General features: G+C 39.3%; 1 protein-coding gene and 1 long non-coding RNA gene across 2 annotated transcripts; one reads left to right on the top strand and one right to left on the bottom strand.

Moving 5' to 3' along the window:
* Positions 1–1,321: 1,321 nt before the first annotated feature.
* On the bottom strand, positions 1,322–59,629 carry DCP1B (decapping mRNA 1B). The gene is made up of 9 exons (XM_049627018.1): positions 59,480–59,629; positions 53,726–53,766; positions 48,614–48,741; positions 19,306–19,372; positions 17,014–17,149; positions 8,989–9,117; positions 6,618–7,490; positions 3,926–4,174; positions 1,322–1,538 (listed from the first exon to the last, which is right to left on the bottom strand). The coding sequence occupies exons 1-9, from the start codon at positions 59,627–59,629 to the stop codon at positions 1,458–1,460; spliced, it is 1,854 nt and encodes a 617-aa protein (XP_049482975.1). The 3' UTR covers positions 1,322–1,457.
* Positions 59,630–62,503: 2,874 nt separating this feature from the next.
* LOC125920060 (uncharacterized) lies at positions 62,504–68,584 on the top strand. Its single transcript, XR_007456937.1, has 3 exons — positions 62,504–63,165; positions 63,282–63,480; positions 64,109–68,584. It is a non-coding gene; the product is annotated as an uncharacterized LOC125920060 (long non-coding RNA).
* The last annotated feature ends 38,695 nt before the right edge of the window (positions 68,585–107,279 follow it).

Raw genomic sequence — 107,279 nt, 5'->3', positions numbered from 1 at the left:
CCATTCTCCTTATGAGAGTATGGAGGTATTACATACACAATTATTAATTTCAAGTATTTTGTTAGAACATCACATGGGTTTACATCTGTGTTAGATATTGTAGGAGATGTCAAAAAAAAAAAAAAAGAAAAAAGAAAAAAGAAAGAAAGAAATCCTTCCTTCCTAAACGTAGGAGGGTAACAGTAGACTCCTCAGTCCAGTGAATGGCACATCACAAGGGTAATAAGAGTCAATTCCTTTCCTGCCCACCTTTTCTCTGTAGAAGAAAAGGCACACTCCTGCAGGAGCAGGGGAAGTGGTATTCCCAGGAACACTACTGATGGTGTGCCTGCATGAAGGTCCACAGCTTAAAGCCCAAGTCTTAGCATTGGAAGCTATCAGGAAACCTATTTTTCCCATGCCTCCTATATGACCTATAAAATGAGAATAAAACCTGTCTTCCGGACAGCATTCTAGAGATTTTTTATGATCTAAGAATAAAAAGAGCTATAGAAATGCAAAGCTTTATTTATTACCAGTATTCAGCAGAGACTAATTCCCATATCGACACTTCTGGGCCTTAACAAGGGCTCTTCGGACTCCCTCCAAGATTAAGCTCCTCATCTCTGTGAACATAAAATCAATCTGCTCTGTAGCTTGAAGAGTCTTTGTCATTATGCCCCTAAAGAACCTAGCACCTCTCTTCAGAGGCCAAGAGAAAGCTTTAAAATCTTTTGTAGACTTCTTCTCAGCATGTTTTGCTAAAAATGACAAAATGTTCATTTGGAAGCATAGGCAGGCATATTCGGCTGGTTAGGTCCAAAAGAAATAACAGGAGCTGGGATAAACGAAGTGTTACTGGAAATCTGGGCCATTTGTGGACTCCTAGAACAACTCGCCTCTAGAAGCTAGCTATAAATATCCTTAGAAATAATTTCCCTTCAAAAGCCTTGGGAAAACATGCCAACTGGATTTTTACAAATGAAACGTTTACTTTGGTAAAAGAAAACCTCCAAAGGCTAGGGTAGGTCCGCGTAGGTTAGTATGTGGGGTGACACTGCCACCTGGTGGCTGGCATGCGCTACAGCACAAGGAGCTCAGCAACAGGGAAACCACACTCCCCGCGTTCAAAGAATAACCAGAGCTATTAATAAAAAAGAAACCAAGTTTCCAGAACAGTCCTTCCTACTGAGAGGCTACTTCTTGTAGAATTGGCCCCATGCCTGCAAGGAAAAAATAATTTAAGCTTGGAATTTACTGTGTGATATGAGCAAAAGACTTCTATCTGCTTGATTCTTAGTACAAGGTGTAACCAAAGGATGTGATTAAAAAAGAGCTTGACTGAAAAAAATTCTGAAATGTTTTAATTCATATCGTACATACTTTTAAAAAAGGCGGAAACATTTAGGGTAACACCACTGATGTGAAAGAATCTTGAGCCACAGGACCTTGAAAATCAGTCTGAAAATGTTTTGCTTTCACATTGTCTTTTTCATGGCTGCTTGTGTCATGCTGAAGAGATAAGCTTCGTAGATTATATTCAAGAAGTTGTCATCGTTCTGGAAAACAAAATCAAAAGACCCAAGGGAATGTGATTTGGCTGGCAGGAACCAAAGGCTTCCTCTGTCTTGGAGCTAAACTGGCATTCTGACACTCAGACGCTCCACTCTGCCTGTCTGCTCCAACGGCTGGTGGTTTTTCACTGCACACGAGAGTGTTAAGTGGGACTGGAGGCCTGACCAAGTCAGCTGCTGGTGTCCAACAGTCATATGAGAAGTAGCAAGTGCTCATTACCTACAGCACGGATGGGCAGCCCAGCCACATGGCAGTATGGGATGAGGGTCACTCAAAAAAAGCCCGGGTCTGTTTCAGGAAAAGATACAGGTTCTAACAGAAGGCTGGAGTGGGAGGCAATGATCCAGGTCAGTGGTCTCTTTGGTCAGGAGATAGCTGGGGCTTCTTAAAGGTTCTCCAAGTCTCCCACAATATATACACTTTATTTCAACATTAGTTAAGATTTACTTGCAACATGCTTCATTTATATCATCGAAACTAGCATAATTCTCCCATTAATTATGGAAAGTTTTTGGTCTGGGTGAGTGGGCAGCAGTTAGACTGGCAGTCTCTGGGCTCTACTGCGTGGCTAGGACTGAGGGAGAATCATGGGTCTAATCAGTGGTGCTCTTTGTTTTTAATTCTAGAGACTTCTCCCTCCCACTCAAATCCTTTAAAGCTTTAGCAATTCACCCACATTTCACATTCCCCCTTCATTCCCTCTTGGCACCCCACGCACATAGAGTTATTCTCATGCAATGAAAGAGTGATTTCTCCCTGTTTTTCCTACAAAGTAGCCACAAAGTCCCTGTGCGTGAGACTGTGTCCTACCAACAGGCGAAGACTAAAAACAGTCTGCATGAGTGACTTCCAAGAGTCCATCAGGAAGATGATGTCTACATGGGGAAAAGTAAAGTGTATGCAGAGAGTGGACGGATCATAATTTTCTACCTAGCAACGTACCGGGCCTGCTCTAGACTTTTGCTGGAGTCTTGGCTCCTGTACAAAGATCTTTGGAACAATGTTTTTTTAAATGGAATGAACCAGAAAAAAATGTGAAACTTTTCAATTTAAGTTTTTTTTTTTTTTATTGCACATAAAAAAGAAGTTTATAGATGTCCTAAGTCCTCATGAACTTATGAGTGGCTTGAAAAGGTGGGAAATATTTTTACCCTGATATTTGTTTATGGATTATATGGATCAGCAACTCATTTGTTGCTGATCTTTAGTGGGCTGCTATTCTGCTTTCACACTTGGACACTGATTGCTAGCCCTCTCTCCTTCCCTTCCCTCCAAAATACGTGACCTTTAAAAAATGTTTTTAATAACAGAGACCACAGGCTTTTTAACTAGGACGGAACATCTGTGGAGTGCTAGCCAGCTCTCTGAAAGTCTGCCAAAGCTTAAGTAAAGTACCACAAAAATTTTCTTAAAGACTATATCAAAGACACCTAACTATGTTAACTGAGGTGTTTGAAGTCTGTCTGGATAAAAGTGTTCCACTTTTCAAGGCCTAGCATATATTTTTGGGGTATGCTTCACCTGGTAGACTGCTGAACGGCCTCCGGAGGCCCATCCCTTGCAGTCCCATTACTACCATGGCCCCAGCCCAGTGCAGCAGGAAGGAGCACTCTGTAGCCAGACTGCGGTTGAATCCTAGCTCTGCTATTTCCTAGCTGTGGCCTCAGGCCAGTCACTTAGCCTCAGTTTCCTTGTCTTTAAATAGAAAAGATAATAGGGTTGTTGTAGATGGATTAAATGAATTAATATATGTGAAGCATTTAAGACAGCGCCCGGCACAGAGCTCTCTACATGTGGCCACTGTTATGTTGTTACCTCATGAGCCAAGTGAGACAAATGGCTGACAAAGAAGTCCCCTCCTTCTATCCTGTCCTATCAGTAGGTTTCAAAATTATTTGTAAAATATGCCCTTAGTAGTCACAGCCATTACTCGCTTCCCTACCTTTTTCCTCCTTCTTCAACAGTCCTTGTGAACCTTCCCCTAAATGCTGCCACTTACTCAAGATGGCTCTCACCTCCATTTCCCCATGGTGAGCTTTCTGGGCACCAGCCAGCACCTACAATCCTCCCAGTGGCTGCTTAATTATACAGTATACGTTTCTTTCTTTTCTGGCAGGTGACAGCTTGGAGGACTTAGTCAATACTACAAAATCCTTGATGGTCTGAGACACCCAAAGTCCACAGCCAGTATTTTGAATCTCACCCAGCTAACTGAGCATGGATGCCATTGAGGTTTAGGTTGAATTGTTACATGGTCCTTTTATTCTTGGGGAGTACTAAGTAGGCATTAGCTAACTGAGTCTTTATCTCAAAGTGGCAACCAACAGGTCAGCAGGGAAAGGGAAGAATAGAGATGACGTGACTCTCCTACCTGAATGAGATACAGCAGTGCTTCCTGAAGCTGGAGCTTGGTAAGTGGGCTGCTGGTGACTGCAGGGGGTTCTGGGGTCTGCAGAGGCAGGAGGAGGCTGGTGGAAGTGGCAGCTGGTTCTTGGCTTCCCAGAGGCAGGAGCCCACTGTCCCTCTCCTTTGGTGGGGCACAGGTGGGTTGTGTGAACACCATAGGGGACATGAGCAGAGAAGGAGCCACTGTAGCAAGGACGCGCGGAGGTGAGATGGCCTGCTCACAGCAAATACACACAGAGGGCAGGAGTAAGTAGCAACTCATTGAAAAGAAAGGTAGACAGATAAAGAGGCCCCTCGCTGGCAAGAATGGATATAAATGAGTTTCAGTATTAATTGCTCACAACTCCACTAGGTGGAGGAGCCTGTAGGAGACTGACTCCTGCTCAGTTGTCTCCATATTTTCCTTTGTCATCACTAAGCTGCTCTGGCAGTCTGCCGCTGTGACTATTGTTCCCACTGCATATAAAGCTCATCCTCTGAGTAATATTTTCTGCAGTTTACCACCATCACTTTGCAGCATGCATTTAGGACTGCTGGTCTCTTCCTCAGGGCCAACTGGCCACTACTCTGACCTAAAGGTCCAGCAACCCACGTGAGTTGTTACACTTGCTGGGGGCACACACACATTTCCGCTCCTGATTTCTCTACGTGGAGGAACCTTCCCAGCCTCTCTCCACCTGCTCATGATTTCTCACTAGGAGGGAGACATGCTTATTAGGTTCACCCCTCCTAGTCCCTCCCTGATAGGATCTGCCAGCTCACGGAGAGCATCCAGCTCAAGTATGGGGGCAGGAAGGGCCAGTGGTGCTCAGCACTGCCAGTGACTTATCTGTCCAAGACAGTATGTCTACCTCACTTGGCTAAACACCTAAAACCAAGTTTTCCAACAGCTTTTCCAGTTATGCAAGTGACATTTTATCCCTGTCTGACGGACTCCTACAGCTAGCTCTCATTTGTTTCTAAGGCAGGTGAGAAAAAATGCCCCAAAAGAACTCACGAGAAGAGGGCATAAAGGCTGATAGTCTAGAAGCTGCTGTGATTTTTATAATCACTCCCTCAGTATCTTTTTGGGCAGAAAGAAGCCTGGAGGAAGGCAGGTTGTTTGTTTTCTTTAACTGTCCCTATCTGCCATCGCGAGGAGAGGAGCTAGAACAGATGCCACCCACAGTGCGGGTCCCGGCACCCTTAAGGAGAATGCAGTGCAGGCTGACGGATGCACACTGTCGTGATCAGCTCTCCACGCACGTGGGCACTGAAGAGAAATGAGAATTGTGCCCACTGAAGTTGATGTCAAACTATTAACCCCAACTTTTCTAGCGTCCCATCTAAACCACCAAGAGAAGCAGGTATCAAAGAAAGGGACACTATTGCACTGAAATGAGGAGGGGGGTGGGTAACAATCGTTTCTTTGAGATTGTCATAAATAATCAACAACACTTTGACTCATGTATACAAAGACTTATGCTATGTGACTGTGATCTTTGTTTTCAAAAAGGTGAAGGACTTTTGAGGAACCGTTGTAAGCTACGGTCCTGTAAGCAGGACAAAAAGACCAATGCTGACATCTGTTAATGAACAGAGAGAATGTCCTAACTTTTTTATTTTTTTTAATTTTCTTTTTTAAAGTTTATTTATTTTTGAGAGAAGGAGACAGAGCATGAGTGGGGGAGAGGCAGAGAGAGAGAGGGAGACACAGAATCTGAAGCAGGCTGTAGGCTCTGAGCTATCAGCACAGAGCCCGATGTGGGGCTTGAACTCACAAACTGTGAGATCATGACCTGAGCCGAAAGTCGGATGCCTAACTGACTGAGCCACCCAGGAACGCCAAGAAATGTCGTAACTTTTAAACCCAATGCCTTTTCACTGAATTTGTACCAATCCAAATGGGGAAAAAAAAAAAATCAGAGGTCTCCAGATGTTACTCATAGGTGATGAAACAGCTGTGGTTTTCTCACCACTCCAAGTTACTGATAAACTTAGAACTGCCTTCCTCAAAGGACAGAGTATTTCTCAAAGTATTTCCTCCTGTCTGGCACTTTGTGTGTGTGTGTGTGTGTGTGTGTGTGGAGTTAGATGGCATACTCACTCCTCTCTCAATCTTCATTAAGCTATACCAGCGACAGAAATAAAACCAGCCTGCACCTCTGAGGTGGTGAGTCTGCATGCCTTGTCACTTGTCACACACCTGCAGGTATGTACCCACAGGAAGCACGGTGCCCAGCACGTAGTAAGTGCTCAAAGGTATTTAGTGAATACATGGATAAACAGTAATGATTTTAAAATAATCAGAAAAGGTCGAATGTTTGGCATCTCACAGTATTTCAGAGCAGACAGTAAGTATCCATGGTCCAAGATTAGGGGGTTCTCGGCACATCCGTGTTGTTTCCCGTGTTCACGTGCTTGTGTCAGGCCTTATGACACTGTGAAGATTTAACTGTACAAATAAAGTATCTCTAAAAGGTGGGAAGCCCCCAGATGGCTAAGCAAAGAAAGGATGCTCTCTCCAGGCAGAAAGTTATGGTGATAATCAGATGCACAGATATGGCGCTCGGCGCCCTGCTCTGCACAGAAATGTCCCTAGAGCACAGAGGCTGATGTCAAGCTTCACTGCAGTGCAGCAATACCGCCCCCACGCCCCCACCCCTGTAGACACGCACCTGAAAAAGAGGAGTCTGCTTCTCTGTGCTGGGTGTCTTGTCTATCCAGGACTCCAAGGTCTTCCCTGTCCTAGAGCTCTGGGTTACCACGGGGAACTTTGCTGCCAAAGCCGGCCGGTTAGATGCGTGCAACTGCTGCTCCTGCTGTACAATCTGAAGCTTTTTCAGTAACTCTTGAGGGGAGATCACTCCAGAGCTGCTCATCTGATTGCCAGAGAGGGGGAGTGTCGGTCTCGGGTGTGTTGACTGCTCTTTTCCGTGAGCCTGATGTCCTGGTGTCTGAGGTGGAAGGGAGCCATTGAAATACCCCACCTGTGCCTGCACCAGTCCCCTTACTGGAGCGCCAGGGGTGGCAGCGGGGAGAGTGCTGCTGAGGTTTGGGGCAGCTGAGCCAGCAGGTGCTGGTATACTAGGCTCATACTTGTTCGCTGACCTTGGGGTGCTCTGAAGCTTCTCCAACAGGTTCTGAGTTCTGGAAGCACTCTGTACATGACAGGAAGTCCCAATGCTATGGGGAGACCCTGGCTGGACAGGTCCCAGAAAAACCTCCCCAGCAGAACAGGTATTGCCATTTTTACAGGGCCGGTTTTCAGGCAGCTCTGACAATGGATGGAGGTCTGTACTCCTGACCATGAGTTTCTGAATGGCTGGACAGAGCTGTTTCTCGAGGGGGGGTGAGTGTCTTCTGGGTTCCTCATAGGAGAGAGAGCGTACAACCCCCTGCCTGACCGGAAGTTTCTCCTGCTGCTGCTGCTGCTGCTGCTGCTGGTGGCGGATGGTCTGTGGGGACCCCACAGTTTCTTGACATGTAGATTTGTCCTGCTTCCCAAAGAGAGCTGTCAAGGACAAGTGTTGTGGTTCAGGGTCTAAGGTCTGGAAAAAATAAAAATGTCTGAAAATGGTTCTATAGACAATTTGGTTATATAGGGGGGCTATGAAACATAACTAACCTCACTGATGATTTATTCTATTTACACAGGATCAATTAGAAGGGATGAAAAAACTATAATTATAGTAAATTTTACAAATTTAAGACCTCCTTTTAAGGTCAAAAATTTTCAGTATTCTTCTCACCCCTGAGATAATGGTCATATTCTAGCATCTGTTGATAAAATAGGTCCTTGATGGGCTTGGGGTTCACAGACAGGGGACCAGTATGGTACAAACATATACTAAAAGGGAAATAATCTCTTCAACAGGAAGTCCGCCTAACCCTGCAGAGTACAAGAAGATGCTGAGAATGCACAGGAATGTGAGGATTTTTGTAGAATTATAAATTTAGGACTGGAAAGAAATCTAAGTCATCTAATCTAACTTGACCCTTTCAACTATATACCAGTAGCTTTAAAACAATCATCATGTGCATACATACTATGTGCCCTGGCCCGATCAGTCACAAAGCTACCTCCTTCCTGCTCTGTATCACCTCCTGCTCCTTCTGCTGCTTCCTGTGTTGTTGGACTAAGAAAACATGAGCTTCATTCTAAAGTCAACCTATTCCAGTTTCTCTATTAAAAAAAATTTCCATGGAAGGCAAACAAAAATAAAAGAAAGCTAAAACATAATTAGAAAAGACTTATTTTTAAAAAAAATCAACATGAGCCTTTCATTTAGACAGTCTTTATGTCTTTTGGCTCTATATTCATTTTCAAAATTGATTTAAATGAATTCCTTAAAAACAAACAAACAAAAAAATACCAAACCTTTAATGAGGAATAACCATAGGAAACAGAAATAGCCACGTCACATTTGTAATCAATAATGGGACTTCCAGATTAGCAATTTTGTTAATGCTGCACTATTCTGAAAAATATACGTACAAAATATGCCATCATATTTATATATTTAGATGCAAATGCCATGACAAATCATCAGGTCTACAGGGGAATTGTATGCCCCTCCTCAGAACAGGAATCCATTTCTGTACACTCAGTGCCCAGCGCCACACCCAGTATGGTGGAAGTGCTCAGAAATGTTTAACTGACTTGTTGCCTTGGTGCCCTTCCCTCAGTAGCCTTGGGAAGCCAACCACCTACCTCAGAAGAACACAGGCCTGCCAGGTAGTATTCCTGTCAGCTCTGACAATGTTACGAGTTTGCTGTTTTTTAAAAAATATATTATCTAAGGAGTTCAAGTCCACAAGAGATGAGCACAGATTATGGTAAATGCCAAAATTAAAAATTTCAACCTGCTTCTAGGAAGAATACATTAATAGTAATTTTTTAAAAATCTTGAATTTGAAATCTCTCTTTCTTGGGTTTACCTTGAAGCACCCTTGAATAGTACCAGGCTCTCCCTTGACTATACTCTGGGTCAAAGTTCTTTAAGAATTCTAGAGAGACATGGCAAATGAAAAGCACAGGACTTGTACCTGGCTGGGCCGAGGTATGCGCTGTTGCTGGTTTTCACTAGGCTTCACTGGAATTGGTTTGATGAGATTGGGGTTGTCATAGATAGCAGATGAACTGGTTATCTGTTTTGGCTCAGAACAGGTTTTACACTGAAATGGAAAAAAGAACCTTATTTTTGGTGAAAAAGAAGCTTTAATCTTTTTAAAAGTACATAACTTGTTGCTCTTTATTTTATCTAATTGGTAGCTATTTTTTGATAAATTTTTGTGCAAAAAGGAAAATTACTTTATCTCCTCTGATATGAACTATATTTGAGTATAAGTCAAATTCAAATTTAATTTTTCTTTGTTGTACAATTTCAATGCCCTAAAAATATTACCAACAGTGTCAGTCTGCAAGACCCAGAGACTCTGAGATACCTAGATGCTTGAAAGGCTATGGATATGCTTAAGAAGCAATAGTTTAAAGATACAGAGTCTAGGAGCACCTGGGTATCTCAGTTGGTTGAGCATCCGGCTCTTGATTTCAGCTCAGGTCATGATCTCACCATTGTGAGACTGAGCCCCAAGTCACGTTTTGCACTGAGTATGGAGCCTGCTTAAGATTCCCCCCCCCCCCCCCCCGCCCCTCCCCCGCTCATGCAAGTATGTGGACACACTCACTTGCTCTCTGTCAAAAGAAATGGAAAGAGTATCACTTACTTAACCATATGCTTATTGTTGTTTGTTTACATTATTTCACACTTTTCAACATGGTATAATAAAGATTTTTACTTGTGGAAAAAAAAGAAATGGAGAGTCTAATGCTTTTCAATGAAAACAGTGATAGAAACAATGATTTATTATTTTTAAATTTTTTAATGTTTATTTATTTTTGAGTGAGAGAGAGAGAGAGAGAAAGAGACAGAGTGTGAGCCAGAGAGGGGCAGAGACAGAGGGAGACACAGAATCCCAAGCAGGCTACAGGCTCTGCACTGGGAGCACAGAGCCCTATGCGGGGCTTGAACCCACAAACTGTGAGATCATGACCTGAGCTGAAGTCAGACGCTTAACTGACTGAGTCATCCAGGTGCCCCAGAAACAATTCTTTAAATGCCATGTCTGGATAACTGTATGGTTTATTCACCCACTAGCAGTTGACTTAAAACTGGGGAGTTGCATTATCAAAGTAACTAAACTTTTCGGTCTACAAACCAAAAAGTAAAGCTGATTCAAACCATTGATTTAAAAACTGCTAACATCATCTTTATTTAATAAATGACGTTTTACATAAACAGAATAATTCAAATCTGAGTGTTCTGAGCCACTCACTACAAATTAGAATTTCACAGAGAAAGAGACAAGAGACAAGACTCATCATTTCAAATACTGAATCATTATCATATATTAATCTAACCAACCATGCAATTGCTAACACAGTAGGATTTATAACACCAAGAATACAGCAATGATGTCAGTATCTACCTTGTTGAAACACCAAATAAAACTGAATATAAAACCATACCTTCTATTCTATATTCTCCATAGCATTGCTAGTTTCAACTGTCAAGGCCTCAGGCCAGAAAATATCTCACACTGTCCCTGACATGGAATGAGCTATAAAGACACTCTTATTCCTCAAGAATCTAAGGTGTTTTACAGTTATTGGGTTGTATTTTCTAATTCAAGGATGTAAGAGTATGGGGTCAATTACCACCATGTTCACTTGTGTTTGTAAAATTAATTGTACATAGGACTTATTTTCTTCCAAGAGTCCTATCAATAATTTGGGTATTTGGCACTAGATTGATTGGGAGGTGAAATCCCTTTGAGTCAAAAAATGTTATTTCTAATTCTTAGGTGAATGCTGGTGGCTGCATGGACCAACTGGCCTGGCTTTCCAAGGCAATAACCAACACAAGACAAGAATACAGCCTGAGATAGAGTCACTTACAAAATGTTAGCATGGAAGCCTAGAACTTCTGCTTGCTATGTAAAAGAAAGAGGACACTCAGATTACTTTCAATGAATGACTGTGTCTGTACTTTTTCATCCTCTCTGTTCAGGGACCTTGAATTCAAACAAAGAAAAACAGATTTTCCCCCCACCTTTGCTATACACATATCTGCATGGGCCGAGAAGCTGCTGTTTCTTGCTATGCATAAGCCCCAGATAGCCTTTCTAAGTAAAACTGCTATAAGCTGTCTTCTGTGTCACTATCTATCCATCACTGAAGCCTTGCTTTCATGTAAAAATTGTTCTTTATCAAATTGCTCAGAATTAAACATCATCTGCCTCAATAGTTCGTAGCTCATTTTCCAGCTGTTTAATTTTCTATGCTTCTCTCGACCCAAATAACTCTATGATACTTGGAAAAAAACACAGAGCTGGAAAAAGTGCATAATGGATTCTCCATAGAGATCCTGAGGCACTTCTTTAAAGCCTTAAAAACTATGTCACATGATCTCACTTTCTCACACAGAAACACACAAACATATGTACCCATGCCAAGAGAAAAGCCTGGAAGAAAATATACTGAAAGCGTTAAAAGTAGACATCTTGGGGTTATAGGATTATGGGTATTTTTTATTTCCCTTTTCTACTTTTTTGACTTTCCTCATTGAACATCAAACGACACTTAGTAATTTCTTTAATTTTATAAATAAATCACAGTATATTAAAAGAGACTTATTAATTCTTGCCTTAAACCACAAAACACAACATAGTCCATTTCTGCACACTCAGAACTTAACTATGCAGCCAAGGATCCTTTCTGGCCCTGGTTCTTTTTCTTACTGAGCGTTGGTGGTTTTACTGTATTGCTCATTTGCATATCAGCTAGAAGTCTAATAGGAGGTAAAAAGAGATGAAGCTCAAATTAACATCATGCTACTTTACAGCAGATTCACAGAAAGTTGTTGCTTAGGGGAAAAAACATAAAATATTGGCCAAAATAAGGTTTTTAAATTATTTTATTAACTTCATGTAAGTAATTGCATCTGATGTCAGTAGGCTTCACTTTACCAATATCATGTACCTCTAGCTCAAAAGTTTTCCTCCTCTTAATTTTTGGGATTTTCAAGAATTGAGTAATTTTAAAGTTGGGCAGCATCCCAGAAATCACTGAGTTGAATCCCTACCCAGAGAAGTGAGATTCTTTTCTAGTATCCTGGTATGTCATCATGTGGTTTCTTCCTGAATACTCCTGGTGATGGGAGAGGCACTTCCTCACACGAGAAGTCCGAGGGAAATCTTGTTTTCTTTCTCTTTTGCCTCTTTCTGTGTTCCCCCTTTCCTGTACCTCACAGCCATTTTACTCATGATCTCCACATGTTCTGAAATGTCTGTGTGTGGGAGAGGAGGTAACACAAACACAGGCAAATATAAAGCAGGTTTACACAATGCAACGGAAGTTCACAGAGGAGCATATACATCAGGTTGTGTAGATCAGAAATAACAGGATGGACAAAGACCATTTGAAATGGGCCATGAAGGGCTAATCATACGTTGGCAGGTAAAGAAGGAGAGGGGACAGCATGGGAAGAAGGCATGAAGACACTTGCAGGAAGTGACACTGTTACTCTGTTTGGTAGGAGTTTCAAATATTTGTGGGGGGTGGTGGAGTAGAAGGTAGTGAGATCAGAAGAATAAACTGGGGCTATGTTATGTAATCCTTGGAGAGTCCAAAGGTTCATATACTAGGCAACGAGAAACCAGGAAGAATTTAGACCAGAGAAGTAATGTGATGATTCAGGTGCTCCTGGGTTACATCACTGGCTGTTAATGACAGAAGGAATAATTTCTTCTGCTTATCACACAGTTGGAGCAATTAACATTATGCATATAACATGTATTTGGGTTTAGAGAAAAGCAAGTCTATACGCTGATTAAACATCTGCACCTCACGTCAACACTATAACAACCAATATGGGGGCATAATGATGAATAGAACACTGTTTTGACCTCAACAAGTTTATTATTTTTATTTTTTATTTTTTTAATGTTTTTTTCAATTTATTCTTGAGAGAGAGAGAGAGAGAGAGCGAGCAAGCATGAGTGGGGGAGGGGTAGAGCAAGAGAGGGACACAGAATCCGAAGCAGGCTCCAGGCTCTGAGCCGTCAACACAGAGACCAACGTGGGGCTCGAACTCACAATCCGTGAGATCATGACCTGAGCCGAAGTCGGATGCTCAACCGACTGAGCCACCCAGGCACCCGTGACCTCAACAAGTTTATAGTGGTAGAAGTTGACTTAAAGGTAACAAACGAGGAAGAACAAAATAAGTTCTAAATAGTAACAGACTGCTGAGTTCAGTAGAAAGAATAATTAATTTGAATGAAGAGATCTGGGAAAATTCCATGTAAAAGTGGAATTTTAACTGGGCTTTGAAGGATATGTAGATTCTGAAGGGCAAACAAAGTGAGGGGAAACACTGCAAGTTGTAGGTACGGTATAAAGTGATAGCCTACATGACATCTCCAAAACCACGTGTGAGTGTTTCTGTGTGTGTGTTCTGTGTCCTTTGATGAGACAGTCAGGTGCAGCTATAAGAGGAGACACTGGAGAGGCTCAGGAAACAAAATTATACTCAAAGGTCCTAGAAACAGGAGGCACAGGACGCCCCGCAGGGCCACATGGGGCAGCCTCAGGGTGGGCAGGGAGCAGAAAGTGGGAGCAAAGGGAAAGCCAAGACTAGAGCCTCTGCTGGGGTTTCTGCACTTTAGGACTGGCTAGTTTGGATAACTGCAGTATGTTCTACACTACAGGGTGGTCCCTAGTAGCCTAACCTGGTTCTGAAATGATTAAGGCAGAGGAATATTACCTCCTGGGGTGCTGGGGCCAGATCCAGGAGGGATGGCTCTAGACTGGTTAGTGTGCATGTCAAAGGCATCCTCTGACTGGGCCCTTTGCTAGTTCTAAGAATGGGCTAGCCCAAGGAGGAGGATTCTGTCCCCAACCAGAAGACTTTTAAGATGTCAAAACATCATAAAAGAAAAATAACACAATATATGTGTTTGCGTATGTGAATGTGTGTATGTGTGTGTATGCATATGTGTGTGTGTATTGAGAGGAGGGAGGGAGAAGAAAGAAAATAATTTTTGTTCAATATTTGCATTCATTATTTATTGGCCATCGTTAAGCTGCCCTCACAGAACCTAAGTTCCCAGAGGGCAAAAATGTCACCTTTTAAGATTAATCTTTGGTGTGCCTAACATAGTGCAATTAGTAAAGTATAATGAGTTGACAGTTGCCAAGTCATTAGGATATCTTTCAATGGCTGTTAAAGAATTAAGCAAAACACAAAACTAATACAGAAATAGTTGTTACTGACTGAATCTGGCATTTTAAAGCATCCTCTGTCCAGGCCCTCCAATCGAAGGATAATGAAACTGTGGTTAATTCAGATTCATATTCATTTGTATTCATTCCCTCAACAATCATTTATTTAGCACCTATGTGCTGGGAGCTCTGAAGGTTCTGAAGATAAATGAAGGATGTTCTTAGTACTCAAGTAGCTCACAGTCCAACAATCAAGAGAAGGTCAACCATCAAGTCAAAGGCATGCTAAAGAAATTCAGTCCGTTGTCCTTTACTATGTACCCTCCCCTCAGGATTTTTCTGAGCTTCCTTGTTGTGTCATTGAAGTTGTTTTCTACCTGCCCTTTCCCCCTCTTCCCTTTCATTTTCTGTAAACTATAAAGTTTAAGAAAGCTCAAGACTTAGATTCAGGATCTAATGACATGTAAGAACATTTCGAAGTGGTGCTACATGTTTCTGTTTCACATTATATCACATTAGGAGGCATGTGATGTCTGGTTATCTGACTTTTAAAGGCACTGATCAGTGGATTCAGATGGTGGCAGATTGATCCTTCCATGGTCAAGTTTCCATCAAACTTTCTCATAATATTAACATTACTAATGACAATTGCTTGAATCACTTATTTTACTATGGTGATTTTAAGTTCTATCACTTCATCTACATTTAATAGCTGGAATTCTTGGTTGAGAACTTTCCCTCCTAAACCAGGATTATGAGGTTACTCTGAAAATTGGTCCCTGCTGGGCAGGCAGGGTAAATGCTTAATTCCTTCCCATAAACTACCAATTATCAGAGGAACGACTTGGTGTCCTAATACCTCCAAGAATAGCCAACAATTATTTTTTGTTTTGTTTTATATTTTTAGTCTGCTTGCTCTCTCATCACCACGAACTCACAGATTATATATATGCAATGTGTTTCAATCCATTGTAGTCATTCTTATTGATGTTAGAATTTGATGTTTTGGTTAGCGGTCCCTTCACGTTGACTTCTGTGCCCCTTTCACATAACCCTATTGTTTGATTTTCCTATCCCAGACATGGGATATAGGAATTGGGAATTTCTTCAAAGAGCGCTGATACCTTTTAGGAGGGAACAGTATTTAGAAACAAAAATCTTGGGGCCAAGGGTGCTTATTGCTACTGGGTTGTCACTTATCTCTAGGTCTCTTCAGGGTAGAAGTTAGTAACTACATATTTAAGAAACCAAATATGAACTAATTCTCACACTTCTACTTAAAATTTAACATTATATGACTTTAACTTAATATTTTTCTCTCATACGAAAGGTTTTGTTCTGAGCACATAAACATACTCATTTATTATATCCATGACAGCTAAAAAAATTACAATGCCAATATTATTATTAACAATAAAACCACTGAATGAAGTTTACAATTTCTTTGCAGTTCTTTTTGTCCTTCAAATATAATGCTCTAAGGGTCCTTATGTCCTTTAGATATAATGTACTAAGGGTCCAAATATGGGGCTCTGAAGTCACTCTAATTTCTTTTCTAAGTAATTATATCACAATATGATATTCAGTTATGTACATTATTTCAGCTGGTTTCCAAATCCTAGGTTTTAATTATCATTTTTCCCTAATTTTCTTTTTTCCTATGTTTCTAGAGAGTGTCAATCTTTTACTTCTCAATTTTTATAAGAGCAGTGTATAAAATAGGGAAATTAACCCTCTTCCTGTTGCTTAAATATAAATGTTTCTCAGTTTTATATATCTTTCCACTTTTTAAAACCAGGCAAAACATTTATTTTTTGATTTTTATATAGCTGAATGAATTGCTTTTGGGTTTTAAGATATAGTTAGGAAGATTTTCCCTTTCCAGATTACAAAGAAATCCATACAAATTTTTCTCTGGTACTTGAATGGTTTTTTTTACATTTAAATTTCTAATAATTTGGAATTTATCCTGGTATAAGGGACAAATCCAATTTTGTATTTTTCCAAATGGCTACCATTTGTTCCCATTTCATTTATTTAAATATCCACTCAAATAGTTGATTTGAGATTTTCATCTTTATCTTCATCCTAAATGACATCCTAATGGGGGGTCATTTTGGACTTTCTCACCTGTCCCATTGGTCTCTCTGGCTGTTTATGCATCGATACCATCAAGACCATAGTGTTTTATGTGCTTAGGTGTTAATGCCTTAATATTCAGAGTTTGCTGCCCCTTCTCTCCCAATAGTGCCCTTCTTTGTCAGAGTTTCTGCTGCTTTTCTTCCTGTATATTTCTTGATGAACTTTACAATCAACATGTCTGGCTCCAGAAAAGAAGAAAATAAACCAGTCTTTATTTGTTTAGGAATCATCTTAAATTTACAGACTAAACAGAAGTGAAAGCTTTAAGTTTCATCTTCTTATCCAAGATCAGGACATATATTTCCATTTGGTCAAGTCTATTTTTATGCCTTCATACAGGTTTTGCCCTTTCCTTGTTACCTTTATTCCAAAGAATGTTATATTAATAGTTGCTACTGTAAATGGGGTCTTCTAGTAAACCTTCTGATTGGGTACTATTTGTATATATGAAGCCTGCTGATTTCTTAGGCTACCTTTTAATCCACTTAAAACAAACAAGTCTTCTTTATCCTGCTGAAAGCAAATAAAGACTTAACTTGTCATACAATTTTGTTTGGTGGAAGGAATAGCGCTAAGCCTTTCCCAACAAGCATATTACCACTGTAGGATTTAAGTATGTTTCACAAGGGAAGACAAAAACTCACCTTGGTGTATTCATCTTTGGCCTTGGTGAGCATTCGCAAGATATCTACTTCCTTGCCCTCTCCTGAATTGAGGATCATCGGGGAGTTTCCTGCTCCAGCTCCCTGATGGGCTTTCAACTGTTCATACTGAGTTAGGCTAGAAAAACAGAGGGGAGAATCCACAGAAGAAAAACGAACTCAACATAAATGGCTTTTAAAACCATCCAATTCTCACCCAGTTGTTTTTGTCTTGCTATAGTCATAGAAGTAAGACTGCTTAGGAATTGAAAGAAGAAAAATAAGAGTGGAGGTCCTGAGTACAGTGAGTACATAAATGAATCCAGAGTAGGGGTGGGCAAACTATGTCCTGCAGGCCAAATCTGGCCCACCACCTACTTTTGTAAAGTTACAAACAGACACACTGCTACTGTATCACTTAGCTGCCTCGCACAGTAACTGCCGAGTTGAGCAAATGTGACAGATAACTATGGCTTTACAAAGCCTAAAATACTTGTTTTTTTGTTTTGTTTTGTTTTTCAGAAAAAGTTTGCTGACTCCTCATTTAGAGCATTTGACAGGACTCATTAATTGCTGAGGAAACCCAATTTAGAGTTCTCAAACACTGAGCAAACGGCATGGCATATCGAGATTTCCACCCCCCCTCCTTGTTTCAATATGCCTTGAAGTCAAAGCAAAATTGATTCCAGCAACTCAAATCCTGTAGTCCTCTGGCAGTTTATGAACTATGAAGATTCCACTCTAGAAGAGGGGCATTACAACAAACAAACAAACAAACAAATGGAGCAATGTAGAGTGTCTTCTGTTTTCCTGAAAACAATACAGAAGGGAGACCAGATTGCTCCTATGTGGTGCTAGGTGACACTGAGAAAAATACTTTTCCTTTTGTGTGCTTTGACTTTCAGCTCAAATTTTTACAACTGCCATGTCATTTATGGTAAAAGAGATCTGAGAATTTACTGGGAGATTTAATTCTAACTGAGGAAGGGCTCGGAATCCACACATATCAGCTGCTTATTGCTAGTCAACAATCAATTTCCTGCCCCAGCTGTTAAGTAATTACTGCAGAATGCTAACAATTTTAACATGGCCTCTTGGCTGAGCCACAGGGTATTTTTTAATCTATATAAAATCCTGCTATTATTATCCATTGCACAGTTTACAATAACATGAATGTGTTAGGAACTAGTTGTTATGGTGGTAAATACCAGTTTGAGCACACTTAATCACCATCTGCAACTTGAGCTGGTTACCTACAATTAGCTATCACAAGCTAGATTTTCAGAAATCTATTTATAAAAAAGTGTTCCCCACATTTCGTTTTGGGGGGTCACTTTTAAGTCATTTCCTTGCCTCAGGATTTAAAATTGGAAAATGGTTCTTTTACAGATGGAGATGCTTTGTCAAATCCATGCGGGCAGCAGCCATACTGTGTGTTTGGCGAAGTCCAGTCACTGGCTGCGATATGGCATGTGTAGGAAATTTAGTTCATTCTGAGGCTTTAAACCATCCCCATAAAGCAGGGAAAGAACTGCCTCCCAGTGAGCAGCGTCGGGGCTCAAGAACCAATCACAGAATAGACAGCATGCTTACCTGGGCCTTCCTTTCAAGGCAGTCAGGGGAGCCAAGAGTGGGAAAGTCAGACAGTGATTTAAATTTCCCAAAATGCAGATGGGACAAATCACAACGTATCAAGAGATTAAACGAAAAAGAGACTAGCTACAAAAAAAAAAAAAAAAAGACTGTCTACTGATCACTAAACTAATATTAACCCAGATATTTCCAACAAGATTGAAAATAAAGTCTACGTACTCAACAGCATTTGAGATGTGAGGAAATTCTGACCTCCCATAACCATGGGTATGCAGTTAAAGGAAAGAGTTTAGGGCAGGAAGGAAATGGAAGATCTTAGAGAATGTGTAGTGGCCTTTAAAATGGCTCAGAGTGTTCTTTTTACTGACAGCTATACTAATAGCTTTTCAAAGAAAAAAACTGCTAATTTGCAAATGAGTAAAATATTGAAGAAAACTGCCATCTGGAACAATTCATATCATCGATATTTCACACATGCAAAAAAAAAAATGAGGTGAACTGTTCTACCTACTGAGGGATCTTATCTAGTGAAAATGTAAAAATATGTCTGTTTTTCATCTAAGTAGTAGTAAATGTTTTCCTAACCACTGTGGAAAGGATTGCTGTGAGAGAGATATTCTGTTAAGAGTATAGTGCAGTCATACTGGGAAACACAAACAAAATCATCATGTCCTGAAAAATACTTAGCCTTTCAGTACCTACTTTTTCATAAGCTCTGCAATTCTTTGGCATTCTTCCTTATCATAAAACCAAATTCCATAAATGGACACTGCAAAAAACACATCAAACAAATTATGAGCACCTTCAAAACTACAAAAGGGAAAGAAATTCCCTTTCCATCTTGAAGAAAATACACACTTACAAATAAATGAAACCAATCACTGGAGTTTAAGCTTGAAAACCTAGTACTCGAATTTTCTAAGGCCACAGAGAAATCTGTAGTGGTCTTATGCGTACACAGACACATATATATACCCCCAGTAAAGTATGTTGCCCTTAACAATATAGTACCTGAACATAATGGGCATCTGGCAAATGCTTCTTAAATGAATGAATACAGGCTGAAGACTAAACTCCTGGCTTTGAAGCATCATTGTTTCTAGACTCCATCTGCACATTTATATATGTATTTCATCTTTAAGTATTCAGAAACCTGATGCACAAATTAGGCCTAGAAACCTCTCTCCTTCTCTCAGGAATATGTTAACTGAAAAACTGGCTTTGTAAGCTGTAAGTTAAGAAAGAGTACAGAAAAAAATAAAATTCAGTAACAAATCTCTGCCTTCAGAATGTACAGAAAACTTACAACTGTTGAAAGATGAGATGTGACTATGTCTTACTCATTTAGGAATGAAAGAAAAATGTAGTAAGTTGTAGCTGCTATGGATTCATCTAACAATTTTCAAATAAACTGTATACTTTAGTATGTGCCCATTTACATCATTTTTATAGCAAAGGCTGAACAGTTCCAAAGTACATTTATAAAGATCTAGTTAAGGATTTGGTGGTATTAATCATATAAATGATGCATTAACTACAGATACATTTAAATAATCTTCATTGAAAATAGCAGCAATGTTACGATAGAGCAATGAAAAATAACAAAATATTAAAAAAAAAATTTTTTTTAACGTTTATTTATTTTTGAGACAGAGAGAGACAGAGCATGAACAGGGGAGGGGCCGAGAGAGAGGGAGACACAGAATCTGAAGCGGGCTCCAGGCTCTGAGCTGTCAGCACAGAGCCCGATGCGGGGCTCAAACTCATGGACCGCGAGATCGTGACCTGAGCCGAAGTCGGCCGCTTAACCGACTGAGCCACCCAGGCGCCCCAACAAAATATTTTTTTAAAGGAAAAACTTTAAAAATTTAAACGTTCAAAACATTTAATTATATACATATTATTTGGTCATTAAAACAGCTGATATTTTAACAACTTCTTTTCCCCACCTGTCTGACCAGTGCCTCAGTGTGGGATTTCTGCTTCTTGTCAGTAATGATTCAGATACAAAGCTTCAGGAAATGTCTCTTTAGTGCTATTTTAAACAGATATATTTTTTAAAAGGAACCCTATAAATCTGAATTACTGACTCGCCATAAGGTGGCAATGAGGTTTTAAACTTTTTATATGATTAGTGTGCCAGGAATCTTTATCTTACCTACATGTGAAGAGGAAAAAAAAAAATGGAAAAACCCTCCAGCATTTTCCTGAACAGGACCATTTTATCCTCCTAGAAATACATACACATATTTCTCTTTAGTACATTGATAATCTTTTGAAAAAAGAACATCTGAATTCTGAAGCTTATGTGCTGAGAGAGCCTCAATACTGAAAAGAAATTCTTTCATCTCAAGATCATTAAATGTGTATCTTAAAGCTTTTCACTCAAGGTTCTTTGCAAATCCATCCACACTAATGTCCTATTCTGATTGCCTACACAGATTCCTATACACTCACCCATTGAGCCTTGTGTCCTTGTAAGCAAAAGTGCGTTAGGTCACTGACATTCAACGACAATAAATCTGAATACATTTGTGTGTTGTGGCAGTTTTAATTGTAGTTATAAAACTAGGAGCCTGGTCTATTTTTTGGTTACAGTGAAACCTTTCTTTTCTTGGAGACTGGGTTTCCCAAAACTATCAAAAGAGAAAGGTGGTAGCAGGGGAGAAAAACACAGCACAACTAAGAAACTCCAGGCCCACTGGCAGAGGAAAACGAGCCATTTGTGTCTCATCTGTAGAATGTATTAGTAGAAATGTTTTGAGTGTCATTTTTTTTGTTTGATGTTACACATTTGTGGCATTTGACATAAGGATTAGGTTTTCATAAGAGTTAGATGCCAAGGAAACTGTTGATACAAACAGAAAAGCAGTCTGACAATGTCATTACCATGAGGTAACTGAAATGTAGATTTAGGAAGGAAAAATGCTATGAAAACATCTTTCAGATGCCAAAGCAGAATGAAGGGAAGATCAGGTCTGTAATGACTATTTAAGACATGGTGGAGGTTTCTTTAGGACTTGACCATTTATCTCTAAAACAATGGGACTTCAAAATTAAAATGGGATCATTTTGAAATAGCACTTTTCATCCCAGTTAATACTTAGTTTGAACATAAAATTTAACTAGTCGGTGGAGAAAAAACCAGACCGACTAACAGTCCCGGCTACTGAAGGGTAACACTGAGATAAAATGTAGAACTGGACCTAAGTTTTTTTCTCCTTAAAATAGTTTCGCAACTTGAGTTGCATTCCACCAGGAAAGGGCCAACAGTTACATGAGCGTGCACATTCCAACTGAAGTTTTCTGCCTCTTAGGCCCAAGGTCTCCCAACCCCTGGACAAAACTATCACTCTTCCACACAAGAGGCTATATCAAAGCAGCTCGTGCTGATATATAAAAACCAGAGATCAACATGCCTCAGGGAGGTGATGAGCTGACAGGCTGACAGAAACCATTAACTTCACATTTCAATCCCAGTTTTCTTGTACAGCCACTGGGGGAGAGGCCCATCCATATGTAGGCAGTGAGTACAGCAGGCAAGACAGAAAAAAATAGGTTGAAAAGAACCAAAAAAGAAGGTGTGGTTTCTCGAATTCTAACACTTAAAAAGGAATCACCGGGACCTAAATTTGCGAGGTGATACAGCGGTGTAAACTTGTAGAACAATGAAATGGGAATGACTTCTGGGCTTTAAGAAATTACAAGGAGAAAAGCTCATGAGGAGATTTGTTTTAAAAAACTGACCTATTAGTCCACATCTGGACATCCACCATGCTTCGAGCCTTTGTTCAGCCTGCTGCGCCTGCATACCAGCCGCTTCCCAGGCACCCTTCTGCCGAGTCAGAGGTGAAGTTTAAGGGCACTTTGGTGCATGAAGCTCAACTCAACTGTTTCTACATCCCTCCTGGAGGTAAGTAACCCAAAAGTGGAGTAAAGGCTAGAAATAACACGTTGAAGTTTACTCTAAAATATTCTAATGACATCTAGAATGTGTGATGTAACAACTCATCTTTTTGGCAATCCTCTTCGTATTTAATGCAGGACTTTCAATAGCACAGTTGTGAAATTTTGCTGAAAACTGTACTGTCCTGGTCTATCTTATGCTTTGGAAAATTTCAATTGAAAAAAAACAGTGTTTGAAGCAACAGGCAATGTAATATTGCCTTCACCTATCTATTTAAGCAACAATCTTCCACTTTCTTTTTAATTCTGCATGCAAGATTAAGGAAAGTAAAAATTCCCCCATTAGATTTCATGTCTGAATATGTAGGTACACACAGATGACAAAGAGAGCAAGCTGATTATATCTGATAATGGTATTTTCTTCTTTTTAAATTTCTTCAGCAGAAAAATTGAAAGCTGATAAAAATTTAAGAGGGTAGTTAAGAGGTCATTAGAGGCAATATCAAAGGTCCTTAAATGCACTCTTGGATTCGTATTAGCCTGGAGCATTAGTTCATTCTGGATGTTCTTTGGGGATTTACCTCATCTGGCTTATGTTCCTAACAAGTATTTCTATATAGGATGTTCTTTTAAGCCATATATCATTTGCCCCATGTTTTACCCTAAATATCTTTCAACTCCAAATCATGAATGGTAGTGTGCAGTCGTCTAATAAGGATTCATGCTAATATTTGTGCAACTTCAAAATATAAGGCATATTGCCATATAGTTAGGAAGTAGATAATTCATAATTACATAGGTAAAGTTTAAATAGGCATGAGAAGGATATCTGATTTGGTAATGCTCTCTTCTCTTTCTCTCCTTAATTTTTTTTTAATGTTAATTTTTGAGAGAGAGAGAGAGAGAGAGAGAGAGAGCACGCAAGCAGGGGAGGGGCAGAGAGAGAGAGGGAGATGCAAAAACTGAAGCAGGCTCCAGGCTCCGAGCTGTCAGCACAGAGCCCAATGCAGGGCTGGAACCCGCAAGTCGTGAAATCATGACTTAAGCTGAAGTTGGACACTTAACCAATTGAGCCACCAAGCGCCCCATTCTCTCTCCCTCTTTAATAATTTCATTCAAAAGCAAAAGGATATATGCTTCTTAGAATGCAGCAAAGAAGGCATTTAAATTCTCTTTTTTAACTAGGAAAGCTATGGAAATGTGGCAGTGTAAATTACATAAATCTCTTCTGCGCAGTTAAGGATAAACCAAAATTTAAAATTCCTTCAAACCCCATTCCTTTCACCAAGTCTTTTCCAAATGAGTGGAATAATAACCCCAATGTAAGGACCAACATCTAATTGATGTAAACACTTGTTTTTGAGACTTTGCTCAAATATCATGTTTCTTGAATCTTTCTGTAAGATTGGCCACGTTGACGATGACTTGTCACTGGTATTTGGTGGTAAGTCTGTACACCCAGCTCCTACCCCTTGAAAGATCACCGGTAGTTAAAAAATCAGAAGTTAGAATCATGAAGTTTTAGAGCTGGAAGGCAGCTAAGAAGTGTGCAGTTCAACAACCTATTTCACTAATGAGGAATGTGTGGTCTAACAAGGCAAAATGACTTAGTCAATGTCATTTTTACTGGTTCAATCTGTTTTCTCTAAAATATGCTCCTCCCCCCACCTTACAAATGAAGTAAATAAAGATTGAAACAATTTTTATGTTTGAGGTGTAGGCTTGGTTTTAAGAGATGGGAATTAGCCTTTTTTAAAAACAAGTTTGATATGGACTCTCAAAAAGGAAAAAAGGAAAGATGGGAGGGAGGGAGAAATGAGGGTAGAAGGAAGGAAGGGAGAGGGAGGAAACAAAGAGGAATCTGAGATTTCTAGTATTGGCAGTATTTTTATGGCAGTGAATGCTAGGACAGCAATCATACTGCCCATGTTCTGGCAGCCACATATGGGAAACGCAAGCTCTGTTTGGCTGTTCTACGCTGACTCTGTACCTCTACCCCATTTGGAAGGCTTTGCACTAAAAATGTTTTCCTTCATAATGTTCTTTAATGCCTTTAGAGCAGTGTTCTTTCATTCACCTTCTGCCTTAGCTCTACTGACCAAACACGGACACAATCTTGTAAAACAAAATCTTCACTGGCCACGGAGAGTCTACATAGCGGTGTTATCTTTGGCCCCCCGGTCTGGTTCTTTTCATATGACATAGCTTTACTGCACCTCACAAATCAGTGATTCCATGATATCAAAATACTGGAAGGTTCACAGTAGATGAGAAGCAGTTTCTATTTTATGGGTGACTAATACTCATGAACATTTTGTGAGAAACAGTAGAAAACCTAAATAAATATTGTGAAGTAAAAACAATTCTTTTTTCTAAATAAATTATCTTCATTGTAAAGTTAATGTCAGAAACAACAACCACAAAAACAATCTCTCAACTAAAGCATTATAGTAATTTGGATTAAGTTAATATGTATCTCCAACCATACACTAGCATTTATTACTTCAAAAGAAAAGGATGGATTTATCTTTTAAAAGGTTTTTATTTAAAACAAATGCATGTTATGTCATTAGGCCTCCCTAATCTCCACAGAGGTCATTATCCAAATGAGAAACTTTAGGTCTGCTACTAGCCTCAAGTTCATGAAAGGCCAGATGGAATCTTTTTCATGACATACTAATTTCCTAATTTTATTTATTTCAGGGGAAAGTTCCTTTAATCTGAGATTTAACAAAGTAAATAAACATTAAAAAAATTAGGAAGCAGGAAAAGTTATCGGTAATAATAAATAGGAATTACTTATTCTGCTTTTTGGCCATTTAAATTTATATATATATATATATATATTTTTAATTTTATTTATTTTGAGAGAGAGAGAAAGAGAGAGAGAGAGAGAGAACTCATGTGTGCATGTATGAGCAGGGAAGGGACAGAGAGAGAGGGAGAGAATACCCTAAGCAGGCTCCACACGGACAGCCACAGAGCCCGATGTGGCGCTCGATTTCACCAACTGCAAGATCATGAACTGAGCTGAAATCAAGACTTGGACACTTAACCAACTGAGCCACCTAGGTGCCCCTACATCTTCTTTTTGTTCATAATCCTGTGGATTAATTTCAAAATCTCCTAGACCACAAATAACAAACATGGGTTCCCTAAAGTGTCTTTCCCCCTCTCTGAGCTAATAGTTGTCTTCAGAACTATGAGTTTTTCTCATTCCTTTAGGGATAAATAATCTCAACTTCTTTGTTGCTCCCATAGTTTTTTGTACACCCTTGAACCAAAAAAAGAAAAAAAAGAGCACATGTCATAATTAAGTATTTACACAACTGTTTGCTCCACTAGACTATGAATTCCTGGAAGGTAGGACATTGTTAATACACCCAGCATAAGACTAGCATGGGGTAGACAGTCAATAAATATTTGCTGAGTTGAACTGAAATCAGACTACAAGATCTTATACTATCAATATTCCTTGTATTGCTAATATTAATAGTTATCACTATTCTGGGCTAATTACACATCACAGATTAGATGTGCTAGATCCTCTGTATTCAATGATAACAACTTCTACCAGGGATTACATAGCATGGGAATTCTGCTAACATTGCTTAACATTTCTCCTTCTAACCGGAATTTAGTTTCACACATTTGGTAACCTTCAGCATTAGCCATCTTGATGGGATTTTGTCACTGGGGTTGAACTCCCTCAGATTGTATATTTCTATTGCCCCAGCACTTTGTAGGCACTAATGTACTCATTTCATGTGTATTTATTATTATGACAATTCTACCATATGCCAGTCTTCCTGACTGAATACCTGTCAGGCCCTGGCAACTAAGAGCTCAAAGAATGCAATTAATCTGCAAAATCACATGCATTTATCTTGAATCTCAACGTAGCAAAATAAGTCTTATCGCATACAATTATAGTTTATGAAAAATATATGTTTAACCTAAACATAAAAGAGTGTTTCTACATGTCAAAGCTTGTTCCAATGAAAAGCAGACTTCGTCATATTTGACTCAGATTATTTAACCAAGTGTTTGATAATTACAGGAATAGTTTTGCTGAAAATATCCTAACTATTAAATATATGATCAATGAAAAACTTCTAAGATTCCGTATAGCAGTGGCCTAGAAAGGAGCCAAATGCTACTTCTTTAAAAAATTTTTTTAAATTTTTAATGTTTATTTTTGAGAGAGAGAGAGAGAGAGAGATAGCATGAGCAGGGGAAGGGCAGAGAAAGAGAGAGGGAGACACAGAATGTGAAGCAGGCTCCAGGCTCTGAGCTGTCAATACAGACAGCTTGAACCCACAAACAGTGAGATCAGGACCTGAGCTGAAGTTGGCCGCTTAACCGACTGTGCCACCCAGGCGCCCCCAAATGCTACTTCTTGATTGAAGAAAAATAAGCCAGAGTTTCTGTACTTTTTCCAATTTGACCTCAATCTATAATTATGGATATAGGAGATACCACTTTTCCCAAAGCCCTTTATGTTATAAACATTGAATCATGTTTTGGTCCTACTTAAATTAAATTAGATCTCTAAGGCTGTATACAGGATAATTTTAACACAAATTCTTGGCTAAAATCGTTTTATTTCTCCAAAACCCCTAAGAACATGAAAAATTCTAACTTTTCCTTCTGTGGGTTAAGAAGTATATTAATCCAATACTTTCAAATTGATTATTTAAAAATATTTTCTAAGTGGTTTTTGGACAAAAGTCAATAATAGAAAAGAAAGACTCTAAAGAAGAACAGATATGAGCACTCAGTGCAGCCATAATGAGCACTGACTATGTGCAAAGCACTGTGTTAGGGTAGGGAAACTAAAAGATGCTTCACACATTAAGCATTTCCGAAAGTGTTTTGGAATCCAGTTTTTTTCTGCCAAGATTTAGACTTCTCTTGTGCCAAACTGGGCTCTGAAAAACAAAATATAAAATACAGTCTGTCTCCAAGCCACAAGTGTAGTGTATGAATCCAAATAGCATCACTATGCAGATGTTTCTTTGGTAAAGTTGAGAATCCTAAAAGTGTTTTTTGGTTCAGGATAAAATAAAAGTGACTTCACTTTAATTTCACTCACATAGTATCTGTGTATCAGCTTTGCTACATGGGTTCTTTATCTAACTGTGCCAGATTGTTAAGTCAAATAAGTTTAGAGATGCATATACACAGCTCCCCATTAAATTCATGTGACTGTCCTATATCCACTGAGTCCTCTGGTAATAATGGAAATCTGGAGGCTGCATAAACTGGGTGGTCAGGGTGAAGAGAAGTATTGTTTCCCCACCTTGTGTGTGTGTTTCAAGGAGCTAGCAAGTATCACAACTCAACACAGTAAAAAAAAACAAAAAAAAAACAAAAAAACCCATGAAACCTAGACATACTACATGGCTCAAAGGTGAAATTTTGCTTTATGTGAGGCTTTTCAGATCCTTCTTTAACTGATAGGATGTGAATTCTTTAGATTAATAGTCTCCTCTAGAGTTTAGATCTTTTCCTTTCACCACGGACTGAGCATTGACAGAAGAAAAGAGTGATTCTGGGTTAAGGTCAGAGTGACAGGTTTCATCACTCAGGTCACAGCAGATGTACAACCCTTAACCATATATTAAAACACACTAGCTTTCTGAGCAATGGTGCATAATAAATAGGTCAATTTTTCAGTTAGAATGGTAAAGGAGGCTGACAGACACAGAGTAAGATTCAGCGACCACACTGTAAGGTTTAAATTTTGGTGGCCTTCTTTCTTTCTCACTAAGAAGCCCAGACTTCGAGCTGGTAGAAAGAATTCTTGGTTACCTAGTGCAACCAACCACTCCTCTCATGTACAGTAAAAGAGCAAGACTATATCAGTTACCTAGTCTAATTGCATATGAAATGTCAAATTCCTGGTCTCCCATTCCATACTGCATATGATTTGAATGAGTTTACTTTAAGGATCTTGTATCACTGGACAGATCCTTAATAGAACATTCTCTTCTTATTCCTGCAAATACTAAGATTCTGGTAGAATGTCAAGTATTTTTAGCCATATAATTACTTTAAAGATCTTTCTTGACTCTAGAGGGCTTTAGGGGTTCAATAAAATCCCTGAAGTTGTATGCAAAATGATGTGTCTATATGCAAAGAAGACATTTTTGAAGGTAAGAAGTACAAAGCATAACCGCCCCCCCCCCAACAATGCCTGGCACATGGCAGGCAATTAAAAAATGTTGCGAGGGCAGGGAGGAAGAAAAATGTTGCGAGGGCAGGGAGGATCATCAGATCCTCAAAGGAATTTGTGACTCAAAGAAGGTTAAGAACTACTATTTGAGGATCAATACACCAGTAAATACCTTAGAATGGAAAAATAACTCTCAATTATCTGTGGGCAGATAATGTGACTTTCATTTTCTTCGTAATAAATTTACACAGAGTTCACTTTTAACCTTTCAAATTGGTTTTGTAATAATTGCCTGAACTGATTCCAAGGTTAAAAAAACAGTTGATAAAGTCTTGAGGTCTTCAAATTTGTTAAGATGTAAGACCTTTTCCTCCTCCATGTGGCCTGAAGTCTAGGAGAGAGCTTCAAAAACCAGACTTTGCATCCTTGGCCACAGCAAGGGTGAACCACACAGTTCAGCTTCTGTTACTGCTCTACATTAGCTTGAGAGGTAGGATTTTCAATCTTTACCATGAAATGGCCAACAGTGAGGAATTCAGTAAAGTTGGGCAACATTGTGGCCCTTTCTCAATCACCCCAAGCAGAGTATCTTCAAAGCTGGACAAAAACATCAGACATATATCCCTAATAACAAATCTAGAATTCATATAAATGATTTGGGAATTACATTAAGTACATTGTGTCTATTTCTTATCTAGATCTGTTCATTTTCTGTGCTTATTTAGTACCACAGAACACAAAATATTAAGATGTAGTCTCTGCCCTTGGTAATCTATTACTCAGGTCACTGCTTTCTCAATAGTCTAGAGAATCAATAATCAACCAATTAATGACAGAATAGTGGAAGAGAAAACATTTCACAAAATGCATTTGACCTATCTTTGTTTGAAAATTTGGCTTTCTTACTGCTATTACTTATTATGACTATGCCCAGGTATATTTCAACTGGAGCTTTGGAAAAAAGTTAAAGCTTATATTTCATAATATGTTTTCTAATAGCCATCAAGAAAAATTGTATTAATTGCTTACTATATATGAATTGTTTACTATATATTTTGTTCTAGAAAAAGGACTGCAAAATAGATGCTACGGCTTCTCTCTGCCAGAAAACTGACTTTATTATTTTTTTCATTTTATTGTTTTTAAATTTACAGCCAAATTAGTTAGCATATAGTGCAACAATGATTTCAGGAGTAGATTCCTTAATGCCCCTTGCCCATTTAGCCCATCCCCCCTCCCACAACCCCTCCAGGAACCCTCTGTTTGTTCTCCATATTTAAGAGTCTCTTATGTTTTTGTCTCCCTCCCTGTTTTTATATTATTTTTGTTTCCCTTCCCTTATGTTCATCTGTTTTGTCTCTTAAAGTCCTCACATGAGTGAAGTCATATGATATTTGTCTTTGACTCACTAATTTCACTTAGCATAATACCCTCCAGTTCCATCCACGTAGTTGCAAATGGCAAGATTTCATTCTTTTTCATGAAATTTCATCAAATTTGATCAAATTTCATTTGATTGCTGAGTAATACTCCATTGTATATATATATACCACATCTTCTTTATCCATTTATCCATCAATGGACATTTAGGCTCTTTCCATACTTTGGCTATTGTTGATAGTGCTGCTATAAACATTGGGGTGCATAGGTCTCTTCGAAACAGCACACCTGTATCCCTTGGATAAATACCTAGTAGTGCAATTGCTGGGTCACAGGGTAGTTCTATTTTTAATTTTTTGAGGAACCTCCATACTGTTTTCCAGAGTGGCTGCACCAGCTTGCATTCCCACCAACAATGCAAAAGAGATCTTCTTTCTCTGCATCCTCCCCAACATCTGTTGTTGCCTGACTTGTTAATATTAGCCATTCTGACAGGTGTAAGGTGGTATCTCATTGTGGTTTTAATTTCTATTTCCCTGACGATGAGTGATGTTGAGCATTTTTTCATGTGTCGGTTGGCCATCTGGATGTCTTCTTTGGGAAAGTGTCTATTCATGTGTTTTGCCCATTTCTTCACTGGATTATTTGTTTTTGGGGTGTTGAGTTTGATAAGTTCTTTATAGATTTTGGATACTAACCCTTTATCTGATATGTTGCTTGCAAGTATCTTCTCCCATTCCATCAGTTGCCTTTTAGTTTTGCTGATTGTTTCCTTCGCTGTGCTTTTTATTTTGATGAGGTCCCAGTAGTTCATTTTTGCTTTTGTTTCCCTTGCCTCCAGAGATGTGTTGAGTAAGAAGTTGCTGTGGCCAAGATCAAAGAGGTTTTTGCCTACTTTCTCCTCGACGATTTTGATGGCTTCCTGTCTTACATTTAGGTCTTTCATCCATTTTGAATTTATTTTTGTGTATAGTGTAAGAAAGTGGTCCAGGTCCATTCTTCTGCATGTCGCTGTCCAATTTTTCCAGCACCATTTGCTGAAGAGACTGTCTTTATTCCATTGGATATTCTTTCCTACTTTGTCAAAGATTAGTTGGCCATACGTTTGTGGGTCCATTTCTGGGTTCTCTATTCTGTTCCATTGATCTGAGTGTCTGCTCTTGTGCCAGTACCATACTGTCTTGATGATTACAGCTTTGTAGTATAGCTTGAAGTCCGGGATTGTGATGCCTCCTGCTTTGGGTTTCTTTTTCAAGATTGCTTTGGCTATTTGGGGTCTTTTCTGGTTCCTTAGAAATTTTAGGATTATTCATTCTAGCTCTGTGAAGAATGCTGCTGTTATTTTGCTAGGGATTGCATTGAATATGTAGATTGCTTTGGGTAGTATCGACATTTTAACAATATTTGTCTTCCTGTCCAGGAACATGGAATCTTTTTCCATTTTTTTGTGTCTTCTTCAATTTCTTTCTATAGTTTTCAGTGTATAGATTTTTCACCTCTTTGGTTAGATTTATTCCTAGGTATCTTATGGTTTTTGGTGCAATTGTAAATGGGATCGATTCCTGGATTTCTCTTTCTGTTGCTTCATTGTTGGTGAATAGAATGCAACCGATTTCTGTGCATTGATTTTATATCCTGCAACTTTGCTGAATTCATAAATCAGTTCTGGCAGTTTTTTTCTGGAATCTTTTGGGCTTTCCATATAGAGTATCATGTCATCTGCGAAGAGTGAAAGTCCGACCTCCTCCTCGCCGATCTGGATGCCTTTTATTTCTTTGTGTTGTCTGATTGCAGAGGCCAGAAAACTGACTTAAAAAACAACACTGAAAAGGGGAATGGAAAGCTAATTCCTTCCACTCAGGAAAAAAGATCAAGTTGTACAGGTTTTCATATATTCAGCAAAAAGAAACATTTCTTCTTTGGCCCTGTGGAGGAAGTAGATGGCCCAAGCCAGAGGAAAGGGGGCATAGCCTTCCTAACAATCTAGACACTACAAACACAAATTAAACTATTTCCATTACCTCAAATTACTTAAAACTTTCAGTTGAGGTCAAATTACATGAAGGCTTTGGTGTCATTTGTTTTAAAATCCTGAATATGTGTTTTAGAATAAAGATAGTGAGTTATACCAGGTTGAGGAAGCCAAGATAGAAATTGGAGAAGTGTTGTTTAGTACTCTCATCAATTTAGAAGAAGAGATCAAGATTAGAAGAAATGGTGGTTAATCATGCCAGGATAAAAAAGAAAGGTAACCAATTATATTTAAGTATTCATTTATGTAAAGAGTCTTCTTTTATAAAATTCAATTGTTTCCACTTTTTTTTCAATGTTTATTTATTTTTGAGAGAGAGAGAGAGAGAGAGAGAGAGAGCAAGCAAGCGGGGAAGGGGCAGAGAGAGAGACACAGAGAGAGAGAGACATAGAATCCGAAGCAGGCTCCAGGCTCCAAGCTGTCAGCACAGAGCTCGATGGGGGGGGGGGGGGGCTTGAACCCATGAACTGTGAGATCACGACTTGAGCCAAAGTTGGACACTTAACCGACTAAGCCAACCAGGTGCCTCTACGTTATGTATGACAAAAGGGACAGAACTCAAAGTGTTTTGTTTGATGATGAGTTTTGGCAATAATACACTCTCAGGTAAGCAGCCACCCAAAACAAGATATAAAACATTGTGATCACTTTTTCAGTCAAAAACTATAGCATTTCCACCACCAACCCCAGCAGATAAAATCATTTTCTCACTTCTATCACAATAGATTAATTTTGCCTGTTCTTAGACTTCACATGAATGGGATCATACAACATGTACTCTTTTGTAGATGGCTTCTTTTCCTCAGGATGCTTTTGAAATTCATCCATGTTATTGAACCAATCGGTAATTCATTCCTTTTTATTGCTAAGTAGTACTCCCTTATATGGATATACCAGATTTGCTTGTCCACTTACTTACTGATGAATGGACATTTGGGTTATTTCTAGATTTTTCTGGCTATTATAAATAAAATTGCTATGAACATTTGGATAAAAGTCTTTGTAGGGACAATATTTTTTCATTTCTTTTAAGTAAATACTAAAGAATGGAAATTGTTGGATCATGATAATTATGTTTATAGGTCTATAAGAAATTGCTAAACCATTTTCCACAGTGGTTGACCATATTACCCTCCCACCAGCAATGTATGACAGCTTCAGATGTTCCCACATTCTTTTTTAAAAAAATTTTTTTAATGTTTATTTTTGAGAGATAGAGCACAGGAAGGGGAGGGGCAGAGAGAGAGAGAGGGAGACACAGAATCTGAAGCAGGCTCCAGGCTCTGAGCTGTCAGAGCCTGTCCCCTGGGCTTGAACTCACAAACTGTGAGATCATGACCTGAGCCAAGTCGGACGCTTAATCGACTGAGCCACCCAGGCCCCCTGACTGTTCCACATTCTTATTAACACTTAGGTAATGTCAGTTATTAAATTTTGGCCATTCTACTAAGTTATGTGGTATTTTCATGCTAGTTTTCATTTGCATATCCATCCAATGTGCGATAAACATATGAAAAAGTGCTCAACACAATTAATTATGGCAAAATGCAGATTAAAACCACAATGAGATATCACTTCAGAACTCCCAGAATAGCTCAAGTTAAAAGGAACAATATCAAGTGTTGACAACGATATGAAGCAATTAGAACTCTTATACATTACTGGAAAGAGAATAAACAGGCGTGCAACTTTAGAAAACTGTTCAGCATTATCTATTAAAACTAACAAACCTCTGTACTACATATAAGTGGTTGCTAAAAACGCAAAACAATTAAGTGCATATACCTACTTGAAAACCATGGTCCAGAATGTTCATGGCAACTTTATTCACAATAGTTTAAAACTAGAAATAATTCAGATAACCCACCAACAGGAGAATAAATTAACAGATTGCAATATTCTGATGCTATAGAATACTATATAGCAATAAAAAGCAATAAGCTATTGCTACAACATAGTTACTTAGAAGTTTCTGGTAATTATTGTTGAGCATCTCTTTATTGGCTACTTATAGATCTTCTTTTGTAAAATGTCTGTTAAAAATATTGCCAATTTTTAAATTGGGTTCTTTTCTTCCTATTACTGAGTTCTTAGAATTATTTACATATTCTGGATATAAATATTATGTCAGATATATGAAGTGAGAATATTTTTTCCCTGTCTGTGGCTTGCCTTTTCATTCTCTGAAAGGTATCTTTAGGGGGCACCTAGGTGGCTCAGTTGGTTGAGTGTCTGACTCTTTCGGCTCAGGTCATGATCTCATGGTTTGTGGGACTGAACCTCACATCGGACTCTGCACTGTTAGCCTCTGCTTGGGATTCTCTCTCCCTCTCTCTGCCCCTCCCCCATTCTCTTTCTCTCTCTCAAAATAAATAAAGAAAAAAATTTTTAAAGGTATCTTTAGAAGAGCAGAAGGGTTTTTTTTTGTTTGTTTTTGTTTTTGTTGTTACAGTTTTTTTTTTTTTTTTTTTTTTAAAAGGGGAAGGCAGATAGGTGGCTCAGTCAGTTAAGCATTTGACTCTTGATTTCAGCTCAGGTCATGATCTCACAGTGGTGAGACTGTTTAGGATTCCCTCTCTCCTCCCTTGCTCCCCACCCTGCACCCAATGTCCCCTTGCCTGCTTGCTTGCATGCACAAGCTCTCTCTAAAAAACAAACAAAAAACCCTGAAGTTTTTGATTTGATAAAATTTTTCCTTTTGATGGGGAACAACTTATCATTTTTTTTCTTTTATGGTAAATGCTTACAAGATTTAATTTAAATCTAGTGTTTGGTAATACTACCTGTTTTTAACTGTTGTTGATAAAGTCTTACAGATTTGGTTGCTTACACAAACATGGAAAAAAGGATTTCTTATTTAATTCTCAGATAAAGTGTCTATAGCATAAGCATTACTGTTTAAGCCATGTGATTGTGATTTAACAGGGCCACTGGAAAATAGCAACATGACCTATTTTCATATATCCTAACTTTGGTGTAATGAATAAACTTCTTTTTTGAGGGGGGTGCATTTTAAAAAGGTGATTTTATTAAAGCACAGGGATAGGACCTGTGGACAGAAAGAGCTGCCGTGAATAAACTTCTTAAATATCAAATCAGAATGCCTCAATAAAACAAATTTGAAGGAAACATTCTTTTTCTTTAAATGTTTATTTATTTTTAAGAGAAAGAGAGAGACAGAGTAGGAGCAGGAGAGGGGCAGAGAGAGAAGGAAAAACTGAATCAGAAGTAGGCTCCAGGCTCTTAGCTATCAGCACAGAGCCCAGTACGGGGCTCAAACTCACAAACCGTGAGATCATGACCTGAGCTGAAGTTGAACATTCAACCGAATGGGCCACCCAGGCGCCCCTGAAGGAAACATTCTGTAAAATGTTTTTTAAAACTTAAAGTTTCATAAAGAACATTCACATAAGATTAAATTAACATTTTCCCACATTATATATCTCTTCCTAGAACTGTTAAATTTCTCAAGATGAGAATGCATGAATTTTCACAACTTGCAATAATTTCTAGAAACTTTTAGGTAAATGTTACTACTATCTATATAAAATCAACCTTGAGGAGCAGAGGAATTCCTATGTAAGCTGCTGAAATTATTTAGTATTTTGAGTTTCTATCCAGGAACCACACAGAGCTTTAAGTTATGTTTATTGGCTGTTGGATAATGCCCCAAAAGAAAAAAGATTGAAGAAATAGTTGTGAAATTGTTGGTTAAGCTTTATTGGTTGTCTTGAATAAAGAAATCTAATAAAAACTCATTGCAAATATTTAACTGTGCACACTTAATGCCAGGAATTAAGGAGAGTGGAAGGATATCTTGTCACGTAGGAGCTTGCTAATGGAGAAACTAAGACCAATATCTATAAGGTAAAATATAAGTACTAGTAAGTGCCTGCTCCATATTTCCAGCTCAGCATTTAGCATATTATTTTGAACACTTATATTTATATGTCCGTCTTGTGTGCTAGGATAGTAAACTATAAGAGGGAAGGGATGTGCCTTATTCATTAATGAACTCTTGAAATCCAGCATTGATCCATCACTATCAACAGACAAGTGCTCAATAAGCACCTAAACAAATCAAAGTATATGTTGCAGCAAGAAATCACAGCTAGACACAGGAATTATAAAAACAGTAGGGAGAGGTCAAGTTTCACTTGGGTTTTGAAATATGAGTAGAATTTATATGGTAGAGATTGGTCAGGGTAAGGGAGAGAATTCAAGGAGAAAAAATAAGAAACATGTTTAAAAACATGGAGATAAGAAATTAAAGAATATTCTGGGAAAAACATATGTTGTGTTTGGTTACAACAGAAAACAAGTGTAGAAGAATAATTGTAGACTTGGCCAGACAGGTAAACCGGGACCTGACTATAGTAAGGCTTAAACACCTTGTGAAAATGTTTTCTTGGTAGGCATTTAAGATTTTGAGCAGGAAAATGACTTGATCAGACTTATGCTTTAGGAAGATAAATCTAACAGTGGTTTTGCATGGAGGGGATAATAAGCCAGCTGCAAATTATAAGGCTAATGTTATATCATCCTTTTTATATGTTCCTGGGCCCAATTTGCTAGTATTTCTTTTTACTATGGTAAAACATAAATAACATTAAGCCTACCATTTTAACCATATTTAATTACATAGTTCAGTGCATTATGTACATTCATGATATTGTGCAACCATCAGCACTATCCACCTCCAGAACTTTTTCATCATCCCAAACCAAAACCCTGTACCTGTTAAACACTAACTCTCCATTCCCTCCTCTCCAGCCCCCTGGTAACCACTATTCTGCTTTCTGTCACTATGAATTTAACTCTACTAGGTACTTCATACAAGTGGAATCATACAGTATTTGTCCTTTTGTGTATGGCTTATTTCACTTAGAATAAAGTCTTAAAGGTTCAACCATGTTGTAGCACGTATCAGAATTTCATTCCTTTTGGGGAACCTGGGTACTCAGTCAGTTAAGCGTCCTACTTCAGCTCAGGTCATGATCTCATGGTTCATGGGTTCGAGCCCCGCATCAGGCTCTGTGCTGATAGCTCAGAGCCTAGAGCCTGCTTCGGATTCTGTGTCTCCCTCTCTCTCTGCCCCTCTCTGCTCATGCTCTGACTCTGTCTCTCAGAAATAAATAAACATTAAAAAACTTTTTTTTTTAAATTAAAATTCTGCAACTTACATTAAAAAAAAAAAAGAATAATTTCAGAGCCACCTGGGTGGCTCAGTGGGTTAAGCGTCCAACTTCGGCTTGGGTCATGATCTCACTATTTGTGAGTTCGAGCCCCGCTTCAGCTTCTGTGCTGACAGCTCAGAGCCTAGAGTCTGTTTCAGGTTCTGTGTCTCCTCTCTCTGCCCCTCCTCTGCTCACGCTCTCTTTCTCTATCAAGTAACTGATAGTGTTGCCCAGGTTTCTATATCCTTGCTGTTTTCTGTCCATTTGTTCTATCAATTATAGAAAGTGGAGTACTGAAGTCTTCCAAGTATATTTGCAAGGTTTGATTTCTCCTTTTATTTCTATTACTTTTGCTTCACATATTTGGAAGCTCTGTTATTAGGTGTATGTTAATGATTGTCATGTGTTTTGGATAAACTGACCTTTTTATCATTATATCATGTCCATCTTTATACCTGGTAATTTTCTTTGTTCTGATGTTTACTTTGTCTGATATTAAAATAGTCACTCTAGCTTTCTTTTAATTAGTATTTGCCTGGTATATCTTTCTCTATTCTTTTACCTTTAATTTATCTACATCATTACATTTAAAAAGGGTTTTTTAATAAGCAGCATAGTGTCGGGTCATGATTTTTTACCCAATTGGACAATCTCTTTTAATTAGTATGTTTAAATCATTTATATTTAGTATGCTTAATATAGTTAGATTTAGATCTACTGTTTTGTTTCATGTTTATCCTTCCTGTTTGGTTCTGATGTTACTTCCATTCTTGCCTACTTTTGTATTACTTGAAATGTTTTTAGTATTCTATTTTAATTTACCTATTGGCATCTATATCTGTTTGTATTTTTTTAGTGGTTGCTCTAGGGATCACAATACACACACTTAACTTTTCACAGTCTACTACATTTTTCATTTTACGATTTCAAGTAAACAGAAAGGCTTTGCAACTATATAGGTCCCCTTGCCCTCCCCCTTTATGTTATAGTTGTCACACATATCACATCTACATACATTAACCCCCCCCCCGACAACATTATAACTTTTGCTTTTAATAATCCTGCGCATTTTAAAGATCTAGAGAGAAGGAAAAGTACTTTTTATTTACCCATATGTTTACTACATATATTGCTCTTCCTAAGGCACATTACAGTTCCAACTTTCCCTGTGGTATCATTTCCCTTCAGTCTAAAGAATTTCTTTTAGCATTTATTTTAGAACAGGTTAGCTGACAAAAAATTCTTTTAATTTTTCTTTATCTGATGTCTTTAATTTTACCTTAATTCTTAGGGGACATTTTCACTGGGGAGAGAATTCGAAGTTGACATTTCTTTCATTTCAGCACTTTGAAATGTTGCCCCACTGTCTTCCAGGCTCTGTGGTTTCTTAAGAGAAATCTATAGTCATTCAAAACATTATTCCTCCATATGTACCATTTTCCTCTGGTTGCTTTCATGATTTTTTAAACTCTGCTTTTCAGCAGTTTGGTTATGATTAAGAGGCACAGTTTCCTTTGGGCTTATCCTGTTTGGGGTTCAGTGAGTTTCTTGACTCCATATATTTGTGTCTCACCAAGTTTGGAAAGTTTTCAGTTATTATTTCTTCAAAAACTTTTCTACAGCAGTCTTTTTCTTCTTTCATGGTACTCCAGTGACACAAGTTCAGACCCTTTAATATTGTCCTATAGGTTTCTGAGGCCCTGTTTTGTTTTCATCTGTTTCCTCTATATCTTCAGGTTGGTGATTTCTACTGATCTATCTTTGAAGCTGCTGACTCTTCATTCCTATTCTGCTATATCTCTATTCTGCTATTAAGACCATCCAGTGAATACTGTATTATTAAGTTCCAAATTTTCCATCTGGTTTGTTTTTATATCTATTTCTCTGCTGAGAATTTCTCTTTACATTCTTTTTAAGAGTATTTAGTTTGGGGGCACCTGGGTGGCTCAGTGGGTTAAGCGTCCAACTCTTGATTTTGGCTCAGGTCATGATTTCACAGTTCACAGGATGAAGCCTGGCCTCAGGCTCTGTGCTGTCAGTGTGAAACCTGGTTGGGATTTTCTCTATTATCTCTCTCCCCCTCATCCCCATGCTCTTGCTCTCTCAAAATAGATAAATAAATAAACATTAAAAAATCAGTTTTACCTCATGGATCATAGCAATAATAACTATCTTAAAGCCACTGTCTTATAATTCCAACATCTATATCATCTCAGGGTAGGCATCTGTAGATTGGCTTTTCCCTTGAGAATTGATCAGATTTTCCTGTTTCTTTTGCATGATTAGCAATTTTGGATTGTACCAAATGTCCAACATTTTGGTTACATTGTGAGACTCTAAAAACTCTTAAAACCCCCGAGAGAATGTTTATTTTGTTTGAGAAGGTGATCAACTCTTTTAGGGTTAGATAGGAAGTTCTGTCTTGCCTTTTGTGGGCCATGGTTCTTATGTCCATTCCATTTCAAAGCTGTGTACTACTCAGGTGTTAGTCTAAAACTTGGATGGTGATTTATATTGTAGGTGAGTTCTCAAAGCCTTTGCTGTTTCTTTGTCTTTGTTACATGTATGTGAACCTCAGAGGTGAGACCAGGACATGTGTCCATTTATAATCAGAATTAGGAGATTTTCTTATTCAGCTTTCTCCTCTACAGTCTCCCCAACTTTTGAGCTCTCAGGGACCCTTTCCCCCAATCCTCTGGCTATAAAGTCAGGATATCTGTCAAAGTTTTAGCTTATCACAGTCAGCTAGTCTATATAGGTTGGGATGTTCACAGGTAAAGCAAAAGAAAGATAAAAATATATAGTGGGAATTCTTCCCCATCTTTAGACCACAGGGGTCCTGGTTTCCAGTTCCCGTGGCAGAGACAGGCTGTTTTTTTGGAATCTTTAGGTGACTGTGCCACCACCATCACTGCCACAGTGGCAGTTCAGCTTTGCGCTGCAATTGGCTTCAGGGTAGGGCTAGGAGAGGAAAAAAAGGGGGACTGAGGGAGATTCTTTTCATGCTTTGTAGCTTACAGGAGTCCACTTCTCCAGTTCTGAAACTAAAAAAGGAGTTTCTCCTAGTTTTTGTTGTTCTTGTCCATAGTTCTGCAACTTGGCCCACTCTTGAGTCACCATCAGGAGATAAAGAATGAATAAAATCCAGAAATTCACCACCATACTGGTTGTTCTTTAAGCTTTGATTTCCCTCCCCAATATGTCTGTTGTTTACTTGCAGAATCTTCACTTGTTGCTTTTTGTATTTAGGACTTTTAGTTCTGTTTAGATGTGAGAGAGATGTCTCATAGTGAACTTACATTTTGGCTGCTGCTGGAAGCTTTGGTCATAAGGAGTTATAACATACCCCCAAGTAACAGATAATGCCTGAACCAGAATGGATGTGGGAAGGGAAGGGAAGAGAAAACAGGAGAACCACTACTGAACTAGGGCTTAGCAACTGTCTGAGAAAGCTTCAGTTTACTTTACTATTACCAAACATGCTACAATACAATTCATATGAATATTTAGCCTTACAAATAATCTATTAATACAAATGAGCACTAGAAGTCCTCTGACCTGTAGCTAAGGAAGTTATACATTTGGGGATATACATAAGTTTTATTCTTGAGTAAATTTTCCTATACAAATAATGCTATACATGCTAGTGCTATATTTCATATGTGCATCATTATAATGTTAGTGTGCTATTCTTCAGTATGTGTACACTGGGCTAAAAAGACTCTTGTGAGTTGACTCAGAAATCTAACCAACTAAAATATTATTTTTATGAATGCATCCTGATATCCAGTTTTTTAAAGTTTTAATTTTTTTATTTGGAGAGAGAGAGAGAATGCGCATGAGCAGGGGAGGAGCAGAGAGAGGGACAGAGAAAATCCCAGGCATGTTCCATGCTGTCAGTGAGAAGCCTGATGCAGGGCTCGAACCAATGAACTGTGAGATCATGACCTGAGATGAAATCAAGAGTCGGATACTTAACCAACTGAGCCACCCAGACACCCCCTGATATCCAATTTTTTAAAAATGTTAATCATTATCAAAATAATACATGTACATAATTTAAAGTCATATACTATAAGGTTTATAATAACAAATAGCAGAACTCTTCTTTAGCCATCACATTCTTTATTACTGTACCTCCAAAGCCACCTTAATTATATACATGACAATTATTACCGCTCTCCATTTATTTCTCATCTAACTTTTCTTGAGGCATTTAAACTTCTTTTTCTATATGTTGTATATACACTACTTCCTGATTTTTAAAAATTCATTGACGATTTAGTTTTCTTATAATACACACACTCTTACATATAAACACACTTTCCCCCATCCTTCCAATAAGTATAAAACCATTCTACAGTCTGTTTATAATTTAGTTATTATAACTTGCAAAGCCATATAGTGTACTATAATTACATTTCCTTTCTTTTACAATATTTTGTTTTCCCAGGAATTAAGAATTGCCTCCTTTTGTTGTACTTTTCCCTCCCTCTCTCGGTTTTCAATGTTTTTACAGCCTCCCAAACTTTCTTAACAAAAAACTATAAATGTCCCAATAGATTCAAAGTATTAGCTGTAAAGTTTTTCCTGGATACCCTTCCTGAAGCCCTTTATTCTTATACTTTAATTTAAACTAACTGATCTTTAGTTGCACAGGGTTCATTATGGGATTCCTTTTTACCACTGTTGTTAGAATTCCTTTACCTCCATCCAGTGTTTGGATTCCCTTTTTCTTGAATGGTTTATGTATCAGTCACAGCAGGCCAAATTATGCTTCAGTAACAAATGACCCCCAAATCTCAATGGTTTACAATGATAAAGATTTATTTCATATACACATTACATGTCCATCATGGGTCACTTTTACCTCTGTACCATATTATCCTCACTCTAGGATCCAGGCTGACAGAGCAGCCTCTGCATAGAACATTGCTGGTCATCAGAAGGAAAAGAGACATGGTGAATCATGAACCTGTTCTTAAAGTATCTGCTCAGAAGTGACACAAGCCACTTCTATCCACATTTTACTGGCCAAAGCAATTCATATAGCCATACGTGAGTTCAACAGGGTCACTACGTATCCTCCAGGATGGTGGGTCATAGGGGTAAGAACCAAATCATGTAGTCAAGTCTGACACCAACAGAGCAGAGATATATAAACTTTTGCAGGGAAGCAAAGTTAATAATTGTGAATAGTAAAAATATCATAGCATATCTTCCTCTTTCTTGTTTATTCCATCTTTTATGTGAAATGCATCCCCTGCCCTTGTGGATTTATGTCTTTTTGATTTCTTTGTTGTTATTTCAATAGTTATAGGAGAACCATAGGAATGTGTTCAACATGCCATGTCATCTACTAACCAATTAGTTTAAAAGGGCACTGCTAGGACATGGCATGTTTGAAAGAGGAGGACTGCCCATATATTATCTTTTTCATTTAGTGTACCATTTTCCATTATTTATATCAGTTTTTATCAGATCCTACAAATGTCAATAAAGGATTTGAACTGTGTTTCTTTCTGAATACAAAACTACCCAATATGGTAAATTCCCTTAAAACTGAGGAGGAGGTTCTAAAACAACTTTGATCTTAAATATCTTGATTTTGCTTTTATCATTTTCTCTAAGCTCCAGGCTTATGTCTGCAATGAAATCAAGCAGCTCAAAAGAATCTTGTTCTAATCCTGTAGCCACACACAATGATACATTCAACATGTTGGTCTAACTCTGAAATCTACCTGCCAGTGCTGTCTCTAATGTAGATATTACGATATATTTGGGAAAATACAGTCTTTTTTAGGTGTACGATGGAAAACACAGTAAATGGTTGCTAAAGGATTATAATATAAAAGAAATGGTCAAATTCAGCTTTTTGATACGTTATTTTTATTTGATTTTCTCCTTTCTAATAGCTGAGATACAAGAGATTCTCAACTTAAAAAAAATGTTGGGGGCGCCTGGGTGGCTCAGTCAGTTAAACATCAGACTCTTGGTTTTGGCTTAGGCCCTGATCTCCTGGTTCGTGGGATCAAGCCCCATGTCCAGCTCTGTGTTGACATTGCAGAGCCTGCTTGGGATTCTCTCTTCCTCTCTCTCTGCCCCTCCCCCACTCACTCTTGCTCACTCTCAAAATAGAAAAAACTATAACAAAAACACCTTGTCTTTTATTTATATATTTTCATATTTGTATAGTAATACTGGTTGTATTTTCCTAAAGTCTTTCTTTCTCTAGTAACAGAAAGCTATTCAGAAATGGTAATTAAAAGGCATTGAAGGTCACCTGATTTGTTGTATTGGCTTTAGGTCAGTGACTAGATTTTACCAGTCACTGCTCTGTCAGCTTTTTTTTTTTTTTTAATTTACATCCAAGTTAGTGAGCATATAGTGCAATAATGATTTCAGGAGTAGAACTCAGTGATTCATCCCCTAGATATAACACCCAGTACTCATCCCAACAAGTGTCTTCTTTAATGCCCCTTGCCCATTTAGCCCATCCCTCACCCAAAACCCCTCCAGCAGCCTTCAGTTTGCTCTTTGTATTTAAGTCTCTTATGTTTTGTCCTCCTCCCTGTTTTTATATTACTTTTGTTTCTCTTCCCTTATGTTCATCTGTTTTGTACCTTAATTCCACATATGAGTGAAGTCATATGATATATATATTTTTTACATTTATTTATTTTTGAGAGAGAGAGCACAAATGGGGGAGGGGCAGACAGAGAAGGAGACACTGAATCCAAAGCAGGCTCTAGTCTCCCAGCTGTCAGCACAGAGGTCAACACGGGGCTAGAACTCACAAACCATGAGATCATGACCTGAGCTAAAGTCAGATGCTTAACCCACTGAGCTACCCAAGCACCCCCATATGATATTTGTCTTTTTCTGACTAATTTCGCTTAGCATAATACACTCTAGTTTCATCCACATTGTTGCAAATGGCAAGATTTTATTCTTTTTGATTGCTGAGTAATATTCCATTACACACACACACACACACACACACCACATCTTCTTTATCCATTCATCAGTCGATGGACATTTGGGTTCTTTCCATACTTTGGCTATTGTCAATATCAATGCTATAAAATAAACATTGGGGTGCATGTACCGCTTTGAAACAGCACACCTAGATCCTCTGGATAACTGCTGGGTCAAAGGGTAGTTCTATTTTTAATTTTTTGAGGAACCTCCATACTGTTTTCCAGAGTGGTTGCACCAGTTAGCATTCCTACCAGCAATGCAAAAGTGTTCCTCCTCAGCATCTTTGCCGACATCTGTTGCTGCCTGAGTTGTTAATTTTAGCCATTCTGACAAGCGTGAGGTGGTACCTCATTGTGGGTTTGATTTGTATTTCTCTGATGATGAGTGATATTGAGCACTTTTTCATGTATTTGTTAGCCATCTGGATGCCTTCTTTGGAAAAGTGTCTATTCATGTCTTTTGCCCATTTCTTCACTGGATTATTTGGTTTTTGGGTGTTGTGTTTGAGAAGTTCTTTATAGAGTTTGGATACTAACATTTATCTGATATGTCGTTTGCAAATATCTTCTCCCATTCTCTTGGTTGCCTTTAGTTTTGCTGATTGTTACCTTCACTGTGAAGAAGATTTTTGTCTTGATGAGGTCCTAATAGTTCATTTTTGCTTTTGTTTCCCTTGCCTCTGGAGACCTGTTGAGTAAGAAGTTGCTGAGGCCAAGATCAAAGAGGGTTTTGCCTGCTTTCTCCTCTAAGATTTTGATGGCTCCCTGTCTTACATTTAGGTCTTTCATCCATTTTGAGTTTATTTTTGTGTATGGCATAAGAAAATGGTCCAGGTTCATTCTTCTGCATGATGCTGTCCAGTTTTCCCAACCCCATTTGCTGAAGAGACTGTCTTTATTCCCATTGGGTATTCTTTCCTGCTTTGTCAAAGATTAGTTGGCCATATGTTTGTGGGTCCATTTCTGGGTTTTCTATTCTGTTCCATTGATGTATGTATCTGTTTTTGTGCCAGTACTATACTGTCTTGATGATTATAGCTTTGTAATACATCTTGAAGTCAGGAATTGTGATGCCTCCAGCCTTGAAAAACCTTGCTTTTTAAACTTTGAAGTATAAAATAAAAAGATTAAGTATTTCTTAAAAGGTAAGCTTTGCTCAAATGCATCACTGATATGTTAGTGCTTTCACTGCTTGGTCCTGGGCTTTTGAAGTTAGGCTTTCTCAGTTCAAATGTTATTTCCATCTCAAAACTGTCATGGATCCTGATAAATTACTAAATCTCTTGAATCTCAGTCTCCTCAATTTTAAACAATAAAAGAATTTCCAAGAAAAAGTCATAAGAGTCATATAACCCATTTAAAGCCTTGACATGGTACTTGGCAGACAGCAAATGCTCAGTAAATGTTTGTGGAAGAAATGAATTTCAGTCCGTAATTAACAGCTGTCTTATTTACTTTTAAAGCTTATATAGGTCAAGCCTTATTATAACGAAGTTTAAAAGCTATAAATCCTTTACTATAATAAAACCATATATTTTGTGTTTGGTCAAAATTCAAAGTTGCTTATTTATTAAACATCTTTTTTTATTAACTGAAGAAACTTTAAGATTTTTACTTCATTTTGCTCTTCTAAATTCATCCAATTCAAGGCAGGGTTAATTGTCTCCCTATGTACCATTTTTTTTTTTTTTAATTTAATGAATCTAAAACACTCCAAGAGAAAACTCACCACAAACCTAAATCAACTTTACCTGCTGAAATGTCCAAACATGGCCTGTGACACACCTAGACCACAGTGAAATGCCAAGACCATACAGAGAAGATTCTTGATTACACAGGTCTTGGGGGATATAGAGTCTTAAAAACCATTCTTGAGTGAAGCTGGGTTCATTGTTCAAAGGACAATCTATATGACAGCAGAGAATATGTAAACCATAAGCAATCATTACATAGAGTATTTGAATTCAGAAACATTTGAGAGGTATCTGAGACTCTGAAAGCACCTGGGGTAAACTCTTCTGTGAACCTTTGATGTCAGAGACTGAAAAGGCTTTTACAAATGAACAAAAACCAAAGACTACGGCTGCAAAGGCAATTAGTACCAGATATTAAGGAGAAAATAAAAAGCAAATAAACCCAGAAAGGTAAATAGATCCATTCCCTACCATTCTTTGTTGTTTAACCTATTTCATTTCTTTCTTATGTAAATTTATTAGAAATATTTTGTTATGCATCCCAAAGGCTGCCTTCAATTTGCATTCGTGTTTAATAGTGCAGAGAACAGTACAGGTGATGTAGAAAAAGCAAAAAAAAAAAAAAAAAAAAAAAAAAGCAGAATTTATGGGTTTCTGTCAGGTCTGTCATCTCATTGAGCCTCACTTTTCTCATCTGGTGAAAATGTCTACACTACAAAATTGTGATTACAAAATATGGTAAAATAAATGAAAATGCCTAGAACAGTGCTGTTCAATGGAAATATAAGATAAACCACAAATGTGAGCCACATATGTAATATTAAATAAAAAATTAAAAGAAGCAGGTGAAATTAATTTTAATAGTATATTTTATTTAACTCAATAATTCAAAATATTATCATTTCAAAAGGTAAATCAATATAAAATTATTAATGAGATTTTTTTTACATTCTTTTTTGATAGTAAGTCTTTGCAAATCTGTGTGTATTTTATACTCACAGCACAGCTCAATTCAGACTGGCCACATGTCCAGTGCTCCATGGCTGCTTGCAGCTTGGGGAGACCCTACTAGAGAGCAGAGGCAGCTTGGGGCAACCCTACTATAAAGCCACGGCAAAGCTTAATAGGTTTATTATATCCGAACAGTATTTCTTATTAGATAAACCCTGTGGGACTTAGGAAAGCTGTTTTTTAAATCAACCACATTAAAGAGAATTTGTACTTTTATATTTTTGACATAGTATGTGATATATAATACATAATACTGTGATAAGAATTTAAAATAAAATACCATCTATACTGACTAGACCAAGTATTTATCCCAAGTAAGAGCAATCAAAAAGGATTATTATAAATCACTAAAGTCATTTATATTTATTTTTGTGGTTATTTTATTAGGATTTGAATTGTATATTAATTTGGCATAGAATCTAATAATCTAAAAAAATAAAACCTGACAGAACTATAAGCATACAAATAATTCAAATACCTATAAGCTACAATTGACTTAACTACACTCCCACCAAAGAAATAGGAGTAAAGAACAAAATTTTCCCTATATTACTATTTTTTTTACTTCACAGGACTTACCATTGGTAAGTCATGTTACAGTTTTAATGGCTTTTTTTCTCATAAGAATTTAACTGTATTCTCTAAATAATAGATGACCACCTTTCATGACAACTTAATTATATGTGAATATAAGTTAAAATACTATATTTCAAAACAATTCACTGAAGTTAAAACATTAAATATTATTTGCATTACATTCATTATTAAAATTACACTGAAGAGTATACAGTCAGCAACTTCTTGTACCTTGACCTCAAAAGCAAGGTGGCAAACGTATGGAAAACATTTCCTAACTGCAAAGTCTTTCTGCAAGTTACGCATAAAGCACAGATCATGTGCATGCACATACAATTTATATTTAAGGATGCTCTCATTTTCTGTGTATGGAGATGTTCCTGCAGTTTATATACTTTTCATCATTCTTCTCTGGGCTGCCCAATAGTTCAACACAAATGGTCAGATAAGATATAAGAGTAAAATGGAGAGAGAATATCGGATAGGTCATTGCTACCTCATTTCAAATCAGACAAGGCCTAGTTAGTTATCTAATACTACAAAGTGTTATGTAACGTTGAACATTATAAAGTGTTATGAAATTCGTAATGAGCAAAACTCTTTTGGCTTTGGTTTTGCATTTACTATATGTTCAAAAGATGGCAATTCTAGAATATAGGCCCTCTCCCTCAAACATCCTGTCAGGATGTTCAGTCAAAAGTGATACATAAGGAAAAAGTGCCACTAGCTGAATCACTAATTCTGTATCTGTACACTGCCTATGTGTCTGTCCCTCTATAGTCTCCTGACCAAGAATTCACCTCACCTAGCCCTGCTCAGGCTTAAAATCTCCAGTGGGTTCTACTACAAAGTGGTCTAACTGCAAAAGACAGGGTTCAAATACTTCCATCATCATATCACATTGTTTTCATTTAAACTTTCTCAAGGAAGAAGATATTCCCTCTCAACGGGACATGCATTTCCCAAGCTAACTGATGCTGATACTAAACACAAACACAAACACATCCACTATACAATTTAAAACACTTGGCCAAACTGCAGAAATAAAACTACCAAATGCATTAAGAAAGACTCACATCTGGCATTTCTGTAGAGAAGGAAAGGGTCCTGGAGCTGGAAATCCAGGTCTTTAGTAATGGGTTCTGTCCTGTTTTCCATGCTCAACCTATTCATAATGGTGAACCCATGCTTTGGAGAAGCAGACCTAAAAATCACAAGGGGTGGGGAGGATATCAAAAGACAAGTTATTCAACAGAAGTACACTTTTAGTAGAACTAGTATTTGAATGTCTCTCAACCTTTTTGCATATGTGTGTGTATATATATATATATATATATATATATACAGCTTTGTGCAAGCAGACTGTACACATACAAAGCAATGATTCTTTTTAAGGTTTCTTTTTTTTAATGTTTATTTATTTATTTTGAGAGGGAGAGAGAGTGAGAGAAACAGAGTGAGAGACAGAGAGAGAGAGAGCTAGCAGGGGAGAGGAGCAGAGAGAGAGAGAGAGAGAGAGACAGAGAGAGAGAGAGAGAGAATTCTAAGCAGGTTCCATGCTCAGCACAGAGCCTGATGTGGGGTTCGATCCCATGACCTGAGCCAAAATCAAGAGTCAGACACATAACCAACTGAGTCACCCAGGTGCTCCTAAAGCAATGATTCTTTACTATTGACTAATAGAATTAATGTACTAATTTATGCACCACTTCATATGTAACACATACAGCATGACTGCCATTGCTGTTCCTTTGGCAAAATCAAGTCTTACTCATTTAGCTATGTGTGTAGAGATACCTTGTTTCCCTATTTAGGTTGTAAATTCCTTTAAGGCAGGAATATTAACCACTTTAAAAAATTACAGACACACTTTTGAAGAATCTTGATAGTTAATAGAGAATGTACATCACAATCATAATGAAGAAATTTTTCATAGAAAATGTTAGTGTCGGTTTGAAATTTAGAGAAATGATGCCACTCACTCTGGTCAACAAACTTGTAAAGAGATTCAGTACAATTAAAACATTACAGAAGTAAGCAAACAGCTTCACAGATAAACTAGTATAAAAGTTTTTCTCCATAAAAATGTGGCATTTAGTGATTTTTATTTTTTGTTTCATTGAATAAACTGTCAGTGCCTACTCTCTGTCAGGCAGAAAGAGCCCAAATTTTACACCAAGTAGAACTCTACCAACTACATGTGCATTTGTCTACTCTTGGGTGACAGCCATATAGTAATCCAACTGTGCAACTTCTGGTGACAAATGAAACACCAAATGCTTCTATGCTGAAAATGAAGCAAGCAGAATTCATTTATTTACTTGAAACTAGGGCAGCAGGGTAACAAACCCACAGAAATGTTGTGAGCAATAGGAAGGAAAGGTGTTCATGTTTTAATTTTATTTCACCTTAGCCATTTAATGCTAATAAAGAAGTAAAATAAAGCTACAGTACCACCTACAGAATTTTCTTTTGAGACTTCCAATTTTAAAGTTGATGGAAGGCAATCATTGTGTAACTTATTTTACAAAGAGGTAAAGCAGAGGTGGGCATATAACCAATACTAGAAATAATCATTACAATCATTTCAACTTAAATTCTCAGAAAGTATGAAAACTGAGTTCCAGAGATCTCTGACAGAGGGTCCTTTGGAAGTGTCAAGCTCAAAAATCACCAGTGGGTGTCTCTATGAACTCTCTATCACAGAAAGCAAGCCATGGGAGGAAATAAAGAAATAATTTTTTAAGTGTTTTAGGTGTTTTTATACAGAATCAGAATTTGATTCTTCAAGTATTTCATTATCACAATAGGACCTCACCTCTGTAATAGTATGGTTATTATATCATCTCATAATTTATAAAATAGGCTCAGGGGATAAATGTGCCAGTTGCTTTAAAGCAATATCCGTAACAGAAGTCAAAATATTATCACCAGCAGCTCCATTACCTGTACTAAACACTCCCTTCTGACTTTTATGAGCTTTCTGTCATTCTCTACTGAGAAAAGACCTCAACATGCTAGAATCTGACATCTATCTGGTCGGCGGGGGGGAGTGGAGGGGGGTTGGTGTACCTCCCCCCTAGTGGGGGGGGGGGGAGAGGAGAGAGATGGGAGAAGCTCCTATTGTTGAGGAGTTAGATATGGGGAAGAGATTAAGGAACAGGGAAAGAGTTGTTTCTCAACTTAATGGTTTAAGTGACAGCTCCATTTGGAACTCAGAGTATATTAAGAAATACTTGAGAATGCAAAATCTACATTTTTGGGGGGTACAAAAAGGTATAATTTGTTAATCTTCTGCAGAAAAGAGAGAGAGAGAGAGAGAGAGAGAGACCCTACTAAAAATCCCTAAAATAAATCATTAATGTATATGAACACATCTTTTCTTTCACTTCTCAAAAGATTAATACATGTGAAAAATGAATGAGAATGTGTCATTTGTGTGCTTAGCATATATCAGAGTTCAACCGTTTGGTTTTCTTTCCACACTTCAGAATTCTCAAGAGTAATCTACACCCTACTGAAGACACTCACTTGGTGGTATGCTCTGGTACTGTGGAATGTAAACTGAAATAGCCAACGGCTCTTGGGCACTCCCGCTTTTCTGAAACCTTGAAGAAACTGGACCTCCTCCTTACCTCGTTCATCCATTCCTTTGTTTCCGCTCCCACTATGGCCTCCGCCTGCACCTGCACCTGCACACTCTTCCACCATTCCTGCATGGTGCCCGCATCTGGCCTCTGTACCATTCTCATTTTGCTTGTATTTGTACGGCTGGCTCTTCTCCATCTCTCTGGGGCCCTAAAACTTGACCATTAGCTTTTGTCACTTTCCTGTCCTTCAGAGAATACTCATTCTCTCATGGCTTCAATGACCAAATTAAGGCAGATAACTCCAAACTCTGTATCTCCATCCCTGACCGGGACTGGGCATCTCCACCTGAATGCCCTGCTATCATTCCAAAATCGTTATTTCAAAATAAAATTATTTTCAGCCCAGATTCTCGACCTCCTGTCTTTCCATTCTGCTCCTGGTTCTGTCAGTTTTTCAGTCTTCCCTTTCAAAACTTCCATTTTTTAAATTTATTTAAAAAATTTCATCACTCCTTCTATATGTGCAATGTTTCAAGAAATCTTCTCCAGCTCCACTCCTACCATTTTAGTCCCTCCCCTCCTCATCTCATATCTACTCCACTGCAATAATCTGTCCAATGTCCTAACTCCAACTTCTTCTGGAATCAGTGCATCTTCATAATGCTAATGTACTGACTTACCCCACACATTTTGCCAGAACTATTATTTCCCTGGTCATAAACCTTCAAGGACTCCCTACTGCTAAGAAAATAAATGTCAAAATCCATAGTCTGACATTCTAAGCCAGCAAAATCTCTTCACCCTCACTGTCTCCTAACTAACATAAACCAGTAAAAACTCTCTGCAGCCACAAGTCATTTTCCTTACTGTTCCTTCACCACACTGGGTTCTATGCCTCGGCTTCCAAAATTCTTCCTGTTGAGACAGCCCTTCCCTCTCTTCTATGCAAGTCAAGTACTACCTTATTCCTAAGGCCTACTTGAGACTCACCAATTCTAAAATGCCTTCCAGAATCACAGCAGCCCATTCATTGCTTATAACCTATCAACTGGCCGTGAGGATAGGCTATCTGTATTGGGGTTTATGTTTATTTGGGGGGGGTATCTTTAAATGTGAATGTGTAAAAAATATATACTTGCGTGTGTGTCTCTGTGTGTGTGTGTGTGTGTGTGTGTGCATTTTCTATCTCCCCAGTGAAACTGTTTGCTCTTGGGGCACCTGGGTGGCTTAGTTGGTTAAGCGCCTGACTTTGGCTCAGGTCATAATCTTATGGTTTGTGAGTTTGAGGCCAGTGTCAGGCTCTCTGCTGTTAGTGCTGAGCCTGCTTCAGGTCCTGTCTCCCCTCTCCCAGCTTGTGCTGTTTCTCTCTCTCAAAAATAGATACTTAGGGGCACCTGGGTGGCTCAGTCGGTTGAGCGTCTGACTTCAGCTCAGGTCATGATCTCACGGTCTGTGAGTTCGAGCCCCGCAGCATGCTCTGTGCTGACAGCTCGGAGCCTGGAGCCTGCTTCAGATTCTGTGTCTCCCTCTCTCTCTATCCCTCCCCTGCTCACGCTCTGTCTCTCTCTCTGTCAAAAATAAACATTAAAAAAAAATTAAAAAAAAAATATACTTAATATATAAATAAAAAAAAAAAAAAAAGAAACTTTGCTCTAAGAGGGTTTGTACTAGGCCTTTGTATTTTATCTTTGTCCTCCCACTGACAATGATGGGCCTTAGCTATGACATTTTATGTGAATAAGACATTTAGCTATTAAGACAATATACATACTACATGTATCTGTATGCATATATGATGTTAACAATTTCTGATACAAATGACAAAAAACTTGAGTTTATTAAATCTATCCTGAAACACATTCTATTGACTATATAATGGAAGACTCAAAGACATCTTTAATTTTGGTGCATATTTCTTTAAAGAGTCAAAGGCGGGTGTGTGGTGAGGTGACCAATAAAATCTTTTTCCAAATAATGATTAAATAATCTGATATTCTTAATAGTGTACTTCTCTCCTTGCCAATGCATTATATTCAAGGACCTTGTACCATTAATTTGAATTAAAGGATAAATACTTAATACTATTTTTAAAAGAATGCAAAGGGGCACCTGGCTGGCTTAGTCGATTAAGCATCCAACTCTTGATTTCAGCTCAGGTCATGATCTCATGGTTTAGTGAGTTCAAGCCCCACATTGGGGTCTGCACAGGCAGTGCTTAGAATTCTCTCTCCGTCTCTCTCTGCCCCTTCCCCACTCATGTTGTCTCTGTCTCTCTTTAAATAAAGAAACTTAAAAAAAAAATATATATCTATAGATATATATATCTATAGATATATATATATATATATAAAAGAACACCAAGATTTAAGTTTGTCTGCATTGGAGTTTAAGTTACATTCTGCAATTAGTATTCCTCACATGCTACCAAGTGACATTACTCAGTATTCTCTTCTTTATATCAACTAATAACTTCAAACTAAGATTCAGGTTTTTTTCTTCTTTTTGAAATAAAACTACATTTGAGGAAGAGGGACACAATGGAGTCAACATATTCTTTCAAAGACTGTCAGTTTCTTTGTAAAAGTAAAATTTTCTTACCTTGTGTAAACAAATAAAGTTCCTTCCACATCAGTCTTTTCCTAAAAAAAAAAACAACACAGCAAAATATATATATTTTCTTCATTAATAGTAACTTTCACAGAAGCTAGAGAACATTCCATTTCAAGTAGGGCCAATCTATGTAATATTCCTAGGACAAGGAGGAAAGCAGTACTGCCTCAGCCTGGCAGTAGCCCTGCTGATTCGACATCGGGAAGCATCCATTCTCCTTTTGTCGTTTACAAAATAAACCGTCATTATCTCTTTTCACCAAAGACAGGGACAGCAACACACCTCTGGCTAAAACAATACAAAAATTTGCTCCATGGATTTCATTTGAAAGAGGAGACTAAAAGTGTGCTGCCTTCTCTATCCTGTGAGTGGAGTATATGGCAAGCTGCGCAAATCACTCATGTCTGCCTTTCATTACGCTTCTATTTTCTGGGTTCATTATCTCTTGCCATATCCTGTCACCTAGGAGAGCAGATGATCTGCCAATAATAACTCTACTTTGACTACAACATAGAAGAGTGGAACAATGCTGTAGTTTTCAGAAAAATTAATCACCAACATGGTGTGGAATATTTAGAGTCTAGTTTGGATCTTTGAAATCAAGTTAGAAACATTGCTAGGCTAGGACTCAAGAAATGTCACAGAAACTGGTTAAGTGGTAAAGTTAAAGTGATCAACTCATTTCAGTTCATTTGGAAAGGCTCTCTTCCATCTCTCTGAAGACAGGGGCCCAGGCCATGATGAAAATGTTCATCAATATAATGCATAATAAGTTTTAACAGAAAACAAGTTATAATTCAGAATTTCAAAGGCACTTTTGTTATTTACATGTTTTAGTTTCAGCATTCCATTTAACCTAATATTTTATTATTAATCTCTATTATCAAAATCATTTGAAATTTAAGTACACTGTAGTTGTAGGAGAAATATACTCTTTAAGAACAAGGGCATATAATATCAAGTGGTAATTTTTTAAAGATATATTTTTAAATAATCTCCACACCCAACATGGGACTCAAACTTGCAACCCTGAGAATAAGAGTCACATGTTCTACCGACTGAGCCAGCCAGTGCCTTACATGCCTTTTTTAAAGGCACATAAGGGGCACCTGGGTGGCTCAGTTGGTTGGGCGTCCGACTTCAGCTCAGGTCATGATCCCGTGGTCTGTGAGTTTGAGCCCCGCGTCGGGTTCTGTGCTGACAGCTCAGAGCCTGGAGCGTGTTTCAGATTCTGTGTCTCCCTCTCTCTCTCACCCTCCCCTGTTCATGCTCTGTCTCAAAAATAAATAAACGTTAAAAAAAATTAATTTAAGAATAATTTGTAAATATTGGGGCACCTGGGTGGCTCAATCGGTTAAGCATCTGACTTTGCTTCAGGTCATGATCCCTGGTTAGTGAGTTCGAGCCCCGCATCGGGCTCTGTGTGGACAGCTCAGAGCCTGGAGCCTGTTTCAGATTCTGTGTGTGTGTGTCTCTCTCTCTCTGCCCCTTCCCCACTCACACTCTGTCTGTCTCTCAAAAATAAACATTAAAAAAAAAAAAAGAAGTAGAGATTAAATTTTTGGATTATTACATTTATAAGAAACTGAAATTGAGATATGTACTGGGGAAGAAACTAGACTAAGAGCCTATATATATGTATTGCTAGGGGCACTTGCTGCAAGGCCAAAACACTTTTCTGTCTTCCAGTATTTGACCTTGGACTGTTTCATCTTAGTGATCCAAACCAGTCTGTTTCTATGGATTGGTACACATAAAGCTAAAAGTTTTTGACTTGTTTCCTTTCTTCCTCCATGAAATAGTAATAGAAATTACCTTTTCTTAAAAAAAATAAAAATAAAAAATACTTTAATGCCCAATTTTAGTTTTGAAAATCCAGAATCAGAAATATAAAAGGCATGTTTCTTCTGAAATTATTCTCCAACTGGTAATAAGCAATTTTTTTTAGTCCACATATAAGTGAAATCATATGGTATTGGTTATTTCTTCCTCTGACTTATTTCACTTAGCATAGGATCCTCAAGGTAATGGACCCCCCTCTTGATAAAGTGTTAAAGAATTTGTGGCCATCTTCAATTGCAACAGGTCCTTAAAAAGTTAGAAATTCTCTGTGAATGGCTAGGGGCCATACTTCCACACCCCAATACCACCAGTCTGGTCTCCCTGTATAATGAATATCATCAGGCAACAGCTTTGGAGTTTTCCTTGGGATCCAGACCCAAGTAACTAGGTAAGTCTGCACCAAACAAAATCCACTGTGTCCACTGCCCACCATGAGCACTGTCATCAGCACTGAATTAAAGTGTATAAGGGATTTCTTAAATCCTGATTATGAATACTCAGAGTAGGGTTCTTTCCAGGTCATACTGGGCTAGCTAGTTTATTCTTTATTCTTAGCTAGTTTCTCCACTGAAAAGATAGAACCAGTCTATACCACTCAGATCTTGATGGAAAACACATATTTTTTTGAAAAACATATTTTAAGTGCTCTGTTACAACTGGATAAAAAGGACTTTGTTAATGTAAATTCTGATCTATCATAGCTGAACAGCTCTAATTCATGCGTGCATTTTCTTGGTGCCTCCAGGGTAACCAGATTTTTTTCCCCCTCCCTGGGCAAAGCCCAGGGTTGAGATTCTGGGGTATAGTTAGAACAAGATTTTATTAGGTCCTCCTTAGCTCCTCCAGGCAAGGAGGACTTCTATGTTAAATCATTAGTTTATAGTTCTGGGGAATTTTAGCTAAAATTTTAAAAGTACAATTTAATGGTTTAATATTACACTTCATTATAAAATCTAACATGTATTAAAAAAACTAAGCAGTTCAAAATTTAAAATAATAAAATGGAATATAAAACAGTGCTAGCTGGCAAATTATTGGGACTTGGCATAGTATTTGGCACTTTTGAAACAACCCAAAGCAATCTCTGCATTTCTGATTATCTATGTTAATATAATGAAAAAGTAGGTCTCCATTTATCCTCATAAATCGGTCTCTCTCAGTCATGCATGTAGCACCTAAGTCAACTGTGAAGCTTTTAACAAATAGCAAATGCCTGGACTTCACACCCAGAGATTTTGATCTGGCAGGTTACACCATTTAAAACTCCAAGTGATTTCGATACACAGAAAACTTAGAAAACCACTAGCTAGAAACAAGAGGACAAAAGTCACTCTGAAGCAATTTCTCAAACTCAGCACTTTCAACATCTGGGGCCAGATAAATCTTTGTCACAGGGGCTTGTCCTGTGTGCAGGGTATTTAGCAGCAGCTCTTGCCTCCATCCTTTGGATGCCAGCAACAAGTTCCCTGGAGACAAAGTCAAAACTAGTTACAAACCACTGCTGAGGACTGACATGAAAATAAATAAGGTTATACTCTTCAACTGACACATAGGGATTTGTGGGGGAGCAGTCTTTCCAGATAATGGGAAGTAGTTCCAGCTCTAAAATTCCCATCCCAGTCATGACATAATCTTTCTTAATCCTTCCTTCAAGTACCTCATTTTCTATCTACCCTTTATTACTAATACCTCCTGCTCTGAATGCCTGAAGTCATTCTTCATCTATTACAGTGTAGTAAGAATTCTCCTCCGTTACATCCCATCTGCTTTCTTGCATATACTTTCACCTCCAATCTCAAGACTGTTCGTTAAACTTTTATTAGGTTTATATTCAAAAGGGTCCCATCCTGAGGCCAAGTGATGGCATATGGAGAGAGTGGTGACAAACCATTTACCCTCAGCAACTGCTCTGCATCTGAACTAGGTCTCTTTTTTCCGGCTACCACAGCCTTGAAGATCAGTACTTTGAAAGAATGACCTTTTACTGAATGAAATATGCCCCGTCTGAAGGCAACAAGTCCAGGAAGCAGGAAAACATAACTCCTGTAAATAACGCACTGTGACACTTCTGCCTTTTGATGAGGCTTTAGAAGGACTTCACTGGCTATCTAATAAACCTCTGTAACTATTTTAACAGGTATCTATCATACAGATCCTGTCAAAAGCCTACATAGGGGACAATTGTTTTCCATGATTAATGTTCTCCTCTACATGTTAACAATATCTCAAGATTCTCCAGACTCTACTCCCACTGTTCAGTCAGTTCACAGGACTATACATCCTCTGTCCTTATCTACTACAAAATTACCTTGACAGAATTAACACATTATGCCTTTGGCCTTTTTTTTTTTTTTTTTTTTTTTTTTTAAGAATAATATTAAAAAAATAATAAAATATTCTTTTTTTTTTTTTTTTTTTTTTTTTTTTACTAGAGCAGTATAATAGTAATACAGGTATAGAATATCCTTGTATTTTTTCTAAATTGTCATTGATGAAATTATCCAGTACATTGCTTAATGTCTTTAAATAAAGACCCAGGTGACAAATTCTCCTGAAAATTAGGAAGAAATAACCTCTCTCCTGACCAAGTGGCATACTTTCTATTACAGAGCAATGAATATTAAAGAGCTCTCCCATTTTCCTTTTTTGCATGATCACTAGGAGTACAGACCTAAATTCCTTGCTCCATTCCAGTAAATTTCCTCAGTTAAGAACTTCAGGCAAAGCTATTCTCTTCTCCCCCATTTTTGGGTCTCCTTTTCAATCTTTTTACTTTTGTTAATGATTTTCAGGTGAATTTTTATTACAGACTGCTCAAGATCCACACTAGAGATAAGGAGGCTATGTACATTTACAAATGCAAATGTTAAAAAATATGTGAATTTGTTCAATATGCATGTTTTCCTTGCTTGAATTTTGATGTCTTGGAGAATACATTTAAAAAATCACCTGAAATCCATTAATCTAGGCCTTATTCTTTATACTGTTTTCTAACTTATTTAAAAATGATGGATGGCTATATAATGGATGGATTAATATTATTTGGGACAAAAATCAATACGAGGAAAAGAGAAAAATCACATCTCTATATTCAAGTGGGTGGGTTACAGAATCACACGCAGTAATTCCTGCAACAGGACACAAGTGTCTTGTGCTCCTACCCCATTCTAATTGTGAGGAAAATTAAATTTCATCCCACTGCTATTTACTGGGGTTTTGCTTTGAAAAGTGCACTAAATAATTCAGCTCCCAAACGGACTCAGATTTTAAACCCATTTTGGTCTTGGTAGGCTGTGGTGTAATGATTATCCCAAGAGCGTCAGCCTCCTTCGAAGTGTTAGACCCAGCCCCATTTTGTCCTTGATCTCCCGATGCTTGCTCTTTTCTTGGTGTATTCCCTGAGTTCACAACTTCTACCAAGGCTTCACTTCTCTTCGTCCCATCTAAGACAGATGTTCCAGAACCAGAACTCGGTTTGTCCATCCGTCCCCTAACTCTGCCTCCCCTACAGCCACGTTTTACTGTAACAGAACCCTGCTTTACTTTCTCGTAGTACATCAGTCTTCCGGCCTCGAAACATCAGGGCCCCCTCCTTCCTTCAGCTCTCAGGGTCCCGTCCCTGATCGGTCTGGTCTCCCCACGTGGGGTATCGTAGATATTTAAGTCTTTTCCCCAACTTCAGGTGGCTTCTCAGAGCGGCCTCCCTCTCCCCCAAAACCTTCGGCCCAGGAGTCCAATTGCCACAGCTTCGGCCTCAGGCCGCGATCCACCACCATCCACCTCCATCCACCTCCAGGGCGTCAGCGTCTGGTCCCCCTCACCGGGTTCTGGAGCCCCGAGTCTGACCACCCCGTCCCCACCCTATCCCTGCCTGCACGGCCCCGTCGCGTCCGCACGCACCCACTCGTTGGCCCGATGGCCGAAAGTGTACAGAGCCACCTGGCTGGCTACGTCCACGATGCGGTTGATATAGGGGTCGTGGCGCTGCAGGGCCGCCAGGCTGATGTCGCGCCCCTTTCCCACCAGGCCGCCCGCTGCCACGGCCGCCATCTTCCCTCCCTCCCCGACATCAACCCCGAGCTGTCGGAAGCCACTCTCAATAGATCGCAGAACGAGCGAGCCACCTTGCAACCGAAAACACGCGGCGACCGCAAGTCCAGGGAGGCCTTCCTTCTCCAGCCATGCCCCCACCTCCTGTGACGGACGCAAGACATTACTAATCGATGGCCGCACTCCCGCCGGCGACGATCGTTGCCACTGGCAACGGCAAGCCCAGGCTGGAGGTCTGAATCCTGTACCCCCTCCCCAAGAGCTGTTTTCTTCTTCTGTGAGCCTTGGAGCTGCACGCGCAATAGGGTGTATCTCTTGGATGTGTTCGACGTCTTGGCATGTATTTTCTTTGACGCTCAGTGATCAAATCTATAATAATAAGCCTCAAGCCTCAAGCATTAATAACTGAGGAGAAACAGAACTGTGATTTCTGTAGGCGCTAACACCTACAGCTTCTCAAAGCGTGGTTCTCAAACCCCCTGGTAGTTCCTGAGACCCTTTCAGTAATCGGCCAGGTCGGAGCCATTTTCATGGCAATACTAATATATATTTGCCTCTTTCACTGTGCTGACATTTGCACCAATGGTGCAAAAACCATGGCGGTAAAAGTGCAGGTGTCTTAGGAAGAATCAAGGCGGCGGTACCACACTGTAAAAGCCAGTGTCACTTAAGAGTGTTCTCAATAAAGCAGTAAAAACTATTGACTTTATTAGAGTCTAACTCTTTGGTTCACTTTTTAAATTCTGTGTGAAAAAATAAGAAAGAAGTATGTTCAAAGCACATGTGCTGAATATGAGAGTACTGTATATTTGTCTCCATGAAAACACTTCTGTGCTTGAGTTAAAAGCCGAGTTAGTATATTTTTATTTTTATTTTCATAGAACACTATTTTTACTTGAAAGAAAGATGGGCAAACTATGGTTATTCAGACATATTTGATAGACATTTTTTCAAAAATAAATAACATGCATCTGTCACTTTCAGGAAAACAAGGACAATTATTGTTGCCAATGATAATTTTTGAGCTTTCAAGCAAGAAATCGAAGTTTAGAAAACATATATCTACTACCACAAGTTGGACAGCTTCTCAGTACTTGAGGTCTTTTCTGATGAGATCAGTAGGCATTTACAAAGTCTGTGATAAGGATTTGGTCTTTAAACCTTGAGAGAAGATGAACATTCGTCAGTTTGATTATGTATAACTGGATGTACCTTTTTGTTAAAATCTTTTAGTAAATGTTTAACATTTCTTTTATAAAGGAATTTGCCTTTGTATCTTGAGGCCAGTGGGCAAAGTCTACCTTTCCCAATATTTTAGGGAACACAGATACACCCTAGTTGTCTCCCTAGCAGTTGGTCCAATGCCTTGTGAATAGAAACTTAGTAAATGCTCACTCTATTGAACTAAACCATGAGATGCTTAAATTTACTTATTAAATGTCTTTTTTTTTTTCTTTTAAGAGCTCTTGACTTATAAAATACTGGAATCTGAGTTGGGATAAAAGAACCAAATATATCAAGTCCTGATCTTTCAGAGTTTACATTCTGAGGGAGATTGAAAAATTGAATCTTAAAAAAAAAAAACTTTACATAGTGTAAGAAAAAAAGAAAAAGAAAAGGGGAAAAACCTTGAGGATTAGAAATAACACTCAAAAAAGATAATGTCGCAATGACTTCAGCATTGCCATATTGTTCATCTCCTGGCCCACAGAACTTTGTTCTGTTTTTTAAGATTGCTTTTCTCAGGGCGCCTGGGTAGCTCAGTTGATTCAGTGTCTGACTTCTGCTCAGGTCATGATCTCACAGTTATGAGTTTGAGCCCCATATCAAGCTCTCTGCTTTCATCGTGGAGCCCACTTCAGATCCTCTATCCCTGTCTCTCTCTGCCCCTCCCCCGCTCATCCTCTCTCAAAACTGAATAAACATTTAAATAAATAAAATTATTTTTCTCCAAACTCTTTAAGCTCTAGCCTTCTAGGATAAAGACAGACTTCTACCTAATTTCTATTTGAATAACCTGTGTAAAACAGGTCATTGCTTATCCAAATATACTAAATTGCAGGCTCTATGTTAGTAAAAAGACCATTTACAATAGGCGAATTCTTTTTTAATCCCTATCACTTCAACTTCCATTGGCTTCCAAACTGCTGGCATACTTCCACTGTGTTTCCAGAAGCCTCATTATGATACCTTGAACATCTATTGGTAACTTTGGGGTTTCATGATTATTTTATAACTGTCATTATGAGATAAAACATGTGCTAATACTTGGTATTTAAATTTGTACACCACAATTTAAGACAAGTTTGTAGTATGATAAATAATGTCCAGGTCTGTGATTTTTATACCATTGCAATGACTAAGATAGAATTCACCACCTAATCCATAAAGGTAATTTCAGGAACAGAATATGTTTAACTTGTTTGAAAATAGGGATATAACTGAAAAACGTTTGGTTTTGTAGCTATGTATGAATACTTGTAAACAAATATAAATTGACTTTTTAGGGCATAATAATCTAGAGACAGAAATACACAGTCTACTTTATTAGTACTCTTTTCTTTATTGTGTAAATAACCTCTAAGTTTTGCATTTGTCCTAGTGTAGAATGTGTTGGAATGGAGGGGAAAGAGGAGTTTGCAGGATACTCCCTAAGAGTTTGTGATTCTAAAATGATTTAAACAAATTCTAATGTTCTGCTTGTGCTGCCTGTACAAACCATCCTTTTTGCTAGGAATTTTGTACTAAATGATGATAGAAGTAAAGAATTAATGAATGCCCTCTTTCTCCTAGTGGAGGGAATGGTTTGAAGCTGTGTTATCAGTTGTTTTCAGCGCAAGGTTCCTTTCTTTTTCAGGCAGCAGTTCCAACAGGCACCCTTTGGAAAGGGAAATTAACCTCTTTTTATCAGTCACCTTCAGCAAGTGACCTCACCTGTAACTTAGGGATCCTAAATAACATCCACCCTACCAATTTTATAGAGTAAATGAGATCAAGTTAGAAAGAGTACTTGAAAAAGATTTGCAATCTATAAAATGTTCTGCAAATGAAAAAAGCTATTATGATTATGATTATTATAACTGTACTATCATTAGTATTATTTTCTTCATTGCTATTACTATTTATAATAGAAACCCAGAAGGATCCTTCTTGTCCAATTACCTGGTCAATGCTCAGTTCATCTCAACAAAGTTTTGTGTGACAAGGAGCTCATTAATTCCACAGACAATTCAGTCCTAGGATTTTTACAAGATAGAGAATCTGAGCTAAAACATACTTATCAGAAACTTCACAAAAAGAGGAAGAAATAATATAGGAGATATAGGTATGTGTTCCATGAGATTCCAAAGCAGTTAAGATGTGAAACAGCCATCAGAAGGCCTTGGAACAGAAGAGAAGGGGCAGATGTGGGGAAGGAAGGGACTTGTTGGGTGAACCTTTGCTTGAGCCTGTAAAAAAGATCAGAATTTCTCCATTCTGGGCCCAGCCACTGACAGGATTAAGCCTCTGTTAACCTGACCTGGAGTGGACATGGGGTAATTGGAGCTCTTTGGTGTGGGGAGACCACGCATGCACATTCTCTTCTAATCTCACTTTGCCTTGAGTCTGTCTGCCAGTCCTACTAAACCTATTCATTTTGTCTCATTGTCAGGGGTCAGGCTTAGTGGGCTTAGAGGACCTCTATAATAACAACATATTCAGCTACTTCTCAATGCTCAGAACATACTAAAACATGAGGAAGTGCCTTGAATTCCACACAAAGAGATTATAGGCTTAAAATGCAAAAACCACTGTGATAACTTATGTCCATGAGTCTCAACACCTGATTGCTAAGAAGGCTTCAGGAAAGGGTGAGTTGAGAGGGCAAAAGACAAATCTCCCTGTTTTGAGAGTGCGTGGTGGAAGGGACCATAGAAGTTGCATAGACCCTCTGCTGTGTCTCTGCAAACACAGGCTGCTCTGTGTTACGTGATTCAGGAAATTGTTATTGAATGTGGCCAATTTCATATAAAGCAGTTTGTACTGGGACAGAGTGGGGATGTGGGGGATTCCTAGTGGACTGTCCATTAGGACAAGGATAGTAAACTGAGTTACCTCTCAAATTACCTAGGTGTGTGTGGTGCTAGCTGGTTCACCATAGTGGTACCAATCCCATAGAGGAATGGCTTTAGAATTATTTGACTTGGGTGGAGTCCACAGTTCTAGGCAAGTCACTTAACTTCTCCGTGGAATATGGTGATTGAATTAGAAGAATTCTTCCCCCTCTAGATAGCATGACTGTCTGTTGAACCACCTCCATTCAACAAACCTGTAGATGATCCCAGAAACGATAATGAACAATCTGTTTAGTGCACAGTGAAATTAGGTCAAGATAGCAGCCCATTAAGGACTTAGTAATGTTACATCAAAACTGAGGGCTGAATGTTTTAATCAAGAAAGAGAAAGGTGTCTTCATTCATTGTGCTCTCTTGTTCTCAGATGGAAGCAGTCATTGTTCAGAGGAATGAATGTTTATCCTTGCCACCCGTTAGGTCGCCTGCTGCCAGGAGTGATCAGCTCTCTCTGCAGATTTTTAATTCAGGTGAAATACAGATTTCAAGTTACCTTGATGATTTACATGGCAGCCTATAGGAAGCAGTCAGAAAAAGTGTCAGGGACTCCTGGCTGGAATACATTCAAAGAGTTTTCTAATTACTTATTATTGATGCAACCCTACCATGTCAGCTCTTCACTTTGTGATTGATTTTTTTCTTTTTAAACTAATGTATGAATCCCCAAAGGAAAAATGAACAGCAAAATATTGTGCTGAACTAAACTTACGTCCAAGGAAAGAGGCTTTGGAAAAACAATTGGCTTGGTCAGAAGCTAGGACCCTAAAAAATGGGCTAGAGGCCTGAGGGGGAGGTACAGAATCTGCTGATAAAATGCTGATATTTCAAAACATTTCCCAGGCTGGACCCTTAAGCGTATCGTATGTAGTCTCTATTGAGTTGACAAACTACAGCCCACAGGCCAAATCTGGCCCTCTGTTTCCTAAATAAAGTTTTATTTGGGGCACAGTCATGTTCAATGTATTGTCTGTGGTTGTTCTCACCCTGGAACAAAGGAATTGAACGGCTACAACAAAAACCAGATGACCTGCAAAGCCTAAAATATTTACTATTGTTTCCTTTGCAGAAAAAGTTTCCTGACTCCTGGTATATTTGTTTTTTTGAAATGATTTTTTTTTAAAGTTTATTTATTTTGGGGCAGAGAGAGAACCCCAAGCACGTTCTGTGCTGATAGCATGGAGCCCAATGTGGGACTCAAACCCACCAACTATGAAATCATGACCAGGGCTGAAACCCAAAGACAGATGCTTAACCGTCTGAGCCATCCAAGCACCCTTCCCAATAAGTAACTTACATCAGTAGGCACCCAGTTTGTGCACATTGTAAGCACATAATAAATTAGAAAGGGCGACAAAGTTTGAAGCCTAGTTTTTATTCTCAAGGAACTTAAAATCTAGTTGAGGAGATGAAGATAAGCATACATGGAAAAATGGTGAAAAATAAAACATAATATATAATCAAGGGTTAAATTTAATGTGTGGACAAGCACCAGACTTTAGAGAAAGGGAAGGAGGGTGTGTGAGTCCTCTAGTAGTTGGAGCAAGCAGTATTTAATATAATAAAGTTCCAGGATACCATAAGAGCTTGAATGCTCCCTTGAGGTCCACTGTAATTGGGTTTGACCTGTATTTCTACTCTAGTGTCATTTAAATCACTGATATTTTTGGTCCTGTGCTTAGGGGATACCTTAATGACCAGAAGTATTTCTGAGTAACTTTAACTGATTGATTTTTCTGGGATTTGGGATTCCTTCAATATCCCTAAACTACAGAGAATTTAATTCAGTCATAGTGGCATAATGTCTTTCTTTTTGGAAAAAATATAGTGTAATGATTAAGAACATGAGCTTTAGAGTCAAAGAGACCCAGGTCTAAATCTTGGCCTCATCTTCTCCTAGCTATATAACCTTGGGGGTTCTGTTAAACTCTGGACCTCAGTTTCTTCATCTACAAATTAAGAACAATAATAATGCCTACCTCTTCAGGCTGTCATGAGAACTAAATCATATAATGCATGCGAAGTGCTTAGAATATAAAGCGCTTGGTACAAAGATGGGGCTTGATCAATGTTTAGTCATTGGCCATTACTTTCTTAAAATTTTTTTGACATTTATTTACTTTTTGAGAGACAGAGAAAGCATGAGTTGGGGAGGGGTAGAGAGAAAAGGAGACACAGAATCCAAAGCAGGCTCCAGGCTCCGAGCTGTCAGCACAGAGCCTGACGCGAGTCTCGAACTCACAAACCGTGAGATCATGACCCAAGCCGAAGTCGGACCGACTGAGCCACCCAGGTGCCCCTTCTCCCCCTTTTTAGTTTGTTGATGGTTGTGATTCTTAATTTTTATCATTGTCGCCATTGCCAGTCTCCTAATTTATTTCCATAATGTCCTTGGGAACTTGGGGACAGGGAGCACTATATAAAAAATGCAAATACAGATCTACACTTTGATGTACTGGCAGGAACCTGGAGCTCTTTCAGGCTCTATATTGACTGTCTTTGGAGGAGAGGTAAGTTGACAGTTGTACTAGCCTTGTGGATTGAGGATCAGCATCTATAGGTTTTCACCTATTTCTGTGATGATAGGAGAAATCATGTAGAAACAAGACCAGTTTTTCTTGTCTGTAATGGGGGGTAATAACACTTATTTTTGTAACTGTTCTGAGTATTCCTGAAAGAGCTCTTTGAAACACTTTAAGTATTTTGATGTAGTCATAAAATATAAGGCTTTAAAATCAGGATTTGAGTGTCCAAAGAAGGCTCTCCTTCCTCTGTGGATAAAAACAATGATAGCATTGCTTTTTGTTTCCCTTGAGGTAATTTGAAGATTAAAGGACAGGGTGTTTTCTACATTGCCTGTTGGTAATAAACGGCCTTCTGCAGGGCTTTGACCTTCACTGCTGTTTTGGAGACTCCTAGGAGCAGTGGCCATGACTCTAGCCAGCCTCACTCATTTTATTACAGGGTTGTTCCTCTGAGGGCCTTTAATGTTAATACATTTTCAAAGAACAGCAAACACTGAATCCATTGTTTGGTTTTAGTTGCTTTTGTTAAGAATTATATGGGCTTTATAAGAAAATGAGAAAATGTCAGGAAAACAAGCATGTTTATTTAACCCAAATAAACCATGATTAGTCTAAACAGGGAAAATTATTGTAATAAGTAGGGCAGCTTCTGTCTCTCTCCTTCCCTGTGAAGTAGATAGGAAGTATTGGTGTATTCATTTGTCAGATATCCTTTACATTTAATCATTTATTCACTCAGTGAACATTTGGTAAGCTCTTATGATGGAACTGGCACCGGACTGGGAGCTGAGAATACTACAGTGAGCAAGACAGGCATGCCATGCCCTCCTAGAGTTTAGTCTAATTGGGAAGATGGACACATAAACAGCTAATGACAATCAAGTGGTCGGTGCTATGTAAAAGGTTTGGGATGCCATGGGAGCACATGCTGGAGGCTCAAGAAAGGCTTCAGTTTCTTTAAATGAATTGCCAAGTATAACAAAATGAAGGTGTTGTATATCTTCTCTTTAGGCTCAGACCAGGGTGGAGTGGCCCTAAGATTGAGAGACTGGGCCCTGGTCATTCTTACACTATGAGTTTTCTTGGGTGGTTTGAGCTTTTTGGTCTTAGAGAAGTCCTAGAGACTTGTCTGAGTGGGGCCGTAGGCATCATCCTAAAGCCACCTTGATACCCTCTGGTCCTGGAGGACAGCCGACTAACTAAGACCCTCCCAAAGGCAATCCTTTCCTCCTTAGGGACTACCAAGTCTTAGTCCAGGTATTCATCTGTATGAATAGTATGTACTCGAACTACCAACAGTTTTCACCTGATCAGCCCTCCCTTATTCTCCTTGGGATCTCCCTTCCCAAGGGGGCAGACTGGATTCTCTACTTCTTCACACTTGTCACCCTGAGGCAGGGCAGAGGAGACCTTTTCAGCTATGAAAGGGCTAGTTTACTAATCAGTAGACTCTTCTGTACTCTGTCCCTTTCCCCAGTGCTAAGTGATCATCTTTAAGTAGGGCTAGCAAGGCATACTCATTGAGTTACATTTATTCCTTCTTATTCTTCCTAGGGAGCTATACAGCTTTTGTTCCTTCACTGCATTTCATGAAGTAAGCTATAGTGTTGGCTTGTCATAGCCCCAATTTCCCTTCAATGGGGCTAAAAACTCCAAGAGAAGGCTGACTAGGAGTCCACATATGGAGATATCAGGAGCCTCCTCTTTGCTCATACCTGAGGTTAAGGATAGACGAGGGACAGGGATAATTCCTAGGCATTCAAACTTGAATTGTCACCAAGATAAGTAGTTTTAGCCTCTTCTTTGTGTAGAAGAAAGCTAAGCTAGAGGAATGGCTTTTGTGAGGTTACATCAGTTTAATTTTTTTTTTAACGTTTATTCATTTCTGAGAGACAGAGAGGGAGGAAGACACAGAATTCAAAGCAGGCTCCAGGCTCTGACCTTTCAGCACAGAGCCCAATGGGGGGCTGGAGCTCATGGACTGCAGGATCATGACCTGAGCTGAAGTTGGATGCTTAACTGACTGAGCCACCCAGATGCCCCAAGGTTACATCACTTTAGAGAGAGCCTAGAGAAGAAGTTCTCAAGCCTTGGTGGAAGGCATTTAAAAAGAAGTACCAATGGCCAGGGCTCACCCAGACTAGTTCATCAAACTCTCAGATTGGGCCTTGGTAAATCTCCTTAAAGTAAGTCTAACTGCAGCCAGGTTGGAAAGTCCCTGGACAGCATGGCCAAAGACATGGCAGCCTGTGTGCCAAAGACAAGCTTCCTAGGTTTGAATGCAGCATGGCCAAAGACATGGCAGCCTGTGTGCCAAAGACATGGCAGCCTGTGTGCCAAAGACAAGCTTCCTAGGTTTGAATGTGGCTCAGCTATGTCAACCTCAGTTTTCTTTCTATAAAATGAAGTTTCTAATGAATCCTACTTTGTAGCATTGTTGCTGAGAATTAAATGAGAAAGTACAAGTAAAGCACCTGAAAGGTATCAAGTGCCTTTAAATAAAATGGCAATGATAGAACAGGATTAGACTGTGGGTCTACTGATTTCCAGACAATGCTCTTTCCACCTTTATTAAGGCCTATGGGATCAATTCAGTGGCAATTGGGCTGCTTCATCCTTTAAAATGATTCACTGTATTAAAAAATGACATGAAGGGGCACCTGGGTGGCTCAGTTAAGCACCCGACTTGGGCTCAGGTCATGATCTTGCAGCTCGTGAGTTCAAGCCCCCCGTTGGGATCTGTGCTGACAGGTTCTTCGGAGCCTGCTTCAGATTCTGTGTCTCCCTCGCTTTCTGCCCCTCCCCCACTCATTCTCTCTCTCTCTCTCTCTCTCTCTCTCTCTCTCAAGAATAAATAAACATTAAAAAAATAAAAAAATAAAATATAAATAAAAAATGACATGAATGGCCTGGTTTCTTAAATAGGGAAGAGTATTCCTTATTTTAAGCTTCTTTTTCTTTAATATTTGTCTATTTATTTATTTATTTATTTATTTTCTTAACATGAGTAATATTTTTATTGGAAAAAAACTGTTTCCCAAAACATACAGTTAATGCAATGAATGGCATTGTTTTGTATTTTTTTGCAAATCTCTTTAATATCTGGTTTAGCAAAAGAAAGCTACATTGTCACGTGGGCTCTGCATTCAGTTTGTTGTGATACATCAGTTTGGTTAAAGGACATGAAAAGAATCAAAATGTTGCCTACAATCTTTTTGATAATATACCAAAAACTGACAAGGGGTAGTTCCTTAAAGTTAGTTGCAAAATGGAATCTGAAACCATATTAATTAACTTCTCATAATCTGTTACATTATAATTCAATGCCTTGCACTTTGCAAGAATCTTTTACCTATGAATGATTTTGTAATATCATGTACGGATTACCTAAATCAATATTGGTTAACTGTTTTTATGCTGGTCTCTCAAATACTGATATAGTTCATGACACGATATCAAAAAGTTTCATTTGCTAATATCATCATTAATCTCATGAGAAAAATTTTTAAGTTATTAGGATGCTATTAAGCTCATAGTGACATATACAAATTTTTCAAAATCCTAGCTTTCACTTAAAAGCTTAAATTTCGTGGATAGCAACAAATGCCATCAGCCATTTGTCTTACAGTGACATACTCATTTCTTTTTTTTATGTTTTTTTTAATTGAATTGTTAACTTTTCAGAGTAGTTTTAGGACCACAATAAAATAAAGGGGAAGGTACAAAGATTTTCCATATACTCCCTCCCCACGCACACACACATGCACACACACACAGACACACAGCCTCCCATTGTCAACATCCCTCATCAGAGTGGTACCCAAAGTTCATAGTCTACACTGTGGTTCACTTTTGGTGTTGTACATTCTATGAGTTTGGAAAAAAGTATAATGGCAGTCATCCATCATTATGGTATCATATAGGGTACTTTAACTGTCCTTAAAAAGCCTCTATGTGTGGCCTATTTATTCTTTCCCTACTGACCCCTGGGAACCACTGATTTAATAGTTTTTGAGGAATTTTGAATCTACTATGTTCATTAGAGATATTGATCTGTACTTTTCTTATACTGTCTTTGGTTTTGGTATTTCGGTAATGCTGGCCTCATTGAATGAGTTAGGAAATATTTCCTCTGCTCCCACCCTCTGAAAGAAAGTGTAGAGAATTGATTTAATTTCTTCTTTAAATGTTTGGTAGATTTTGCCAGGGACACATCTGGACCTGGTGCTTTCTGTTTGGGGAGGTTATTAGTTACTGATTTTATTTCTTTAATAGATATTCAAATTGCCTACTTCTTGTATAAGTTTTGGGATATTGTGTCTTTGAAGGAATTGGTTCATTTCAACTAGGTTACTAAATTTATGGTCATAGCATTGCTTATAATTTATTATCTTGTTAATGTACTTGGGATATACAGTGAGGTTCTCTCTTTCATTTCTTTGTTTTTAATATATGAAATTTATTGTCAAATTGGTTTCCATACAACACCCAGTGCTCATCGCAAAAGATGCCCTCTTCAATGCCCATCGCCTACCCTCCCCTCCCTCCCACCCTCCATCAACCCTCAGTTTGTTCTCAGTTTTTAAGAGTCTCTTATGCTTTGGCTCTCTCCCACTCTAACCTCTTTTTTTTTTTCCTTCCCCTCCTCCATGGGTTTCTGTTAAGTTTCTCAGGATCCACATAAGAGTGAAAACATATGGTATCTGTCTTTCTCTGTATGGCTTATTTCACTTAGCATCACAGTCTCCAGTTCCATCCACGTTGCTACAAAGGGCCATATTTCGTTCTTTCTCATTGCCATGTAGTACTCCATTGTGTATATAAACCACAATTTCTTTATCCATTCATCAGTTGATGGACATTTAGGCTCTTTCCACAATTTGGCTATTGTTGAGAGTGCTGCTATAAACATTGGGGTACAAGTGCCCCCATGCATCAGTACTCCTGTATCCCTTGGGTAAATTCCTAGCAGTGCTATTGCTGGGTCATAGGGTAGGTCTATTTTTAATTTTTTGAGGAACCTCCACACTGTTTTCCAGAGTGGCTATACCAGTTTGCATTCCCACCAACAGTGCAAGAGGGTTCCCGTTTCTCCACATCCTCTCCAGCATCTATAGTCTCCTGATTTGTTCATTTTGGCCACTCTGACTGGCGTGAGGTGATATCTGAGTGTGGTTTTGATTTGTATTTCCCTGATGAAGAGCGATGTTGAGCATCTTTTCATGTGCCTGTTGGCCATCTGGATGTCTTCTTTAGAGAAGTGTCTATTCATGTTTTCTGCCCATTTCTTCACTGGGTTATTTGTTTTTTGGGTGTGGAGTTTGATGAGCTCTTTATAGATTTTGGATACTAGCCCTTTGTCCGATATGTCATTTTCAAATATCTTTTCCCATTCCGTTGGTTGCCTTTTAGTTTTGTTGATTGTTTCCTTCGCTGTGCAGAAGCTTTTTATCTTCATGAGGTTGTCTATTTATTTTTGAGAGAGAGAGAGAGAGCAAATGAGCAGGGGAGGGGCAGAGAGAGAGGGAAAAAGAATCCCAAACAGGCTCTAGCTTGGAAAGAACTTGATCCCATGAACTGTGAGATCATGACCTGAGCTGAAATCAAGAGCTGGATGCTTAACCAACTGAGCCACCCAAGTACACCTTATTTTAAGCTTTTTACATTTCATTCTGTTTAGTGTCTCTTGCTTGCTATAATTTATTGATTTATTTGTTCATTCATTTGTTCTTTGATTTGACAAACGTTTGTTGTGTTCTTATTTGGTTGCCGAATACTATCTAAATATTGTCAATATGACAAAAAATTAAAAACAGATCCTGCTTTCCAGCAGTTTAGAGTTTGATGGAGGAGATACACTAAAGCAAATTACTGTACACTGTATTTACTATGTCAATAGATTTATAAAAATAAATAAGTAAAAGTTCTTTTTTTTAAGTTTACTTATTTATTTTGAGAGAGAATACATTCAAGTGTGCACATGGGGGAGGAGCAGAGGGAGAGGGAGAGAGAGAATCCCAAGCAGGCTCCACACCCAGCACAGAGTTGTACATGAGGCTTGATCTCATGACTGTGAGATCATGATCTGAGCTGAAATCAAGAGTCAGATGCTTCACCAACTGAGCCACCCAGGCACCCCAAATAAGTAAAAGTTCTAAGAACAGTTTCTAGTCCTCTAGGCAATCTGGGTGACCAAAATACTATTATAGTTTTGGTATTATTTAAGGTGCCAGATGCTAGCTTCAGCCCAAGACATTCTGACTTAATTGATAGGGGTGTGACCTGGGCATCAGGATTTTTAAAAGCTCCCAGATGATTTTAATGTATATTAAAGTTTGGGAATCACTGATGTATGAGCTTCCTGCTCATCAAGGATACAACTGTAGGTAGACTGGAGCTAGATGCTTAGGAGGCTTCTGGATGTGGCTTGGACTTTGGGACTAGAGATTATTCTCTAGTCAACAGGCTGAAGTTTAAGAGAGAAGTGACATCTGATTTCCAGAATGATACTTCTGGCTGCAATGTAGAAAATAGATAGGTCTGGAGACAGGGTAACCCATTAGGAGAAAAAGATGACACTGAAGGCCTAAACTGGACTAGTATGGTCAGAGAGTGATGGTATCAAAACCCTGGGCACACCGGGGAAAAGAAAAGGAGTCAGGGCAATGGAAATGTTTTGCTTTTGCTGGTTTTCAGCTTTGAAATTGAACTGCCATCTTGGTAAACATCTAAAGAATTCAGTTGCTACTTCATAGGTTGGTCTTTAAATGAAGGCTGCTCCTTCAAGAACTCTCAAGCATTTATGGATTTCAGAATCATACAGAGATAAGTTTTCACCCTTAAAAAAAAAAGGATACAGATTTTTTAATTATCCAGTTAATTTTGGCAAAATAGATAATTACACTCCCAAATAGACTTTTTGGAGGGAGAGGAGAGGAGTGGTCTGGTTACTTACATTGATCCAATTACTTGGATAATTGCCAAATATCCACTTATGTGATGTGAAGATTTTTTTTTTTTGGCCTTATCCAATGCTGCTTATAATCAAAACGTATTTTTACTGTTGTTGGGTCTGTGGAGCTAATGTGACTCTGGTGGTGAGATGATTGGGTTCATTTGCCTTGTGCTGTATCACATTTCTTTGCCAGTTGAGTCTAATGCCAGACTCATCATTCTCAGGAAGGAGGTAGAAGAAAGCAAGAAGAGCTGGCTGGAGGCTTGCATCTTGGCTGGAAGGCATAGCACAACAAATCAGAAAGAACTTTGGTTGCCTTCTAAACTGACACAACACAGTATTAATGTCTCAACCAAAGTGAGGTTCTGAATATTTGTTAGAGACTTCTAAAGTATAAAAAGTCATTCTGTGCTCAAGAGTCATACAAAATCAAGCCACTGGCCAGAGTTTGCAGACCCTTGGTCTAAACAGTGAACAAAACAACACATCAAGGGCCGATATGTAGCATTTGCTGATTTCTCTGCTATAGATATTCCCACTAAGACTTGATTTCACATAGCAACACAAACGTCAAATATGGAGTAGGAAAGAAATGCTCAGTAGCCTATGGTTTTCCACCATACAAATTCAACAGACCTAAGTAAGTCCAAGAACAAAGATAATGGCAAAATGTAGTAACGCAGTTAGGAAGTGATAAGATTTTGACTGTTTCTTCCCTTTGTTTTTGATGTAACTTATTTAAGTGTAAGCTTACATATTTGATACCTGCTATGTTTAACAATTGGTTCACAAAACTTCTGAAAATTTAACAATCTTCTCTCATCAGCTGGTGCAAGCTGCTCCTGTGCACCACTCATAGCTGTGATAGGCAGAATGGAAGGGAAGGTGGAATGCTGAGAAATAACTGGGGTAAAAGTGAAGGAGTGTGGAAAGACGAAATTCAAGGGTGTGGACAAACTCTTCATCCATCAACTGAGATATAGCCACGCTTGGGCATTGCACAAGACAGTAGCTGATTTTACAGAGCTAATCTGGTCTCTCTCTATCTTAACAAGCATGACTCAACTAATTTGAGAAGAAAATCAGTTCAGTTTGACCAATACCCGGTAGGGACAGAGAACTTGACTTAATACAGGGCACATCTGATTTTAAAAACAAGTACTCAAATTTCCATGTGAATAAAACTATAATGGTAAAACAAAAGATGGAGCTTTTCCCTTATCATCATGCTGGGTTTTCTTTCCCAATCCAGCTCTCTTACAAACATGCAAATAAACTGAAACCAGCTAAAGCATCAGTCCCAAGTCCCTAATTAAAAAAAAAAAATTAACCCTCCTTTAAACATTGTCTGATGAGGGGGTAAAATTTATCACTCTCCACTGAGAGATGGGATTCCCGATTTCTGTGGAGGCTATTGGAGGGAAAAAGGTAGAAGTCAAACTGGGTGGCTCCCTGAGTTGTTACTTGGGCTCTAAGCTGCATGAGTCTTTAACTGCCCCAGAATAGTGCAGAATGGATGGTTTGGTAGGGAGGAAGGAGGAAGGGGAAAAGCAGAGGTTGAGATGCTTAAGGATGGGGAGTAGAATCCAGATGGCCTCTAATGGAACATGTTATTTTTGTGACAGAGTACTATTAACTATAGCGCTGTTTGATTTGCTCACAGACTGATTCAGTTTTCAGTGCCCATAATATGTTAAATATTACTTAATATGAAGTACATAACTGCACATATTTAATATTTACTACCTAATGGTATCCTTAAAATATCAATGATAGATGGTTTTATGTTTCTGTTGATTTCTCATGTTCCTTAACTTTGTGTAGGGAGAAACCATTTGTTAAATTTCTTATGTTTCTTACTATTCAGGATTGTGGCATGAACATGGTGGGCAATCTTTAAAATAGGGTTAAAGACAAACATTAAAGGTATATGATTCTTTCAGAGATCTTCTCTCTCTCTCTCTCTCACACACACACACACACACACACACACACACACACACTTCTCTTGGAAGCTGAAGGAAAGGCAGGAACAGAATCCTATCAGCAAAAGCCCTTTAATGGACATCAATAAAAATAATTGCAAACTTTCACTGAGGAATCTCTGTATGCCAGATACCATGCTAAGCATTTACATGCATTACATCATTTAAATTTTAGAATAACTCTGTGAGATGGGTACTAATATTATCCAGACTTTTTAGATAAATTAACACGGATCAGGAATATTAAATAAGTTGCTCAGAGTCACTCACAGTAGTTGGGAGAGCTGGATGGGGTGCCTAGGACCATTTGTTCTCCAAATCTGTGCTCTGCACTTTTACTTCCTGGTACCTTCCTTCCCAAATCATTAATCAGGATAGGTTTCCTGAAGTCGATTTACATGGAGTTAACTTCAGAATGAAAGAATAAAAATAGAAGGCACTGGGGGATGGGAGAAGGTAGACTCCTTAAGACAGATACAGTAGAAAAGAAGGAGAAAAATTCTAGATGCTGTAAGCTTCCCGAGTCTATAAGTACACTTGGCTGGAATGAAATGGTTGAAGGGGAAAGAAGGGAAGACAGAAGGGCTGATTTGGTGGAAGGCCATGGAGGGAATAAAATTAGACATTGTAGTTACAGAATAGAAACTCTGAAACTACACTGAATCTACAGCATCTCAGGAATGGAAGAGAACTTGAATGCCATCTGCCTAATACATAAATTTGCTCTGCGTCTTGACAAGATGGTTGTTAAGCCTCCTTGAATGCCCTTGAAGATGGAGAACTCATTAGGCAGTGTCAACAGATGGTGTATTAGAAAGTTTTTCCTTGTGTGAAACCTATATATGCCAACCAGTAACTTCTCCTCAGTGGCCAGGAACTGACTTTTTAGTGCCATATACAACAAGTCTCAGAATAGTTCCTAGGGTAAATACAGAAATATCCACACATTGACTATTTTTTCCCAGTAGTAAAATTATTCCTAGATATGGAGTTCACAAATATTCCCTAATGACTGATTATCATTCAGAACACTTCTCAATCAACTGACATCCTCCTAGGTAATAATAATAATAGTAATAGTTGATAATAGTTGAGTGGGTGTTTATATGTCAGGAGCTTTATATGTGTCATTTCCTAGGTGATTATTTCTGTCTTATAGCTGAGGAAGCTGAGGCTCAGAGAGCTTAAATAACTTGCTCAGGGTCACCCAGCTTATAGACAGAGGAGTTGGGGTTTGCATACAGACAGCTTGGATACAGAACTAGAATACCCAATAAATAAACCAATCTGCCTGGTATAAAAAGAGAATGTTATGGGGGCACCTGGGTGGCGCAGTCGGTTAAGAGTCTGACTTCAGCTCAGGTCACGATCTCGCGGTCCGTGAGTTCCAGCCCCGCGTCAGGCTCTGGGCTGATGGCTCAGAGCCTGGAGCCTGCTTCCGATTCTGTGTCTCCTTCTCTCTCTGCCCCTCCCCCCTTCATGCTCTGTCTCTCTCTGTCTCAAAAATAAATAAACGTTAAAAAAAAAAGTATTATATATATATGTATAAAAAAAGAGAGAATGTTACGGAAGGTAGAATCTATCCAGGGATATGTAACTTGCACAGTCCCACTTAGAAGGGCTCTGAGCTTGGTTTAATGCTCTGCTGTCCTTGTCTTAAAATTTCTAATGTATTGGGAACAGGGAGCCCTGCATTATCATTTTATAGTGAGCCCTGAAAATTAACTGGTTCTGGGCCTACCAATGAAAAAATCAAGCTAACAAAGAAACTACCTTTTTTTGGCAGTGTGGTGCATCTAGTGTCCTGTAGTTGTGAAAGTTAATATGTTTTGGAATGACCTGTAGAACCCACTCCCCATTCTGTGGCTCCTGATTCACTGCCCTGGAAAGCCCCAGAGGGCAGCTGCAGTGGTCTGGGCACAGGACGTGTGGATGGCTTCTTTCCTTGTATCTTCAATGCTGTGCACGGAGGATGGGCCGAGTTCTGGCAAGGATGCTTTTACATTTTTGGTTTTGTTACTTTCTACTCCTTTGACATCGTGTTTTCTGTCAGATGAAATTTATGGGCACATTATAATAGTTGACAGGAACAACAAGCCTCCAGGATTTCCCCGGGAGAGACTTCCACCTGCTGAGTGAGAGCTTCCTCCTTTTGGCTAACATGGGAGCTCTTGGCTCTCCTCATTACTTCCGCAGACTGCTGTAAATGCCAGGAAGGTGGACATCACAAGAGTCGACAGAGGTGAGATCTGGAGCTGCAGCAGGATCTTTCAGTAACTGTTCCAGGAAAAGTCAGCTGGAAGAGGTCATGTCAGCGCTCCTTGAATATCTCCCTTCATTTGTCTTAGCATATCCAGTTGAACAAAAATATGCCTGTCTAAGTAAATGTGACTCAGCCTATGGCTGTCAATTAAGAAACAGGACAAACAACATGTAATAACACACATCCTTCCAATACCTTCTTTATAACATCAGTTGCCTGATATGATATTTCACTGCTCATTAGTCTTCCTTTAGACTGTGAATTCTTTCAAAGTGGCAGGAAGGTATTGAGAGCACTGGATTGAGAGTTAGGAGAGCTGGGTTTCCGACTAGTTTTACCTGTCCTAATTAAGTGAGGGGGTTAAGTAAGTAATTGCCAAATCCTGCTTTTCATATCCAGCCCAGGACTTTTATAAGGCTTTGTAATTTGGGAATGGACAGATTTTTAGCTTGAGTTTTCTTCTCTTGGCTCAAAGTACATAGGCTTTTGATCAATGAAGAGGTATTTTCTGATGTCTTTTTATTCACTGCACTGTGAGTACAGCATCAGAGTGATATGTACAGGCAAACAGGCTTATTATTAGAAAATCCCATAGGGGGTTGCTTTCTAGACTTTCCACACTTTCCACTTAGGGCCATGGAGTCTTGGCTCTGTCAGGCAGGATCCACCTGGGCCATATATTTGCATATGACATCCTTAGATGGGATACAGATTTGGCTGCTGTAAAAGAAGCCCAAAATAACAGTGAATTAAATGGAGGCAGACATTTAATTCTCTTTTGAGCAAGCCAGTGCTTCCCAGTGTCAGACACCCAGGTCCCTTCTATCTTGTTAAGTTAACCTCCACACCTAGGCTGTTGCCTTCACATGCATGGCCCAAGATGGCTTCCAGGCATAGTCACTGTACCGGTAACAGGATGAAAGAAGAGGACTGAAAGTAAGCTGCAGCCATCGCATTCCTTCCTAGCCTATCAACCAGAACTCAGTCTGTTGGAAGAGGGGAATGAAATATTTATTCTAGGCAGCCATGTGGGACACTTGCCAATGGATATTGGCAGATAAGTAGCAGTCTCTGACATGTGGTTTTTATCTTAGGATTTGATTAAGATGAACAAAAGTTCTGTTGGGAGCATCTGCACCCTTGACCTGTCAGAAGATCTCTACATACATTTAGTATATGAACTTATATGTGATGGATTATGAAGACTAAAGCAGGTTATGGCATCAACAATCCATCCTCCTCTGAGGAGTTAGTGTAAATCTTCAGGCCGTGTGGCCATGGATACAATCTCTGTACTGGCTCAGTATAGGTCTCCTCAGAATACCCCACAGGGTTCTTGTTTGGACTGTGCTAGAATGTCAACTTCTAGCTCTTGGGTTTCATTTATGGACTTGTCAAAGTGTAGTCTCTGGGCACTGGTTTCTATGGAAGGCAGGCTTAGCTTCCTCCTAATACCCCCAACAAAATGCTGTAGCTTCCAGTTTTTCTAAACTGAATTCTCTGCATCTCTGTGGGATCTCTGTAGGGAAAGGGAGGAGGCCCCTTTTGGAAGGAAAAGTTACTTCCTACTTAGAGTCAGGGTGGAAAAATGATCTCTGGCCATACGGAAACATGTTCTGTAGTTCCGTGTTCCATGCAACACCTGTAAATGCTGATACCAGGCAGTGGTGTCTCAGCAGAGCAGGGGCAGTGTGTGTGATCCCCCCACCCCCAGGCCAACATCTGGTAGGCAAACAACAAGGGACATTGTGGGGTACACAGGGACTCTAGAAGTGAATGTGACAGTATGCTTTTCCCATCCTAGCTCTGTATGCTCTGCACAATGGAGGGGCAGGCATTTTTTTGTTACCCACCAGTTTACTCAAAGCCTCTAAAATCGTTCTTGGATTGCTTTATTTTTAGCCTCCAAACAAGGCTGAGCCTTCCTGCTCTTCTTTTTTCTCTCACATTCCAGCCTCTTGGAGTGTAGTTCTGTATTCTGTATTCTGATTCAAGTTCTCTTTGTCCATTGAAGACTCCAATACCTCTTCTTGGAGAAGCCCTCCCACAAAATGCCAGCCTCTGAATTTTTTTGACACTTGCTGATTTTACCTCATATTTCTTATATTCGTTGACTTGAACTATCATTGATCTATATTGTTAAGTACTTAAACTCACATGTTTTTGTCATCTTTTCTCAGGTTGTAAACACTTGAATCCTTTTGTTCCTGTATTTATCAGTCATTTACTAGGGCCTGCTCTGTGCTAGGTACTGTGCTAAGCACTGGGTATGCAAAGACAAACAATTTCCCTCCTAGCACCTGCCTTAGATAACTGAGGAGGGAGGGCAGTTACTAGAAACAGCAACAGAGCAAATAATTATTCTACTGGTAGACATATGTGTGAATGCTTTGAAAAATAAGAAAATCAATTGCTTGGGAATGTTGGAAAGTCTCATGAAAGAGCTGACATTTTTAATGACCTATCAGATGGAAGAGATGGGAAGTTGCTGACGGAGGGAGACAAGAGTGTTAATGTCTATGTTCCACGGTTTGAGGGAGGTGGGGGTTGGAGGTCTGCATGTGTTTGGGTGGGGAAAGGGGAGATGAGCAGGTGAAAATGCTGAAAAGGTGAGGTGGGCAAGATGGTGAAGTACTTATAGGCTCTGCTAAAGTTTTTGGGTGATCTTGTAGTGAATGCGGACCTGAAAACTCTTAAGGAGGGGCATGGTGTGATCACATCTGTATATTAGAATGATGATGTTGACTTCAGTGTGAAAAATAGATTGATTGGGGTAGGGAGTAAGACCAGAGACAGGTGGATCAGTTTGATACACATTCCTGCTGGAAGATGGCACTAGCAAGATGGGGTGGGGAGAGGCTAGGAATGAATGAAGGGAGCACATCCGGGAGGCATGAGATTGACTCACTGTATGTGGAGGAAGCTGTAGGTGCCAGAAGCCTTCACTCCTCTGCAAAAGGCCATGTCTTACCCCATATATGATAAAATATCAACTGACTTTTAAACACTGTATGGGACACCTGGGTGGCTCAATTGGTTAGGCGTCCAACTCTTGGTTTCAGCTCGTGTCATGGTCCCACGGTTTCATGGGTTCAAGCCCTGTGTCAGGCTCTGCACTGGCAGTGTGGAGCCCGCTTGGGATTCTCTGTCTCCCTCTCTCTCTCTGCCCCTCCCCCACTCATGCTGTCTCTGTCTCTCTCAAATAAACTTAAAAAAATTTTTAAACACTGTGTACAAGTATACTTTTGTGAATATTTGAGTTTTGATGTTAACACCTCAGATTTAAACATTGATATCATTATTTTTTTAATTGATTATCAACAATTCATGTGAGTTTACTGCCTGAGTACAAGATGGTGTGATGATGATGACCAGCCTATTTGGTGGTCAGACTATTTTCTTATTAAGTAGCCTTTGTGACATTTTGGGGAGTTCACAGTGTACATTCTGGGAGTACATAATCAAAATGCATTCCCTGCCATGTTACAAAACAAACAAACAAACAAACAAGCCTAAAACTGCAAAATGTTTCTTTTACTTCAGGTTTTATGAGTGAAAAAAAAAAAGTAGAGAAATAGTCCTCTAATTCTTTCCAGCCATTCCCCAAAGAAAGGTACTTATGATGTTTTATTAAATTCAAACAGTGAGGGGTTTTTTGTTTGTTTGTTTACTTGCATCAAGCCAGCAATCTGAACCACGATGTTGGGGGTGAGGGGAGTTAAGAAAAGGAAAATGTTTCCTGGTATAATCTCTCTACTAGTACTAAGAAAGGCTTTGTCCCTTGGGTGGTATATGCCACCCAAATGGCAGAGCAAGGGGATTTAGGAAAATGTCTTTTCTTTTTTGTCTGGTGTTGCCCATAACCACATAATTGTTTTTAACTTAATTGGTTCAGATGCTGCATTGTTTCCAAAGGAGATCAATCTTTCTTCTCTCCATCTCCCTCCTGTTTTTTCCCCCTATTTGTTAAGCTCCTCTGCTTTAATGCCTAAATGCTTAACAGTTTATCTGCGGATCCCCTTAGCTCCCAGATACTGAAAATGAATTATCTTTATGTTATGGCTGCTATTAATATATTCCTGTTTGTCTTGGCCTCTGAGTTATGGGTAGCTGTCTGCCTTGAACATTGCGTCATAACAGTTGTATAACCTCTTTCAAGCACTGCAGCAAACTTGAATTTATAAATGCCTGTGGAGTGAGAGGGGCTGACTTGAGCATGAAGTTCCCTTCCCTGGAGGTCTCTGTCAGTTGATCTTTCCAGAGTGACTATAAGAGACTCTTACTCTTCCTGGCATTTCTTGTCCAATTATTCATTGACCAAGTTTAATTGCAGGGATCCAGCAAGATATCAGTATCAAGTTTTAGAAAGAATGAAGTGGGGTTGCGTTGATTGACATAAAATTCTAATAAATGATCCAGCTTAATAATTTTAGGCTATTTAGACAAAACACACAGATCCAGAACTGAACAGCTTGTCTCCTGGGAGGGGATCTGTTGGGTTAGTAACATTTAGCAGTTAGTTAAAAGGGATGCAGAGAGCTCTTTGGAAGGCTTGGGTTTTGAACATTTTCATTTTGATCTGGGATTGCATCCTTGGAGGGATTCCACTTGCACTTCTTACCTGAAATCTTCACCAACTCTGTACAAGGTCATCAATTCAAATAAATATCTTCGAGTGAAGTGGCTAGAATATTCCAAGTTTCCCCACAGCATTAAATAATGCCTAAGGATGCAGTATTTGAAATTAAAATTTTTAGGTTTTATTTTCAAAAGAGCTTCACGAATTTCTATTTAAGTGGGTCTCAAACTATGTTCCACAGAGTCACAGGTGTTCCAAGAAAGTGTCTCAGGAACTGCCTGGGATGTAGAAAGAGATTCTATGTTCTTCCTATGCCACTTTCATACAGAACAGCTCCACACTTTTATATAGTTTATATGTTGGCCTTCCAAGTAAGTTTAATTCTAAGAATGAGTTCTGCTGCTTAAATAATAGGAAAACAATTGCTCTAGTCCAACTTCTCAGTTTTAATAGAAGAAGATACTGAGGGCCAGAGAGGTTGTAAAATCTGCTCACAGTCACAATACCAATGACCAAGATGGATCTAAAACATTGATCTCTTGTCTACCAGTCCAGGGCTCTTTACTTTTCCTAATGACTATTAGATTCCTCAGTGTAGCCAGAACCAGCATGAACCTAATAGCACCAACCTTAGAGCTAAGCTAGAACCAAAAAGAAAATAGATTCTGCCTATAGAGAGGCTGGAGAGCACAGAGGTTAAACATGAGGGCACTGGATTTGGACTGTTGGGGCTCAAATCTCTTCCCCACCCTTAGCTGTATGACCTCGCATAAGCTACTGAACTTTCCTTGCGCCCTGCTTCCTCGGCTGGAAAACAGCTGTTACGATGATAAAATGTCAGTGGTATACAAGCACTGCCAACAGTGTGTGACAGGTAGTAAATACTCAATAAACATTAGCTTTTATTTGAAAGTTTGTATCTTAAGCTCTTTGAATACTGGGATTTCTGTAACTTTCCCTTGGATGCGTTGTAACCTGTAAATCCTATTACATTTGGTGCTGAGGATGACCACATTTGTGGGTATGTGTCCCCTAACATTTGTTAAAGACTTTATCACATGGCAGGAGCAGTGATAGGATCATATGCTATTTGAACTGGAAGCTTGTCTTACGTTACAGATAGCTGAGTGAGAGCTGAGGCCCCACGATCAGAAATGACTTGCTCAGTCTTCTGGGATTTTCCAAATTGTGACATCTGACACAATCTTGGGGAGCCTGCAGTCTATCCTAAAACTACTTCTTATTCTTTGCATCAATATGTTTATGTTGCAGTTAAAATTTTTTTAATGTTTATTTATTCCTGAAAGAGAGAGAGAGCACAAGCAGGGTGGGGCAGAGAGAGAGGGAGATACAGAGTCGGAAGCAGGCTCCAGGCTCTGAGCTGTCAGCACAGAGGCTGGCACAGGGCTCGAACTCGTGAACTGCAAGATCATAACCTGAGCCGAAGTCGGGTGCCCAACCGACTGAGCCATCCAGGCATAACCTCCCCCCCCAAAATTGTTTTTATTGAGGTAAAATTCACTTGACATAAAATGAACCAGTTTACAGTGTACTACTCAGGGGCATTACATACATTCACGATGCTGAGCCACCATCATGTCTATCTAGACACCAAACATTTTCATCACTTCCAAAGGAAACTCTGTACCCGTTGAGCCGTCACTCCCCATTCCTGTCTCCTCCCAGACGCTGTCAACCACTAACCTACTTCTTGTCCTTATAGATTTACCTATTCTGGATTTTTCAGATAAATGGAATCATTCAATATGTGAGCTTTTATACCTGGCTTACCTTACTTGGCACAGCGCTTTAAAGGTTCATCCACATTGTAGCATGTATCAGTGCTACATTTCCTTTTTATGACTTTTATATCGCATTTCAGTTAAAGGATTCCATGCTCCCTTTTGTCTCCCATCATCCCCCTGAACTGAGGCTAACTGATTGTAACACAGTTTTCTGTTTTACTATTTCTCTTTTCCTTTCCACTCCAAACCTCCATCATTGATAAGGGACTGCACTATGGTTCCCTTTCTTACTACCAACATATCCCTAGTTTCTCAAGACAGGAGCCCAAGAGCAGACAAAGCTCACCCACCTGCTATTTTATCTAGAGTATATCTGTGAGGCACCCCTTCCTGCCATTTAGATACATGCTTATGCCCAGGTATTTGTGAACTCTGAGGACCAGGCTGGCAGCTATTCTGTGAAGAAGGAAGAAACCTCAGAGGCTGGACAGTTCAGCCTCTGGTTGATACCTAGGTTCTGTACACAACCCATATGGCCGTGGAGAGGCTCCCTTTTCATCAATGCCAACTCTGCCAGCTTTTTGTCACACACTCCCAGCCTGAAAGGGGAACCAGCTAGCATGTGGCCCACTCGGTCTTGGCAACAAGCCATAATGCAGATGTCATTTCATGATATTGAGGTGTTCTGTTAACCAGGTGAGTTCCTTGTCTGTAAGGATGGACATCTGAACTAGAGAGAAGGAAATTTAAAAAATAACATCACTATACTAATGAGGCCCAATAATTCCTATTTTAAGGTTGGATCTAATGCTGAAGAATCTCTGGCATCCTTCCTTGGAATCAATTACAGTCAATTTCATCACATTTTACATCAGTTAAAGGAACATTGTCAAGATAAAATCTTGCCCAACATAGTTTTTGTTTTGTTTTGTTTTAATTTCCTTACTCTCATAACCAACAACTTCATAGATTATTTTGCCAAAAACGTATTTTTTGAGCCAAATTTTACGGGTTCAGTCTTTATTTGGGCTGTGGTGAGGAAAGCAGCATCCTCCTGTTCTTGATCTCACATTGGTTAGCTGTACTGCTCTGGTCCTTCTCCATGGTTCTCAGGTGCACCCTGGTGTTGACCTTTTGTCTGCATGCAGGGGCCTGTGTCCTGTTTCTTTAGGTGCTTGTGAGGTTGTGTCTGTCTCATTGATGGGATTATTTGTGCCAATCTTGCCAGAGGACAGGCATGGGCCACAGCAGGGCAGAGCTGCCTGGGAGGGGTCAGAGCAGGCAGCCAGAGATCTGATGGGCAGCAGAGCCTCGGCAGGTATAAGGCTATGCTCCACAGTTCTGAAGCTGTGGACAAGCCAACCTGTAGGTCTAGGCACCAGGAGCATGAACTCAGTGAAGTTGAACTCAGAGTAGCTGAGGCAGAAAGGATCAAATGTGAACTTTTATACCACAGGTGAGTTAAGTAGCCAGCAAGAGGACCACTAGCAGGTTGGGACATGGCCCATGAATTTAGGTTTCAAAACAGAGGCAAGCTTTGTCCTGACCTCTTTGACCTTCTTTTCTGTTCCCTGTGTCAGGCAAGAATCCACAGGGGTGTGCTGGCTGCTGGAAGGCAAGACAAGCCTCCACACGTGCAACTTATTTCTGATTAAGGATGGACAGAGAAGCTCAGACCTTTTCATAGGTCTCCTAGCATGAGTTTTTAATTATATTTTGTTCTGTTGTCGCATAGGGATCTAGAGACACTGCTGCGTAACTACCCATGGCCATTCCTGGGCCACCTACCAGGCAGACCTCCTCATCATCAAACTTGGAATATCCAAAGGGTCAGACACCTCTTGACTCTCTTAGGGGTCCAACCTGGATTCTTTCTCATCACTGTGGTCTCAGTATGGGGAAACTCTGGAGCTTATCCATGCTTTGCCTTCACTGAGGTTTCTGGTGTCCAGGTGAGCTTGAACTGGCTAAATGGTGGCCCAGGTTCCTTAGCACACAGATGGGTAGAATGGTGAATGTGGGGTTGATCTGAGTTCTCCAGGCTCAACCATTTGGAAGACAATGATTTCCTATCTCCTATCCCTCCTTCCTTGTCTCATATCTTTCTTTGGGCAGAAGAGGATTGAAGAATGAGTTTCTTTTTATTTCCACCCTTATTTTCTATGGGAATAAAGTTTCAAAATAAGTCTGCTTGAGTGTCTACCTCTTTTCCTCTCCTGCTTCCCCTTACCCCAGAGCAAATTTTCCGAATGCAAAACGGAGTCACCATTACAAATTCCTTTACCCAGGTTGCACCCCCAACTGATTAAATCAGCACCTCTGAAGTGGGTCCCAGGCCCAAGCTGTTTATGCTCTCTCAGTAGGCAGTCATGGTTGGGAAACTGTAGCAAAACTTCCTAACAGTAGCCTAGACAGGGTCATCTTGGCCAATGGAGGCATCTCTCTGCTCTGCCTTCCTGGATGGGATCACCAGGAGGCCAGGCTTCGCTGCAGGTACAGTTCTGCATCTGAGGCAGCACAGCAGTTAAGAACTTGGCTTCTGGCCCTAAGTTGTCTAGCTGGAAATCCTGACTCTGTCACTTACTGCTCTGTGTCTTCACCAACAATGCGGGGCTGATAGTTGCCCAGGCTTTGGAGGGTGGTTGTAAGGAGCCTTTGAGTTATTGCACACAAAAGGTTTAAGGGATCATGGTCCATAGAGGTGCTAAATAAATATTATTATCTGTTACGGAATGATTCATTTTCGTAAAACTTTATTGTTGAACATGATCTTTGCCTCTTGGTGGTTCCTCCTTGGTCATAGTGTCAATTTCCTCCTCAAAGACAAATGCTCCACCCCTGCTGTGAGGGCTGTGCAGGGCTGACATAGATGTGAGTGAGGAGCACCGACTGCTGGTGTCCTGGTACCTGGAGATGGAGGGCACACTTTGGGCCACCCTGGGGGAGATTCCTGTGGCCCCAAACCCCAGTCCCTCTCTGTATGGAATATCTTACGGTTTTAGGTTTCATCTGAGTGTTTGTATCGTAATGACTCCCATTGGCCTCAGTGTCACAGACTATCCCTAACATGAACAACAATCTGTCACCAGTCACATCCTGGTGCTCCTCCAGGCAAGAGGTTCAAGTGCGTGCTTATAGGTGGCACACAAATTCAGAATAACTCTGATGCTCTTGAAAAGGATTTTTTAAAATGGACTTAGCATCTTGGTTTTCCTTCCGTTACTAACTAAACCTACCAAATGCATCTTTAAATGAAGTCAAAGTTAGGACAATTGATGTTTCAGAATAATTGACAAGCATGAGAACCTGCTGGAAACAGCAAGGTTATTAGGCAGATGTGTTTGTGGGTGTTCAGATGTGAATTAAACCGACCCATTACACTTGTTTGGTGTTCATTGGGGTTGCAATATTTTTATGCAGAAGCCGTGAAAGGAGACACAGTTCAGTCGTGTTTATTAGTGACCTTGTCTTGTCCTCTGAATTATGGACAGGCAGCTCAGAACATCAGGAGGTGGTGCTAACAATTGTGCCGTGTTTCTGTGTATTCTGTATCCGTGAGATGTTGCTGCCCTCTCGGGCTTGAATTTTGAAGTAGAGAAAGTGAATGTGGCTTTTCAGATCGGAAGTATTTATAGAACTAGGTTCTGATATAACAATGGCTGAAGCCCTTGTGCAGGAAATAAGAACACACCAGAAAAGAAAGAGAATCTCCCTCCCTACAAAACACCTTCCTCCTGACAGTGTCTACTTTTGGGGAGAGTCTTCTTTATGACAAATTGAGGGTTTGCCAGTCTGATCAAAGGGATATTAGACTGAAAATGCGGGTGGTGGAAGAAAGTGCTAAGCCAACCCTATGGCACTGAGAGGAGCACTGGGCTGGCACAGTGATGCAGCTGAACCCTCCCTGGAGGTGTCCCGCTGGCCTAGTCTGCTTCTGGAGAGGAGATGTGTGGGATCTCCAGTCCTTGACTTGTAAGGAATCCTGGGGCATGTGTAAGCAGCTCCTCCCACAAGTGAAGCCCAGTCTCTGTGTCCAGCTGGCTCCTCCTTCTGGCTTCTGACACAGGTGCCCTAGAAAGCCCACCCGCATGCCGTGGCCATTAACCTGCTCGCACAAGCAGACACTGTCTGGGCCGCACCTCTGTCCTGGAATTCTGTGTGGGGCTCAGGCATCTGATACCTCTGGCACCCAGAACATGGATCCCTTTTCCCCCTCCAAACCCAGACTACTTTTATACCTTAAAAATACAAAAGCCTGGCTGTATGTTCTTTCCTGGAAAATTGAGCTTTATTTCCATTCTTCTATGCTAAATGCCTCTTGGGGTCTTACTGTCCTTGAATGGTCAGTGGCATTATCTTCAGGGCCTTGAGTATGATTCATGCTATAATTCTTTTGTTTTCTTTTAGGTTTATTAATTTATTTTCAAGAGAGAGAGAGAGAGAGAGAGCAGGGGAGGGGCAGAGAAAGAGAGTGTGTGAGAGAGAGAATTCCATGTAGGCTCCACACTGTCAGCACAGAGACCGAAGCGGGGTTTGAACTCACAAACTGTAAGATCATGACCTAAGTTGAAATCAAGAGTCAGACGCCCAACCGACTGAGCCACCCAAGTGCCCCTCATGCTATAATTCTAAGGGCAAACATTTTCTAGCTGTCTCCTACTAAAACAGATGAGAACAACAACAAAATTCCACCCCCCCCACTATTGTATCATAACACCCCTCGCCCCCGCAGTCAAACCTCCAGCAATCATCTCACCACAGACAGGAGCATAACATGGCTAGATGCCCAGGAACTACAGAAGATGCAGTTTCCAAAGGAGCCAAAGGAACCATAGGCATCACGAATAGAAGCATCACATCTAAAATGACGGTGGTTGATGATTTGTGCTGGTCTGGTCACCACCCTGAGAGCTCAATTCTGGTAGCATGTTTTTTTTTTTTTTTTTAAATGTTTATTTATTTATTTTGAGAGAGAGGGAGAGGGAGACAGAGAATCCCAAGCAGGCTCCGTGCTGTCAACACAGAGCCCCACGGGGGGCTCAAACTCACAAACTGTGAGATCATTACCTGAGTTGAAACCAACTGAGTCACCCAGGTGCCCTGGTAGCTTATTTTGAGAGAAACACTGATAGAGAAAGAGAGATGAGGATGGCAGAGAATGTGAAAGTAGCTTATGTTTTGGCTTGGAGAGTAAAAGATTCATAGAAAAGGGAGGAAGATCTTATATATATTATTTCATATATTATCTATATTATGTCTCTATTGTAATGATCTATATTCTAATAATAATAATAATAATAGCAATCATATTTTGAATATCTGCTATGTCTTAGATCTTTGGAATGTGTTAACTAGACAGCCCTCATGACAATCCTGTTGGGTACAGATGATGAAACTGGAGAGGTGAAATGACTTGCCCAAACTCCCACACTTAGTAAGTGCAAAGCTGAGATTCATGTCTGAGTCCTTCCAGCTCCAAAGGCCATGTTCCATCTTCCTTGTCTCCCTGCTTTGTGGAAGACAGTACGCTTTCTCTCGGTGCCAGAAGACTGAATTAGAGTTACAGAGAAGGAATTGAAGCAACAGAGATTCAACTCAACATTAGGCAGAACTTTCCGTCATGCAGAGTTGTCCAGAGATGAAATGAATAGCTCTACTTTGAGTTTCTAGTCCCTCAAAGGTCTTTAGGCACAGGCTGAGGGGCTGATGTTGAGGGTGCAGTGGGGGTTATTGAGTATTATAAGAAGGAGCCACCAGATGACCCATAGTGATCCCTCCTATTTTATTAGTCTACGTGAAGTAACTCCCCCAAACATACAAGCTAAAAGAGAAGGTCAGTTAATATGCTGGACCAATAACCAATCACTCTGAAATAATTCAAGGACTAATTGTGCCATCCAGTGTTATTAAAGCTTGTTATTTCTCATTCATTCATTCATTCATTCACTTACTCAACAAGTATTTTTCTGAGAGCCTACTATGTGCCAGGCCCTAGATATATAATGGTGATTAACACAGAGTCCCTCTCCTCAAGGCAGAGAAAAGTATAAATAGGTGATTTTAATTCTGTGTGTAAATATAATTAGGAAATTACAGGATGCTGAGGGATGCCTAATGCGACTAAGTGGAAACAATTCAGGAGCTACCAAGGTGAAACCCTGAAGAAAAGACAGAGATCCAGGCAAAGAAAACAGCACATGTAAAAGGCCTAGAGGCTTGAGAAACTATGGCTTGAATGGGAAACTCCAAGCCCAGTCATGCACTTCGGGTGTGAGCGCCCCCTGCTGGTATGGGTGGACCTCCGCTCCCCTGCAGGGCCCAGTCTCCTCTGGCCCCACCACGATGCATGTGACCTATGAGAGAGGATCCTCAGGTCTGTTCCAAGACAATGTCTCCTGCTGCTCTAAAACTTGCACGTTAAAGTCTTGCAAAGGGGCAGTTGGCCCTGAAAATTTCACTAGGCCAGAGCCATTCTGAATTTCTCCACAGAGATGGGGGCACCATTCTTTCTTCCACTAGGTATTATGCTTTGTCACTGGGAAACAAGGCAGGGCTGCTTGTGTCCCGGTGTTTCTTGGAGTCCCTTGGTTCTGCCAGCATCAGCTGCAGTTCATTAGACTCACACGGCAGGGAATGGACAGGGTGTTATAGAGGGCAGGAGAGGGGGAGGAGAAGAACTTGGAAATGACAGCTCTGTTTCTTCCAACTCCGTTCTTTTCCCCCCAAAACCCCAGCACACATCTCTTCCATACAGACACCTTCCCACCTCATGCAGACAGAACACTGTGGGTCTTACACCCTTTCAACAACTTGGACACATCTGATTCCCAGTGGGGGGCACAGCCCAGATTCAACCTGGGATCCCTATGATGAGTACATCTATATCTAGGTGTGCTTGTAGAACACCAAAATGTGACAGGTAAGGGGATCATCTTATTATTTTCCAACCTCCAAGGCAGGACTGTACTTAAACCATCTCAGACAGATGGTTAACTGTCCTATTTTAAAAGATCTCTAGGGAGGACGATTTCGCAATTCCCCATGGCTGTCTGTTCTAGTATTTAATCATCTTCATTACCAGCGAGTTCTTCTTTATGCTACATCTAAATCTCTTTGGTTGTGATTTAAGTCTTGTTCCTTGAGGGTAGATGCTGTGGATCTTCTGCTTTATGGGAGGGAAGGATTCTGGTCCTAATTTTGCAGGCTTGGGAATCATCCATTCTATTTTAACCCCCTTCTTTGGGGGTTATTTATTTATTTTTTAATTTATAAACATGAGGGTTGAGTTAGGGCTGATTCCCAAGGAGTTGTCTAGCTCTAAAAGCTGTGACATCTCAAACTAAAAGTGCTGCACAGGTATCCTGTGTGATTCAATACTCCGTAGAAAAAAGAATGCTTTGCTGCATGAAAGGCTTGTGGCTGAAATTTGAAATGAGGCCATATAGACCTAGTCCAGAAAGCCATCTTTCCATTAGTGACATAAGATGGGACTTTAGGAAAGGATGGACAATGGAGGGGCTGCTGCCACTCAAAGCTGGACCTTTCAGAGTCTCTGCAGGGCCATCCATGACCACATTTTGTGGGTGCTATGCCAGCCTCTAGTCCCTGACAACTGAGAAAGTGAATACCTGGTTGTATAGAAGGCTAGCTTTTCACCCTCCCCAACCTTCTCTATCTTTAAAAAGTCAGTGCTTTAGGAAGGATAATACGTTAAGCCAATACTGTGTAACTCTTCAGTGAACTGAGAAAGGAGCTGTGACAGACTCATTTTTGGTTTAGAGAGGCAGTGGTTGGCATGGGAGGATTCAGGCTGCCTGAGGATGGAGGTTTGCCAGGAACGAAGACAAAGGCCCCACACAAAGAGCAAGAGGATGCTGAACACAAAGTTCACTTATTTCCCATTTTTTCCCAAAGCATTCTTGTTTGCTACCTTTGGTATGTGTGTCCAGAGGACAGCTTGCTGAAGGCTGGTATTAGTTAGCTCACTTTAGGAGAGAGCTGTTGGGTACAGTTTATCCCAGGCAAAGTTCTACCAGCTAAGCTCACTGAGCATCCGGCCTCATCGGTACAGATCTTTCTCGACTTGTAATGGGGTTATGTCCTGATAAATCAATTGTAAGTTGAAAATATCAGAAGTCAAAAGTGCACTTAATACACCTAACCTCCTGAACATAACTTAGCCTAGCCCACCTTGATACTTACACTAGCTTACAGTTGGGCAAAATTATCTAACATAAAGCCTATTTTATAATAAAGTGTTGAATATCTCATGTAATGTATTGAAGACTACTGAAAGTGAAAAACAGCATGGCTGTAAGGATAAAGAATGGTTATAAATGTATCAAATGTTGGCCATGTGATCACGGGGCTGACTGGGAGCTGCGGCTCACTGCTGCTGTCCAGCATTGTGTGAGAGAGGATTGTATCGCATATTGCTAGCCCAGGAAAAGATCCAAAATTCAAAATTCGGAATCCAAAATTCAAAGTACACTGAATGCATATTGCTTTTGCACCTTCGTAAAGTCAGAAAATCTTAAGTTGAACCATCATCAGTTGAGAACCATTGGTCCTTAACAGTGAAGGCAGCTTCAGCCAATGACAGGATCACATCATGAGACAGATTAACCTACCACTCACTTGTATACTCTTACCTTCTCAAGTTCTTTAAAAAGCTACAGAAATAAAGAATTTGTTGTTGGGTAGGCATGCCAGGAATTTTAATCTTCTACAAATATAAATGTGAGATTGTTGAATTTCTCTTGCTTTTATTACTGGTATCATCAAACACAGCCCTAGACTCACTGTCTGCTGACAGCCATTCTTGTTTTATTATCTCAGGGTTAGCTGGGAGTTAAAGTGTATTAAGGACCCAACTCGGTCTTGAAATTATTTGTTAAAAACTGTAGGGTACTTAGATGGCTATATACTGTATGATTCCAACTCTGTAACATCTGGAAAAGGCAAAACTATAGACAGTAAAAAGATCAGTGGCTGGGATGGGGAAGAGATGAATAGGCGAGCAAAGAGGATTTTTAAGGCAGTGGAAATACCCTATATGATATTATAATGATGGATATAGTCATTATACATTTGTCCAAACCCACTGAATGTATAATACTGAGAATGACCTTGTAGGTAAACTATGGATTTGGGGTAATTACGCTGTCAATATAGGTTCATCCTTGGTAAAAAAAAAAAAAAAAAATATACCACTCTGGTGAGGGATGTTGGTTCATCAGAGAGGGGATGCTTCTCCTTCTCAACTTTATGGTAAACCTAAAACTGTAGCAAAACAAAACAAAATAAAAATAAAAAATCACGTTGTGCCTCTGAAGGGGAGAGAAAGAGCAGGACCATCCTACCTGGATTCGAGTCTTTTAGGAAGGGGTGTGGGCAGATAAAGCGGGGGTGTGTTGCAGAGCCCATTCTTACCGTTGTACAAGTCAGGGAAGAATTTAAATTAGCTCAGGATTCTAACCATCCCCCACCTGATGAATAGCACAAAGTTTTGAAAATACCTGAGCCTTCTATATAGCTTCTCAAAGCTTGGGGACTGGCAGCATCCTCCTCCTCCGGGAGCTTGTAAGAGAAATGCAAAATCTCAGGCTCCACCCCTGTCTGTGGAATCAGTCTGTATTTTAACAAGATCCCCAGCTGACTCATATACATATTAAAATTTCAGGGGCAGCTGGGTGGCTCTGTTGGTTAAGAGTCTGACATCAGCTCAGGTCATGATTTCCCAGTCTGTGGGTTTGAGCATCAGGCTCTGTGCTGACAGATCAGAGCCTGGAGCCTGCTTCAGATTCTGTGTCTCCCTCTCTCTCTATCCCTCCATGGCTATTCCTGTGCTCTCTCTCTCTCTCCCTCAAAAAGAAATAAACATTAAAAAATTTTTTTAAAAATTTAAGGAGCACTGGAAAATGAGAGTCTTTCCAGGTAGAGTCTTAGCATATGATCCCAGGCAAAATTGTGAAGGAGTTCTTCGAATTCACTAGTCTACTTTTTGATAGTCTTTTTTCTCATTCAAGTTTTCTTCTCCCTCCATTCCTTTCTACTCTCGTCCCCTTCTCCCCAGACTGCCCCCCCCTCTAAAAAAAGCCCAGATAGACAAATAATAACACAGACTGTATACTCAGTATGGCCCAGGTCCCTTACATACTGGGACAAAAGAGATATGAGAAGATAATTCATGTTAAATTGTAAGTGACTTCAAAACTTGAAGAGTTCTTTTGTTGGGATATTATAAAATAGGATACTTAATAAATCACTAACCTAAAGAGTGCATTTCTATTTGTAGAAACTGAGTCATTGTGGTACTCTGATAAAGACTGTAGTCATCTGGGAGATAGGGTGACTTTCTTAACACTCATTTGACACTTTGTAGGCAACCACTTAACTACATAACAGACTGACTTAACTGAAAGGATGACCCCTAAAGCTTCTCAGACTGGTAAGTCCTCATTGCTCACAGACACTAAATTCTTAGTGCTGCATCTCAGATACGTTTTTCTTATCTGTATTATTTTCATGTACTTGGCCACTTAAGGTACTAAGTCCAGGTTTAAAAATACGTGATGGGGCACCTGGGAGGCTTGGTTGGTTGAGTGACCAACTTTGGCTCAGGTCATGATCTCATGGTTCAAGAGTTTGAGCCCCGCATCAGGCTCACTGCTGTGGAGCTTGCTTTGGATCTTCTGATCCTTTCTCTCTTTCTGCCCCCCAGCTCTCTCTGTCAAAAATAAATAAAGTATTAAAATAAGTGATGGATGTTAGAAGAGTTTTGATAAGCCAAAGGAACATAAGAGAATTTTATTTTAAAAATTTTTTTAAAAGTTTATTTATTTTGAGACAGAGACAGCGTGAGTGGGGGAGAGAGAGGGAGACAGAGAATCCCAAGCAGGCTCTGTGCTGCCAGTGCAGAGCACAACATGGAGCTTGAACTCACAAAACCGCGAGATCATGACTTGAACTGAAACCGAGAGTCAAATTGCTTAACTGACTGAGCCACCCAGGTGGCTCAGAATCTAAGAGAATTCTTGGGGCACTTGGTGGGCTCAGTCAGTAGAGCATTTGATTCTTGATCTCAAGGTCACGAGATCAAGCCCCACGTTGGGCCTAGAGCTTACCAAAAAAAAGGGGGGGGGGGTGGAATTGTTGAGATAATATTTCTGGAGATACGTGGACCCATGCTTAATAGGTGCTAGTGGTTTGCCAGGCAGCTTTGACATGTGATAAATGCTCAGATGTTTTTGTGTCCATTTTCTTTCCAGTTACTATAGGAACAGATCTGACTTGCGTGATATTTCCCCTTTTTATTGCTTGATCTGATTTTTCTCTCATTTAAGTCACTTCCTGGAGATGCAATCCAACATCACAGCAACTCCCTGACTGTCCTGGGCCCAAATGTTTTCAGAGGTGAAATCCCTAAACATGAATTTTGTCAATAAGTGATAGTAAAAGACAGATGCTAGGAAAAGGAGATGGATAAATACAGGTGTTACAGATGGGACACTGGCAAATGCAAGGATTGCAAATGCTTTGTAAGTAAACACAGCTTTTATAGGTAGGAAATTGCAAAATACAGTTGCTATGAGCGATGGTCTTTGGGGCCAACAGTCAGTCCCTTGCATGTAACAGGGGCCTCTTACTAGAAAAATAAGAGTCAAAACATGCATATAGGGTCCCAGATCCCTAGAAGAGGGTCTTTTTAGCTAGATAGCCCACTAAACAATGATGAGCAGACAAGTGAAGCAATTTCCCTTTAAACTAATCATTGTGGGTAACCTACCAGGGAGCTTCGTCAGGAACATTAACTACCAGCTCAAGGCCACCCTTTCATGTAGATACTTCTGTGAAGTGATTGAGAGAAGTAGGGCAGGTCTCCTGGTCTCAAAATATCTCCTCTGCCAGTCTGTAATATGCCTAAAATTGCACCATTAGCAAATATTCCTTTGGATAAACTCCCTACCACCTCCAGAGATTGATAGAACAATCATTCATTCATTCATTCATCAAATGTTTCTTAACCACTTACTATGAGCCAAACACTATTCTAGGGAACAGAATTTTATAGGCAAATACAACATGGTTCTTGCCCTTGAGATGCTCAAAGTCTAGTCAAAGGGACAGGAGGTAAACAAATAACTCAAATAAACAAATGGCAATTAGCGATATAACTAGTGCTCTGATACAGATAATTGCAAGGCTCTGTGAGGGACAGAGGAAGAGGATTCTCACCCACCTGAACAGGTGAAGCTTCAGGACATGACTCTTGACCTGAGTCTTATAGGATACAAAGGATGCCAGACAGATGCCAGACAAGTGCCAGACAGATGTGAAGGATAGGGGTTGGCAACTTGGATGTGGAGAGAAGGAATGGGAGGTGATTTTGGACTATGGGGCTCTGTAAGCAGGAGGGAGCATCCCTGTGTCTAGGCAGAGGAGAATAGACCTTGGGTTCCCATGGAACATCATGTAGGCATTGCATGCCTATGTGTGTTTAGAGAGTGCTTCTGCAAATTGGGGAGGGGAGCCATGGCAGAATTTATGCCCAGAGATGGAGGATGGCCCAGACCAATTTGTCTACTTGGTCACTTTGTTGAAGGCACGATAGCACCCTATTTCTCTTCATTCAACGTTCATCCATCCCTCTTTATTCAACGTTTTGCCACCCACATGCGGCTTTTCTATCCAGTGAAGTCTCACTCCATAGCTTCAACAATGAGAGGGTTAACCAGCAGATTTTTGAGGTTAGACAGTTAAACTCCATCTGTGTGTTTTTTTTTTTACATTTATAATTTGGGCATTTAAAAAACTATTGAATATGGCTTAAATGGGGTCTTTGTGTAATGGGAAATGTTTTAAGCCCCATGCTTACCAAACTTCTATAACATTGATCTGTCCCAGGAAATGGAGCCTGCTCTGCCCTCTGCAGTACAATTCATCTTGATGGGACCTTAGCTAAATGCATGACTTGGCAGCAAATAATTTGGTTAATCTAAGTACTCCCTTTACAGGATTTGCTTTTGGAGTTTTAAGGGAAATTTTCAAGCAGAAAATGGTTACTGGGATAAAATTGTTGAAATTTAGTTTGCCTTTCATGGGAAATTTGGCAGAATTTGGTTATCAAACTCCAGGTGTAGGCTGGGTAGTGTGGAGACGTTGAATATTCTTGACTTCTGCTTCTGAAGAATTGGTTTCAAATATTTTCTCTTCAAATAGATAGTGTGGACTCTTACATAAGCAGTGGTGGCCAACTCTTTCTCCTTTTTCCAAAAAAGGAATTAAAAGACAAAAAGAAAGGACTGGAATTGTGCTTAATGATACTCAGGTTGGACCAGAAATGATTACTGGGTGCTACCACAGATTGTCAAATATGATTTAAAATTCCATCTTTCTGGTAATTTTCTACTTCCTGCTATTTTTCTACTTTTACTCACCACATGTTTTCATATTAATGTTGTTTTATACTCAGAACCCTCTTCTAGGGGGTTTCCCAGTTTATGGTTGAGGGAACTGATACTCAAAGAACATAAGAGACTTGGCTAAAGTTACACAGCCAGGTAGGAATAGATACAAGCTTTGAACTCAGATTTCATTCTAATACCTAACCTTTTTGGCTCCCAGACTGTACATTAAAATATGACAGATTCAGATCTGTTCAATAAATCCTGACTGAAGGCCAGAACCAGGAGAATTTCTCCTGAGGCTGAGAAAACCCAATCTCAAGTTGTTGAAAGGGTAGACCCAAGCAGTGAAGTCCAATAGTCTTCTCTGTTGGGTCTCTATGGATTAAAAACATACTTGAAAATTGAATGATTCTGTCATGGAATAAAATACAAATAATCTGGGGTCAAAAAGAATCCTCAGGAGTGTTTGGATTGTCATTTTCCAAAGGATGTTTTCTATACTCTCTGGGATAACCAGAGACATGACCACATGACACTTAGCATCTCTTTCTCTAAGAATCTCAAGACTAAAAACCTTGAGAAGGGAGGCAAATTGCTCAAGACCATGTTGGGGATAAACAAAGGGTGGGAAGGAGAAATCAGACATGTTAATTTGTTTCACAAACACGTGCTTATAGACCAGGCATCTGGCGTTGGGAGCCCACCTCTCCTTCTGAAGAGCAGTGCACACCAGTGTGGAGGCAGAGTTAGCCTATCCATAGGCTGCCCTAGGTGGGCCTCCCTAGGCCTCAGTCCTTGTTGAGCCAGGAGTCCCTACACTGCTTTGCTTGCATATTTCCCAAAAAGAGTTTCAAAAAGTATGTGCTTCACTATGCATTTTCAAGTTAACATCCAAAAATTTTCAAAATAAGTTTAAATGGTTGTAAATGATGCAATTTCTGGTGCTTTGTAGATCTTGACAGTTTAAAATAAAATAAAACTGTTGCACCCCTCTTTAAAAAGTTTCCAATGAAATATAAACACCATTGCTATTTGAAACCTCTATTTATCCACTCAAAAATATTATATAAAAGCTGTTTTTTAAATAAGATTGTGCATCATTTCTTTTTCACCTTAGAAACATATTTCCATTTCATTTCCTCCATAAAAGTTTACCCTGATGCAATATATTTTTACGCTGAAAAGTCTCTCATTGATTACACAATCATACTATTCTGCAACAAAAAGAGGTATATAAATTTAAATGTAAACCAAAAAAATTTCCTGTGACTATAAGGCTTGGTGCTACAAGTTTCTTCTGGGTTGAATTATCATCACAAATATTATTAATATACAATCGAGCAAGACAACATACATACATTATGAGCTTTTTTAAAAATTCAAGTATAATTAACATACAGTGTTACATTAGTTTCAGGTGCACAATATAGTGGTTCAACAATTCTATACATTTCTCAATGCTCATCAAAAAACGTGTACTCTTAATTTCCTTTATCTATTCCATGTGTCTCCCCACTCACCTCCCCTCTGGCAACCACAAGTTGGTTCTCTGTATTTAAGAGACTGTTTTTTTTTGTTTGTTTGTTTCTTTTTTTCCTTTGTTTGTTCATTTGCTCTCTTAAATCCCATATATGATGAAACAATATAGTATTTATCTTTCTCTGACTGACTCATTCACTTAGCATTTTACCCTCTAGCTCTATCCACATTGTTGCAAATGGTAAGATTCCATTCTTCTTTATGGCTGAGTAATACTCCATTGTATAAATATACCACATCTTCTTTATCCATTCATGTCTGGTTGGGCACTGGGATTGCTTCCATATCTTGGCTACCATAAATTCCACTGCAATAAAGCATACAGGGGCATAAAATCTTTTTGAATTAGTGTTTTTGTATTCTTTGGGTAAATACCCAGTAGCGGAATTACTGGATCATTCTATTTTTAATTTTTTGAAGAACCTTCAAAAGCCTCCACAATGGCTGCACCAATTTGCTTTCCCACCAACAGTGCATGAGTGTTACTTTTCTCCACATCCTCACCAACAATTATTTGCTGTGTTTTTGATTTTAGCCATTCTGATGTATGTAAAATGATATCTTATTGTGGTTTTAATTTGCATTTCTCTGATAAAAAGTGATGCTGACCATCTTTTCATGTGTTTGTTGAACATCTATATATTTTCTTTGGAAAAATGTGTATTTTTAATTGGATTATTTGTTTTTTTTGTGTTTTAGTTATATAAGCTCTTTATATATTTTGGCTATTAATCCCCAATGAAGTAATGATTAATATAAAAGTTAAAAATTATCCCAAATGTATCTCTTACAAAGATGGATGACTGGAGAGGGTATGGTGTTTGATTAAAGGAGGCTTTCTGGACATCAGTATTTCAATATCTCCTTTTTTGGTGCCCTGGTGGTACTCTCATCACAGGGAAATGGATCACGGAAGGATGTGTGTGTGTGTGTGTGTGTGTGTGTGTGTGTGTATAAAGGCATGACTTTCTTCTGTAATGTGAATGAAGGATGCTTGTGAAAGCTCAGAAGAGAAAGAGAAAGTGGCTGGCAGCCTCCAGCCTCTGCCCCAGTTTGTCCTTCAAATAGTGTTAAGATTGGATATATGTGAAAGTTGGGGATCTGGAAACTGATTCCATTAAAACAATCCATGTACCATGAAGATAACCCATACATCAGTTTGAAGATGCCATAAACTACTCCAAATACTTTCCAAACCTGCTTAGGAAATTGCTAACATGTTCTTGATGTATCTAGATAAGACTAGTTTGCCTAGACTATTCAACCTAAATACAGGCATAAATATACCTTTACTTTCAGTAGATTTTAAGAGAAAAGTGTGTTTGGGGGATATTTCATCTACAGAATCAGTTGAAATGGATATTGTCATTGATTTATCTAGAACAAATAAAAGCTATTATATGCCACATAAATTATAAATGGCTGTCAATATTACTCTATCACAAGATTGTTATGGTTACAACATATCCTCTTATGAATTAGAATCATTGAATGATTTTATGCTGATTGGAATGGGAACCAATTCAACTAATCAGAACTTGGCATATCCCTAGCACACATGGGTCACAGACACACAGAGTTGTTGATTTATACTAGTCCGTTAGTCAGGATAGGCAATGTCGCACATTGGTGATGACTTCCAAATTTTGGAGACTTAGTACAATAAATGCTTATTTCTTGCTCATTCTATATATCCAGAGGGGGTTTGTGGGAGAGGTTCTGCTGCACAAAGTCACTCAGGGATCTAGGCTGATGGATGCTTCTCAGTCTTGTAGCTGCACCATCTGGATTATGTGGCAGAAGAGAGAAATGGGAACATCGCAATGGGTCTTTCATCACTTCAAACTTGAAGTGACACATGTCATTTTTACTTACATTTCATTAGTCGGAACTAGTCCCACAGTGTGTACAGGTACAGAGTAATTGAGAAGTGCACTCTTCCATGTGCCTAGAAGGGGAGGAAAACAATATTACTGGAATTAAACTGTAGTAAAGTTGATATAGGTGTCAGTTCATAAGCAGCATTAATCATCTTGGAAAAAAATGATTACCAAGGGTTGGTGATAAATAATAAAACAACAAGGTTATATTCATTGCAAAAAATGATTATAGAAGCAGGACTGAACATGAGAAAAACAGAAAACTTGAATCTGTTTTGGAAAAAGGCAAAACTGGCAAACTTTGAAAGAATGAAACTTGTCTTCAAATATGACTTTTTAACCTAAGACCTCTCTAGTAGGTAGAGCTGGTTCTGCAGGGTCATATGAAGAGATAGTTCCAAGTCTCCTGTTGCACTTGAAAACTCTGCCAACTTCTTGACTCTACCAGTCTCCACCTGGTTACTGAATTGAAGTCATTTAGCAAGTTCATGATAGTCATCACTAGGAAGATATTCTTTTTGTGGACCATGTAAGCCCTTCAGCTTTGCTTTGTCTAAGTTGTTACCTAGATGTGTTATGGGGCATTGACCTCACTGTAATGGTGGTAATGTTCAGCTATAACTTCTTCATCTCCTGGGGCTTGGAAAATCACTTTTCAACAATTTAGAAGATAGAGTGACTAAGCCAGATCAAGCGTAATTAGTTATAGGAAATTTGGGTTTACTTTCTGAGAATGTAAATATTTGGAATTATTCCTATCTAAGTAGCTTATATTAGTATTCTTTCAGATTTAGTACAGGCAGGGGACTGCTGCAGGTTGATCCAGGGTATCCCAATAAAAGATCCTTAGAATCTATGGTCAGAATAGAGGACCATCTTCAAAAAAGAGGTCTTGGGGAACAAATATCCTTCTCTTGTCCAATAAGATACCCTTCCCCCAAATGTCAGGCAAAGGGCTACCTCACCTATGTCAGATCAAGAACCCAAAATTTTCAAGGCTATGAGAACTCTAGTCTAACGTGATTTGTGATCTTGTAGGGAAGCAAGGTGGAAATTAATGCCATGGAATTCTAAAAGGGATAGATGCAAAGTGACTACTCAAGAAAGAATGATCCAGAGCACAGGTATGAACTGAACCATTATCCATGGGTAAGAAAGAGAAAAACCAGGTGTCAGAGAGAAAAGACATTATAGGTTTAATACCAGCTGAAATATCAAAGGAAAGGTGAAATTACCAAGAGTGGTATTAATAGGAGGGCTGTGGATTGAACAAGAGAGTTGATAACTGCTTTCTGATGGCCAGGGGGGGAAAACATGTTTTAAAGATAATAGAGAACTTAGAATGCATTTACAAAAGGATGGAGGGAGAGGAAAGAATGTTTATAAAGTTGGTTAGAAGAGGAAGGTTCTGGAAGGTTTACTGAAGAAAACACTTTACAGTTTACTTTGAAAAACATTTTCAGAGCACCTGGGTGGCTCAGTCAGTTAAATATCCCACACTTGATTTCGGCTTAGTTCATGATCTCCCAGTTTCATGAGTTTAAGCCCTGTATCAGGCTCTACTCTGATAGTGCAGAGCCTGCTTGACATTCTCCCTCTCTCTCTGCCCTTCACCTGCTCATGCTCTGTCTCTCAAAATAAATAAATAACTTTAAAAAAATTTTTAAAAAATAAAATAATAATATTGCTCCAAAAATAGTAAGATACCTAGGAATAAGCCTAACCAAAGAGGTGAAAGATCTATACTCTGAAAACTATAATACTGCTAAAAGAAATTGAATATGACACAAAGAAATGGAAAGACATTCTATGCTCATGGATTAAAAGAACAAATATTGTTAAAATGTCTATAATACCCAAGAGCACCTGGCTGGCTCAATTGGAGGAGCATGTGACTTGATCTTGGGGTCATGAGTTTGAGCTCCACATTGAGTATAAAGATTACTTAAATAAATAAAACTTTAAAAAATGTTTATACTACCCAAAGCAATCTACACATTTAATGTAATCCCCATCAAAATACCAACAGCATTTTTTCACAGAACTAGAACAAATAATTCTTTTCTTTTTAATTTGAGAAAGAGAGAGAGAGAGAGAGCACAAGTTGGGCAGAGAGGCAGAAGGGGAGAGAAACAGAGAGAGAGAGAGAGAGAGAGAGAGAGAGAGAGAGAATACCAAGCAAGCTCCATGCTCAGTGCAGAGCCTGATGAGGGACTCAATCTATCTTATGACCCTGGGATCATGACCTGAGCCAAAATCAAGAGTTGGACGCTCAACCTACCGACCCGCCCAGACACCCTGAGAACAAACAATTCTAAAATATGTATAGAACCACAAAAGAACCTGAATAGCCAAAGCAATCTTGAAAAAGAAAAAGCAAAGCTGGAGGTATCACAATTCTGGACTTCAAGTTACATTACAAAGCTATAGTAGTCAAAAAAGAGTGGTACTGGCACAAAAATAGACACATAAATTAATGGAACAGAATAGAAAACTCAGAATGAACCCACAACTCTATGGTTAATTAATCTTCAACAAAGCAGGAAAGAATATCCAACAGGAAAAATAATTTCTCTTCAACAAATGGTGTTGGGAAAACTGGATAGGAACATGCAAAAGGATGAAACTGGATGATTTTCTTATACCTCACAAAAATAAATTAAAAGTGGATTGAAGACCTAAATGTGAGACGTGAAAACTTAAAATCCTAGAAGAGAGCACAGGCAATAACTTCTCTGACATCAGTCACAGCAGCTTTTTTTCTAGATGAGTCCCCCCTGAGGCAAGGGAAACAAAAACAAAAATAAACTACTGGGATTACATAAAAATAAAAAAGCTTCAAGGAGCCTGGGTGGCTCAGTTGGTTAAGCATCAGATTCTTGATTTCTGCTCAGGTCATGATCTCACGGTTCATGGGTTTGAGCCCCACGTGGGGCTCCACGCTGATAGTGCAGAGCCTGCTTGGGATTCTCTCTCTCCCCCTCTCTCTTCCCCTCCCTCACCATTAAATAAACTTTAAAAGAAAAAAAACAAAATAAAAAGCTTCTGCACAGCCAAGGAAACAATCAACAAAACTAAGAGGGAACTCATGGAGTGGAGAAAGATATTTGCAAATGACATATCTGATAAAGGGTTAGTACCCAAATTATATAAAGAACTTATAAAATTTAACACTCAAAAACAAATAAACCAGTTAAAAAATGGGCAGAAGACATGAACAGACACTTCTCCAAAGAAGGCACATAGATGGCCAACATACACATGAAAAAATGCTCATCATCACTATCATCAGGGAAATGCAAATCAAAACTACAATGAGATATCGCTTCACACCTGTCAGAATGGCTAAAATTAACAACACAGGAAGCAACAGGTATTGGTGAGGATTTGGAGAAAAGGAACTCTTTTGCACTATTGGTGAGAATGCAAACTGGTGCAGCCACTGTGGAAAACAGTATGGAGTTTCCTTAAAATATTAAAAATAGAATTACCCTAGAGGTGGCTGGATGGCTTAGTCAGTTAAGTGTCTGACCCTTGATTTAAACTCAGGTCATGATCTCATGGTTGGAGGTTCAAGCCCCGCATCAGGCTCTGCGCTGACAGTGCAGAGCCTGCTTGAGATCCTCTCACTCCCTCTCTCTCTGCCCCTCCCCTGCTTGTGCTCTGTCTCTCTCAAAATAGATAAATAAACTTGAAAAAAGCCCAAAAAACAGAACTACCCTACAATCCAGTGATCATACTACTGGGTATTTACCCAAAGAATAAAAAAAACACTAATTCAAAGGGATACATGCACGCCTATGTTTATAGCAGCATCTACAATAGCCAAGATATGGAAGCAGTCCAAATGTCCATCGATTGATGAATGGATAAAGGAGATGTGATACGTATATACAATGGAATATTATTCAGCCATAAAAGGAATGAAATCTCGCCATTTGCAAAGACATGGATAGAGCTATTGAGTATTATGCTAAGTGAAATAAGTCAGTCAGAGAAAGACAAATACCATATGATTTTATTCATATGTGGAATTTAAGAAGCAAACAAGCAAAGGGAGAAAACGAGAGAGAGAATCAAGAAACAGACTCTTTTTTAAAAAAATATTTATTTTTGAGAGAGACAGAGCTTGAGTAGGGGAGGGGCAGAGAGAGAGGGAGACACAATCCAAAGCACGTTCAGGCTCTGAGCTGTCAGCACAGAGCATAATGTGGGGCTCAGACCCACCAAGGGTGAGATTATGACCTGAGCCAAAGCCAGATGTTTAACCAAATGAGCCATCCAGTAAGAAACAGACTCTTAACTACAGAGGACTGATGTTTACCAGAGGGGAGGTGGGGCAGGGTGGGTGAAATAGGTGGTGGAGATTAAGGAATATACTTGTTATGATGAGCACCAAGTGATGTAAAGAAGTGTTGAATCACTATATTGTACACCTGAAACTAATATTACACTGTATATTAAATAACTGGAATTAAAATGGAAAGTTAAGGGGCTCCTGCATGGCTCAGTTGGTTGAATGTCTGACTCTTGATTTTGGCTCAGGTCGTGATCTCAGTGGCTCTGCACTGAGCATGGAGCCTGCCTGGGATTCTCTCTCTCTCTCTCTCTCTCTCTCTCTCCCTCCCCCTCTGACCTCTCCCCTGCTCACTCTCTCTAAAATAAAATTAAAACTTAAGATTAAATTTCAAAAAATAAAAAGAAAAGAAAAACATATTCTATCTAGCACAGGGAATAATTTTGGAATTGGCCTGGAACAGTTAAGAAGGTAAAGAGGTTAGGGAGTCTGAGTAGCAAAATGAACTATGGGGTTTAAAGTCAGGTCCACTCCTACTCAGCTGAGTTGGTGTGGACAAGTTACTTAACTTCCCCAAATGTTCAATTTCTTTAAATAAAAACTGGGGATAATGTTTACCCCACAGAGTTGTTACATGTGTGAAGTTGAGTATTGAGGGAAAGGAGTATCTTCTGTAGTCTAGCAACTGCGCTAGGTTTATTTGCCACTCATTCAAGTATTAACATATGCCAATAATTTCCATTTATAAATGAAGAACAGAGAGAGAGAGAGAGAGAGAGAGAGAGAGAGAGAGAGAGAGAAAGAGAGAGATTGCCCAAGTTTCAGTAACTAGTAAATATTGGACTTGAGATTGAAATGAGAATGGGTGAAGGGACTTAGTCTGAGTGAAGGTAGTATGTGAGTTGAATGGAGACTCCTCAAAATATATGTCCATGTCCTAATCCATAGAACCTGTGAATATTACCTTATTCAGAAAAATAGTCTTTGTTGATGTAATTAACTGAAGGATCTTGAGATGAAGAGATCATCCTGGATTATCAGTGAGTCCACCAACAAATGATGTCTTAAATGTGAGGCAGAGGCATATTTGACAGCCAGGAGAGGTGGAGGCAATGGTGACCACAGAGACAGAAATTGGAGTAATGTGGTCACAAGTCAGGGAATGCCAACAGCCACCAGAAACTGGAAGAGGCAAAAAATGAATGGTCCCCTGGAGACCCTGAAGGGAGCATGACCCCGCTGAATTTTTTTGACTTCAGCCCTCAAATCTGAGAGAATAAATTTCTGTTGTTGTAAACCATCCATTTAGTGGTAATTTTTTATTGCAGCCCTACGACATTAATACATATGGGAATGGCTTCCACTCTGTGAAGGCCCTTGAGCACCTGAAGGGTGGACACAATATTGGACTGGTTCTGAGACTTACTGAGGGGATTCCTTCTGAGGGTCAGCAGGTCACCCATATGAAGCTGACTTTCTCAGGGCCTTGACAAGTAATCAAGAAAGTCATTTTAATGACTTAGCTCTTCTTTGGGTATCAGCTTTTCTTTGCAAAGAGCCATAAGAGATGAGGTCACTTGCCCCATTTTTCAGATGGGGCAAACAGGGGGACAGGCTACTTATGTGACTTACCCTGGACCGCTGAGTTGCTGAGTTAGAAAAGAGAGTGCCATGATTTGAACTCACATGTGGCATATGAATTCTCCTGCGAGAACAGCTGGTCTTCAGGATTGGGCCATGAACCATCTCGCTGCTTTCTACCTTTGGGCGTTAAGTATTGCTGAAAGTCACAAGGGTGGGTATTTTACCACAACGTTATCCCTGCCATTTAAGCTTGCTCTAGGATGAGGATTGAGTTCCCCCCACACCTCAAACACTCTGGCCTCCTCTTTGGAATTGAAATTGGGGCTGAGCTGCCAGGAGAGCTCTCCTTAAATGCAATATATAAAGACAACCCAATGGGTTAGCGGGAATCTGTTTTTATCCTATGGCTTCTAGATAAGTAGGTGAGGAGGAGGGATTCCAATGTGATATAGAAAAGAAGTCTGTCAGTAGAGGTTCTTCAATACTGACATGGGTTATGAAGGCAGCAGGGTTATTGTGGGCCTCTCAAAAGGAGGGCAGGGATCACTCCACCCTCTTCAGCTCTGCTCACTGAATTGTGAGTAGGGAGAGTTTTCCTGAAGCCTTTCTCTCCCCTCCATTTTAGATCCAGTACCTGAATTGTCTTGTGTAGTAGAGTGGACTGCACACAGCCTCTGGATTTGCATAGACTTGGGTTCAAATCCCAATTTTAATGTGTTTATTTACTTATTTTGAGAGAGAGAGAGAGAGAGAGAGAGAGAGAGAGAGAGAGAGAGAGAG

This window comes from Panthera uncia, chromosome B4, assembly GCF_023721935.1.
Source record: "Panthera uncia isolate 11264 chromosome B4, Puncia_PCG_1.0, whole genome shotgun sequence".
Classification (NCBI taxonomy): Eukaryota; Metazoa; Chordata; class Mammalia; order Carnivora; family Felidae; genus Panthera; species Panthera uncia.
The sequence above is the reverse complement of the archived record's forward strand: the minus strand, read 5'-3'. Positions and strand labels throughout refer to the sequence as shown.

Coding starts and splice junctions, on each gene's coding strand:
- DCP1B (XM_049627018.1), bottom strand. CDS start 59,629: ATGGCGGCCGTGGCAGCGGGCGGCCTGGTGGGAAAGGGGCGCGACATC. Junction 9,118..17,013: donor CCAAAGATGAATACACCAAG/GTGAGTTTTTGT, acceptor TTTCCATTTCAG/TGTAAAACCTGTTCTGAGCC. Junction 1,539..3,925: donor CACTGCTGTATCTCATTCAG/GTAGGAGAGTCA, acceptor TTTGTTTTCCAG/AACGATGACAACTTCTTGAA.